Raw genomic sequence first — 144,179 nt, 5'->3', positions numbered from 1 at the left:
CCTACATCACCACTGCAATGGTGGTACGGCCCGTACCCACGCCCCCCAGAGCGTGGGTACGGGCCGTACCACGCATACCCCTACGTCACCGCCACAATGGTGGTACGGCCCGTACCCACGCCCCCCAGAGCGTGGGTACGGGCCATACCACACGTACCCCTACAGTCCCATTACATGATGGATACAAGGCGTACACCCGCCACGGATGTAGGTGTACGGCTTGGTGTAGCACACCAGCTATAAATTGGGGGTAGAGTATGCCCAGGACAGCAGTGTACCACAGCAAGGGCGCACGTGGGTGGGTGGGTGGGTGCAGAGGACTCCCAGCAGTGGACAGAGACATGGGGTGGGTGCAGAGGAATACCAGCAGTGGACAGGGACATGGGGGTGGGTGCAGAGGAATACCAGCAGTGGACAGAGACATGGGGGTGGGTGCAGAGGAATACCAGCAGTGGACAGGGACATGGGGGGGTGTACATAATTATCAGATGACCACAACTCCATGGGTGTATGTACGCATACCCTAACTTTGGACAATGATGATAGTGCCATAACAACACATCACTGACAGCAGTGTCCCACTCCCAGGATGATGGATGTCTTTCCCCCACTGCATGACACACCACATGTGGGTGTGAAGACAAATAACACATGCATACCCACCCCTGGCAGATGCAGCACAATACACACACTGAGATCATGCCACAAGACTGTATACTCATGTCACTGCCCACTAAACTAAGAGAGCCAAAGCGAACACACACTGTCACGCACATCCCAGGACTGATAGGAATGTTCAGGTGCCGGGACCAGCCACCAAGATGTTGTCTCTCATGGAAGGAATAGGGTGGAGTTCCTACACATACAATGCCCACAATTGTCAGGCAGGTGTTCAAATACCCAGCAGAACAAGTCCCATATGTGTGCTAGCCTGGGATTACACACATGCATTGTGCGGAAAAAGGACAAATTCACCATGAAGGCATGGCAAAATACTCAATACACAAGTACAGTGAGTACCAAGGATGGCACAGATGATGCAGCTGGAGACATTGCAGAGCAGGCATGGCCAGAGTAGAAGGGATCCATCACCAACAAAGGAAATGTAGACACAGGGCGACACAAATATTGTGCAACTCTCTGCAGGGAAGATGACATGTGCCACAGAGGAAGGAACACTCCTTCGGACAATGTCTCCAAACACAAAGAGCATAAACGACAAAGAATCTTTGCAGAGACCTTGTGATGGCACGCAGATACCAGGTTCCACCCCATGAGCAGCAGACTACAACATTTCCCTGAAACATAACACATGCCCACAACCCCCACTCCTGTAGCATCAGCATCAACATCAATACCTGATTTACAAGACATTTTGAACGAAAATAGAAAATGCTTTATTCAGCATGAAAATAATAATGTGGAAACGAGACTATTCACAAAGGCCAATGGCCAGTCCATATCATCAGTCCTTCGGGGGGGGACACATGGCCATGCGTCTCCCCTAGCTTGTCTGCACAACAGAAGACTCTGTGTCGTCGACTGGGGGGGGGGGCATCATGTGGGGAAGGACCAGGCACCGCAGGGACAGGAGGGAGAAGGGTAGGTGTGGTGGGTGCAGGGACGGACGACTCCACCACAGGGGGAGGGGCAGCGCCAAAGGTGGAGGTGAGCTCGGCGCTGCACACTTCTGCCAGTTCTTCAAGCGTCTCCCCTGCACCCGGAGAAACAACAGGCCCCAAGTAGGGGGGGGTGGGTCGGAGGGATGTGTTGCAGCGCTACTGGGGGAGGTGGTGGGCAGGCTGGGGGACTTAACTCCCCTACCCGTGGAGTGCCTTGACCGTTTCCGGCCAGGTGAAGTAGTGTGCCGGAGGCCCAGCCCAGCAAAGTAGGCCTCCTTCTCCAAATCTGGGGCAGGGGAGCCAAGGGGAGTGACATCGGAGGGACTGGGGAGTGAGTCATGTGGACGAGGACTATGGCTGCGTGCCTGCCTGTGTGCCCCAGACCAAATGGGTGTGCCTGCTTACCCCTGAGTGTGCGTGTCAGGAGGTGTGCGTTTGCCCATACGTGGTGGTGTGCTGCTTGTGTCTGGTGGGGTGCGTGTGTGTGGATGTCTTGCTGTGCTTGGGACAGGCATTGGTGTGGGACTTGTGGATGGGGCAGGGGTAGGGGGGGGAGGCAGCGCTGCAGGTGACTCGCTACTGCCGTCAGTGACGAGTCCAGGGACCTCAGCAACATCCGTTGGTCAGACATCGCTGATGACATGCCCTCCATGTACGACACCATCTGGGTCAGCAGTCTGGTGTGGCCATGGAGGACAGTCAGGATCGATGTTTGCCCAACTTGCAACTGCCGCTGAATGTCCACAGACTCTGCAGTGAGGGCAGCAGGGGGGACAGGGGCAGGGGGTGCGGTGCCTGGCACGAAGGAGACACGTTGTGGCCTAGCACGGACAGAAGGGACCCGAGCAAGTGGGAGGGCGCTGATGGGAATAGAGGGGGCAGCCATAGATGTACTGCTGCTTTCAGCTGTGGGAGCAGCCTCCGCCCCCCCTGGGAGCTCAGCCTCGGACCCGTCTGCCTCGTAGTCAGTGTTGGTACTGGGCAGGTCCTCCGCCTCACTCCCCTCGCCCTCCGTGCCACTTGATTCCGCCGACTCCACAGCACTGGTGGCACCAGTGCTCGATCCCTCCTCCATGTCCGTGCCGGTGTCTCCCTCGGTGTCCTCCGATGATTCTGTGGGCAAGGTGAAGAGACAGGAAGAAATCAGTCACCTGCATACATCTGACACATGAGTCCAAACAAAATAGGCAACAGTGCATAACAGGAAAGGCATCATGAGTAACATCTAGAATACTCCCCACATATGTAAGCCCTGCACTCCCCAGTTGTATGACCCACCATGCCACTTGGGAACAATGAAAATTGGGGCACAACAGCAAAAAACTAGAAATACCAAGATCATGAGAAGCTAGTGTCTGGGATCATTTGAGCACAGCAAGACTATGAAGGCATGCCACCTCTTGTGCACTGTGAACCAAACAGTATTGTCGCACCCAAGGCAAAATACCACATGCCAATGCAGAAGGTGTTCCCACACTCAGAGACCTGTGAGTACTTTTGACACCCCAACGAAATACATTGTGACTCCTGGAGAATCACAACCCTTCACACAATGGACATGTCTATCATGTGTGAATGTGGCACTCTGTGAACATAACACACATGTGTCTGTATAGCATAAGTCACACAAGGATGAGCACACCAAGCTACATGTACACAGTCATTGTTGGAGCTGCCAGACTCATTCAAATCAGCCACTGGTAGGCAGAAATGGCGTATCAGTAAGTACATATACATGTACAAAAGCTGGCGACACACAACAAACACACATGTACCTACCCCCTTCCTGCTGCTGTAACTCCTGTATCCGCCTATCCAGGTCAGGGAAGACCACCGCCAGGACACGCTTCATCTGGTGGGTCAGGCGCCGGTGCCCGCCATGCTTGCGAGGAGACTCATCCTTCAACATGACCCGGGCGATCCTCCGGGTCCAGCACCGGATGTCCTGCCATCTCTTGCTCACTTGTGCCAGGCGCCGACTGCGACCCTCCACCGATTGCACGGCCTTGACGGCGTCCTTCCAGATCTTCCCCTTGTGGTAGGCGGTTACCTGTGTGGATGACAAAGTGGGACAACATCACTACACCTGCACCATGTCACAGAGACACACATTTGAACATCTTTTATTTGTTGAACAGGGCATAGTATGCTGGCAAGTAATAGCACCTAAGTCATAGGGACTAATTCCACTGGAGACGCTACAATGCACTACATGGCATAGTAAGTACACAAGTGGCATGAGGGGTGCCAAACAATCCCTGATCATGGCACACACTGTGCATCCCAAGCAACACAAGGCTGATGGACAGCACCTCCAAGCAGTCACATGCCCCAGGCCACTGACTTAACCTCAGCAGAGTACACAGACACACACAGGCACACATCAATCACCAGCCATTGGCAACAGCGGATGCAAACATCACTCTGCACATGTGCCACTTGCCAGGGGGTGGGGGGGGTCACAGGTGTGGGGCTAGCTCAGCAAGTCAGACACACAGCACGGCTTACTTCACACATCAGATGGATTTAGCAGTTGCATCCACTATGCAGCTGTGGTGCAACACTCCACATAGACACTCACCCACATGACAAGAAACATTCACACACATCAATGTTCAGGGGGCGTACACATCATTTTGACACTCACCACTCTCACCACAGCTCCACTCAACTCTCACACACATTTGTGGGTGCAGTCACCTGTCACACCGGGGTGACCACTGCATCACCGCAGGACAATAGAACAAGAATGCCCAAGAGGATTAGGCTGGCTGAATGTGCCATGCACTAAGCAGTGAATGTCACAGTAAGCACAATGCAAGTGATGAGTGCACACATTAACTACATCAAGCCCTGCATGAGAGACATAAGCCACCCCTTCCCCCTGGGACCCAGTCCAACCAACATAGCATGTCTGTCACACCTGGACACAATGCCAGAAGTGACAGACACAATAAAGGTGCACAGGCAAAGGTAGTGGAGTCAGCACTCACTTGCTCCCCTGGTCGACCATACAGCATGGGGTACTGTGGGAGGATCACATCCAGCAGGGCCTGGTTCTCCTCCTGTGTGAAAGGCTGAGCCCTCTCCACAGTTCTTGACATGGTGCCAGAGGTAGACAATACAGCAGCAGTGGTATCGACTGACATGTTGTGCAGGCAAGTGCCCTCTCATGGGTTCTGCCTGCCTTATATCTGCCTTGCTGGCCTATTTCATTTACAGGAGTACAGAGTGATTGGTCAGACTCATTTGCATCCTACGTTTCCTCCAATCCCTTTAAACCTACACCAGTGACAGCCTTTGCATCTTTCGATTTTGCAGCATCATGTCAAGTCAACAACCACTTTTCAACAATGTATAATGTGGCCAACTGATTTTTCCAGACCACATGATGTAAAAATTTGAACTTGAAACTCGGTATCCATGACAACCAGCATGCATTTAGACCCTAATACTTGTCCCTCATGTGTCTCCATTGTAATTCTTACATCCCCACACAGGTACGGCGCGTTACACACGTACCCCTAGGGCACCGTCACTACAGTGATATGGACCGTACACGCGTGAATACGTGCCTATCACTATAGTTGTGTTACTGTAGGTCAGAGTGATCAGCACATACTCACGTGTTTACGGGCAGTACACGCGTGAGTGCGTGCCGATCACTCTGCCCTACAGTAACACAACTATAGTGATCAGTGATCGGCACGTACTCACGCGTGTACGGGCCGTACACGCGTGAGTACGTGCCTATCACTATAGTTGTGTTACCGTCGGCCCTAGTGATCGGCACGTACTCACGCGTGTACGGGCCGTACACGCGTGAGTACGTGCCGATCACTGATCACTATAGTTGTGTTACTGTAGGTCAGAGTGATTGGCACGTTCTCACGCGTGTACGGCCCATACACACGTGAGTACGTGCCGATCACTGAGCACTATAGTTGTGTTACTGTAGGTCAGAGTGATCGGCACGTACTCACGAGTGTACGGCCCGTACACGCGTGAGTACGTGCCGAACACTGATCACTATAGTTGTGTTACTGTAGGGCAGAGTGATCAGCACGTACTCAAGCGTGTACGGCAGGTACTCACGCGTGAGTACGGGCCGTACACACGCCCTCAGAGCGTGTGTAATGCGTTTCACAGCTTACACTGGTGATAGGAGGCGCACACGAAAGGAATGGAGGTGTCAGACTCGCACAAGGCTGGACATCAAGTCATTGTCAGTGCAGTCCTTCATGTGCAGGGCCTAGGTGTGTCAGGCAGTGATGCGGCACATGTGTCCTCATGTAGTGGCACAATAGATGTGTGATTAGCTGTTTACACATGTCATGTGTGATGGGGCACTACGTGGCACACTTCCCCTTCACACTTTGCACATGTGTGCATGTGGGACACACGTGTCAAGCACTGCATCACTGGTATGGCACAGTCAGCAATACCCGCAACTGTCCCCTGATGCAAGGTACATGGATAATTACACCTGACATGTGACTACCAGCGTGCCACGATGTGACTGTCATGTGTGTGTCATGTCTTCCCATGAGCTTGGCGTTGGTGTTCCGTCAACTCCATCTGCTGTTGCAGCATCCAACATGTGTCTGTGTGCATATGTGCATGACACACATATACGCACACCATGCCGCATGTGGACTCACACTTTGCATGTGTCATGATGGTTCGAAGATGACTTCCTGACATGAGGCAAGATCTGCGTTCTCTCAATGTCTGTGTCATCATTTTTTGACATGTACCCCTTCATGGAAATGTGTGTTATCTGTCCTTATACAGATGACATGTGACCTGCGCGTCTAGACTCCCGGCAGCTGTCTGTATGATATGACATCCTTCAAATGCTGATATGTGGATGTCTGTAACTCATGTAATGTGTCTGGCTTGTCACTTACACTGGCACACAGCTATTTTAATGGCATGTCACGTCAACATTGTCATGCAACTATTTTGGCTGGCACTTCGTAGGAGTATCACCTGGCTGGCCTACGTGTCCTGGATGTATTGCACAGGCCAGACTCTGTATTAAGCAGATGTGTATTAGCTGTTGAACATGTGCTCACCTCAGTGACATTGGTGTGGTAATGTACTCACTCTTTGTTATTCCTTCCAAATCTCTGCAGGGCACCGCCTCTCCCCAGACGAATGCCAGACCTGGATGCCATGCGTGAACATGACTGCATACGCAGATACCGCTTCTCGCAAGAGTTGATAGAGGACTTGACCCGCCGGCTTGCACCACACCTCCAACCACAACACAGGTATCCTACGGCTCTGACCCCCAAAATGAAGGTGATGGCAGCCCTACATTTTTTTGCCACCGGCACGTTTCAATTGACCATAGCTGATGTTTGTGGCATGTCCCAGACAATGTTCAGCCGTGTCCTGCATGATGTTTTAGAAGCCATGTTGGTGCACCTGGATGACTTCATCCATTTCCCCACTCGTGAGCAGTTGACACGTGTCAAGGGTGAGTTCTATGCCCTGGGAGGGATGCCTCATGTAATTGGGGCCATTGATGGGACACATGTGGCTTTGGTACCACCACAGGCACAGGAGGTAGCCTATAGGAACAGAAAACATTATCACTCCATTAATGCCCTTGTGGTGTGTCTTGCTAACATGCTGATATCCCATGTCTGTTCACGTTTTCCAGGGTCCGCACACGATGCATACATCATGAGGCGTAGCAGGGTGCCAGAAATGATGCTGCAGCTGCACGCGGAACGAGCATGTCTTGTTGGTGGGTATACTCTGTTAGTCCTGTGTTTAGCGCTATCTTTGTATCGTACGGCATCTCCTGACCCACTTCTTCACATGATGTTTCCATGTAGGGGACTCTGGCTATCCCAACATGCCATGGCTGATGACGCCTCTCCGCAACCTCAGAACAGGCGCAGAACACCGGTACAACGACACCCATGGGCAGACGAGGCGCGTGATTGAGAGGACGTTTGGATTCCTGAGGAGCAGATTCCGGTGCCTCCACAGGACCGGCGGCGCCCTCCCATATGCCCCGGTGAAGGTCTGCAAAATCTTCATTGTGTGCTGCATGCTGCACAACATGGCAGTGGAGAAGGCCGTGCCACTCATCCTGGATCCCGATGAGCAGGATCATCCACCCGTGGAGGATGAAGGGCTTGGGCAAGTGAAGATGAGGATGAGGATGAGGATGAGGACATCCGGAGTCAGCTTATCTGCAACTTCTTCTCATTATGGTGAGTCCCTGTGTCTGAGTGTGCACGCTTTGAGCCTTGTGTGGCATGTGTTGCAATGTGTGTGTCCAGCTGACTGTGTGCTAAGTGACTTGGAGTTGTGTTCTGATGTCATTAAAGTGATGATGTCATTCCACACCTTTTTGCTGGGACAATAAATTATTAAGAGCATGGTGACAACATCATTCCTTGTGGATTACTAGCTCTTTGCTGACTTGTTGTGTGTCTGTCCTCCACAGGTTATTGCGCCGGTCGTCTGCTCATGTCATCATTGCCCTCCTGCTATTCCTCATGAGTATTGCTACGTGTGCTGGATCAGAGTAACATGAACAGACATGGTGAAATGTCATTTGGGGGAAGGAGTGTGGCATGGCATTTTGTGGGTGGTACGTGTTTGTGATATGTGGGGACTGCTCCTGTGCATGTTGTGTTACCATGCATACATGTCGACTAACCATGGGCCACATGACGTGTTACATGGCTCCCATGAATTGATAGTCACTCTTCCTGACAGTCATCTGTAATGGTTTGTGGATTCTGACAAAGGCATCAATGTGTGTAAAACGTCCCTCAGGCACATATGGGATGCTAATGGTGGACATAGTGTGGGACATCCCTATATGAGGCTCATTGGGGAATTGCAGACTCTCCGTGTGCAGCAACGGGTGTTAGGCTCAACCCCTTCACTTGTGTGCCAGCTCTGTAGGACTTGCCACATCTTTGTGTTGAAGGTGGTGTCCAGTGTAGGTCACACATGGTCAGCCAAATGACCTGTGAGTCTGTTCCAATTGATGCATTTCCCTTAGTGTGAGGCTGAGTAATAAAGGTGTACGTCACACTCCAAGGTGCCTCATCTCTGTCAATGCAGGTCTCTTGACACTTTGCACGCGGCATATCTGGCATAGTTGTGGAAGATTATGCAGAGGAGTCCATGTGTAGTTTAGCAACATGCATGCAGTTGCTCATGGATTATGCTCCATATTGGGCATGAAGTACACGGTCGTGTATGTTATTTTGCATGTTGGTCCACACAATGGGCCATCAACAGCTGCTGAGGGTGTGTCTCCTGTGCGCAGGTCGGCCTTCAGTTTCCTGATCCGGCGTCATGCCTCTTTGGTGATTGTGCATGCATTGTCTCTGGGTGTGCCATGTGGCACTGGACACTCCTTACTTTACACATGCGCCTGTTGCAGTTATCCTTCTGACATCCTATTCTTTGTGTGCAAATTCGGGCATTTTGCAAGGAGATGCTGCCTGCTGCTGCGGGCCTTGCAGCAAGGGCCCACAGAGTATCCTGATTTGGCAACACACACGCCTCCAAGATGCTCCTCACTTCCTCCCTCCACCCATTCATTTGGCTGTCCTCAGCTTGTTTATGCCACTGTTGCCGCCACGCGGTGCCAAAGGCTGGACCATCAGCAAATGCAAGGTGAACATTGCACCACCCTCCTGTCCTTGCATGACCCACATCACACTGCAGTCTGATGTAGCAGCCACACTCCGAGCTATGTCCATCCGCACATCTGACGCCTGCTGTCAGACATACCCTGGGCACACACACGACACCTTTGCATGCTGAGTGTGCAACTCCAACTGCCTACACTGCGCTGCCCTGCCTTCCAGGCCCTGTCACACCAACCAGGTCACGTCCCTAATACTCCCCACCGGCTCAGTAGCACAGCAAGGGCATGGGAGTGGGACTCAAGGCTTCAGCATCTAGTATGGTGTCATTGTCTGGGACATGGCACAGGTATCATCTCTCAGCATGTCAATCTACAGAGTGTCCAGGACCCCCCTCTCCACCATCACATGCGCACAGCACCTCATCATCAGCTCGTATGCCATTGACAGCCAGGTGCTCCACACCCTCAACAAAGACACAGACATTGGCAGTTCCATTATTCAAGTATGCATGAGATCCATTGATGAATGGCTGAACACGAGCCACCTGAGGCTGGACTTGTACAGGACTGAGGTGATCATCTGAGGATTGTCCCCTTCCAGCTGGGTCAAGTGCTTGTGTCCCACACGCAGAAGCCCTGCACAAGCACCCAGTGGCCACACACACAAGATGGCGTTCATCATGTTTGGCTCGCTCACATTTCCCATGGTAGTCCACAGCATCTGTACCTCATGCTGCAACGCCCTCTGCATTATGCACATGATCCACAGATAGATCCACTCCAAGAAAGACAGACCATCCCCCAGGTCCATTACAACATCCGTGTCAAATACTGGCCTGCCCTCTACGGAGCAAGTACATCCAAACTCCCAGGAAAGTTGTCCACATCCAGGGTGCATCTGCACACCTCAGCTTCAACACCCTGCACCCCAGCCACCTTACCGTCCACCATAGATAGCTGCAATGGATCACTGTCTGTCATCCTAGATCCCGTTGGGCCATCTCCGTGCATACAACCTTGCCCTGGCCACCGTTCTTCACATCCACCGTACTCCAGCATACAGGACATTGTCCTCCCACCTGGCCACACATACCTGGGACTCCCTCCCCGGGAACCTCCACATGAGCCATGACCTCTACGCCTTGATGATACTCTCCCAAATGGGTCTGTCCGCACAGTTTAGCAAGCCCCCACTCAGCAGCCAGAGGCCATCACAGGTGAGTGTTGTGCTCCATGCCTACATTGAATGATACCTTGTGACCCATGTGTGTCCTGTAGCAGACTCTGATCCCAGGGTATGGATGGCTGAAGTTAGTTCAACACTCAGGCATAGTTTGACTTTTCCACACACATATGTGGTTGAATAATGCAATATGACAGGAACGTCTCATGACCAAAGTAATATATTTATTTGCGGTGGGGTACGTGTATTGGTAGATGAAAATAGGGGCTCTACCGGGTGAATAGAATCCAAAGTTCACAGGGGGAGATGGTATCCTTGTCATTGGAAGTCATCAGAGTCCAGACCACAGTGTTGGTCATCATTGGTCAGACTGTGACCAGCAAGTCCATGTGTTAGAGAATGTCATTGGATGAGGTGCTGCTGTTGCGCCAGGTGCCAGGCCAGGTGACCTGGGAGATGTGGATGTTCCGCTGACTCTCGCGGTCTTTTCCGTGGACGACCCACCTTCCTCCGGGGACCCTCAGATGCAGGCCTTGGCGATGCTTGGGACGCTCCGTCAGACTCATCCTCCTCCTCCTCCTCCCTCACTGTGTCTGGTGCTGGTCTACGCCTGGTGGCACAGGGAGGGTTGCCCATGCTTTGGGCGATCTGACGGAGTGATTGGCTCATGTGCCTGTGCACCGCCAGGAGCTCAGACAGTCTTGCCTCCATCCGTCCTTGCTGTTGTTGATGACTGGCATGATGCTCGACCTGCAGGTTCTTTATCTCATCGAGGGTCCCCTGCATCTCTGAGAGTCTGGACACGACCTGGTTGATGCCTCTGGTGTCACGCCGGTATGAGTCCAGGATGTTGCGTATGTGTGACATACCGGTGTCCTGAGCTGGCTGGTCAGGTTCGGGCCTCCGCCTGCCTCCACTCCCACCACCCCTGCCCACTTAAGCCTGGCCTGCCGTTGTGGGCACATCGGGTCTACAGGACCCCTGAGGGATGGCATTTGCAGGGTTGGCTGCCTCCTCCTGGGTGCCCGGAGAACCTTGTCCCTCCTGGTCAGACTGGCTCTGTTGTTCTGTGCGAGCAGGGCTCCTGTGTGTGTCCTGGGATGTGGCAGGAATGGGGGTGGTGGTTGGCACAGATGTACCTGACACAGGTACTGCAGGGGCTTGTGCACCAGAGGGTACAGGTTGGTCGGGGTCAACCATGGAGTGGTGAGAGTCGTCGCTGCCGGTGGGATCATCGTCACGCGGAGCCTGGGCCTGTGATTCTTCCCCCCCAGTGTTGGGGGGAGATCGACGACGTTGCCCTGTGTGTGAGAGAGAGACAATGTTAATGGTGTTTCATGCGACATCTATCTTTCATACATATTCAAGTTGACACAGTTACTCCAGGTAGTTGGATGTGCCTAGCATTCCTCTCAATGTCCACTTGGGGATGGGTATGTTGCGGGGGACAGATTGGGATGTTCTCCTGAGTGTTTGACCTGTAGATTGTTGGCTATGATGCTTATTTGGCTGTGGATTGGTCTTGTTGTGTCACATGTCCATTGTGGGAGTGTGTAAATCCGTTGCCTGCCGAGGGGGTGTGTGCTTGTGTTAGGGGGGGTTTGTGACCGGGCCTGCTGTTGTGTGTGGTGTGAGGTGTAATTGGGTCTCCCAGGTGATGTGTCTGTCCCCTCATGGTGCATGCAGGCATGACATTGAGTGTGAGTGCCTGTGCTAGATACCTGTGCTTGTGGAGTTGGTGTTTGAGTGTACAGTGGTCCCAGGAGGGCCTTGTGCTGCATACAGCAGGGCCAAGTGTCAGCTACATTGTCAGTACTTTGCCAGTCCCTGTGCATTGTGCATGGCTATGTACCTATGCCATGTGGGCTGACGGCATTGGTGTCTGCGTCTCATTTTCACAATGTGTTGTGTGGAGCCCACCCTCCCAGCCTCCCGGACATCCAGTCTTGTGTTTGTGGTTGCTGTAGCCTTGGACATGGCTTTGCCTTGATTTGTGAAGGGTGCATGGTGACGTTAGTGGCATGAGCTTGGTTTTTGAGTGTGGTTGTGTGCGGTAAGGTCTTTTGGGGAAGTTGCGTGCATTTGGTGTACATGTGGTGTGGACCCCATTGCCCCCATGTTACGTAAGTTGTTTGTGTATTTACCAGGCTCTGCGACTCCTTCGACTCCGTGTACTCCCACCGGCGGTAGCAGGTGCATCACCTTCTCCTCCCAGGGATGGTAGTGTACGGGTCTGCGGGGCGGCCCACCTCCAGTGATGTTACTGTTGGCATATTCTTCGTTCATTTTCCTCTTGAGCGCCCTGCGCAGATCGTACCACCTGGCTTGTCATTCATGCCTGGTCCTTCTGATGGGCGCAACAGCATTCACCTTATCTACAATCCTCTGCCACATGGCAGATTTTTCTGCTATGCTGGTCTGTCTGACCAATGTTCCAAAGAGCTGTGGCTCGACTCTGATGACTTCGTTGACAAGGAGGTCCAGCTCCGCCGTTGTGAACTTTGGATTCTTGTCTGTGGGCATGGTTTGGGGTGTGCGTGTGGGTGTGGATGGTTGTGGGTGTGTGGGTGTGAATGTGACGGTGTGTGTGTGAATGTGAAGAGGGGGATGTTTGTGAAGGAGGTTGTGTGAAGGTGTGTGAGTGGAGGTGTAGTGCAGGTATGAGTAATGTAGATTTGTTTCTCTGTGGGGTCTGGCAGCAGTGGGTCTGTTGCAAAGGCTCATGGGTTATGTGTGTGGGCCCTTTTTATTGGTCCATTTTCGGGTGTGGCTCTGTTTGAATTTTGGTGGGTGTGTTATAAGAGGTGGTTGTGATTTAGGGCCTCTGTTTGCCTGTTTGGATGTGCCAGGTCAGTCATTGAGATGTATTTAGTCATGTAGACGTGTTTTGTGGTGTTGTGCGAGTCGAATTGACCCTCCTTGTGCTGTTTTACAGTGTCCTGGTTCTGTAAGACTAGTTTTCGCGTAGGTACGATCCGTACATACGCGATGCTGGGTGAAGGTGCTGGGGTACGGTGTTGGAGTGTGGCGCGTACATGCGGTGGGGGTACGGTGTGTACACGTGCGGCCCTGGGGTACAGCGCGTACATTTGGGGGTACAGCGCGTACATGGGGGGGTGAGGTGCGTACATGTGGTGGGGGTACGGTGCGTACACGTGCGTCCCTGGGCTACGGCACGTTCATGGGGGGGTTAAGCACATACATGGGGGGGTAAGGCACGTACATGGGGGGTGGTGGTATGGCGCGTACAGGTGCGGTGCTGGTATACAGTGCGGACAGGGGGGGTTAGGCGCGTACATGGGGGGTACGGCATGTACAGTTGCGGGGCTGGGGTACAGTGCGGACAGGGTGGTGTATGGTGCTGACATATTTGGGGGTGGGGGGGCTGTACGGCTCATACACGGGCATTAGTTTACCGTGTACATGTGTGCTACTGCGTTGGCTCCGTACGGGCCATTTTACGTGCAAATGTGTATTCGGACGGACGTCGGGATCGTACTTGCGCGCTCGGACTTGTATTTTACGATTTGCACTTAAAAATGTCCGCCTCACTCTCGTACACTTTTCCCGACTATATTCGGACGTAAAAACTATCCGACGCACTGTCGTACCCTTTTCCCGACGCTATTCGTAGTTATTTTTCACTACCGATTCGTACTTGCCTGTTTGTACGGTACTTGTACGACTCGTAGGTAAATAATACGGATACGGGTCATACGCTAATTATTTTTACCGGATCGGAATCAGCACCTTTGTGTGTGATCACCATGCTGGCACAAATGTCTTACCACACAGAGTCCTCTCAGTCTTCCGAGTAAAATGATACCTCACTTGGTCGGGTGTCCAATACAGAATTGGCATAATTTTTTTTTTACGCCTCTAAGTTAGCCTGAATGACCGTTTGAATTCCATTACGACTGCTATCATGAAAATGAGGCACTCGTAAAGTAATCTTACAGGCATATTACGATGCATCTTTAAAGGCTCTGATGAAGGGTCGGAGGCTTTTACAGCTGAATGCTAATCATCCCTTAAATTATGTTATAATTTTAAATAATATTTTTTTTAATTTATCACTTGAACCTGAAATACAGGTTTATACATAAAAAAAATTTTATCCATAAATTATTTTTCTATATTTAATTTTTTTTTTATTACTTTTTCAACATTTTTGTATAATTTTTGGTACAAATAATCATCAACCAATTATTCAAACCATTTTGTGCTGAATCAGCGTTACATGCAAGGACATGGTGAAAAGTCTCCTTTGGGTATAGGATGCAGCACGGCTTTTTGGGTGTGGTATTTGTTTACAATGTGTGTGCACTGCTCCTGTGCTTGTTTTCTTACTATGCATACATGTCCACTCAGCATGGGGCACATGACATGTGGCAGTATTCACATGAATTGATAGTCACACTTGGTGACAGTCATCTGTAATGGGACTGTGGATTGTGATGAAGGCATCAATGTGTGTCACACTGCCCTCGGAAACATACGGGATGCACCGGCTTGACATAGTGTGGGACATCCCCATTAGAGGCTCAATGGTGAATAGCAGCCTCTCTGTGACCAGCAGGGGGTGTTTGGCTCAACCCTGTCACTTGTGTGCCAGTTCAATGGATTTCCAGCATCTGTGGTGCAAAGGGGGGTGCCAGTGTAGGCCCCACATGTTCATCCACCTGACCTGTGCGTCTGTTCATATTGATGCATTTGCCTTCATGCGAGCATGAATAATAAAGGTGTCCCTCATGCTCCAAGGTGCCGCATCTCTGTCAATGCAGGTCTCTTGCCACTGTGCATGCGGCATCTCTTGTTTTGTTATCAGAGATTGTGCATATGAGTCTATGTGCAGAGTAGCAAGATGCAGGCTGTTTGTCAGGGATTAGAATCTGTATTGTGCATGAAGTCCATGGCTGTGTAGGTATTTTTGCATCTCTGTCCCCACAACGGGCACTCAACACCTGCTGAGTGTTTGTTTCCTCTGCGCATCTCGCCCTTCAGTTTCCTGATCCATTGTCAGTCATCTTTGCTGATTGTGCATCCATTGTCTCTGTGTGTGCCATGTTGAACCAGACACTTCTTCCTTAACATACACCTTTTGCAGTAGTCCTTTCTGACATCCTTGTCTTTGTGTGAAACTTGTGGCATGGTTTTCAGGACATGCCGCCTGCTGGTGCAGGCCCTGCAGCAAGGGCACACAGTTTCTATATTTGGCCTCACACACACGCCTCTAAGATGCTCCTCCCTTCCTCCCTCCACCCATTCATTTGGGTGTAATCAGCTTGTGTGTGACACAGTTGCGACCACGCGGTGCCAAAGGCTGGACCGTCTGCACATGCTACGTGCACATTGCACGAGCCTCATGTCCTTGCATGAGCCACATCATGCTACAGTATGATGTTGCAGCCACCCTCCAAGCAATGTCCATCCAAAACATCTGTCCCCTGCACTCAGGCATGCAGTAAGCGCCCACACGACACCTTTGCATAATGAGTGTGCAACTCCAACTGCCTACACAGCGCTGGCACGCCTTCCAGGCCCTGTCACACCAACCAGGTCATGTCCCTCCTACTCCGCACCGGCTATGTACCCCAACAAGCCCATGGGAGTGGTACTCAAGGCCTCTGCATGTAGTATGGTGTCGTTGTCGGACACATGGCAGAGGTATCATGTCTCAGAGTGTCAGTCTACAATGTGTCCTGGATCCCCCTCTACACCATCACATGCGCACAGCACCTCATCATCATCTCGTGTGCCATTGACAGCCAGGTGCTCCTCACCCTCCCCAAAGACGCTGACCTTGCCAGTTCTCATATTCAATAATGCATGAGATCCATTGGCAGATGGCTGAACATCAGCCACCTGAGGCTGGACTTGTACAGGACTGAGGTGATCATCTGCGGATTGTCCCCTTACAGCTGGGTCAACTGCTTGTGTCCCACCCGCAAGAGCCCTGCACAAGCACCCAGTGGCCACGCACACAAGCTGGTGTGCATCATGTATTGCTTGATCACATGTGCTATGCTGATCACCAGCATCTGTACCTCATGCTGCAGCGCACTCTGCATTATGCACATGATCCCCAGTTCGATCCACCTCAAGGCAAGACAGACCATCCTCCAGGTCCACTACAACATCCGTGCCAAATCCTACCCTGCCCTCTACGGAGCAAGTAAATTACCACTCCCATTATACTTGTCCACATCCAGGGTGCATCTGCACAGCTGTGCTTCAACATCTGGCGACCCTGCCACATCACCGTCCAGCAGAGATAGCTGCAATGGATCACTGTCTGCTGCAGGATGACCTTCACAATCCACACCCACACTCAGGATGCAGTCCACGACCACGAGCCCAAAACAACCTTGTGGCACTGTCATCCAAGACCCCATTGTGCCATCTCCATGCTTCCAACCTTGGCCTGGCCACCATTCTCCACATCCACCTTACTCCAGCATGCAGGGCACAGTTCTCGCACCTGACTACATATACCTGGGACTCCCACCCCAGGACACTCCACATGAGCCCTGACCTCTGCGCATGAATGATGCTCTTCAAAATAGGTCTGTCCGCACAGTTGTGCAAGCCCCCCCTCAGCAGGTTGAGCCCATCACGGGTGAGTATAGTGCTCCATGTCTGTATTGAATGATACATTGTAACCCATGTGTGTCCTGTGCCAGACTCAGATCCCAGGGTATGGATGGTTGGAGTTACTTCAACATTCAGGCATTGTTTGACATTACAACACACATGTAATGGAATAATGCAAAATGACGGCATCATCTCATGATTGTGAGGATTTTTATTTGTGTTGGGGTACGTGTTTGGGTGGATGAAAAGAGGTGCTCGCCGGGTGTCTAGAATCCAAAGTTCACAGGGGGAGTTGGTATCCTTGGCATTGGAAGTCAGCAAAGTCCATGGCACAGTCTTGGTCATCATTGGTCAGACTGTGACCAGCAAGTCCATGTGGCAGAGAATGTCATTGGATGAGGTGCTGCTGTTGCGCCAGAGGGCCAGGTGCCAGGCCAGGTGACGTGGGAGATGTTGATGGTCCGCTGACTCTCACGGTCTTTTCCGTGGACGACCCACCTTCCTCTGGGGACCCTCAGATGCAGGCCGCGACGATGTTTGTGATGCTCTGTCGGACGAATCCTCCTCCTCCTCATCCCTCCCTGTGGCTGGTGGTGATCTTCACCTGGTGGCACAGGGAGGGTTGCCCATGTTGTCGGCAATCCGACGGAGTGAACGGCTCATGTCCGTTTGCACCGCCACGAGCTCAGACACTCTTGCCTCCATCCGTCCTTGGTGTTGTCGTTGACTGGCATGTTGCTCGGCCTGCAGGGTCTTCATCTCCTCGAGGGTCCCCTTGATGTCTGTGAGGGTCGACACAACCTGGCTGATGGCCCTGGTGTCACGTTGGTATGTGTCGAGGATGTGGCGTACGTGTGCCATACCGGTTCCCTCAGCTGGCTGGTCAGGTGCTCGCCTCCGCCGTCCTCCACTCCCACCACCCCTGCCCACACGAGCCTGGCCTGCCGTTGTGGGCACATCAGGTCTACGGGACCCCTGAGGGATGGCATTTGCGGGGTCGCCTGCCTCCTCCTGGGTGCCCGGAGAACCTTGTCCCTCCTGGTCAGACTGGCTGTGTTGTCCAGTGCGAGCAGGGCTCCTGGGTGTATCCTGGGATGTGGCAGGAATGGGGGTGGTGGTTGGCACAGTTGTACCTGATGCAGGTGCTGAAGGGGCTTGGGCACCAGAGGGTACAGGTTGGTCGGGGTCAACAACGGAGTGGTGAGAGTCGTCGCTGCCGGTGGGATCATCGTCACGCGGAGCCTGGACCTGTGATTCTTCCCCCCCCAGAGTTGGGGGAAGATCGACGACGTTGCCCTGTGTGTGAGAGAGAGACAATGTTAATGGTGTTTCATGCGACATCCATGATTGATACATATTCATGTTGGCACAGTTCCTCTAGGTAGTTGGATATGGCTAGCATTCCTCTCAAAGTACACTTGTGGATGGGTATGTTGCGGGGGACAGATTGATATGTACTCCTGAGTCTTTGGCCTGTCTAATGAGTGGTAGGATGCTTATTTGGCTATGGATTGGTCTTGTTGTGTCACATGTCCATTGTGTCAGTGTCAAAATCCGTTGCCTGCCATGGGGGTGTGTGCTTGTGTAAGGGGGGGGGGGTTTGACCGGGCATGCTGTTGGGTGTGGTGTGATTTGTCATTGGGTCTACCAGGTGATGTCTCTATCCCCTCATGGTGCATGCTGGCATGACAGTGAATGTGAGTTCCTGTGGTAGGTAGAGGCATGTGGAGTTGGTGTTTGAGTGTACAGTGGTCACAGGAGGTCCTTGTGCTGTCTACAGCAGGGCCAAGTGTCATCTACCTTGTCTGTACTTGGCAAGTCCCTGTGCATTGAGCATGGTGCATGGGTATGTCCCTAGGCCACTGCTTTCCTGTTGGTGACACACTTTTTGTAGATGCTTCATTTTGGGACTCAGTAAGTCTGTTTAGCGAGCGAGCTTAGCGAGCGAGGCAGTACCGCCTGACGGTTTGCACTTTAAGTGGGCAAATGGTGCATTTTCAAAACAATTAGAGTAAGCAGGAAGGTTACTTATGTATTTGTGAATCAGTTTTAACAAACACAGTGAGTGGCAAAACTGTGTGTAAGGTTAGGTTTGTTCTGAAGCAAGAATCTACTCATGCACAGATTGACACATGCCCCAGTGATTTACAACACAAGAAGGGCTGGTTCACGCACTGCCAAACCTTGTAACCATGCACATAGTCCACCTGCTGACGAGCGAGCAAGCCCAAACCACCCAAGGGGGATTTGGTCTCCCTCTGTCTCCCTCTCTCCATCCCTCTGTCTGTCTCCCTCCCTCTCCCTCCGTCTGTCTGTCACCCTCTGTCACCTCAGCCCAGCTTCCTGGGCACACACACTTTGCAGGTCTTTCACAGGCCATTTGCTTGTTCATGAGGCTTAGTTTTGAATCTCCCGGCCCCCATAGAGCAGAGTGTCTCTGAGTCTGCGCTGCTGCGGCGGTGTGTGCTGACACTCTTTCAAAGGGATGCCTCTTCATTAGCTGCTGTTATGTGCAAAATGGCTGTTCATACCGATGTCATCCTGCGACGCGCCCACCATTTGCAGGCGACACAGTACTGTGTCGGGACACACTGTTTGGAAAACTCTGCCCTAGGCCATATGGGCTGAGGGCATTGGTGTCTGCTTCTGAGTTGCACAATGTGTTTTGAGAGGCCCACCCTCCCGGCATTGCGGACATCCAGTCTTGTGTTGGTATTTTGTGTGGCCTGTGACTTGGCATGGCCTTGCTTGATGAATGGGGCATGGACCCGTTAGTGGCATGTGCGTTTTTTTTTTAGTGTGGTTGTGTCCGGTGTGGGCTTTGAGGTAGTTGCGTGTATTATTTGGAGTTGGCTTGCGGATGCGGTTCCCCCATGTAACGTGAGTTGTTTGTGTACTCACCAAGCTATGCGACTCCTTCAAGCCCATGTACTCCCACCGGCGGAAGCGTGCCCATCACCTTCTCCTCCCAGGTATGGTAATGTACTGGTCTGCGGGGGGCACCGCCTCCAGTGATGTTTGTCTGGGCGTGCTATTCATTCATTTTTCTCTTTACCGCCCTCCGCAGATCGTACCACCTGGCTTGGCATTCATGCCTGGTCCTTCTGATGGCCGCAACAGCATTCACCCAATCGACGATCCTCTGCCACATGGCTGATTTCTCCGCTATGCTGGTCTGTCTGACCAATGTTCCAAAGAGCTGTGGCTCGACTCTGATGACTTCGTTGACAAGGATGTCCAGCTCCTCCCTTGTGAACTTTGGATCCTTGTCTGTGGGCATGGTGTGGGGTGTGGGTGTGGATGGTTGTGGGTGTGTGGTTGTGACGGTGTGTGTGTGAATGTGATTAGGGGGTGTTTGTGAAGGTGGTTGTGTGAAGGTGTGCAAGTGTAAGGTGTAGTCAGGATTCAGGTATGGTGCAGTGGTTTGTATGTTGGGTCTGTCAGCAGTGGGTCTGTTGCAAAGGCTCATGGTTTGTGTGTGTGGGCCCTTTTTATTGGTCCATTTGTGGGTGTGGCTGTGTTTGAAATTTGGGTGGGTGTGTTATAAGATGTGGTTGTGGTTTGGGCCTCTGTTTACCTGTTTGGATGTTGCAGGTCAGTGTATTCCATGTATTTGGGCTTGTTGGACGTGTTTTGTGGTGTTGTGCGATTCGAATTGACCCTCCTTGTGGTGTTTTGCAGTGTCCTGGTTCAGTACGAGTGTTTTTTGCGTCTGTAAGGTGCGTACATCGGCCATGTTGTTGTACAGTGCTCACATTTGCAATGGTTTGGTACGATTCGTAAATGCACGATGCTAGGTGAGGGTGCTGGTGTAGGGGCCTGGGGTACAGGTCGTACTTACGGGGGGCTGGGGGTACGGCGCGTACATTCGGGGGACCGGGGGTACGGCGCGTACATACGGGGGGGCTGGGGGTACGTCGCGTACATAGGTGGGGCTGGGGGTACGGCACGTACATACAGGGGACCGGGGGTATGGCGCGTACATACGGGGGCTGGGGGTACGGCGCGTACATACGGGGGGGTGTTCAGCGCATATGCGGGCACATGTTTAGACATCTGCATGGTTGCTATTGGAGTTCGCTCCGTATGGTGTTTTTTTCATACGGTTGTATATTTGGACGGATGGGACGGATCGTACTTGCACGCTTGGGCATCAATTTTACGAATTGTACGTAAAAATGTACGGGGACGTGTTGGGGACTTTTTTCAATCCGACGACATGTCGAGAAATTTTCCCAATGCGATTCATATGTAGTTTTTCACATACGAATCGTACTTGCCAGTTTGTGCGGGACTTGTACGAATCGTACGTAAAAAAATACGGATCCGATTCGTACGGGGAATATTTTTAACGGGTCGGAATCGGCACCTAAGTGTATTAGGTAAGTACTATTTTTTTTTAAATTTAGAGGTGGCTTTTCAAATTTTATAGTCTTATAGGGGAGATAATAAAAATAAGTACGTTTAAGTAAAAATTAATATTTTTCTTTCTTTTTGGGTCAAGCCAATTTCTTAAGTTTTTTTAATTCAATATAATATTTAGTCATGTGATATATGCATTTATCCTTAGTATATGTTTTGCTCAATATGTAATATTAAATATATTTTCAATTGAATTTTTATCAGATTTATATATATATATTTTTTGTGAATAAGTTTGCTGTTTTTAATATTTTTATTCTTTTTAATTTGTTACTGACTGTAGTGATAATATTAATTCTATTTATTGATTGCAGTGTGAATTTTAACATTTAGCTTGCTACTATCCAACACTATCCTTACTGTTGCACTCAATGGAGTATGAATAATAATTTTTGCTCCTCTGCTATCCAACACTTTCTCAACTCTTTCACTCATTGGAGTTCGAATATTATTTTTTACCAGTCCACTATCTAACACTTTCCCTACTGTTGCACTCATTGCATTTCTAATTGTAAATTTCTACCCCTCCGCTATCCAACACTTTCACTACTGTTACACTCATTTTATTGTGAAGCTTAATTTATACCCCTCTGCTTTCCAACACTTTCACTACTGTTTCAATTATTGTAGTGGGAATAGTAAATGTTATCCCTCGCAAATTCAATTTTTTCCCTACTGTTGCACTCATTTTGTTGGCAACAGTACATTTTACCCCGCCACTATCCAACACTTTCACCACTGATGCGGTTAGGAATTCCTCCTAATGGCATTTGCTCCTTCCAAATTGGATCAGGAACGTGTTTTCCTGACCAAGGGTCCAATTATGATGCGGTTAGGAACATATGCTCCCATTTAAGTCCAGGGGAGTCCAACCATATGGTATCTGGAAGCATCCGGATGCATCGTACTCTGCCGGCTGGACTCTCCCGATCCGAGTGGGTCGGAAACGTTTTCCCAAAAGATTTGTTTGGGAAGCTTTTCCAACCCGCACCAGAATCGGGCCTTTACTGGAGTGTGAACAGTAATTTTTACCCCTCCCCTATGTAACACTTTCACCTGCTGATACACGTACTCGATTGTGAAAAGTTTTTTTAACACCTCCGCTATCCAACACTTTTACTATTGTTGCAGTCCATAGATTGGGAATAGTACTTTGAACTCCATTGTTATTCAACATTTTCCTTACTGTTGCACTGACTGTATTACTATATTATAGTTAAAAGACTTTTAGATTTATTTTTTACTATTTTTATGTTATTGAAATGTGTATATATATATATATATATATATATATTCCATCAATCAATCCTTTGCTCATAAAGATTGCGCCGAGCCCCAATTTGTTTGTAACAGCGTGCTCTATTCCATCAAGTTTGTGGCAAACAACTTCCTACGCGTTTGGAAACCCTCCGGTTTCTTTGTGACCAAGAAACCGTAGGGTTTCGAAACGCGTCGGGAGTTGTTTGCCACAAACTTGATGGAATAAAGCACGCTGTTACAAACAAATTGGGGCTCGGCGCAATCTTTATGAGCAAAGGATTGATTGATGGAATACTAAGGGTCGCGTCCTTGCTGGCAGCCCGCCACCCTTTTGAGGCAGAGGATATCGCGAAACAAGGTTTGAAGAGATATATATATATATATATATATATATACATATATATATATATATGTGTATGTGTGTGTGTGTTTATATTTCGAAATAAATTTAAAACTAAAAAAACAAAAATGTATTTTTTTTTAAAGTTAATATCTATACAATTGTTGATTATGTATGTTTGTTTTACCTTCATTTTTATGAGGTATATGTTGTTAAAAGTTTATTACTTTTATTTTTTAATAAAAAAAGAATTTTTTAATTATATATATATATATATATATATATTATTTATTTCCCACACAGATATATATATAGAAAATATCTATATAAAATATTAGATATATATATATATATATATACACATACATATATAATTTTCAGAACAATATTTTTAAATTCAATTAGTTTTTTTCCAACATTTATCGAATTTACCTGTTAAGGTATAGGTAATTAATATGTTGGCTTTTTTTTTAACCTTTTTTAAATGATCTATATTTTTTACATCAATTTTTTGATAGGCATGCAAATAAGGAAATAAGCCCCCTACTTAATAATGCACGATTATCTGGGATGCTGGATATACACAGTATCATTTTGATGTTAAAAATGCATTATAATGTTTTAAGTCTGTTCGTTGAATGCAATTGGAAAAATTTATTTTTTCCCGTGTCCTTCACAGTTGCGTTCTTGGAAATTTAATTGTGAATTTTATTGAAACACTAGTTTTGTTAAAGAAGGTTATTGCCTAGTTAAGTAGGTAAGTGCCTTGCTAATAATTGCATATTTACGCAATTTTTCTTGCTTGCCAGTTACTGGCATATCACGTTTATTTTATTGTTTTTATCATTGCACACGACTGAGCATGGTAAAACTCTGCAGCAAATCAACATCCAGCCTTTATCCTTTTATTAAAATTCGCAGCTTGAAGAAAAAATTTATTTTCTCTTTTAACTCCTTACAATAAGTGATTCTATTGATCTTGGTTTTTTTAATTTCAATATGTACTGAGTGGGTTGGTAAACTGTTATGTGCCATACTCAGGCAAATGATCATGTCAGTCAACCACTTGCATTGTTTCAACCAACTTGGCTTGCAGGCAGTTGAGTTTCTCAACAAATTTCCTCTCACGGATTAATATCCGTCTGTACAGAGTACCTGTGTAGAGCAAATTAATACAGCATTCTAATACCAAAAAGAATCTCAGTTAGTGGCCCAACCAATGCTTGTCCTCTGGTGCCTTGTACTGTATATTGGTCCTAATCAAGGGCTCCTGGTCGGGTTACAGGAGACACAGTTCAAGTTACAGCAACACACATTCTTTCTCAGATGTATGCTTCACTACAATCTAGGTATTCAATATATTTTGTTTTTTGAATAAAATATGTTACATAAAATACTGCCATGCATAAACATCGAGTATTAAATATTGGCACATAGAAATAATTTGTGCTAGAATATAAGAATCACAATTATTGCTTTTGATTAAATTAATACAGTTGTTAGTATTATTGAAATTATTTCTATATTTTACATAAATTTGAAATTTAAGAATATTAAAGATTTTTTTTTAATATGTTTTCTGACTTTATCTGTTATAAAATGTTTTTTCTTATTTTTATCTCTATTAGTGTTTTTAAAATGTAATTAATTTTTTTAATTACATTTTATTATTTTTGTGATGTTAAAATACACAATGGTTGTGTGGTTCATAACCATTTAGGGTGGATAGTAAATAAATTATAATTCATCAGCAAACTATTAATATATAAAATTTATTAAATATAAATAAACATTAATTGTCGCTTATATAATTAAATGTTATTTATGAATAAAGATTATTTAGCGGCATGTGTTTTTTAGGTGTATAGATAGTGAAGGTATGTAATGAATTGAAGTTAATTATTATGTTTTGGATAGTATTACTTATTTATTTGAGAAATATGTATGTCAATTGAATACTACAATTTTTCACAATGGGGGTCATTAGGATGCAGGTCGCAAAATCACCCCGACCTTCATGGTAGCGGAAAAAGACCGCCCACAAGGACCGCGGCATTACCAACGGTCCAATTAGTATGCTCCGCAGTCCAAATCCGACCTCCGCGGTACAATCCTGGCCTTTAACATTGCTCTGGTTGCTGCTGCCAGCAGCACCGCGGCAATATCAAAAGGGGTATGTCCTGATTTCCATGCACTGTGTGGCAGGCACTGCACAGTGCCTGCCACCTGGTACAGGTACATATTAGCCCCCCAGCGCACCCACACCCCCCCAAAACATTTGGGGCAGCCAATTGGCCCACCGGAACATGTCTCCGCCATCCTTTCAATGGAGGTTCCAATGCTGGGAAAGGCTGGCTTCCGCTGTCATCATAATAGTGCCGGAAGAGCCTCCCCCTGCATATGCACCATTTTAGCGGTCCATCTCTGCCCACCATGCAAGCGTGAGGACTGCTAACTGCGGAAAAGTGGCCTGTGGAATTTATCACCGCAATGCTAATGTGACCATCCATTTTTCGGGTTTCGCTCGCAGACGGATGGCCGCCGCTGGCTTGGTGGTTGCTACCGCCGGCCTTGAGGCAACCATTTTTCTGCTATCCTATTAGACCCCTATTTTTTTGCTCAGTCTTTTGTGTTGTGCAGTTGCATATGATGTTTATTCAAAGATTTTGAATGTAATTATTATTATTAGTTGATTTTCAAGGTTAGCTTGAAAATGTATTGATTTTATTCTGTAATACGTACCACAAGCAAACCCCAAGGATCGTCCCTTAGCCAGACACTCTTTAACATCTACATGGCACCTCTCACCAACATCACCCTATCGCACCACCTCAACACCGTCTCATACGCTGACGACACCCATCTGATCCTCTCCTTCACCAAGGCCCCCACCACCGCCAAATCGACCAACACGAAGGAATGAAGGCCAACTCCAAACCGATGACAAACAGCCGCCTTAAACTGAAATCGGACAATATGGAGTTCCTCATCATCGGATCCACCCCCTCTGCCTGGGATGACTCATAGTGGCCGTCCGCACCAGGAGTTGCACTGAAGCCCTTTAACCACGCACGCAACCAGGGAATCATCCTAGACTTCTCATTGTCAATGACCCATCAAGTGTACGCCGTCTCCTCCTCATGTTTCAAGACCATCCGCATGCTCCGCAAGATTTACAGTTGGATCCCCCCCCCGGTACCAGAAGGACAGTTACCCATGCCCTCGTCAATTACAGACTGGACTACGGCAATGCTCTCTACGCAGTAACGTCACCTAAACTCCAGAAATTACTACAACGCATACAGAACGCCTCTGCACGCCTCATCCTCAACAACCCACTCAACAGCCACATCACAGCCCACCTGAAATACCTGCACTGGCTCTTAGTCAACAAGAGGATCACCTTCAGTCTCCTCACCCACCCTCACAAATTAATCCACAACTCTGGACTAAATGAACGACTCACCTTCTATACCCCGAACCGCCAGGCTTCGCTATGCTGACCTCGCACTCGCCACAGTCCCTTGCATCTGTTGATCGACCTTCGGCGGCAGATTGTTCTCCCACCTCGACGCAAAAACCTTGAACACCTTCCACACAAGCCTACGACAGACCCTGGACCTGCTGGCCTTCAGCAGACTGCTTAAGACCTGGCTGTTTGAGCATTAGCAGCATCCACGCCCTCCCTCCCCCCAGCGTCGAGACACCCTCACAGGTAAGTTGTGGGCTCTACAAATGTACTGATTGAGCGACTCTAATACAATATGTTATTCCAGTATGTTTAAACCCTCTGAAGTAATGTAATTTTAATCATTAAATACCATGTTGATCCCTATTAACTAATGAAATGTTAAATATTTATTCTTATTCTGTACTTGTGATAATGTTTATTTGATATAATCGGTGTGACGTTTGGCATTTGTCGGAACATTATTGAAATTAAGTTAATGTAATATAATTCATTCGCTTTAGTTAATAACTAATAATAATTAAACTGGTAATCATCTAAACAGCACTGAATATTATCTTAATTTGTATATTATGTTTTGGTTGATTTTTTATTCTATCCTCTTAACTGTATGTATGTTTATAATTAGAAATAGTGTGTTATATTATTAGTTGCTATTAATAGATTCACATATTACAATTTTAATAACGTGTATATTACATCATTTGAATACTTTGTTTACGATTCTTTTTGTGTACTTTGTATATGTAAAGTGTATACATTTTTAAAAAAAATAATAAAGGTTTTTAGAATTACTTGTTTTTTTACAATATTTGGTTATTGTATATTTTTATTGTCGTGTGATTTGGCTTGTGAATAACATTATTTCTTATTATGATTGCATTTGGAAGACTGTCCTGCCGCCATTGTTGCAAGAATGTGACGGACCAACAGGTACTCATTAGTCCCACCATACCAAATTTATCATCAGACTGCCTTTCAGTCATTCCTAAACATGTCTATTTTATAAAGGCTTGTACTGAAGCATTGCAAAGTACCGCATCACCAGCTTCAATCCAAGGAGGCCTGTTTTTAAACATCCCTGTACCACATGGCCGGCACGGCATGCAAGTATGTTTAGGTGTTGCACCATGGAAGGATTTGAACATTGCGGAGGCCCATAGGTGGCACAGCCCCCGATACGTACCCCCAAAACAATGTTCCACCAGCCTTTTTAAGTCAGCACAAGCTAAGCAAAGTGGTTGGCAGAATGTTGCATCATAATCCATTGCGGTGGAATCCAATCGTACCGTCCGCTGTTTTACTTGAGGCAATTGGAAGATTTGGCTTGGTTGATCCTTCGGCAATTATTTCGGACTGCATCCTAATGTGGCTCTCGCCCGTGTGTAGAGATCAAAGTACTACAGATACTGACGGTCCTACCGATATTATAATCATGCACATTGTTTTTAGAGTTATAACACATATATATTATATAGTTTTTGAAATATTTATATTTTGATATGTATTTTCACATGTAATTTTTGTGTGTATTTAGTATTATTTCAAACATGTTATACATTGTTTGAATAAGTTACTCTGTTTATAATATTCCACTTACTGGAGTAGTAATTAATAATAGTTACCCCTAGGCAATACAACTATTTCCCTATTATTGCGCATACTAGAGTCTCAATATTAAATTTTAGCCCTTTGTCAAATAACTCTTTTCCTACTTGTGTGCTTATTGAAATCGAAATACTTTTTTTTACCCCTCGACAAATCCTATTTTGTTACTAATGTGTGATTTTCTTTTGTGGTTTGCGTACATTTTACACATTATAATATTTAAATTTTTACTATTTTTTAATACCTTTTAGTGTGAATATTATATCTTTCAATTGACAGATTGTATAGTATAATCTACATTTATAAAAAGTTTATTATTACGTTTAGGTTTAGAAAGAATTTTCAATTCTTAAATTATTCATTTATTATGTAATTTTGTTTTCTTTAAAGTTTTTTTGTGATTTAATATACAATTCAATATCAAACAAAATTGCCAAAACGTTTTACTGTATAATAGTTTTAACTTTGAATCTACATCTTTAATTAAATTATTACTTTATTTTTTTTTGGTTGAAAAAAAAATATATATATAGATATTCCCACATATATATATATTTTCACATTTATATATATACACATAAATATATATGCTTATATATATTTATAGTTTTATAGATATATATATTTTTAAATATGTGTGTTTTTCTGCGAATTTCTATAATTAATTATATTTAATAGATATTTTTCTAAACCATAATATAATTTGCATGGTATTTAAATTTGTGTTCTTATTTGCCTTATTTTATGCTTACAATTGAGATTTTCATATAAACTAAAATATATATTTGCTCAAATGCTATTAGTAGCAACGAACAATTAACTTCAATGATTCTGTGATTTTCTGTGCTAATATATATTATGAATAGATTTTACATATTTAAATATTTTTGCTGAGATCTTAAGGTGAGGATTTATTGGTTTTTTTTTTTCCAGTAAAATCTACCTTAACAAGCAGCGCGCTAGGGAGTAAAAATTAGTCGATATGGAAACCTGTGCTTTGGAGGCATAAGGTCAAAGGGTGGTCTTTGCCTCTCTGGTGTGTCTGTCAACAGGGATCTGTCATGGCATTAACATCTCTAATGTCAGATAACAGGAATCTGTTCCGCTGGGGTAGCACCATCAAATTACCATCTGTGTCAAGGTCCCTCCCACACAGAAACACACAACCATGAGCACTCTAGACATTGCAAATCTCGGTTGCCAAAAAAAAGAGGTAGTTTGTGAATTTTGGCAAGGAAGCCCACTTTTTCACATCCGAAAGCAGAAAACTTACCATTTTTTCAGGACCTTATTTGTTGTCCATATTTTTACTTAGACATATCTACCCATTGGTTCTATCTGTGTCCACAATGATCTGAGCACCAGGGATTCAATAACAGGATGGTCACACCTTTTTTTTTCTGTGTCAAGTGGCTACTTGGGTTGTGGGATTTGTCTTAATTGCAAGTATCACAGCACCCACACAATCCTGTCTGACGGGCATATTCCGATGCCTGACAGACCGGAGACCATCACACATTGGTTATGAACAGTAACTGAATGACCATCTGGAGTTGGTTACAGCTCCGCAAGTGCAATGCCATTCAACCTTGTTCGGTCGCAATCCTTTGCATTACAATTAAAGCTTGCATTAATTAAGCAATGCATGCTCTCATTGTAAAGATCATGGGTGCATTTCAGTTCTGCACCCGGGCGCAGGTACCTTAATTTAACGCCTATTGTATCCATTGATCTAAAGTAGTGAGTCACAGGTATCCCCTAGGTTGCCAATCTGCATCCTTTCACTCATATTGTACATCCTGGGGGGCCACAAACATAGATTCCCAATGCTTTTCAGTGTCAGAAAGGCCTGCACAGAATGGCAGTGGTAATCCGCCATTGTAATTTCTCGACAGTAATATAGCAGGGGGTGTGATTACTGCAGGACTTCTGAATGGCTGACGGGCTATCAATGCCCGTTGTACTATATTTTCAAAAACAAATTGGACTCACTTTCAAACTAATTTATTGAAAAGGGTCTGTCTGTACAGAATCAAAAACGAGAATACGATCTGGGCTGTAGTTCTTCGCTCGATGTTCGCAGCCCTGACAGGCCGCATCTTAATTGGTCCCTGGGTTAGTCATGCTCTGTGTGGGGAAAGGTAACTGCTACCAAGGCCACATCAAGGAGGTGCATCCGCTTAACAGAGAGTATTATCGACAAAGTGCAGGTTAGACCATGTTTTGAGGATAACGTATGCAATGATTCTGTGGAAGGGAAGGAAAAGGTTGCTAATACAAGTGAAAAAGGTACCTGAATTCAGTTACCTGTGGATAACTACTGACTATACAAAATTCCTTCTCCAATTCCCCTGGCAGGGTGTATTATAACTAAACTAGAACACAGTCAAGTCTATGCCTACCAACGTAAAGACCTCTAGTGGTATCAATAAAGCTATAGACGAGATACATGCTAAAAATGCTGGTCAGCGGGTTTTTTTAAGCCCTAGCAGCTCAACCATTTGCCATCTCCATCTGCTGCAATCCTGCTATTGTGGGCATCTCCTTTGGTGGCTGAGATCATAAGGTTAACTTGTTTGCAAATCATCCCTTGCTTACTTCTGTTGGACCACTACCTCTCTACTGCCTATAGTTGACAGACGTGCCACATTTGCGGCGGTATCGGTCTTCAAAATCAACATTACTAAATCTTGCATGCTCAATCGAACTATAGCCGGGCAAGACCTCCCTACTCTGCAAGCCATAACGCAGTTACAATGGGCACCCAACGCAATTAGATATTTGGGTGATAATCTAGCCCTACGCGGTCCTCTTAGACACAGACCAAATGGCAGTAACTCCGAAGGTCCATCCTAGCAGATCTAAGACATTGGAAACCCTTCATTGTTTCTTAAGTGGTTCACATTAATGCCATAAAAATCAATGTCATCCCATAGGCCATATATCTTTTTCCAGTCCCTGCCTACTCATATCACCCAAGATTATAACACTCACATACAACAGGGCATTCACTCTTTTATCCAGAATGGGAAGCAGCCAAAAGATCTGCAACTCTTCCCTAGAGAAAGCGGTAGACTGGTCTGCCCTAATATTCTCTAGCACTATTTGGCCGCCCACTTACATGTCTTGGGTGGTCCGCTAGAGTGTGAAAAATGGGATCCACATGGATCTGGCAGTGGCCTGCCGGACAATCCGGGTTCTAGCATGGCTATGCCAGCACGCTCGACTGTGCAGCACCTATAGGTATGTGTGTGTGTGTATATATATGTCTATGTTGGTAGCACAAAAACAGTCTGAACAGCTATGCCCACTAGAACAGTGCTTAACATATAGGACAGATTGGGAATAATGGAGGGGCTTAGTATCTTCTCCTCCCCCTCAGTCTGATTGCATGCAAATTTGATCTTTGTGGGAGCCTCCATAACGTTTTTTGACCAATGTAAGGCTGATTACCATCACCCTGAAACGACCAGGCTGGAGTATCGCCAGCTGTATCATTGAGTGTTGCACCCCTCTAATTATTATAGGGCTACCATATTGTATATTCCATCTGAAAAATGACTGCAAACATGACGGTTCTAAGGGACTAATTTCCAACATATACCGGACCATTCAACACTCCACACCCCCTCAAACCCACAGATTTCAAACTTTCTTGCAGACTTCCAATATAGAGGGCATTTCGTCTAAGCAATAGGAAACCCTTTGGTGAGACTCCTAAAACTTACCGCAGTTTATCCCACAGGTAAATGGCTTACAAGATCATGGTTCAATGGTATTATACACCAGCTTACTTGTCCAGCATATACCCATCAACATCTTCCCTCTGCCATCAGTGTGTGCTAGTAGTGGGATATACTTACCACCTCCGATGCTCCTGCAGCCTCATTACCACATATTGGAAAGTGATTCTGGAACAAGGTCACCATAGGGGAACCATTCCCTGCCTCTTACCACCACAGTTACACTAGGTGTGCAATACCTTGCCTTGAAAGCAATAACCCACGCTGACTGGAAGCTTATTAGCCACATACTGAATGCTGCACAGCTGGTATTAATATAGTTGAAAAATACAACCGCCCTCCCAATAATGTAATGTTTCACCGCCCATGGGAGGGGATGGTGATGCAACAACTTTTCCACAACTTACCTCACATAGAAGTTACATTTCATTAGATTTGGCAACCGCTGATCTGCTATCTCACCCACTTGGAGTTCACCTGTTTCAACCCAGCAGAGCTTGGAGCATTTCAGCTTTTTAATAACTTTTAATCCATGCTTAGCTTCAATCGAAAGGCCATATCCCCCCATCTACCATGAGCGTCAATCCTGCGTTCTCTATTTCAAGACTTTGCTTATATTGTGAAGCTGTATGTTAACAACATTGACCTGCAAACCTATGACGATCCCCCACCCCTCAAATGGGACTGGAGACACTGGTAGATGTTTCGCATGGGTGCCAGAAAATTAGGACTTTGTGTAATGTGTTTGTTAGGACCTGCTCTGCAGTCAACAGCTAACACTTGACAGTTTTCATGCTGGCTTCGGTGTCTCACAGAGCCTCCACCTCTTAATGGTGTCCCACTGCCCATATCTGGAAGCATTTGAAGGCATGTTGGATTATGGTTCTATTCCTCTATCATCCATGGAAACTAGGGTCACCTCTGCCTGTCACCCCCAAAAGTAACTGTGACTACCTCCATCACGATCACTACACTAGACAACCCAGGTGTCTGCCCACAGGTAGAGGGGTGTGCCCTTATGGGACATTTGCGTTTACCCTTGTTGTGCCCATATTTGTAGCACACTGTATATTGGGGTGCAACCATCCTTTTACTATGGTTAAGGAAGCCATTTCAGAGAGTAAGCCTTTATTTTAGGTTTTTCTCCTCCGTCTTTATTTTGTTGGAAACCCTGAGCACCTGTGGATGTCACCACAATATACCTTATTTAATCTTTAAACTTAAATATATTTTGGAACTGATGAACATTCACCTTTAGGAAAGAGAATTCATTTTAATACCTGTGTACTAATTAATAGGCTTTTAACTGAAAAAATTATTAAACATACATTTTTTTAAACCCAAATTTAACACTTTTAGGGACAAAGTGCAAATAATATTATGGTAACGGGAGATGAAATTGTATTAATACCCAGGCATACATTTTAATTCCAGAGTACTAATTACTAGGGACACGATTACGATGTCAGACACCGCTATTACGATGAGACCGCACCATGCACGGTCACATTCTCCGGTTTCTCTATGGGAGCTTGTGTTACACCCGTAAACCGAGCATAACACAAACTCCCAATCAGAGATTGTGTTAATCCCTGCACTCCTTGGCAGGAACCTCAAGGTGGAGAAGCAAGGGCAACGGGGCCCCCAAACTCGCTTTCCATCAGGCTTCCCACGTCAGAAAGACTGTGGGAAAACAAGAATCCTAATACTGAAGGTGGAAACGCCTTCCTATGGGACTACAGGCCGGTCTCCGAATGGCCAATGGGTTCCTAGAGCCTGTCTCAATTCAGCTGTAATGACCAGCCAGTTTCAATTCTGACCGGCTGCATTGTAATCAGCTGGTCAGAAATAAAACAGGCGATATCGTCGTAAAGCCTCTGACCTAAGGTTGGAGGGTATATGATAGAGTTCGTCATATGCCCCTTGGTCTTTAAATACATTTAATTTTAGCATTACACTTCAATAATTTAATTGCACTACTATATTCACCTTTAGTGACAGGATATAAGGGATATAGGGGTAATGGGCGGGGTAGTACATTAATACCCAGGTAATACTTAATTTTTACATACTAACTGAAATTTATTTTAAGGGCAAAAATGAATACAACAGTGAGATTTTAACAGACATTTAAATATTAAACCACAATCATTATGAATAAATAATAATTACAGCGAAACACCTTATTTTAGAGTGAGCAACAGGAAACAAATAAACACCACTTTTCTTTATTTCTTTGAAATTAGATGATGAATTGAAAATTTGCAAAAAAATAATATATGTACACCTTAAGTAAAAAACCAAGCCTTTATTGCAATAAAAAAAAATCTTTAAAAAATGGCAGTAGTTTCCAATGCATTTACATTATTTTAAATGTTGAAAATGGACCTTTTTCCGTTGTTACGCAAAGCCAGACTCTCTTTGTCAGTGATGACGAGGAAAAATCACCTTGTAGTTGCATATTCAAAAATGATTGACACACCCAAGACAGTATAAAGGAAAACCACATTTCACTTTTCAAATGTTTACAGTAATCTTTTCACTTTTGTACAAAAAGGGTGCTACAATTGGTAGATAAATATGAAATTAAACTTTTACTTTTAAAACCAGAACAATGAGCACAACAAATATTTATATTATTTTAAACACATTAAGATTCTACCTCCTACGTATCATGATATTTCTATTCGATCCACTAAGAGCATAATGGGGTTATACTTCTGCATTTAATACTCCAAAGATCATTAATAACTACATTGAAAGCCTTATTGCTTTAGTAAGGTTGCCTCTTCTGTTTGAAAGCATTGTAAATGTATCCATCTGAAGAATTAAATACATAGTACCTGCTGGGAAAAGGGAACAAATAAAACAAAAATATGTTAGACAGTTTGCTTATTAGGCATAACAAAAGTTTTAGCTTTGCTAACTAAGGGCCTGATTACAAGTCTGGCCGTCTTGCGGTGGCACGGGAGGAGGGTGAGGGATGGGGACGGTTCACTGTACTGCAGATTACAACTTACAAAGTCGTAATGGCGCCGGTGGAACACAAGCTGCGCCAGGGAACAGTGGCGGTGGTGCTGCAGCGCCACAACGCAATATACTGAGCAGGGACTGGCGCAGTCCGAGGCAGCATATTTTTTAGTTCTTGCACCACCAGCATTTTCATGGCACAGGCCCACCATGAAAAAGCTGGTGCTGCTAGTACTACAGGGTGTACATTTGGGGGGCAAAACATGTCCCCCCCCCTGTATTTCCCACAGTTCCAGCACAGCATGGAAGTCAACGCCCATGCATTGCTGGAACTTTTTGGCAGTTCCTATTGGGGTGCATCACCATGGAAAAGGCCAAAGAACTGCCGACCATATTACGAGCTGCACATTTGCAACTCGTAATACGGTCGGCGGTGCTTGTGCACCAGAGGCTGCATTATGCCGTTGCTGCTGCGCTAAAGTTGTAATCAGGCCCCTAGTCATGTTGAGGATTTTTTTTTGGAAAGGCCTGTATTAAAGTGCCCCTTTTGGACATGACTAGCCCCATGATTTGCATGATATCTGATGCATCTTTGACTGAAGAGCACTGGGTTCCTGCTAACCAGGTGCCACAGTGCCGGTATTATTTCCCAAAAATGTATGTAAATGCTTAATTGTGCCACAATTGGCAAGGTCCTTTGCACCTCTGTAAGGGCTATCTTTTGGTATGTAGGGCATGGGTCCTGAGGAAGGCCCCTTATAGCTGCAGCATGTATTGTGCCGCTCTAAGGTAACTGGGTCTCTGAATTTACACAATAAATTACTTGCTAAACTCACGCATGTGCACAACACAGCAGTCCACTGTATAGAACGGCTCTCCATAGCTGCTGCTGGTGAATCCGCGTACTAATTTACATGCCTAGACGCACTAGCGTACCAGATTGCAGTTAGCATTCTAGTCACCGGCCGCTTTCCAGGGTTTTTTAACTATACTGTCAATACAAACCACTGCCAGGTTACCTGACCAGCACGTCACACTCGAACTAAAGAGACCCACTCTGGTGGGAACTTAAGCCCGACTGAGTTTTGCATGAAGTACGTTTTTCCTCCCTTCTCCGCCCCTGTCCCCGCTAAGTCCAGGCATCTATTGCATGGATACCTTTTTTTTTCCCAAACATTTTTATTGGCATTTATTTTAATATACATCCATAATTGTATAGTTCAGCAATTAGTGATATATCACTATACAGCACTTATTTGGCATATAGAATATATAAAATCGTCCTGTACTAACTTTATTTACATTTCGAAGAAGCAACAGAGCAGGTTATCCATTAAAGTTCTTACACATGAATCATAGTCTCATATGTTAGTCTTATTTTGCCTGAAACTTTACGGTTATTGTATACTATCACATATTATATGCCAGTCTGTAAATATCTCACAGATTTAATAAAAAAACTATACAACTCGTGAATCATACTATGTAATTAACTAACTGTGCAGTGGGGCCAAGGGTTGTGTATTTGCTAATAAGTTAAGCAGGGTGTGTGGGGCATGGGAGGCGGGGGCCGGGTGAGCGCTAGACCACCAGTGGGTCATTATCCACATGTCGGGCCGTAAGTTCACAGTGTCCCCAAGTTTTATGTGTGAGCTGGGCAGTGTGTGCAGTCCCTATCTGGCCATTGTCGTGTGGTATATCAGGGTCTGTTTGCAGTAGTGTTTTTATGAAGGTCAACTCAGTGTTTTCATTTAGGCGTCATACCTTTGGTCATCCTCCTCGCCGCTCGTATGTGTTCCCTCTTCGCTCCCCCCCTATGTCGCACCTGTCTCGGTCTGTGTTTTCCCATGCCTCCAGTATCTTTCCGGAGGTCGGCAAGGGTGAGTTGCCACAATCCAAGCACCTTTTACCTCGTCAGTACTATGATTTCTGCCCCCGCCCAATGGGTTACATCGTGTTTCCAGGCTTCCATTGCTGGTCCATGTACGAATTCCCAGGCCAGTGCTATTCTTCTCCAGGCTAAGACCAGGGTTAAATCTAGGAATCGGTTTCCCAATTTCCTTTTAGGAGAACAGGGAAAGAGCCCCAACAGGAACACTCCCATTGAAGGTTAAAGTATGCGCCCCACAGCTGCACACATGAGTTGTATTGTTTCCTCCCAGAACTAGCGTAGTGGGCCACAATCCCAAGTCATGTATAAAAAGTCTGCGTCTGCACAGTCGCATATTTGCCATTTGTATCCAGTGTCTCCAAAGGCAAGCTGAAGTTTGTGAGGTGTCATGTTTATGTAATTGAACTGTGTGTACTTCAATCTAGTATTGCGTAACAATTTCTTAGGGTATGGCAACATTTTGGACCATTCTGGGTCTGTGATGTGTCTATCCAGAGCAGTCTCTCAACAGGTGCGCAGTTTCGTTAGGGTTGTGCAGACCATCTCCAGTTGCGATGTATAGAACCATTTTACCTGGTGTCTTGCAGTGCCTAATGTAAGGACAGAGTGTAATATCGAGTGTGATTTAAGCTTCTGTTGGCTCCCTCCCATAGTCCTCAAAAGGTGCGCAGTATTATCTCATAGGTTAAGATTTGGCCTGTTAGTAGGTCGTAGCTCTCAAGTAGGTCTTCAAATGGAGCCAGGGTTGCTTGCTGGTAGCAATGCCCCACCAGTTATGGTCTGGCATTATTACAGGGCTTCAACATTGCTGGGGTTAGTATCTGCTTGGTGTTCCCGTGGGTGAGGCCCACCAGGGGCAGGGCCGGGGTATATAGGGGAGATTTTCATTCTTTAAAGAGGCAGCGTTTCCAGCAGCGTAGAGCCGTGGTCTGCAGCAGGGATAGATGAGATGGTGTTGTCCGCGTCTAGCATCTTTGCCAGCATCAGATACGTACGGATCCCTTGGTCAGTGCCTACTGTGCCCATATCTGCCAACCACTGCACCAGCCACTGGAGTGGAGAATCTAAAAAGTAGAGCTCGAATTTAAGCACTCAGAGTCCTCCCTCCGCGGGTGGGCGTTGTAGGATCGACAGGGCTACCGCCTCCTCCCTTTTTACCATATCATATCTCGCAGTAGAGCATCTAGTTGTCCAAACGACGAAGCAGGAACGGTTATGGGGAGATTGCTGAAAAAGTACAGCAGGCGAGACAGCATGACCATTTCTGCAAGGGAAACCCAGGCCATGATCGGCAGTTGTAGAGTGCACCAGAAGGAAACATTTGATCTCGGAGACCGGAGGGCCATGCCAAGATTACCTTCACGTAAGTAGTCCATCGAGTGGAAGACCGGAATCCCCAGATGACTGAAGGTTGTGGGGGCCCAGTAATGCCCACCATAAAATCGAATGGGTGAATCACATTGGCAGAGATGGGGAAGAGTTAAGTTTTGCCACGGTTAACTTTGAGGCCAGACAGCAATCCAAACTGCTCTATCAGGCGCAGTGCAGTATTGGTACACACCATTGCGTCACTGAGGTATATCAATAAGTCATCTACGTACAGGGAGATATTATGAGTGTTACCCCCTAATGGGATGCCTAGTCCCTCCCCGCCTTGGTGGAAAGATGCTGCCAATGGTTCCATTGACAGTGCAAACAACAGAGGTGACAATGGGTATCCCTTTTGTGTTCCTCGGAAGATCTCATACTGTGGGACAGTTTTCCCTGTCTGTATCCTAGCTGTGGGACGTTCATAAAGCACCCTCACCCAGTTTACCCAGCTTTCCCCCAGACCCATGTGTCTAATAGTTTCAAGCAAGTAGTCCCATTGCATGAGGTTGAAGGCCTTCTCGAGATCTATCAACAAGAAGGCTGCATGCTGTAAATAACAAGTATCTGCATGGAACAGCATCAAGTACATCCTTCGCAGGCTGTATGATGTGTTCCTGGCCAGAATAAATCCATTCTTGTCAGCGAGAACCAGGGTCGGCACGTGGGGTAGGAGGAAGAGCGCCAGGGTTTTACCAACGATCTTGAAATCCATGTTTAACATAGAAAGTGCCCAGAAGTCTTCGACTTATGCCACCTGTTTAGGCTTTTTGGGGAGGGGGGATGACCAGCACATCGCCTGTGGTCTCTGGCAGGCATCAAAGTTTCAGGGATTCTGCGTAGAGCTTCTCCAATTGCGGCAGAAGCTGTGCAGTGTAAGTTGAGTCGAATTCGTCCGGGAGACAGTCAGGTCCAGGGGTCTTTCCTCACAGCCCGGATCTCGGGGACTGTCAGAAGCCCTACCAGCATGTCAATTATGTGGTCATCAAGGATTTGGGGGCACAGCAACTTCAGGAATTCCTTCTGTATATGAGGGGAGGTGCCTTAGTGATGAATAGTAGTCACAAAATAAGGCATGAAGGGCCTACGGACCATAAAATGGGTCGCCCTCAGGAGGTATAATTTGCGTTTGGGGATCCCCGCGTCTCCGGCTAAAATAGCCAAGCCACAACCTACCCAACCCCCAAACTACTTCTTGCACCTAGGTGAGGTAACTCCTAAAGTCGTGACACAGCTGTCGGTCAAGAGCTTGATATGACGTGCATGTTTGAGGGAGTTGGATGTGTCTACTCTAGTTCCTTGTTAGTTTTCCTGTCTATGTAGGTCACCTTCTTAGGTGTCCACTTTCCAGGTGAAGTTCCCTCTGGGCTCCCACTGTTTCCCCCACACATTTCACCCTCTGTCCTAACTTGAAAGCCTCCCACTCTATCAGTGTATTGGAGGCAGTCTGTCTGTTGCTGTCGAAGTAGAAGTCTATAGCTGTGCCTATGGTCGCTCTGAAACAAGTATATTAAAGACCCAGAGTGTTCAACCGCCACATTGGAATTGGCGGGCGGTGTTCCTCCGGCTGGACTGCTAGCAAAAGGGGACTATGGTCAGAAAGCGTCCGCCCCAAATATTCTGTGTGTTACTAAGCGACTCAGGCCCAGTGTACCCAAGAAGAAGTTCAGTTTTGTTTGCAAGTGATGTAAGGGCGAGTAATGAGTAGTCTCGGTCTCTGGCATGTCCTCCAGTGTCCTCTCCAATCTTGGAACACCGCCGCAGTTTTATGTATTTGGGCACTCGGCAGTGGGGGGTGAGAGCAATCTAGAACCATGTCAGCAACACAATTGAAGCCCCCTCCCAGTAGTACGCTTGGGGTTAGCACCGCAGTCAAGGAGCATGAAAGCCTACGGAGGAACTGCACTTGATCTTGATTAAGGGCATGTATACTACCCAATGTGAGTTCCTGTCCATAAATTCTGCACTTCAGCACTACATATCTACCCTCTCTACCAAACAGTACGTGCAAGGGTTCGAATGGTATGCCAGTTCTGATCAAAATCAATGGCCCTCTCGCGTATGCAGAATAAGAGGTTGCAAATACCTGCCCTCTCCATCGTCTGCGCAGCTTCTCACCCTACCCACAGGTAGTGTGTGTTTCCTGGAGGAGTTCAATCTGCACCCCCTCATGCGCAGATATCTATGTATATTGTGATGCTTGACGGTAGAGCCCATTCGACTAATGTTCTATGTTACACATTATAGTGTAAGCCTTTCCTTGGGCATTGTAAGAATAGAGGCATCCAGGTCTGCCTCCCCTCCCTCCACACACAGAGGCGATGGGCCAGGGCCCCACTTGCACATAAAAACCCAAAACATGGATATGAAAACTAAAATTCCCACAAACCAAAACTCCCTTCTCCCCGGAGCAGCCTGGCAACGGCCAGCCGCCCAACCTACAGGCCAATTGTCCAAGACTTCGGCAGGCTCCATCCATGGGTGGGTGGAGCTTTCCACAGGGGCAGGCTATTGATGGACAAACCACTGTTTATTTCACGAAGTCCTGTGTCCGACGTAGCCAATGCCAGTCCATGCATTCAACGTTTCCAGCAGTAGTGTCCTTTGTCATGGTGATACGATTCATGATGTCTTCTCCTTTTGGACCCCTAATGTGGAGGTTCTTCTTGGCTATAGGTCATCACCTGTTCTAGCGGTAACATCTGGCATTATGGCACTATTTGCTTCGTAATTGTCCGAATCTGAGCTATCATTTCATTTGAGGGATCTAGTTCCGGGCTCTGAGACAGTCAGTTGGTTTCATGAGGTCAGCCACCGCTTGTAGGGCTGCAGCTCTCCTTCACAGTTTGGGGTGGGCTCGGTCTTTTTGGTGGTTTCCGTCTTGAATGGGTCTGTGTTCTTTCCTGGTTACGCTATAGTTAGTGGGCGCTCAAAGACTGTACCTGGGTCTTTATCACCTTTGTAGGATTCAAACCATTCCCAGGCTGAAAAAGTAATTTTTCCCATCTAGTATTATACGAAGACGAGCTGGGAACTTCAGAGTATTGTAAGCCTTCATCTCAAAGTGGTTTTTTTTGCCAAATATGAGGCTGATCTTCTCTGTAGTTCAGTGGCGTAGTCGGAGAAACTTGAGACCCAGGAGTTGTCCACGGTGAATGGGCCATCCGTACGTGTCTTCTGCAGTAGGATGTCGATCTTTATAGTGCAGGGGTTTCGCTACCACTGCGTGTGCTGGGCGCCCCGAAGCCGGGGGGTGGTGGGGGAGCGAGGGGGGGTGTGGGGGGCGAGGAGGGACCCTGTGCAAGGTAGGTTTGGTGTCCACTATCGCTTCCAGGATTTTAGTTAGTCACCCTTGTACTGGGTCGGCCATTGATGGCGTTGCCTCCGAGACCTGTGGAGGGTCTGCACCTTTATACGCCTTCGTACTGGGTTTACCCATGTTAGGGTCTTATCGTGTACTTAAGAGTGTCATCAGCGGGGCTAATCTCCAGGCACCAAGGGGGTGGTTGTCGACCACGGGGGGGAAGGGGCAATAACTCCAAACAAACAAAATGTATAGTTGTCCCCAAGGGCTTATGCGAGTGGACGTGCCCCTAACAATTCAAGCTGACCCTCCTCCGCGGTGTATCCGAGGCAGGGCTAGATCTCTGTCCTCTGAGCCCACCCCCCAGTTCCACAGGTTGTGGGGGTCATGATGGAGATCGAGGTTTAGCAGTATGGGAGGCGCAGGCCTGCCCCTCCAGGCCACGCATGGGGTTGGATGAGTACTCTCACATTCCAGTTACTAGGTCCAATGAGGAACACCGCTGCATTTCCCCACTAGTGGCGTCCAGTGATTTTTCCAGCTTGCAGGCCCCAGTATCTTGCATCTCCCTGATTTTGTGGAGGGCTGTCAGGTCTTGCCTCCCTCCACCTGGGCAAAATTGTCAACTGGGCGGTGAGGTTTGAAGTCTCTAGTGCAGACCACCTCACCCGCCCCAAGTCCTACTTTCGTTACGAGGTGTTTGGGGCAGGGCTCAACTTCTCACTCAGTTGAGGGTTGCAGACAAGTACAGGACTCTCCCCTCAGGCAGATCGGACTGATGCAGTTTTGGGCAGTTGTGCGGCTCCCCAAGGTGCATCACCTTTTTCCGGTGCAGGCGGTGTCGCAGGAGCTAATCAAGTGGCTAATCTCTCCTCCCTCCCGTCGCAGATCCGGTGGTACGCACCAGCAGCAGGCCTCAGCCCTCCGCTCCCAAACTGGTTCTGGGACGGTGACCAATTCAGGCTCCCAACACTCACGGCCTGATCTTCGGCAAAGCGTGTGGTTCACGGGATCCAGGCAGTCAGCTCAGCAGTCCTTCAGGCCCTCAACAAGACACGACCTTATGTTACCAGCAGGGAGGGAGGGCCACATCTCTACATCCACACATCACTGCCACTATATTGCGATCAGTGGCGACGGGGCAGATGAAGCCTCGTAATAATGCGTCTCTTCCTCTCGCCTTGAATCAAAGCGTCTCAATTGATGCAGCAGACTTTCCCCTTCCTGCGCCACCGTTTCAATCTCGGGCGTTGCGGGCTAGGGCTTGATTACGGCATTAAAGTTGTTGGGCCGGCGCGGAGCTACTGGCTCACACGTCACCATTCGTGGCTCCCAAAACACGCCTCCAACCATCTATTGCATGGATACTTAAACTGAAAGTTTCGATCCGTAATTCAACTAGTTGCGGCAGAATTAGCTTCAGAAATAGGTGTGTTAAACCTTATCCGTGAGGATTAGCACAATGGCACTCTAATTGGTAACGCGACGGGTAGATGACTACTCAACGCTCATGCCGGTTTTGATAACCTTTAAGTGTTCAATTACAATTAACAGCCTCATTACGATGTCAGGCGTAAAGCCGCCTCCCAACAGTTGGATTCCCCTATACAGTGTCAGAAACCTTCCGACCACTTACAATGTTCACGGTGGGATTTCAAACCAAATGGTCTTTCCGAATCGGTTATGATCAGCTCTCGGAGCATTCATGTCGGTCAGACCCGCATCATACAACCCTACAGACTGCATTTCCAGATGAGCAATAACGATGTTGGCTTCAAACAGCATGTCTGAGTCGGGCCGACACGAAAAGGCTGTGGTAAAGTGACTAGTCAGGCCACCCTCATCCTGAGTCCTCCGGTTTGGAGTCAAGGGGGTAGACAAGGAACCCCCCTGTAAAATAATGCAGTGTGGTCACCGCCACAGGGTGCAAGGTTTTCTGCAAACACCCATTTTCCCCATAAAGGCACCTGTGCTGTTGGTAGGAACACAGGCTGCCATTTAAGTCAATGTGAGTCCTTCCAAACGGTGTTCGGAAGCATAATAATCAGTCAGGCGTAACAGCTAACCACGAGTCGGTTGGAACCGTATCCGACAAGAAGTCAGGTGGTTTACTTTCCGACCGAGATCGTAATGTGGCCCCAAGTAATAAATCAAATAAATTATTTTAAATTTAGCTGCTAAATAAACTTCCCACCTTGTTCTCCTACAACCACAAAAACACCAAACATACAATGTAAAAAGTGCAAATAGAATTTTGCAAATTATCACTAAATTGAACATTTTAATAAAGATTAATTACCAAATAGTTATTTAACTACCTGCCAAGCCATTTTGACCTACAAACTAAACCTGCCGCTAAAATGTACCTTTAAAAATATGATAGTTACACAATTTACATTTTATTCAATTAAATAATCAAGAATAACTTAACTTCGCACCCAAAATCTCCAACACAACCCACATCTAATATAATTTAAAAAATATATTCAAAAATGAAGACATACTCGAATTAACACAATAACACGGCTAAACTACAAAGTAGCCAACTAGCACTGGAAAAAAAACGTTGCGCGTCGAAGGCGCGGAAAAAAAGGAACTGACGTCATCACGCTGACATGGGCTTCTTATGGCTCCGGTGACGTCGATCGGAGTCGCGAGCGGAGCCGATGCATTGTGACGTCGCCCACGTCGACGTGGAGTGCTGGGAAAGAAAAGTTCCGTGGAATGCTGGCGCAGGGGATATTCACAAGGTGAGGAATCCACTGGCAGATGTATCCATCAGAATCACTATTACAATACAGGCACAATTACGAATCCTGGTGGATCAACGCTCACCAGGCACCACACCTAATCACTAGGCGAGGTGAGGGGGCAGCGACAGCGACACTAGCGGAGCTGCTTGGGCAGAGGGCAGAGTCCCTGAACAGGAGTTCAGAGGTCTTGCCTGGTTCCTTCATGGCCCCTCTTGTTGCCACTGCTTCTTTCGGGTTCGTGGGGCATCGGTGACAGCCTCCTCTGCTGTCCTGGCCTGCTGGTTCCATGTTTGGTGTCCGGTTGTTTGGTTTACCAGGTTGCCAGGCTTGGTTGCCCTCCTGGTCCGGTTGGTCTTCTCTCGGCTCTTTTTCTAGCTTGGCTGCCTGCATCCCATGGGTTTTTCCTGCATGCAGTACCCCATTTCTTTTCCTTCTGTGGGGTGGTTTCTGCCTGGATGAGATTGGCGTCTGTTTTTCTGCTGTCCTGCAAGGTCCCTCTGGCTGTGTGCCTAGTCTGGGGTGGCCAGTGTGCACCTGTCCTGTGGCTGGTTGGTTGCCGTGGGTAATCCTGCTGGGGGCTTGCCTTTCCTTCTAGTGGGTGTGTTGGATTGTTCGGGTCTCCCGTCTTTTCCTCCAAACTAGTTTGTAGTGCCTCCCTGCTCCCGTACCCTGGCAGGCCCCCTTGGTTCTGCCGGCTTTGGGTCAGGGGAGGGACATTTGCCGTTGGCACTTGGGTCTTCGTTCCTGCTTCTTTTTGCTGGTTAAGTTCCTGCACGTCCCCGTTGGTCCATGTCTTCTGCGTTGTTTGGGGGGTCCGCTGTGATCTCTGAGCCTTTCTGGTTCCTGGCGACCGGGCTATATCCTGTGATCACCTGGGTGTGGGTTGCCCTAGGGGCTGTTCAGGCGCCTCTTTTACATAGTTTACCGCTTTGGTTTGTGGATGTGGGGGGGTTGCTCTGCGGTTTACTTGACCTCCGGGCCTCTTGGTGGCTTCTCTCTCTAGGACTTGTTCCAGGGTTCGGTTTCAGTGGGATGTGAGTCTGGTTTTCTGGTGCCTCCGGCCTGTCCTGTTCCTTTAGTCCCTCTGTTATTGGAGTTGGTGGTGGGTCTGGAATCTCCGAGTCCGTTGGTGACTGTGGCCTTGTGGTTTCTTTTTTCCTGGTGCCCTCTCGGGTGTTTCCCAAGTGGGCGTCTTGCAGATGGAGCATGGTGGACGATGGTGCCTTGGTCTCTCGGCTTTGGTCGCCTCTTCTGTGAGAGTGCCTTTTGGGGGTCTGTCTGGTCTTACGGTGCTCTGCGTCGACTGTTGGCTGGGACGTGGTGTGCTCGTGGTTCCTTTCTGTTTCTCTGGCACTCCGGCTGGACTTTAGGGGCTTAGCGGTCCTAATGCTGGGGTCTGTTGATCAGTCTGGGTCTGTTGTACCGGTCCTTTTGTTGCGTTTATCTGTGGGTGTTGCACCTTCTGGTTCTGCTGGCTTTCTTCCTTTTGTTTTCGGGTTGCCTTTTGTGTCGGCTTGCAGGCTCGGGGGTCCTCGGCTCGTTATCTGTGGGTCATCTTCTTTCCTGTGTTTGAGGCCGGGCGTACCTCCGTGATTCGGTCCACAGTGTTGGGACTGGCCTATCTTTTCTGTTTGTTTGCCCTTCATTTGGGCATCTTTTGTGGTGCTCTGGGATGATGCTTGGACCGTTGGCCTGTTTTTTTCCTTAGCTTGGTATGGCTCATTGCGTAATGGAGATAAGCAAGAGGGACGTGGAGGTAATATTACTTACCGGTAATTACATTACTCCTAGTCCTGCTCTCGCTTATCTCCACTGCGGCTCACCCTTCCTCCTGGTGGCCCGGCCAACTGGCTATGTTGGCTTGGTACATACAGGTATTGTGTACTGGCCGATGTCTTTTTATATTGGTAGGGGAGTGTGTCTACGAGGCACACGGGCCTGATTGCATAATAGAGATAAATGGGAGTAGGACTAGGTGTAACGTGGTTACCGGCAGGAAATATAAGCATTTTCACTATTATCGTATTTATTGGAGGGAGATTTAAAAAAAAAAATAATAATAAATGCGTTGCGTAAAGTGGGAATTGTACGTTTAACTATTTTTATTATAATAGTTTGCATAGTTTTAAATACATTTTAGTGTGAATAGTATATGTATTAAATGTTATATTTTATGACATATTTTTTCAATTGGTTTTTTTTATTCAAAATTATGATAATTTTATTTATTGTTTTTTCATGAGTGAAATATCTTTTACCAAATTTTTAAAAAGTTGTTTTGTTTTTTAATTAGAATGGTGTTTTAGTAAAGATTTTATTAGTATATGTATTTTTTTAGAATATATAATTTTTGAAATTGATATAAATTAAAATTATTAGTTTAAAAAATTATATATTTATTAATGTGTTTCACTTTGTTGAATGTTATTATTTAACTTATTTTTTAAAAGTACATAAAATAAATAATATTAAGTATAATGCTAGTAATTACATAAATTTTTTTTGTTGATATTTCTGTACTTCAGATTATGAACATAGGATGAGAATATTTTTGTAATCGATATGTTGGTTGCAATATTTATGTATCGCAATATTTTGCGGTCGATATTCTGTCAGCGAACCCTCACCAGGGCAGATATGACCAACCGGCTGATGAAACTTTGGTCCTGATCCCTCAAACGTGTCACGTACGAAATGGGTCCCACGGAAATGCATTACAAGTATCTGTATGCAGTAAATGTTATTCGACTCATAGGAAAGCATTACACGTAAAGACGCAATACATTTTATGTTTGACTTACCTGCTAAAATCAATAACACAGAAAGTACATACCTATATACGAAGTTTGTGGTATCTAAATTGATATAAATGCTTAGCAATAACCTCTGATAAGCCTAAACTTCCCACCCACACTGCCACAAAATAGAGCATGTAGTGGTCGTCATTTGAGCCCTGTAAAGCAAGAAGGGTCATCTTAACTCTACATAGTATACCTTACTTGGGTGCACTATATAGAGATCCAGGTTCCTACAATGCCAAATCAAAATAGGTTTAATATTTTCCTAATATTGACTTGTAGATTAATTAAGGCTCTTCACAAGGAGGAGAGAGCATGTCCGACTTCAAAAGCACCATAGGTAACACATCCAGAACCTTACGACGCCTGTGCGACACACCTGACTCAGCCAGAATAATGGCCCCTTCTTCAATAGTGATTTTCCATGTAATTTCCAAAGCACAATTCCTTGATTTAATGATGGCTAGACCATGAGTAGACATTGTGTCCAAGACCTAATAGTAGTACAGAAATACTAGGTCTATTTGATTTTTTTTTTTTTTTTACATAGTCTAAGGAACAGCCCTGGACACTGATCATGTTGTCCTGTGGAGTGTGTTATTAACCCCCTATGTAGTTATCCAGATGTCCTGGAACCCATCCTTGTTTGGCTGTACTTACACTGAAACCCTTTAAAATGTTTTGAACATCTGAATCCTTGGATGAACACGAAAAACATGCAAAGTATATTTGTAACATTATTATTACTATACCACTAATCTACTTCAAGATGAAGTCCTTGAATGTGCTCCTTAATGCAAAAGAGAAAAACTTTTACAAAATGTAGAAAAAAATAATGCGTTAACACTGTACATTGGGTAATGAGTTTTACAATTAAGGGGCCGATTCCGATCCGGGTCGGACAGCAATCCGACCGAGACAGATCCGGAGTGTTTTCCAAAAGAGCCGGGGTCCTGCAGTCCGACCGAGCAAGTACGATGCGGCCGTATGCTGTCGGACTAGGTTCAGTCGAACTCCCATAGAAGTCAAAGGGAGCCGGTCGTACATGGGCTCCCATTGACTGAATGGGTACGTCGCGGACAAGTGCGCCCCCTAAAGTGGGTACGCGTCGGTGCCATCCGAACCGTACATGCCTGTGTTAGGGAGACCCATAGGTCTCCCCCTGTGTCGGAGTTGTAAGTCTGCGGGTGACGGGGGGGTCCGTCGCGGACCCCCGAAGTCCATCTCCGGGAGCTATTGCAAGCCGGACGCTCATACTCGATCTGGCTTTCCGAATCGAGCATCATACTAGCTCAGTCGTGAAACGTCTCCATTGCACGCCACGGTTTGCTTGTGACCATGTTGTACCGAGCGGTTCGGAACCGGAAAAGATTCGGACGGAGATTTCGCGCTTGTTCGCATCGTACTTCGACCCGTGTACGACTCGGACTGAAAATCAGCCTCCGAATCGGATCGGTTAATGCCGTAACCCGATTCGGTGCCCTTCCGACCGAGATCGGAATCGGCCCCTAAGTGGTATACCATATACAGAGCAAGCATCTGCCAACATCCAACTTTTTAAATAGGACCACACTCTGCTCTGGAGATTTTTCTAAATATACACTAGCGAAAAGCAAAAATACTGCTGTTCAGTTTCATATTGTCATGGGAACCCTAGGTCGTTTGGGCAGGTCATATGGTGCCGAGCCAGAACATCGTGCTAAAAATATTGTTGGTCAAGAATATCGAAAGAAAAATATTGTGATGCAGAATATCAATTTTGTGTATTTAATATAAATGTAAAACATATCGAAGTGTTTAATATAGTTTGCAGAAATATAGATGTTAAAAATGTCAATTTTTGTATTAATGTTATGTATTTTAGTAAATATGTTATGTTTGTGATGCATGTATTTTTTGTATAAGAATTGTTTGTATTTTTATTATTTGTGTTATGGTGAGAAGAGTGGGAAGTAGTTTATTTTTAATTGATAAATTAGTTAACTATTTTGAATTAATTAGTAATTAATTATGGTAATTGTGCAATTAATGTTAGGGGTGTTGTGGTGTTTATAGGTGTAAATGATGAGAAGAGTGAGAAGTAATTTATTTTTAAATTTCGGAATCAATAATTAGTTTAAAAAAAATTAATAAGTAATTTTGGTAATTGTTTAATTTATTTTCGGTGTGTTGTGCATATTATAGTGTTAAAGAATGTGAATTCAACAAATGTGTATTAATCTTTTTTTATACTAATTTGTAAAATCATAATTAATTACGTTCAAATTTGAAAACCAAAAAAACATTTAAAACAAATTTATTTATTTTGTTCCCTACCATATAACACCACCACCACTTTCCCTATTGTTGCACTCACTGGAGTGAGAATAGTAATTTTTACCCCTCTGCTATCCAACACTTTCCCTACTGTTGCACTCGCTGGAGTGGGAATAATAATGTTTACCCCTCCGCTATCCAACATTTTCCCTACTGTTGCACTCTTTGGAGTTGGAATAGTAATTTTTTCCCTTCCACTATCCAACACTTTCCCTACTGTTGCACTCACTGTAATGGGAATAGTAAGTTTTACCCCTGTGTTTTCAAACACTTTTCCTACTGTTGCAGTCACTGGAGTGGGAATAGTAATTTTTACCCCTCCGCTATCCAACATTTTCCCTACTGTTGTATTTATTTTACTGTGAAATGTATGTTGTAATTATTTTTATAATAGTTAAATGTTAGAATTACTTATAAAATGGTATGTTTAAATTTTAAATTGATATAATTAATTTTATGTTTATGTAATTTAAAAGTTTACAAATTCAATAAAGATAATTGTTAAATTATTTTTAAGTAAATATATGTATAAATTATTGTTTGTGTGTTTATATTTTTTAAATTAATTTTATTTGTAATATTTAGTTAAAATGTCAATTAAATTTAATTAGTTTGGTTAAAAATAACATTCGTATTTAATACATTATATTTTTGGTTATATATATTTAAAAAAAATCTATATTATTTACATCTATATTTTTGTACTTACCTGTTCAAGTTTTGGGTAGTCGATATTTTGGTATTCAATATTTTTACTGCGATATGTTACATCGATATTTTAACAGTGAACCGGTCATATTCTTCCTCCTTGGACCTTTCTGTAGTTTTCAGCTCCCTATGCAACAGCTTAAACATTCCGACATATAATCCCTGCCAGATCTTTTCTGTGGTGGACAACAGATTGTGTGCCCCCATCTGTTTTGTCACCATGTATGAAAACTTTTTTCAAATCCTTTCTTTCTTTGAACTCCGCTATTTTGACCGTACCTTTCTACCTCTCATCACAATCTGTTCCACAGCATCAGTTCCCGTGTTTGACCTTGCCCCCTCGTTGTTCTCTTGCTGACTTACCTGTCCGTGCACAAGATCCTCCATCTCTTTGTACAGCCTCCTTTTTTTGCGTACCTTCTTCCTTTGTATCAGAGCTTCGCTCCTCCGTGCCTAACCCAGTGTCCTTAACATACCAGTACATCTGTAGACATGTTGTTTACTACTTTCCATTCTCAGCCTCCACCACAATTGAAAACATAACAGTGGCAGAGAAAGTGGCACTTACATCCTCACCTGGCATTAAAGTCAGTACCCGCTCCGTAGTCTGCTGCCTTGCTTCTGTTGCCTTGCCAGTAGAAGTCACCTGCCCGCCAACCTTGTGTCAGTGGATCTGGACAATACTGTGTCTTAAACCTGTTAAACACTAGGTGGACACTGATTAACAAATCCAGCCCCCAGCACCCACTGACCTTCCTGCCCCTTGCTGCCACCACGTCTGTGACGCCTTATCAATTACATGACTGCCCAAGACCTCGTCCTCCTCCAGGCTATCCTTCTCATAGTCAAAGTCCATACAACCCACCAATTCATTTTCCTGGTCTCAAGATGGCCGCTTTCTAGGTGAGCTCCGTATGCAATCGTAACTATCCGGCAGGAATCCGGCAACATCCAAGCAACAAATTACATGCTCGCTGCCGCTCTGTAAAGCACTTGAGGTGCATTGCCCATCGGCGTGCTCATCGTGTCTGTCCGAGTTGCTGGTGGACGGGGCTGCGCTGCGGCCTCCAAGGGCCTAGTGAAGACGAGTGCTGCAGTCTATTACCGGCTGAGACGTGGCAGCACGGACACCAGTAGTCTCAGGGCCTGTGGCCCGTACTGACCTCCGCTGGTGAGCGGAGCACATACCTTGCTCGGGTGGCATCCTTGGGGCTGGCGGCATCTGGCTCGTTGCTGACCGGTCTGGGCACGGACAAGCTGCTTGTGCGGCGAGGTGTGGTACGCTTCTGCATGGCTGCCCTGTAGCCCAAAACCGCAACCGTGTGCCCACATTGGACGTGAGCGATCTTTGTGCCCAACCGGTGGACGGCGGGTGGTGCTGGGTCCTGGTTGTCAGCGGCTGGGCAATATCCACGACGTTGCCCGGATCGAGCACGCTCCTGCTGGCAGACAGGGAGTGCACTGCAAACACCGGTGGACGGCCCCCAGCCGCCTCTCTGACAGCAATTGCAGCGATAGCAATTTGGACCCTGTTATACTGGTTCCAGATTGCTGGGGGAGGCCTGGTGAGACTGCTAGGGATCGGTGAGGGGAGACTTAAATTGCTGGCCGGCTGATGAGGGACATGTTTAGACGTTATCGCTGCACACAGAGGGCCTTGTTACTCTGTCCTGTCTGGCACCAGAAGATAGATTAGGGAGTTCCCATGCCCACTATCAACTGCTACGATCTACTAACGACTCAGGGATTGGGCTTTCCCCCTATGGTTTTCTCCTGTTTGTATCCCTGCTGTGCTACCCGTGTAGGCTTTTACTAAGCAGAGGACTCTTGCCTGGACCTGAATATTGAGCAGATTGATTTGTGGACCCTTGCTGACGTGGGCAGAGTACTACGAGACTGTGAGCCTTGTGGCAGCTGTGGTGGGGCTTGGACATTTAAAGACTATGGGCAAGATGGACAAATCACAGTCTAAGCTGCAGTTTGAGCAGCGCAAGTCGAAACAGAGGGATATAGGCGCTGACAAGTCTCCCGATGTGCAGAGTGATAACACCGAGGAGTCTGAAGGTGATATCCATCAAATTTTGAGGGCAAGACAGAAAAGCTGGTCTACGATAAATGGCAAAAGTGACTCTCTGGCCTACCGGATGGACCGCATGTCTGAGCATAGTGAGCGCCTAAATATGGCGGAGAGACTGGTGTTCGAAACTGAAGACGCTGAGATGGAAACAATTAATGCCCAGAAACAGATGGGGAAGCTCATTACCGTCCTGCAGGACAAGGGAGAGGATTTGGAGGCTAGATCAAGGAGATGTAATATCCGCATCACAGGCCTTCCTGAATCTCCAGCAATGGGCAATATGGAGGCATTAGTTGAGCAGCTCTTGGTGACACTCCTGGGTCGCGACACATTTTCAGCCATATTTGTCGTGCCCAAGGCTCCCTGGGTCCTAGGAAACCGCCTGGTGCTCCCCCACATCCTGTTATTGCTAAATTATTGAACTAAAGGGACAGGGATGCTGCGTTGAGGCAAGCTAGAGAGAGACTCGATATACAATTTGAGGGTTCCTCGATCTTGCTTTTCCCAGACTTCACCATGAGGGTGCATGAGGAAAGACAACAGTTTGCTCCCTTGATGAGTTGCCTATGGGAGCATAATTGAGGGTCATCGTGGATGGCGGATCAAAGATTTTCACTGACCCAAAGTCACTGCAGAAGGCCAACAAGGAGTACATCAAGACTGATGGACGGAGAAGAGACACTGAGGAGCTGGCCGGGGCGTTTGGGTTGATATGGAGGGGCAAGTATAACACGGTTGTCCTCTGGTTTTCTTACATTTCTCTGAACAGGTATGTAACATATGGACTGTTTGAAGTGCACTAGAGGTGATTCATGGATGCCTGCTGCCCAGAGTTTGAGGGGATAACTTCAGATGCTTGTTTGGGGATGCGGTCAGCTTTGATGGAGATCGACATTGAGACTTTAGATCTGCCGCAGCTTGCGAATGGTCCTCTCTGGCCTGGCAGGAAGGCCTCGAGTTGGTGACAGTGAGACTACCTCAACTTTTAGGGGATCCAGTTAACTGTTGCTCGATGGGTGTATAAACAGTGTTCAAATGGCCACGTCTTATTTCTGACTTTGTGGATTTCCAAGCGGTGAGCTGGTAACAGTATGCATACAGTACTTACATAATTCTATAACAATGCACTGTTATATGAGAGAGGGTTGGAGACGCATGGATCCTATAGATAGTGCAGATCTAGTTAATGTAACTTGAAATGACGCAGAGCCAGGGCAATAGAGCTCGCTTCCTCACATGGAACATTTGGGGCCTTAATGATTTTAGAAAGACGCGAAAGGTGATATCTTATCTTACTAGGCACGAGATTGATATCGCCTTATTACAGGAGACCCATTTGCCCATAGATAGTAAAATGCTTACACTTAGGCGTTTACATGGTACCTTTCATGCGGCGGGGTTCACTACGCATGCCATGGGGGTGCTCACCTGGGTCAACCCCAGATCAGGTATACATTTGGAGGTGCTTGAGGCAGACCCAAGGGGGCAGGTTTGTGATCTCTAGCTGTCTAGGGCAGGGAGCTGACATACTTATAGTTAAGATCAATGGACCTAACTACGATAATCACCAATTCTATCACAACTTGTTTGGGGGTCTGGAAGGGGAGTCCTCTCTAACGCAAATATGGTGTGGGGATCTCAACTGCGTGCTGGGCCAGGCATTGGACCGATCCTGGGGCCCTGCTCGTTGCCCTTCAGCTGCGGATAGTGATTACTGATGTGGCAACTCAGTTGAATATGCTGGATGTCTGGCAGACATTCTCACCGGCTGCCGGGGGCTTTATCCACTACTCAGCCCTGCATGACCTCCATACCAGAATGGATTATTGGTTGGTCGCTAGAACTTTGTATCCTCAGATTTGCGCCTGGTTGACTCACCCCCACTCCTTTTCAGATCACTCACCAATAATGCTGGACATAGAGAGACCTGAGAAGAGGCCTGCTCCCTTCACATGGCAGTTTCCGCCATACTCGTTGTTAGACAGGGTCTTCAAATCCGAGATGGCTGCGGACATAGAGAGCTTCTTTGAAACAAATATTGGCTCTGTTCGCCAGTTTTATACAGTATGGGAGACTTTAAAAGTCTATATACAGGGGATAGCCATGTCCAAGCGTTTTGGGGTCCTCTGTTCTCTTAGAGGGAGACTGGCTGCGAGTAAGTGCCCTCTTTCTGCATGGTTGTCCCCACTTTTTCTGAATAGATGATGTGCTTTGACTGAGTGTGCCCTGGGCTCCTGCTAATCAGGTACCCAGGGACTATGTTCTTTCCCTAAAACTGCATTGAAGCCTAAACCCAATTGGCATCTCTGGCCAAAGGTCAGCCCCTGGTAAATGGTACCACAGGTACCCAGGGCACTGTGACCAGAGAAGGCCTCTAAAGGCTGCAGCACTTATTGTGCCACCCTTAGAGGTCCTGTACCATTTCACTCACACACTGCCTTTGCAGGCTGTGTGTTTTGGTGCAGAACAAAGTGAAGAGTCAACATGACACACTTCTCTTTGTGCCATGCCTGCAACCCACTGCTCTGGCATAGGTCATGCTCCCCTCTAGCTGGGTGGACTATACCAGTGGTGAGGATACAGGTGCATGAGCCATGTTCCCCTACAGTGTCTAAGTCCATTCTTAGATGTTGTAAGTGCAGTGCTGCCATTAAGAGTATATGGTGCTGGGAGTTTGTCATTATGAACTCCAAAACGCCATAATGGCCACACTGTAAACTGAAAAGTTTGGTATCAAACTTCTCAGCACATTAAGCACACGCGGATGCCAGTGTGGGACTGAATGAAAAATGCACACAGAGGGCATCTTAGAGATGCCCACTGAAAACTAACCTACCACTAGTGTTTCAGCTGCCACCACCAAACATGTTTCTGGACCCCTGTGGCAAGAGCTTACTGCTCTCTGGGGCCTGAAACAATGTACATCCTGGGACGAGGTACAAAGCTTCCTCCCCCAGGATTGGCAGGGTTCACGAAGAGGAAGCGTCAAAGGCTTACCGCCTTTGTAAGCTTCCCTAGGCCACTTGCTGCTATCAGCAACTGGCCCCCAGTGGTTTAGAACCCCACTTTGGGCGGGAAAACCGGCAGGAACAACAAGTGAGGAGAGAGGTGTGCCCACCTCTGCCAACTTCACCCCTCAGGTGGGGGAAGCGAGGTGAAGCACAAATCTCAGTCCATGCCATCCTGCAGATGGGGGGACCCAGCTAACCAGGGATAGGCCTATGCCCCCTCCCACTGTAGGGTAGCATAATAGGGGCAGTACCCACCACAGGGAAGGGAGCCATTGGTCGCAACCTTTTTAACAAACTGTAACGCCCCTGAATCTAGTATTTAGGGGCACTCCTGAACCTTGCTTCCTCAAACAAGATGAAACTACAAGAAGAAGAAGAAGAAGGACTGAACATCCGTGCAGAACCTCACAAGTGGAAGACGCCCACTGACTTGGCCCCAGCCCTACCGGCCTGTCTCCCCCTCGAACCTGCTCCTGCAAAATCCTGTTGTGTCCTGCAGCCAGCAACCTTGAAAACCCCGGAGGACCTACCTGCCTTCAACCACAAAGACTTTGTCTCCCCTGAACACCGGATTTGTTAACCTGCAATCTCTGGCATCGGCCGGAAATTGAGAATTCGCACAAGTTTGCACCCGCCGTACACGGCCGGAGCTCGAGTGGGCAAACAGCACGAGGTGGTCCCCCTGGTGATCCTGACCCGAGATCCAGTGATGCCCGACTTGCCTCAAGCCTCCAGCCGACGCCTGCAACCTAAATCCAAAAGGACCCCTCAACCGCGACCAGGAGCTGGTACGAAGATCCTACCCCAAAAGGGACCCCAAAAGGCAACCCAGCAACCGACGCCGCGTGGCCTTGGGTGGCCCAACCAACGGTGCTTAGCCAAACCCCAATTTACCTTTTGAAGTGGTGGTCGCACCCAGAAGACCTTCTTCCCTGCAGTGCCTTTCCAAACCGGAGGTTCCCCATAGCAAACAACAGGGTGCCTGACGTCGAAACAGCACCCTGCACCCGGCCACCCTAGTGCCGCTGAGGGTGCACCTTTATTTCCCCATTTGCCCTGAGCTAAAGTTCAGGAGCTTTGCTCACACAGCCAACTGGCCTGCTAGCCAGCAGCCACCAACCGGAGAACCCCCATCCCCCATTGGATAATATTGTGCCTCAGCACTCTTAACCCGGCCGCCCTAGTGCCGCTGAGGGTGTAACGAGAGTGAATCCTTGACCCTGGGGGAACCCTTGTTCTAACCCAGAAGCTCAACTCCAAAGACCGATTACTTACCTGGTAACCATTAACTTAATTTCTCTCCATAGGAACCTATTTACTGTTTTTCTCTGAAAAATGTTCCAAGTGTGGAGTTGAATTGTATGGAAACCTGAAAAATAACAATTGTGCAAAACTGACTTAACTTACTTTTTCTCTTGGAAATGTCCCAGTGTGATAGCTAGGCATATCACAGGGAGTAGAAAACAATCTAAAAAGAAATCTGAAAGTAACGTAAAAATAACTTGCCTGTAATTTTAACTGCAAGATCAATACAAAGTATATGTGCAGCAGTTCACAGTATTGCATAACCATTAATTCAAACTGTAACCATTCCAAAGTACATTTGCAACGGCATTTCAAACTGTATATTTACTGCAAAGTAATTATCAACTTACCTGTGCCAGGCTTACTTGGTTCTAGGAAATAAAATAACAAAGAGTAATTTTATACAAAACCAATTGGTCTGAAGTTCAGTCTTTGAATTAATTTGCTTACTGGGTGTGTGCAACAAATGCTTAACATGGTGCTCTGATAATGCCTTCCTGCTTGACCACACTACCACAAATAGAGAGTGAGGTGCTATCTAACTTTACCTCTGCCTACCTTTGAGGTTCAACTGGACTCTGTGCACACTATAACTCACTTTGGTATAGTATATACAGAGCCAGTTTCCTACACTGGCTAGCCTTGAGAATCGTTTGGTTGATCGAGATAGAGCAGGAGGCCTTGGTGAGTTGGGATGCTCGGGTAGCGGAATAATTAAATTCATTGGAGGAGTACCACGAAATCGCTGACAGCAAGGTTAAACACATGGGGAAATACGCAGTTGCCAAAACATATGGGGAGGGGAAAGGCCGGGCTCAGTGTAAGAAGCTGCGCTGAGAGATTGGTGTGAGTCGGGCTGTGTGTCTGAGTTGCGTGCAGAGTGGCGAGCTACTGAGAGACCCAACAGCAATAGCAGATAAGTGTGATCAGTACTGTTCCTATCTGTACCACTCTAGAGTGACTGCTGATGATGCAGCGATCAAAGAATACTTAGAACATATTTGGATGCCCTGGTTGACTGATGAGCATAAGGAGCACCTAATGAGGCCGTTAGATGCCGGTGAAGTGCTTGCTGCGCTAAATGCAATGTGTGCTGGAAGCACCCCAGGGCAAGATGGCCTTACTGTTGCTTTCTTTAAGGAGTTGCTTACTCCACACCGGATTACTCTTTTTGAGGAGATAGGGGGTGGGGGGAATGCCCCCTCAACGAGGGAAGCCTTAACAGTTACATTATTAAAGCCAGACAAACTCCCTAATGAATGTTCATCCTTTAGGCCCCGGTCACTTTTTAATGTGGATACCAAGCTCTTCGCTAAAATCTTAGCTAACCAGCTGGCCCGCTGGTTGCTTTCTTTGTTGGTCCGGAACAATCAGGGTTTGTCCCAGGGCATACCTCGACATACAATCTACCGACTGAGTTAGGAACAATACAGCATATTAAGCCGGAAACCAAAGCTGCTGCATATTAAGCCAGAAACCAAAGCTGCTGAGGTCTCTCGACGCAGTGAAATCCTTTCATGCAGGTAGTGTTGAGGCGGGCCCCGGAATTGGAATTAAATTATTTTGTGGAACAAGGTTCACATGCGTACCACTGGGTACACCAGTGGCCTCCCACATGTACAGATTGAAATGGTTGCGGCTGGGCCCCCTCCTCTCTCATTGTTGTTGTTTCAGGCGAGCTGGTATTTTGGACTCCGTTAATTCGGGTACTCATGCATGTCAAAATTTGTTAAAAAGGCAGGCGGCCACTATCTTGTATTTCCCTTCAACCCCGCTGGAGTGATGCCATTGGCTGCCAGCATACCGTGAAAGAGAGGTGGTCCAAGCACTGGTATCAATTAACATTGTTAAAATTGGGGAGCTACTTTCTGAAGGCACGGCTAGAGGATGAGCTGATAATGAGGCGGAAGTGCATGTTCACACACCGCTTGTGAAGTTTCACTTTCACAGGGTGAGGCATGCCATTCGCAGAACACTTGGGGAGGACATGACGGAACTGCCCAAGATAGCCTCCTTTTCTTTCCTTCTGTGTACGGAATCTCCTAGTAAGATAGACTCCAGTATTTAGAACATATCACTGGACTATCGTAGGAATCACTTCAGCAAGGCTAGCTGGAATGGCAAAATGATCTTGGGGAGGGTCTCCATGACATCACCTGGCCATATTGCTGTGAGGTCACGCAGAATGTCTCCTTGAAAGGGATACACTGAGTCATACATTTTAAGTTCCTTAATAGAGGTTATTATACGCCTGACAGGCTGCACAGATATGCCCTCCGTGACTCTGCAGAATGTGAGCGGTGTATAGTCACGCCAGCTGTGTTCTTGCATACCGCTGGTCGTGCCCAGTGATTGCGAACCACTGGAGATTAATTTGTCGCATGGTGAGCAAAATCACAGGGTTGCCACTGCCATTGGACCCACTATTGGCTTTGCCGGGTTGTACAAGGCGACTGCTGAAAGACACGCCGATTAATAGACATGGGTCTACTGCTTGCAAAACGCAGGGTTGCGATGCGCTGGGCTCGAGGACCAGCTCCTACTGTCAAAGACTGGTCAAAAGATATGGTTTAATGTACTACACAATCTGAATTGTATAGTGAATTACTATCGTCCTAGAATCGCCCTAAACGTTTTTGGGGTCTGTATCAGCACTATATAGCGGGAAAAGAGATGGATGTGACTGAAGGGGATGGTCCTGACTGATGGTGCAGACTGAGACAAGGGTTTCACCCTGTGGGATGATTGGACAACAACCCTGTTATTCACTGCATGTGTTGTAGCCCTGTGAGTACTAGATTCTGCTCGTCGTTGATCAAACATCGTGTCTATTTATGCACCTAATTGCATTGATGTATCTCCATGTAACATACTGAGTAGATGCTTTGCATTCTTTATATTACTGCGTTGTCTGCTCAACACTGATGTACTTCTGGGATTGCTTTCTGTTATCGTATTCACGAAAATGTAAAAAAGGTATGATCACGAGACTCTCTGATGAACTCAGAAGGTTACGGATGTCCTTTTGCCATGTCTGGTTTTTACCTACAGAGAAGTGCCACAGAAAGCAGTGGTATTTAGTCCCTATGAGCTTCTGTTTGGTCATCCTGTGAGGGGACCACCATGTCTAGCAAAGGCTGGGAGTGAACTCTCAAAGAGGCCCACCTAGCTATTTTGGACTATGTGCTTGGCCTACGTCAGGCAGATCCCACGTCACCCTTTTTGAAGCTATCTTGGTACATCATTACCCGTGACTGCTCCATTGTTTTTACTTTGTCAAGGGGACCACTTTAGTAAAAGTAACCTCGACACTCCTTAGGCTATTTTCGGTCACCGAGACACCACCCTTATCTTACACCCACTCACTTGAATTCATCAATACGGCTAAGATCAAAGCTAAAGAACCCCACTGAGGAGCCGGTCAGGCACTGCATCATCAGCCCAATGTGGAGCTGCTCAATGATGAAGCTGGACACCCTTCAGGGTGTTTGATGGCATTCAGATCTGATCACTTAGACCCCCCCCCGCTGCAACCGAATCCCAGTACACCCACCCTTCTATCAGCCATATCACCCCCTCACCCTATGTGAGGAACTGTAACCTTATTTTGTGCAACATTGCCTGTGAATTGCTTTAGCCTGCTTTCTTCTGTGGCCGCACCACAATGCATCAGTCTTTGTTTACTACCCTGGGCAAGACACCTCTGTGCCCGGACTCGCTTGCCATGACTTTTGCCCAACCCCCACATGCGCTTCATTATGCTAGCTATCTCTGTTTCTCTGCATGCCATGAGTCCAAGCGGGAAGCATCTTGCACTGTAAGTGCATTGAGTTATGCCACTTGTCTGCGATCCTGCCACCCTCACTTCACTCAGACATCTCCCTGCTTTCAGAGGCCCTCCCTGAACCCACAAGCGGCCCATCCAACTACCTAGGCTTCATAATGTCCCCTGGCTCTGACTTAGAGTGCATGCCAATACTGCGGCGGCTAGCCGGACGAACTGACACAGAGATCGCTCCCATGTCCAACAGGGAATCAAGGCACCTTGCTTCTCGCAATAAGCGTAGCAACTCCTGCACTCTGTCTTCTGCCATGAAGTCTGAAGAGGTCATGTGACAGACTGTAGTCAAAAAAGTCTAATAATAATCAACAGTAAACAACACTAAGTTCAGATGTCAATCAATAAATCTTAAAAATAGAAATGTGGATTGCATTTTCTCACACAGGAAGGGAAAACACAGGGTGAAGGGAGAGCAAGGGTCTGCCCTGCATTTCAAAAGGTAACTCTTTCATTCGTAAGGAATCACTGGTCAAAGGAGGCCTGAGCACACCTGTCGAAGACTATAGGACTGATAAGGGAATCACAACGAGTGGGAACAATGTCACGGGTAACCTTTAAAACCACATATCACTGATGAAAAAATCAAGGTGGCCTGTGTTGGGAGTTCCCAAATTTGAAGACTGTTCTTTAGTGATAGATGACTTACAGTGTCATAAGATGTGGGCATTTGCAAATAGGCGACCCGTTACACGAACATAAAAAGCAGAGAGACAAAATCTAACAGTGTAAATGGAAAATATTTAAATAGGAGGCTTGAGACGAAGACTTGGTCAAAGTTCAGCTTATTGCAACCAGGATTGTGACCCAGAGGGTCGTCCAATCTCCCATGCTTGCTGAGGAAACATCACCCAAGAGAATCAAGAATTCTCACCTAGTGCACAACCTTCTACCTAACCCAAGACCAGTGAACTCTGAGGTTCAGGACAGAGCTAGTCAGTAGCAAGATCTAGAAGTCATGGTGCAAGAATCTGAGAGGCAGAATGAAAGGTTAGGGTGCATCCGGACCACTGCACCGATCGGACTACCTGTCTGCATGCGAGACATGACCCCTGAATTAGAAAAGGGGGGACTGAAACTTTAGGGCCATCGCGTTTTAACAATACATCAGAGACTATAGGGCTGCCATAAATGTGAGAGACAACCACTGCACAAGAGTGAGCAACAGGAACTTAGGGACAGTTGTCCTGGTTCAGCGATGTTGAAATAATAGGGCTATAGCTGTGACCCCAAGAAGCTTGCCTCCTTAGGCGAGTAACACAACCTCTGTATACCAGGAAAGGCTCATGGGGATTCAAGGGCCATCGCCATTGGTACACTGCTGCTGGAGAAGACCAGGATGTCACCCTAGGCAGTGATGTGACCAGAATTGGGACGTCGTCTTGAGTGTGTGAAAGACACCTGAGATTTGCAAGAGGAGATCTTGAACACCAGCGTGGGTCGAGATTCACACAATAAGTGCATCTGCTCAATAAACTTTGTAAACACTGACGCACTCAAAATCTTTGTCAGAAACCAAAGGAACTTACTGTCAACTCTGAAGAGCAGCGTGAAGATCCAAGTCCAGAGATGGTTGCAAATAGGCGGCTATTCTTTTCCAGCACCAGCCGCTGTAGAATTATAAGCCAGACTACCAAATGTTTCTGGGCCTGCAGCTAGGTCTCCTGTGGTGCGGGCAAGATAAAACTTTGTGGTGCACAGCCCATGGGTGGCAGCTACTTTAACTTTAGCACTGCCGGCACTAGGACAAATTGTCCTTATCCAGGAAACTGTGGGAATTTAAAGCATCATTCTTTTTTTTATACCCAAGTTCTCAGATTTCGTCATTTTCCACAAAATTCTACAAGACTAAAAAAAAATGCATTGGAGATATAGACATAGTAAATACATTATCATCAACATCATTACCCATTCAGGCCATGATTTATCCAACACCCGCTCCACATCTTATAATTTCGTTGGCAAAACAGGGCCTTGTAAATCGGCTTCTCATGGCTGGCACACCAGTCCACCCCCCTCTACCCCTCGAATGAGGCATGGTTCCAGCGACTTCCAGTTACGGGCGATATTTTTTTTGCCCAACAATCAATCAATCAATCATAGCATTTGTATAGCGCGCTACTCACCCGGAGGGTCTCAAGGCGCTGGGGGAGAGGGGTCCGTTACTGCTCGAAAAGCCAGGTCTCGAATTGCTTCCTGAAGGAGAGATGGTCCTTGGTCAGCCGAAGTTGGATGGGGAGTGAGTTCCAGGTCTTGGCTGCCAGGTAGGAGAAGGATCTTCCTCCGGTGGTGGCTCTGCGGATGCGTGGTACGGCAGAAAGGGCAAGGCTGGTCGACCGAAGCTGGCGTGTGGGTGTGTAGAAGGTCAGGCGGTTGTTGAGATACTTGGGGCCCAGGTCGTGGAGAGCCTTGTGTGCGTGGGTGAGGAGTCTGAACGTGATCCTCTTGCTGACGGGGAGCCAGTGCAGGTCTCTCTGTTGGCCGGAGATGTGGCTGTGTCGGGGGATGTCCAGGATGAGTCGTGCGGAGGCGTTCTGGATGCGTTGGAGTCTTTTCTGAAGCTTAGCTGTGGTACCGGCGTAGAGGGTGTTCTCGTAGTCCAGTCGGCTGGTGACGAGTGCCTGGGTGACCGTCTTCCTGGTTTCGTTGGGGATCCATCGGAAGATCTTAGGGATCATGCGTAGGTTGTTGAAGCATGATGAGACGGCGTTGACTTGTCTGGTCATCGAGAGGGAGGAGTCCAGGATGAAGCCCAGGTTGCGTGCGTGGTCCGTAGGCTTGGGAGTGGCGCTCAGGGCGGGGGGCCACCAGGAGTAGTCCCAGGCGGAGGGTGATGATCCCAGGATGAGGACTTCCGTCTTGTCTGAGTTCAGTTTCAGGCGGCTGTTCTTCATCCATTCGGTGACGTCTTTCATTCCCTCCTGGAGGCTGGTTCTGGCAGTGGCGGGGTCGTTGGTGAGGGAGAGGATCAGCTGGGTGTCGTCGGCATAGGAGATGATGTTGAGGTTGTGTTGGCGTGTGATGGCTGCGAGGGGGCTCATGTAGACGTTGAAGAGGGTTGGGCTGAGGGATGATCCTTGTGGTACGCCGCAGATGACTTCGGTGGCCTCGGATCTGAATGGGGGGGGAGGCGGACTCTGAGTTCTTCCGGCGAGGAACAAGATGATCCAATCCAGTGCCTTCTCTTGGATCCCGATGTTGCTGAGGCGCTGTACTAGGGTGCGGTGGCAGACAGTGTCGAATGCTGCAGAGAGGTCCAGGAGGATGAGGGCCGCTGTGTCCCTGTTGTCGAGCAGGGATCTAATGTCATCGGTGGCTGCGATCAGTGCGGTCTCGGTGCTGTGGTTAGCTCGAAAACCGGACTGCGAGGGGTCGAGGGATCCGTTAGTCTCCAGGAAGGCGGCGAGCTGTCTGTTGAGGGTCTTCTCGATGACTTTGACTTTGGCCGGAAAAGGGAGGAGCGAGATGGGGCGAAAGTTCTTGAGGTCGGTGGGTCCGCTGTTGGTTTCTTCAGGAGGGCGCTGAGCTCGGCATGCTTCCAGCTCTCCGGGAAGGTGGCGGTGTGGAAGGAGGTGTTGATGATGTCCCGTAGTTGGGGTGCGATGATGGAGTCGGCCTTGTTGAAGATGTGGTGGGGGCAGGGGTCGGCAGGTGATCCGGAGTGGATGGTGTTCATCGCGCGGGTGGGGTCTTCGGTGCTGACCGGTGTCCAGGTACAGAGGGGGGGGGGGGGGGGTGGTGGTGGTGGGGGGCGTTGGTTGGGTGCGTGTTTGGTGTGCCGAAGCTGTTGTGTATGTTGGCGATCTTGCGGTGGAAGAACGAGGCGAGTGAGTTGCAGAGGTCTTGTGAGGGAGTGATGTCGTTGTTTCCGGCGCTGGGGTTGGAGAGCTCTTTGATGATGCTGAATAGTTCCTTGCTGTTGTGGGCGTTGTTGACCAGTCTTTCCTTGTAAGCTGTCTTCTTGGTGGTGCGGATCAGCTGGTGGTGCCTGCGGGTGGCGTGCTTGAGGGCGGTCATGTTGTCTGGTCTGGTCGTGGCGCCAGGCTTTCTCGAGTGTGCGGCAGTTCTTCTTCGAGTCCTTGAGTTCGTCGGTGAACCAGGGGGCTTTCTTGCTGCCGGGTCAGCTGGGAGGGTTCTTCAGTGGTGCGAGGTCGTCGGCGCAGGCGGTCAGCCACTGTGTGAGGTTGCTGGCTGCTTCGTTAGGGTCCGTTGTGCTGGCGGGAGGGTTCCGGCTGAGGGAGGTGGTCAGCTGCTCGGCGGCGATCTTGCTCCAGCTTCGGCGAGGAACCCGTTGCAGGTGGTGGTGGGTCGTGGTTTTTATGAAGCAGCTGTGGTCAGTCCAATGAAGTCCGGTAGAGTGGCTGAAGGAGATGTGTTTGCTGGATGAGAAGACTGGGTCAAGCGTGTGGCCGGCGTAGTGGGTGGGGCTGTTCACCAGTTGCTTGAGTCCGAGAGGCGAGGTTGTCCAGCAGGGTGGTGGTGTTGCAGTCCTTGTTGTTCTCCAGGTGGAAGTTGAGGTCCCCTAGGAGGATGTAGTCACCGGAGGGGAGGGTGTGCGGGCTGATGAAGTCTGCGATGTCTTCGCTGAATTATGCGCGTGGTCCCGGGGGTCTGTAGATGAGGGTGCCTCTGAGGGTCGTCTTGAGGTCGGAGTGTATCTGGAAGTGGAGGTGTTCGGCGGCGGTGAAGGTGTCGTCGGAGGTGGTCGTGATGCAGATGGTGTTCTTGTGTACGATGGCGATGCCTCCTCCAATCTGGTGGACGCAATCTCTCCGGGAGATCTTGTATCCGTCCGGGATGGCTGTGACAATGTCTGTGACAATGTCGGGCGCTGAGGAGGCGTTCATCCGGCCGGTACAGTTCTAGTCGAGGCAGCATAAGCTGCCAGCCAAAATAAGAGCTTGCTAGATTTGTATCTATGCTCGTAGACCAGCTAGGCCAACCCTCTCTATGGCCATGCCGATAAAGGTTCTCTCCAGTCTCAGTCAACCAACTTCCTCCAAAAGGCACAACAGGGCTGTCCTCGAAGGATTGTGTGATGGAAGTTCACAATGACATACAAAAAGCGGGAAGCACATCTGCTTAAATAAAGCTACCCGCCCCATAGCGCTTAAAGGCAGGATGCCCCATTTCTACAGGTCCCTAGTCAAGGTTTTAGTAAAGGGGCTGAAAATTAAGAGTCCAAGCCAGGGCTGGGAGGTGTAGAATATACATACATCAAACTATTTGAAGGAGTAAGCATATCGGGATCGCAGGGCACCAGGAATGTCCTCCTGTGTCTTCAACTGGTACCAACAGTGACTTGTTCATGTTTATCTGCAGACCAGAGGCTTCACCATATAGGTGGAGGTGTCTGGGGCCGAAAGACTGCATGTAAACCAGAAGTAATGGGATGTTATCCACATACAGAGCTGTGCGCTCTTCAGGATCCTCCTCTTAAAGCCATCCAGAATTTGGGAGTCGCATCTGATAAGACGTGCCAAGAGTTCAATTACTAAGCCAAGAAATGGAGACAGAGAACAGACCTGTTTGGAGCCTCTGACTACTGGGAAGGGCGGGTATAGGACTCAGTTTACCTGGACTTGGATGCAGGGACATTGTATGGCAGGCTGATGAGCCCAAAGTAGTAAGTTAAAAAAACTGCGTGCTTCAGCACAGCTTCCAAGAAGGTCCACAAAACAGTGTCAAAGGCCGTTTCAAATTCAATTCGGTAGGGGGGGCTGCTCAATCGGCACGCCTGGGGCAGGGTGAGTTGTACCCTCCGTATGCAACAGCGGGTGCTCCTGCCAGGCATGAACCAACATTTGGTCTGGGTAGACTAGGTAACTCAGTGTCTGACAATGTAGTCACTAGGACATTCGAAAAAATGTGATGTCTGCGTTTTTGAGAGAGATAGGCATATACGAGGAGCAATCTTCTGCGGCTTGGTTGTCCTTAGAAATCACCACAATAATGGCAGTGCCAGGTCTTGGGGTGAATGATCAATGCTCTGCCCCCTCAGTTTAGAGGGCCAGTAGGTGATGGAGCGAACGGGTCGGGTAACTTTTAAGGAATGCCATGCTGAACTAGTCTGTGCCAGGGGTCTTTCCCAAATTGAGAGCTGAAATTGCCATGTTTATCTCCTCAGTTGTGATCTTTTGGTCAAGTTTTTTGGCTATAAAAGGCAGGGAATCGAGTGCATGGGAAATCTCCTTTAGCAGTGGGAATGCAGACTCCTGTGGGGGTACAGGGGTTGCACCCTACAAGTCTTTTTTACACTGCGATTACATGAGCAACCTCGGGCATACTTTCATGAAGGGTTCCATGAAAATTGCAAATGGCCGGTACAGTTCTAGTCGAGGCAGCATAAGCTGCCAGCCAAAATAAGAGCTTGCTAGATTTGTATCTATGCTCGTAGACCAGCTGGGCCAACCCTCTCCCACACTCCCTCTAGGAAGATCTGTTTCAGGGTGGGCAGTCCAGATCCTCTATCTAGAGTGGTGGACTTGCAGCTGTCGCTCAATGTCGCCGAGGTGCAGCCACAGGTCCACCACTCCAAGGAGAGGATATGGGCTCCTAAATCCATTACCTGTACCAGTTGGCGTGTCTTCTTTCCCCCTACATATCCCTTGGTCAGACCCCCTCAGGGTGGGTTTACTGGACGCCCATAGGGGTTCCAGCAGAGGCCACAGTATTACAGCTGAGCTTAAAGAAGATCTTTAGTGCTCTATAAAGTCAATACAGTCTTGGTCTACTAGATGCCAGGCGTTGATGCGCTACATAGGTCATAAGGTGCACAAAAGGGTTTCCATTTTAAAGAGGGGTGTGTGTTCCGAGATGACTCAGGTCAGGATCTTTTTGCATTGTAATACAAGGGAGGTCACTGGCTGGGAGCCAAGTCAGACGGATTAAATCAATCATGATTTGTAGAACACAGATGCTTCAACAATGAGGGTCTCAAGGTCTTTGACCCAGTTTATGCGCTGCTGACACGCAAGTGTACAGCCCTTGTGAGGGGTTACATAATCTCCAAGCATCGCATAGGCCAATTGAGTTGGCCTACAATGTAAGTTGTGATGAGCGCGCAATTCAGCCTGGGCAAAGGGCCTCGAAAATATCAAGACTGGGGTCTGGGACGGCATTAAAAATAACCCACACCCCCAATCAGATAGGCCAGGGGGTTGGGAGGCACCACAAGGTCCTGGAGAGCCTGTAGTGTCCAGTGCAACCTCTGTTGGAGAACGTAGGCCGATATGAAGTACTGGTGTCTAGTCTCTAGAGGGCCCTCCATCCCTATGTACCTCCCCTGTGGGTCAATGTATGAGGAGGACACCGCAACTAGGAAGGACATATGCAGCAGGATCACGACCCCTCGTGAACCTCTTAAGAACTCAGTTAAAAAACTCAGTCATAGCCAAACATGATGCGAAGGGACAGTGGGAACCTAAAAGATGCGTTTCTTAAAGCAGGACCACATTGTTGCTAAACCGCTTTATATAGCAAAGTACTGCCAATCTCTTATAAACTGAGGACATGGTTTACATTCCAGGAAATTACCTTAGCCATTTGGGGGCTGTACTGGAAAGTGGTGAACTGGCCCCTCTCCTCATGAGAGGCCTCCTGGTCCAAAGGGGGATAGACTTAGTGGAGCCGTAGAGCATTTTGTATGAGAGTGCCCGCAGTGGACGAAATTTGATTTAAATGCCTGCAAAAGAAAACAAGAATAAAAGGAACACAGAACACTTACCCATCCCACCCAACAGCCCCACCTCCAGCACATACTTACAACTATAAAGTATCTGTCGCCCAATATTTCAACATAAAGAAACTAGTAGGGTGGGTCAGGATCCATCGGAGGCTCCCTGTTGCTCAATTGAAGGATCACACTGGCCGACAACAATTTCTAATTCATACAATAAAACAAAAGAACACAGGAAAACACTCCCTCCACCCCACATCCAAAACATTTTTAAGCAATATAGCAATAGAATAGTTCACAGCGTCTGCAGCAATGGTTGGCTATCCATGACTGGGGCATTCTGCACCTCTCCACCTGCCAGGGTTCAATTGATTGGCTCATGATCGCTATCTTAGTCTGAAAGAGAGTGGGGGTGCCTGAGAGCGACGCCTTTGGGTCCAGAGCTCCTGGTGGACTCCCAGCAGGAGATGGGTTCAATAACCATAGTCACCTGTGCTGGTTCGGTCTGTCTCTCCTTGAGTGGGTTCTCATTCCCCAGGGGTACCTGAGAGAGCTCACGGGGGACCCAGCTGTCCTAGAGTTTGCTGCCTCCCCAACTCTGGTGGGCCAGAGTACCCATCGCTCACTTCCATGCTTGTTGGTGAATTTCAAAGAAATAGGTGGACGGGTTGAAAATAGCTTTCAGATGGACCGAGAATGGGAGCATATATTGGATCTGAAGGGCCACAAGTTTGTTTAACGACCTAAAGAAAGCATCTGCATTGCTGGGCTGCCCAGGTGTAGTCTGGGAAGAACATGGGCTTGGTGGTGAAGCGCAGATATTGGTGATTTGAGCATCCTGGAAGATGACATACCGACAGTGGTGGTTGAAGATGTGGCCCATCATGGCATGAGAAAATCCTTGGGGGAAGACATTTAGCCATGACCCGCTGCGCCCTCTCCTCCACGAAACTAAGAGACAGCTTATCCAATGGGACACAAGAATGGAACCATTGCTCCAGAAAGCAGTCTGTCACTGAGGTCTCAACTCCTTCTGGGAACCCAACGAGCCACAGGCTCTTTCTCAGGCATTGGTTTTCAGCACCCTGTGCTCGTTCTTCCAGTATATCCATTGTGGAGAGCAACTTGGAGGCCTGGAGTTTAAGGATCGTCACTTCATCCTCAACCGTTGAGACCCCGGCTTCAGCCTCAGTCAACCGGTCTGCTATTTTGTGAGTATATTGGCACAGGAGGGTGACATCCACCTAGACCTCATTCACTTTTGTCTCTACTGATACCAGGCGCCTTGAATTGCTTTGAGAATGATGGGCATGTCTGTTTATTGTTATTAATGGGGAGGTGCTCTGCGGTCCACCGGGTATCTACAGTAGGTTCAATGTACTGGTGCATTTGTCTTTGGGCCAGCTGTGGGAGCTAGTCACGCCCCTCTCCAACAGCATAGCCATATTCACGTTGGGAGGGTATAGGCACACCCCAACCGGCCCGCATGACTCGAGCAGCCTGAAAAGGCATCCAAGAGGTGGACCACAGAGAGTCATTGCTGCTGTGCAAGGCTCTGAGTAGGTACAGAGCAGGATTCAGGCTTCTGCAGTTCCCTACACTTATCCAGGTGCCACAGAGCAATTGAGGGGACAGTCTAGGACCTCTTAATCAATCAAGGATTTATAAAGCAAGGCATCTCACCTGTGAGGGTCTCAACGCACTGGAGTTGCTGAACTGCTTTGTGGTGCTCTTTTCATTTTAACAGCCAGGACTTGAGCCATTTTCTGAATTGCCGGAACGGCCAGAAGGTGCAGGGGAAGGTCATTCCAAGCTTTTGCCACCAGGTGTGAGGAGCGTCCTCGACTATTAACCACGGGGCATCAGAGGGCTTGTCTGCGAGGAAGAGGGAAGCCGATCGCAGGTGTCTGGTCTGTTAGTGGAAGGTTATGCTTTTGTTGATGTATACTGGTCCTTCGTTGTGCAGGACTTTGTACGAGTAGATCAGCATCTAGAACCGGAATCTCTTCCGAAACAGGAGCCAGTGTAGTTTCTTGATGTTGAGTGTAATGCTGGTCTGTCTGCGAGATGAGGAAGAGTCTTGCCGCTGAGTTTTGTATTGTCTATAGTCTCTTCAGAAGATGTGCGGTGACTCCTTTGTAGAGTGTGTTCCCGACTACTGGTGACAAGGGCCTGCATGACGGTCCTTCTGGTGTTAAATGTGAGCCAATTGAAGATCTTGCCAAGCTGGGTAGGGTGTGGAAGCAGGTGGATGAGCCTGCGTTTACCTGTTTCTTCATAGATGGATGGCTGTTCAAGATGACGCAGAGGTTGCGGGCATGGTCTGTCGGGGCGGGGCATGGGCCAAGTTAAGCACGCCACCATGCATTGTTTCATGGTGAGGTGTTGTCCACAAAGATGAAGACTTCAGTCTTATGTGTGCTGAGCTTGGGAGAGCTGCCATTAATCCAATCAGCTGCGTTTCTCATACATCTGTGGAAGTTGTCTGTGGGGGGAGGGGTCTTCGGACAGTGTGAAGATGATCTGGGTGTCAATGGCACAGGAGATGATGTGGAGTCTGGGCGATCTGACTGTGTGTTTGCCGGGGGGGGGGGGGGGGGGGAGAACGGGCGGAGGGTCATGTGCATGTTGAAGAGAGTGGGGCTGATGACCGATCCAAGTGGGATGCTGCATATCTTCTCCGGCTCAGAGGTGACTGGTGCGAGAAGGATTCTCTGAGTTCTTCTGTGAGAGGTGATTCATTTAAGAGCGTCTCACTGGATTCTGATGTGGTGAAGTCTGTTGATCAAGATGTGAAGGGTGACTGGGTTGAAGACAGCTGATACGCCCAAGAGAATGAAGGCCCCGATGTCGTTGGTGGCTTCAATGAGGGCTGTCTCTGCTGTGTTTGATTCGGCATCCAGATTCAGAGAAGTCCAGGAGACTGTTGTGTTCTAGGTGTTTGGCGAGTAGCTGGTTGAATGTCTTTGAGATCCTTTGCTTGAAACGGGTGCAGGGAGATGGGCCGGTAGACCTTCAGTTCTCCTGGATCAACAGATGGTTTATTCTGGAGGGGCTGCACTTAAGCGTGTCTCCAGTCTTCAGGGAAGAATGCTGAGGGAACGAAGGTGTTCAGGACTTTGAGCTTGTCGCCAATAGTCTTGCTCCTGAGGGTGAAGGCGGGGTGGTGACAGTGGTCTGTGGGTAAACCTTTTTACATAGAGTTCATAAGGGAGATTGTGGCTTGAATTGTGAAGGTCCCAATTGGTGAGCAGGTGTTGGGGGTTTCTGTTTGTGGGTGTGAGCAGGCTGATTATGTTGGCAGCTGGGGGTTAGGCTTTTGAAGTTTTCGTTGTTGACTGATCTGGTCATGGAAGTAGTTAGTCAGGGTGTCACATGTCTATGGAGTGGGTGGTGTAGTTCTTGGTGGCTGGGGAGTTAGAGAACTCATTCACGATGTCGAAGAGCTCCTTGCTTCGTTTTGTACTGGGCTCTATGCGGTCAGCTAGAGCGTTCTTTTTTTCTATCAGGAGGGGGTGGTACTGGTTTAGAGCTGTCTTGAAGGTGGTGCGACTCCCCATCTCATTGCTGATGCGCCACTTCTTTCTACTTGCCAACAGTTGCATGTGGTGGATTTCAGCTCAGCGATTAACCAGCTAGCTCTTCTGACAAGTTATCTGGATCTGGCTTGCTTGGCAGTGGTAATTATGTCGATGGATTCTATGAAGTTTTTCACAGCTTATTGTGGGAGGTGAGAGTTGAGAGTATTGTTCCACTGTTCTGCTATATTTTTCAAGTTTCTGCGCATGGAATTGGGGAGCATGGTGCCAGTGTTGGTAAGTCTTGAGATGGTGGAGTGGATGCTGTAGTGGTTGGCCCAGGTGAGCTGCGAGATGTGGTTGAACCTGACCAGGTCTCTGGACGTGAAAATGGGGTCAGGCGTGTGTCCGGCTATGTGGATAGTTTGAGAAGTTGGCCTGGTATATGCTGTCCACTAGTTCTAGTGGGCACCTTGCACCAGTCCAAACAACCCTTATTGATGATAGGTTAAAGACAACCTTTATTGAAAGCTATCCTAGTGGTAGCTATGGTGAGCAGCCTTCAAGATAAGTTTTGAAGGAATGTAAAGCAGCTTGTTTTACCAGTCTATAATCTCTTAAATAACCAAATAAAAGGAGATCTACACCAGGTGTGTGTGATATATATATATATATATATATATTTTCCAACTCTCCCCCAGCAGAGGAGCAAAGGAGGCACACTCGCACAGTTGGCTTTTCACTTTTTAATAATTTTGGCAATCCGGACGCGTTTCGGTCTTACAAAGACCTTTCTCAAAGGTAGACCAAGCACACACGGCACTGCTCAAATGCACAATGATTGCCTAAATTTATTTTTATAGCCCTCTAGGGGGCGCGATCACAGTTCGAAAGGCATCCTGGAACTTGTGGTTCTTTGAACAGTTTTTAGTCCATACCCTCCAGTGGGCGGTTCCTCGTTGTTGGAAAATTATTAACATTTGTTAATTTCAGCTCATACTTGTGCTCCGTGTTCAACCCATTTTCAAGGATGTTTGGATCTATACCGGAGACAGTCTTCGGTAGCGCCAGTCCACCCTTACACTCTCGCGGGCAACAAAAATGGTTAAAGGTCGGGCAAATTTGGCACACTTGCTGGTGGTGCGTACCTCCACGCCGGAACCAAGCCGTTCAAACCTTTTCCAAATCTTCCCCCGACAGAGGAGCAAATATATATATATATATATATATATATATATATATATATATATATATATATATATATATATATATTTCTGAACACTCCCTACTAATCTCTTTATGAGATTATAGGTCAAAGCACATATGTTGCAATCAATACAACACAGTAAATAAGCACAATATACTACAGAGCCCCGTACAATGCTATGACAAAGTTGCGGTTGAGAAATTAGAGTTTAAGGACACTTAGAGGAGGACTAGGAACAAACCCTTTTGGACATAGAAGGTTCTAATGTCAACACCCACGGGAGCACCGGAGTACTCGTGTTAACTAACCCAGGGAAGCCGGGTGCATGGGTGTGAAAGGGTGTCGGAAGTCGTCCTTGTTTTCAATGGCGAGATGATGTAAAGTGCTGCTGCCGTGAAGAGGAGAAGTGTCCGAGGAGATCCAAGCTTGGATCCGAGATGGGAAGAACCTGAAAGCAGAGGGGACAGAGTCTGGGTCAATAGCCAGTGACCAGGGGCAAGATAGGCGAATGCCCACCGATGTCGTGTGCTTCAGTTGAAGACAGGTGAAGTGGGACTCTGCTGCCACGAGGACCAGGAGAAGTCGACGACGACAAGGATCCACAGGCGAGCTGTCCCACAAAGTGTGTCCAGTGAGGGGGTCTCAGTTACCGGATTGGAACCAACAAGCCTTGGCAGTGGCAACCCACGTGGTGAGAGAACAAAGGCTTCGGTGGGGACAAGCGAGGTCCAGGGGACTCCCCAAGCAATGGAGAGTCAGGGAACTTGTGGAGCAATCAGGAAAGCCTGCTAAAAGTAAAGTTGCCCTTCTCAATGACCCACAAGTCAACGGACAAGAGATCTAGAAAGGGGTGTTGAGAGAAAACACTTGGAACCAGCCCACGGAACACAGCCCACGGAACACTCGGAGAGTGTAGGCCAGTGATCTTCAGTGCAATCGCTGCTCGGGGTCTGGACTACAAGTAGCCCAAAGCACAGCCTCGGGGAATGCCGGGAAGAGTGTGCAGCTGGAAATGGTCACAGTGTCCAGGGGTTCGGGTTGCACGGTCCCCACAAGGGCTACGGGTCTCATGTTTGCTGAGGAATCATGTAAGCCTCATGGACGCTTGGAAACCCACCTCCTGTGTGGCAACAGTCTTCTGTTGGCATCTCCGAAGCTCCTGAGGACTCCGAACAGATGCGTCTTTTTGGTGCCTGACAAGCAGGGGAGTAACTCCTTTACTTCAAGGGAGATTCTTCAGTTATCTAGTCTTGTAGATCGTCGAAGATCCAGGATTCAGTGTCAGAGTTTCTTCCAGGAATATCTAAAGTCCTGTAGCCAGGAGTTCCTACTTTATACCCAAGGAAGGGATTGTACACTCTGTGGACCCACCTATGGGAGGGTCAGGAAAGAGGGGTGGCTACACCCATTTCATTTGTCCAGTTTTGCGCTAGAGCAGGGGCTGGTAGCCCCTGGGACCGGTTTGAACTGGACTATGCACAGGGGCACCAAACGTGCCCCAGTGCAGACATCAAAGCACTCTTGGAGTGCCCCCACCCAGGCCCAATACAATAAAGCCTGCCTGGGAGGTGGTCACACCTCCCTGTGACAGGAAACCGATCGTCAGGCCTTCCCCTGCCAGAGTTTCGTCCAGCAGCAGGAGGGCAGACTTGTGTCTGCAGCATCCATTTTGTGGTGCACCGGGGTCTGTTAAGCTGGTACCAGTGTAGTCATGTTTCTCCCTCTAGTAGGGTGGAATCATACCTCCCACGCCAGTTACTGGCAGGGAGGTATGATTCCAAAGTGTTTGGCACCAAACACAACATGTTTCTGTGCAGCCATTCCAAAGTTAGCATTTACCGCGAGGTTATAATGCATTTAATAGTATATGATCTGGCTGCATCACATACAACCCTGGGGATTAGATTCCGAAGGCTGCAGAGGGGATCTGCTCATGCATGGGCACCCTCTCACATGAAAACAAAGCACCCTGCCTTCAGGATTGTTAAGACTTATAGGTTTATATGTGTGTGATCAAAATTTATATAGGTAACCTATACCACAGTAAGGGGTGAATGCACCACCTTACTGAGGCTGCAGTAGCAGACCTGTGGTGTCATTTTGGAAGGCTGCTCAGAGGTGGCATAATATATGCTGCAGACCCTGGTAGACCTCTGGGGTACCTATGCCCTTGGTACATAGTGTACCGTATACTAGGGACTCATAAGGGTACCCCAGTATCCAATCTGGAGTGTACCTAAAGTACATGGAATCAATTTAGAGGGAAATCAGATAGTCTGACTGGGATCCTGCCAATCAGGACCACAGCATAAGTCAAAAAACAGTGAAACATCAGCAAAAAGTGGGGGTAACTATAAGAAGCAGATCCTACTCTCCTACAGGTAGAGTTGGTGACGAGGGAGGGAGGGGGAAGAGAGAGAGAGGGGTGAGAGAGAGAAATAATGAGGGGAGACAATGTACCAGATTTTTAACAAACACAGTCTAACAATAAGGAGTGGAGAGGCCAAAGCACAATGAAGGGGTAAACAGTATTACCGGCAGGTCAGTAGGGAGAGCACGGAACACTAGGATATCTAATAATCAGGCACGAGAGAACGCGGCACACTTGGGAGGTAACAGCAGTATAGCAAACAGGCAGAGGAAAGAGCGAGGCATAATGAGGATATGCGGTATGAGGCAGCAGGAGCAGAACCGTGAGAAGGTGGCTGCTCTTAGAGCTCAGAATAACTCCTAGAGGGGAGAAGAGACCTGGAGAAGAACAGGGATGGACGCACCACAGCCCTAGCAAGATGACAAGAAAAGTGTCCCAGGTCTTACAGGGCCCTCTCTGGACCCGAGGCAGAGGTCGCTCCGCGTAGCCTCAGTGGTGAATCGAAATCGGCAGCAACGGCCTACGCGTCCGTGCTGGCCTGTGTCTGTGGGCGAAGATGTGCAGATACAAAGCAGCAACCCAATATAAAACAGGCAAGAGAAAAATCTAAAAAACTCTTCATGTGGAATGGGCAAGCGAAAATCTAATGTAAAAAGTTGAAAATACCCATGTTTAAAAAATAAAGTTGGAGGAATTTTGAAGATCAATCATCTGCTGCATGTGGATTCTGAACCGTCATGCTCAAACACATAAGGTGCAACAGTTAATGTACAACGTGTAGGAGAAAATCTAAGAATAAGGTGAAGATCTTCCGCATTTTAAAGAAATGCAGAGAGGAATACCAACAAACACGAAATTATTTTCCATGGAAAACAAAGCAACAAGAAGTGTGGTTATGTGAATTTTGAAGAGACTTCACTTGCTCCACATGGCTTATGCTTGCCACACTCAAACCTCACAAAGCAGAATCCCTCAATGTTTAACAGGAGGATGGAAAGCCTGATGTACAAAGCTAAAAATAATATACAGGTTTAGGCCGCATGTTTTAGTACTCATATTTACATACATGTTTGAACATCAAAGTAGCATCCTTCAATGTAACACTGTGGTACTGGACTAAGGCCAACTCTAAGGCTGGGGAACTGATAGCCTCCAGCACATCAAGTGGCAAATGTGGGCTCTGGAGCGGGATCGGAAGTCTCAGTGGGCTTAATATCAAGGGGACATCTCAGACTAAATTGATATTTTGGAAGACACTGCAAAAGATCTTCAGTGATTCTTACTGAACTGTGATTGAGTCAGCAGTAGAGCCTTCCCTACCCAGAGCGGACAGTGACCAATGCGTTGCTTCTGGTTTGAGAGTGGCGATCTGTGAAAGATGGGGGGGGGGGGGGGTGAATCAGTGGCCTCTGTCGAAGTCCCAGCCCCACATCAACCTTCTGGAGTAGAGGGCCATCAATCAATCAAGGATGGTAAAGCGCAACTACTCACCCGAAGGGTCTCAAGGCGCTCGGAGGGGCAGGGGGCACGTGCAGGTCCCGGATGTTCACTGAGTCGAAGAGACAGGTCTTGAGGTCCTGCGTGAATTTGGAGAGTGTTGGCGTCTGTTGGAGGTGAGGTGGGAGGATGTTTCATACCCTGGCCACATGGAAGGAGAAGGAACTGCCTCCTGTTCTAGTCTTCTTGATGAGCGGCACCATAGCAAGGGAGAGCTGGGCTGACCGGAGGGATCTTTGGGGTGCGTAAAACAAGATAGGTAGGTCTGGTGTTTTGGAGGGCTTTGTGGGCGAAGCTTTAAGGGGATTCTATACTCAATGGGGAGCCAATGTAGTGTCCGCAGGTGTTGGGTGATGTGGCGAAGTAGGTTGAGTAGTAGTCTAGTGCAGGCGTTCTGGACGTTTTGTTTGGGGTAAGATTCTTGTTGATCTCAGCGTAGAGTGCATTGCCGTAGGCCAGACAGCTGCTGAGGAGGGCGTGGATGACAGTTTTCCTGTGCTCAAAAGGAATCGAGTTGAAGGTCTTTCGTAGGGAACGGTGGGTGTGGAAACAGGAGGACAAGGCGTTTATTTGGCAGTTTTAAGTCCAGGATGATTCAGAGGTTCCGTGTGTGGTGGTGGGGGAGGGAGGGTTCCAGAAGGTGGGGGCCACAAGGAGTCATTACAGGCATCTGGGTGTGGGCTTATGAGGAGTACTTCACTTTTGTCCGCGTTGAGTTGTAGGCAGCTTTTCTTCATCCACCTGGCGACAGCTTCCATTACTTCTTGGAAGTTGTGTTTGGAGATATTGGGTTTATTGGATAGTGAGTCCGTGGGATCCGACGATGGGTGCGAGCGGGGCCATGTAGATCTTGAACAGGGTGGGGCTGATGGAGGATACTTGGATAACTCCGCAGATGGTCGGTGTGGGATACGAGAGGAAGGGTGGGAGTCTGACCTGCTTCATACTGACAGATGGGAATGAGAGGATCCAGTATAGGTACTTGTTCTGGATTTCTGCATCATGTAGTGTTTGGGCTAGGGAGTGATGAGATACAGTGTGGAAGGCTGCGGAGAGGTCCAAGAGGATGAGGGCCACAATCTCTTCTCTGTCGAGGAGGGAGAAGATGTCGTCTGTCACAGCGAGAAGGGCGGTTTCGGTGCTGTGATTTTACGTGAAGCCAAATTGGGACGAGTCGAGGATGCTGTTTTCTTCTAGGAAGGAGGCAAACTGGCTGTTGAAGACTTTTTCAATGACTTTTGCCGGGTAAGGGAGTAAGGAGATTGGTCTGAAGTTTTTGGAGGTTGGTGGGGTCCGCTGAGGGTTTTTTTTAAAAAGGAGAGAGTTGATATTGGCGTGTTTCTAGTCACCGGGGAAGGAGGTCTCGAAGGAGCGGTTGATGATTCGTAGAAGCTCAGTGGGTCAATGATGTTGGCAGCTCTGTGGGAGATGTGGTGGGGGCAAGGGTCAGTGGGGCCCCAGAGTGGACTGACTTCATAGTCTTCAGGGTGTCATTGATGGAGAGGGCGGTCCAGCTGTCGATTGTAGGCCGCATGGTGTAGGGAATGGTGGGTGTAGGTTCCGCGTGTAGGTTGTCCTGGAGGTTGTTCTAATTTTGTGGTGGAAGAAGGCGTGGTTGGGTCGTCGTCCACGGTGGTGGGAGCAGAGCAGATGAGGGATGCGGGAGCTGTTCATCGGGGATGTGGTTTCCAATTCCTGCATTGGAGCTGGTGTGGACATTTGCGAGTGATGTTGGCTTTGTAGGTGAAGTGGACGCAATGATGGTCCATCCATGGGAGTTGAGTGGTGGGGCTGAAGGTGATGGAGTTTCCTGCTGTAAAAATGGGGTCGAGGGTGTGTCCTGATGAATGTGTGGGTTCTGGTACGATCTGTTTAAATCCGATGTTGATGAGGTTGTCCAGGAGGGAGGAGGAGTTGGGGTCTTGGAGGTTGTCAACGTGGAAGTTGAGGTGTCCCTGCAAGGTGTAGGTCGGTGGAGGCGAGGTCATGCGGGGTGATGTTGGTGATGGAGTCGGAGAAAGGTGTGCGGGTCCTTAGAGGAGGGTGCCTCGGAAGATGGCGGTCGGGTTGGGCTGTATCTTTAAGTGAAGGTGTTCCATCATGTCTGTGGGCCCGTCAGTGTAGGTGCTCAGTCGGAAGTTGGATTTGTGAGCAATGGCGATGCCTCCTCCGTGGCGGTCCTTCCGGGTGATGTTGGAGCCTTCAGGGATTGCGATCACGATGTCCGGTCCCAAGACGGCGCTCGTCCAGTTTTCTATGAGGAAGGCGAGGTCAGTGGAAGTGCTGTCAAGGAGGTCAACGATATGTTTGTGGAGGGAGTCCACGTTGAGGAAGATTCATTGCATGGTTTGGGGTGCAGTGGAGTTGTGGCGGGTGGGTTGAGGTGGGTCCTGGGTCTCAGTGAAGGCGAAGAAGTGCCGACAGTGGCAGCAGGTAAAAGGTCTGTGTGTGTCGATAAGTGAAGAATGATTGTAGTTGTCTTGGCTGGCATTGAGTGCGTAGAGGATCGGGGAGCTGTAGTGCTGGTGGGTCGAAGGACCAGGGTCCCTGGCACTGGTCGGGACGCAGACCGGCTTGCCTTTGGTGCACCCACTGCTGACATTAAATATTGGGACGGTGGGACAGCTGAGAGGCGGGAGCGCCAACACGTGGGGGCAGCAGTGACGAAAAACGCAGGAAAAAAAAAAGAAGGGGGAATTGGGAAGAATAAATAAAGGAACAAGAAAAAGGCAAAAAAGAACATGAAAAGGAAAAGGAAAAGAAAAATTAAAAGACAAGAATAAGGAGGAAAGAATCAGGCACAGAAGCAGAGACGAGCGGGAGGAGGCACAGAAGCCTCGAGCACCAACCTTGCAGCGCTGGGGGCAGGCACTCAACGGGGGTGCTGCATGAGGGGAAAAGCAGTATTCTGACCAGGAGGCCAGAGGTCTTGGCGGATTGGCTCAGCAGACAGCGCCTAGTGGATCACGAGCGGCAATTACACCTGGAGGCAACGGCAGGTTCTCTTCCACGAATGGGCAGAAACTTGGCTTGATCTATTTGCCACCATCAAGAACGAGCAATGTCAGCACTTCTGCAGAACAATATTTCCAAGGCATCTCTCACTCAGATGTGCGTTCCGCCTTATGTAATGTAATGTAATGTAATGTAAAAAGAATTTATAAAGCGCGGCTAACACCAGACGGTTTCTTGGCGCTGGAAGCAAAGAGAAAAGAAAACAAACAGTCCAAGGGGTTAAGGAGAGTAGTTATAGGCTATGCGAAACAGGTGGGTTTTTAGGAGAGACCTGAAGTGGGTTAGGGGGGAGGCCAGTCTTAAACTTAGTGGAAGGGCATTCCAAAAGGAAGGGGCAAGAAATGAGAACCTTCGTCCTCCCTGTTTTTTACGTTTGAAGGTTGGGATCTGGAGTAGAGCCAGGTGGGCGGAACGAAGGTTGCGAGAAGGAACATATGGGTGCAAAAGTGAAGAGATGAACAAGGGTCCTGTACCAACAAAGGACTTTGGTGTTTGGGTTGGTGATGAATGAGCCGTGCTGCCTGGTTCTGGACCAGTTGAAGCTTCTTTGATTGGTATACTGGTATGCCAACATAGAGGGAGTTGGCATAGTCTATCCTGGAGATGACTAGCGCCAGTAATGCCAGGGTGAGGGCTTCGGTGGTCAGGAAGCGGGCAATCTTATGGATTTTTCTCAACTGGAAAAAGCTGGAAGACACCACCGCACCAATCTGGGATTTCATCGAGAGATCATTACTAATGATGATCCCAAGGCTCTTCACTGAGCTGACGGGATTAGGGGGGGTGCCCAACCTTGTGGGCCAAAAGGTGGAGTTCCAGGGGTTGATTGTACCCCCGACAAGCAGGAGTTCTGTCTTGTCAGGGTTAAGTTTCAAATGATTCGCCCCCATGCAGTCACTGATGTAACAAAGAGTAGTTTGAAAATTGTCGATAGACTGGGCCGTGGAGTTAATATCGAAGACCAGCTGGATGTCATCCGCATAATTAAACGCGGTGACACAGCTGCCTCGTAAAGAGCGAATAAGGGGGGTAAGGTATAAATTAAAAAGAAGGGGGGATAAGGAGGAGCCCTGCGGGACGCCACAGGTTACCTCAACCTCGTCAGCAGAGAACTGAGAGAGCCGAACCGCCTGATGGCGGTTGCTCAAGAAGGAGCGGACCCAGGCCAAGGCAGAGCCCTGGATGCCGGCCTCCTAGACGCGGCCGACCAGACTCCTGTTTGCCTTCCTGTCGATACCACTCCTGTCTCACACTCAAGAATATTAGGACCAACTTGGATAACTTGGACTCAGAGGACCCCAATTGGGCACGGAGGGTATGATAATCAGAATTCCTGGGTTTGAGTATCTGTCCACTGATGTGGCTGTGTCCACGGGAGAACCTGCTATTGCTTTAGAAGGGCTGGGTTCCCAGCCTAGGCATTTGAAAAATCCATGTTCGTGCATGGAGATTGAGCGGCGACAGCGGAACATGTTTGATCTTACTCCAGAGGTGGTTGATATCCTCTTGGCAGCCAGGCATCCCTTAAGTAAAATTAATAAAGCCAGTTGTTAGGACAAATGTGTCGCCTGGTGCAGTACTTGGAGCACGAGAGTGCGGACTTTCTATACAGATTGTACCAAAAACCATCAGGTGAGTCATCAGCTCTTTGTGGAGTTCACTGGAGTGAACAAGCATCAGCATAGCCAATAGGTTGCACTTTTGGGACCTTATAAGTGTTCAGTTGTGCAGCACATTATCCGGGGTGCTGTGCCGCCAGGGATTGAAGAGCTATACAATTATTACACACTGGGTCATACAGTCTGATTCAGGAACTCATGCTTGCCTCAGGAAACAATTATGGACACATTGGAAGCCTTTTTAATGCACTGACAGAAAGGCAAGTGCATTGATGCAAGTCAACCACTCAATAGAATTCTGTGTGCGACTGAATCACAAGAGTATTGAAGAGTTAATGAAAGACTTTCCAATGAGGGAAACGTCACATCCCTCCTCCCCCAGGCCCCTATTTATCAGTCGCCCTTCTCAAGAGGTTTCCATTTAAAAGAATGCACGCACCATCCGTTTACCGACAGGCCACGCTCCCGCCCTGTGTCACAACCCCCTCGGTACGGGAGCACTAAACATGGCAACAACATCAAAATGCTCCCATTTGTCAGATACAGGACAAATAATAAATAAACAGGGGTGGCAATGGCTGGGAGTCGTAAACAATCCAAAGGAAAAGTGGGAAATAAACAACAATGAGAAAGATGGCTTAAAATACCGGACAATCTACAAACATTGCAAAGACCAAGAATTTTGGGAAGTAAGGAATCATATCAGCAGACCACATAACTAAAGGGCGGTCTATGTGATCCGTCCCACAGTGGCAGGACCAGTATTTGTAGTTTCACTGCACCCAGTACACACCAGGCTGTTCTAGGTGAGTGTTCCCTATAAAATCTGATTTCCTGGCCTACTTTTCCCCTCACAAACAGGGAAGATAATTAACACTTTGGCAGTATCCACATTCCCACCGAGTGCAGGTGGTGTGAGATTAAACTAAAATGTGTGCGAGCCACTGAGAGCTTTGAGCCAGAGCTCAAATAATCCGAGCTTCGTTGTGGCTTTTGGATGTCACACGCTGTAAACTAAAGCGCCACAAATTAAAGAAAAACACATTATTAAAATTAACCTTTAATGTAAAGTGTAAGAGGGCAAGACATGATAATCTGGTAGCTGAATGAGGAATGTAAAAATCGGAAAACTTATTATTTTTTCCTGGCTTCCCTGCTAGAACAATTAGTTAAAAGTGCTTGTGCCTGAAGCGTGCAAACTTAGATTGGTGTGCGTGCAAATCCTGCATTGACAATCCCTGGTGAGTTGCACTGCTGAAACAATGCCAATAGAGGTACCAAAGGGTGAGGCGGACTGGCATCAATGGTCCTGTGACCTCAGTGACAGTCACTGTTGCTCTAGGATGTGCTGCTTCGTAGGATTGACCGGAAGACTGCAGGTCAACTGCAGTACGGATTTTAGTGGACAGGCATTCAAGGTTAACCCACAAATGCCACTGCTAGGGTCCACCTGTTGGTGCTATGAGACAGCAGCGCTCCTAAGGTGTAGTGGGGCCTTCTAAGGTCTAGCATAGGAATGCGCTCCCTCTGGGGAGTGGACTGGTCATGAAGGCTGAACCATAATTCCTCAGTTCCAAAATCAACAACTCTGGCCATAGTGCTACATCCTCTCCCCACTGAACACCATACTGACCCACTGAGAGAAACTTGCAGTACTTTTAGCTACAACCCTATTGTGCCCCGCTATAAACAACTAGATGAGACCCTATTCAAATTACGCACTAGACAAAAGTAATATGCTGCCTGGAAAAAAAAAAAAAGCCTTCGAAAAGTAAACACTTAAAATGAATGCAAGTTTAAGTAACGCGAGTGAAACGTAAGCAGGAACAACGTGGTGAACATTTTTTTACATTATTCAGAAATCAATGAGTATTTTTGCCTCAAGAGTTAACATGACAGCAGTACGATTTAAAAAGACCACATCCCTGAACAGAGCAGCGGTACACATTTTATAAACTAAAGTGAGAAAAACAGCTGACACAGATCACATTAAACAATTTCCACTCCACATGCCAACTAAGTATTGCAGTACCTCCAGGAATGGTGCGCTTCCCCATACGGGGAAAACAATATTGTTCAAACTAACATACCAAAAAAAAAAAATAGCGCTTCACTGGCAAACTCTGTAAAAGTGGCACTAATGTGTTTGGGTGTGAATAATAACCAATCTGGCCAGTTTGCGACCACTCGATCTTGCTTTATTTAATTATGTTGAACCTTTTTTCCTATCCGTCGCTAGGCTGCACTTTGGAATTCAAAACTGTCATATAAAGACAACATTTCCAACAAGTGGGTGGTTTTCACAGTGGTCGAAGTGGGGAAAAAAAAGTAGGGGAACTGTGGGCGGAGAATCAGAGGGCGGGAATAACCTGTGGAATGGGTCAGTGGGTGGAGTCAGAGGTGTGGCCAGAAAGAGCCAAACATCCCAATTTTTCGTATTTGTTTGGCATTTCACTGGCCAATTACAACTTATTGCATTATTTAATTCAACCAATGGATACACTGGTTTATTAAAGATTTAATGAGCTATTGACATTAAAATATATTCAAAAAGTGGGATATGTTTCCAATCACAGAATGCCCTAAATATGCAACAAAGTGGAATCACAACCCAGTTGTGTCCGAGCCATGCAGTTTCTATCATCATCATCACTTCTCCCTTTTTCCATAAGAGCAATTCAAACATGAACGGCAATATATCCTAGTTTTTAAATATTTTCAACATAATTATGGCTTTGCCATATTTGCCACATAATACATCCTCTGCTGCATAATCTGATGATTTTAACTAATAAATTGTTTGTAGCTTAAACGGATCAAAAGTAACTAAACAATTTGACTTATGTCGCTGAAAAGTGGTTGGCCCTTTCAAAAGGTTGACTGGTCACCTTTCTCACTGCTGCATTTGTATGTTACACTGGAACTAATGAGACAAAATATGTGCAGAGACTGTTAGTACATATAAAAATAATAAAGTATCAGAAAATATACTGTATTACGCTGCAGCCTTAATTTAGTCAAGACTGCGGCATCATTTTATTCTCCATTGCTGCATAATGTTGTTGGCCCCAAAGCAGGCAGCCCATATTAAAAGTGCTTGTGCATGAAGCAGAGACCGTGAAGTTTGTGAACTTAGTTTGCTGTGCTTGCAAATCCTGCACTGCCGATCCATGGTGAGTGGCAGCTACTACTGCTGAAACAAGGCCTATGGAGATACCAATGGGTGAGGGGGACTGGCTTCAAGGGTCCTGTGACAGAGTCACTGTCACTCTGGGGTGCGCTGCTTTGTAGGCCTGCCCGCAAGACTGGAGGTGAACTTCAGCACGGATTGTGATGGACAGGCTTTCGAGGTTAACCCACACTTGCTATCGCTAGGGTCCACCTGCTGGTGCGAAGACAACAGGACTTGTACAGTCTGACGGGGGCTTCTGTGGTCTAGCATGGGAATGTGCTCCCTAAGTAGAGTGATCTGGTGGGCTGGTTGTGAAGGCTGAACCTGGTTCCCCAGTTCTAAATTTGATACCTCTAGCCATAGCGCCACATCCTCTCCCCCACTGAGCAACATACTGCCCCACTGAGAGAAACTCGCACTGCACTGACCCGCTATAAACACCTGGATGAGATTCAATTCAAATTATGCACTAGACAAGAGTAATATGCTGCCTGAAAAAAGTAATAACATCTTACAAAAAGCAATTACTCATATGGAATGCAAGATTAAGTAAAGCATGATAAATGTAAGCAGGAACAACGTGGTCTTAACAGGGCGCAACGAGTAGAAATGCTTTATTTCTCCTCGATTTTGCTGTTTTTTAATGTGTGCTGCATTGTGCAGCTCACATAAAAACAGCATAAGACCATGAATGATTGTTTATGTACAGGAAGGTGTCCCTTCCTGCACATAATCAATAATGTAAAAATTGACGCGTTGCAACTTCTATATGTGCTGCACATAGCAGCCACATAGAAGTTATAAATCACCATTTAAGAATGTTTATGTGCAGGAAGGGGCACCTTCCTGAACATGAACAATCATTCCCTCCAGCACAGGCGCCCTTGCACTATGGTGCAAGAGTGACTGTTGGCGCTAGGCAGCTGAAATTAGCGACAAACGCAGGGGGAAACTCAGGACTGCACCATATTGTTGTAAATAGGGTGCAGCCCTGCGTTTCAAAAGTGGCGTAGCGCGGCGTTAGCCAAGAAGGCTAACGCCTCTGCTCTGTCACTTCTTTGTAAATAGGCCCCGTTGTTCAAAAAAAGATGAGAAAATGAAAGAAGCGTTTTACTGGCAAACTCTGTAAAGTAGCCCCAATATGTTTGGGTGTGGATACAACCAATCTGGCCACTTTGCGACCACTCTGGCTTGCTTTATTTAGTTATTTTTCGTATTTCTGACGTTTTTTTCTCTCTGCCCGAGGCTGCACTTTACAATAGTAAAATGTCAGAAAAAGACATTTACAGTAAAAGAGTTTCTTTCTTTTTTGGATCCATTTCATAGGGGAACAATTAAAGGAAAGATAGGGTAAGAGCTTGAAGTTACGGTTTTCAGCAACTGAGAAGGAGCGAGACAGACAGAAAGAGGGGGAAGAGGAAGAAAGAGAGAGAGATGGGGGCAGCTGCCAGCAGCAGAGCGGAAGCTGACACTGTACTCGTCTTCTCGTAAGAAGGAAAAGTCTTTTCTGCCCACCCGCCCGTCCCGAACGGCCACAAAGGGGCGAACCTTATCTATATATAGGCGTGAAAAGGAAGAGACAGACCTTTTTCTTCCTCGAACGGCCACCACGCACCAACATCCACAATCACTGGTAACGGTTAGGTAACCACAATAGGTAACGTTGCCACCGGAGCTTTGAATACATGACAAAGACGCATGCGCAGGGCAATGCTTCCGCGCATGCGCGTTGACTTGTGCGCTGGGGAGCAGATCCTGATAGCCTGATATACAGCCTGAATGTTTTGTTGATGCATGCGCGTGCGCGAAGAAATACGCATGCGCTCATGCTTAGGGGGAGCACATTGCCGAGGGGAGCAATCCATTATGGAACACCGGCCGGGGTCAGCCTGAGACGCGGGGCTGCATCTCGCCGGGGAAGAGTTCGCGGAATAACAAGACTGGCAACACAACAAGGGAGCTTCCGGTGACTGTGATATAATCACGACGCGTGGCTTTTGGGCCGCCCTTTACTATGCCTGCAATGCAGGGTTGGATAACACTCTGCTCATAATGAAGGCCTAGGAGTAGGGCGCAGTTTGTAATGTGAAGGGCGATGCAGCTCAGGGAGCAGCGCTCGCCCCAAGCACGAGGACGCGTAGCCCGGTTAGGAATGTGTTCAAGGGAAGCTCTTACCATTTGTTTTAAATATAGAAGCGTCTCGAAGATCTGGGCAAACTTCTTACTCTCTGGCTCTTTCTTACTGTTCCTAGAACCACTTGTGGTGCAAGCCGACGCCTGTCACGATACGTCACAGGACATTAAAGAAGGCACTGAGGGATTCAGGCGATCTTCATGTTTTTCAGCAACTTGGGCAAAGTTTGGCTGCGGATGTAGACTGTGATCAGGTTTTTGAGGGTGTGAGAGCAGTTGGCAATGATTTGGGCTGACAGCTGAGTCAATACGGTTGTTGATATTTCTAGTGTATTCCTCGCTCTCATACTGTGTTATTGGTATAGAAACATCCAATGGGGTTTTTTAGGTCTCGCCTGACCCAGCGCATGCGCTGGTCTGGCGAGACTTATTGAGAGGGCTCCAAAAAGTGCTACCAGGCCAGCCTAGAGCTACAGTGCATGTGCGCGGGCGTGCGCTTGACGCGATTACTTTCACTTTCGCGGCCGCATGGCCGCTTTGATGTTTGAGCGTGATCCCGATCGCGATCACTTTCACTTTCACGGTCGCACGGCCGCTTTGCATAGCCAATAGGTCTCGCTTTTGGGACCTTATAAGTATTTAGTTATGCAACTGTTGCATGGCTAAACACTTAAAAGGTCCCAAAGGCGAGACCTATTGGCTATGCCAATGCTTGTGTTCAGTTGAAGTGTGGAGTTGTTGTCAGTTAGCGGAGGTTTGCTGGACGATCGTTGGAAGGTATTTAGGGCCATATGTATCAAGCCTTTTTCCCGTTTGCAAACGGGCAGATTCTCAGAATCTGCCTGTTTGCGAATGGTAAAAAGCCTTTTGGGATGTATCATCCCAAAAGTCCATCGCAAAATAGAGAATCGCAAAATTTGCGATTCTCTATCTTGCGAATGCAATTAAGGAATTGCAAATTGCGATTCCTTCAATGCAATTCTGGAAGGACCAGAAATTTGCTCTTTGTCCTTAAGGAATTGCAAATGACCACCAACTTCAAGTTGGTGGTGATTTGCGATTTTCTTTAAAAAAACACTTTTTTGATTTTTTTAAAGTGCCATATGGAAGATATTCCTTATTTGCAAATCCGACATACATTGCATTTTGCGAGTCTCTAATTGTGATTTGCTAAAAATCGCAATTTGAGAATCGCAAAACTCTTTTTTGATACATATGGCCCTTACAGGTACATGCATCAATGTAGTGATTCCTTAATTACGATAATTAAGGAATCGCAATTAAGGAATTGCAAAAGCCTATGCATGTAGGGAATCGCTATAAAATTAGTGATTTCCAAACATTCCTTAATTGCGACTCGCAAATTGCGGGAGATTGATGGGAGACTGCATGCGCAATTTGCGAGTACCAATAGGTACTCACAAATTGCGCATGCACTTTTAAGGGTGCAAGGGTGTCAAAAGGACACCCTGATGCACCAATGACATTGATCTGTGCACACATGCTGCGCACACACAACCTACAACTTTGAAAAATGCACTTTAGTACATTTTTCAAAGTTTTTGCAAATTTCCATCAGGAACAAATTGATGGTAATTTGAGCCCCCTATTAGCAAAATCGCAATTTGCGATTCCATCATACATTGCATTTAAGGAATCGCAATTTGCAATTCCTTAAATGCAATCACAATTTAAGAAATCTCAATGATTTGCGATTTCTTAAATTGCGAGAGGCTGACAGGTTGATGCATCGCAGAAGCCCTTTTTGCGGGCGCAAGCGGCCGATTTTTGCGAATCGCACCGTTTGCGCTTGCAAAAATTGTTGATGCATGTACCTGATAGTTTCTTTTTTTTAAATCGAAAATAGGCCTGCATTTCCCCAACTGCTCTTCATGACAAATGCCAGTGGAGGCAATACAGGAAGTACTCTTTGTGCCATTTTCAGCTTTCTTAAGAATTCCTTAGTGGTGTTTGAAGTTTAATTCCTGTTGTGGGGTTGTATCATTTGCTGCTCCAGGAAATGGTCTTCCATGCGCTATCTTTGTTTTCTATACCAATTCCTTCTGTAGCATCCTATGGTCTTCTTAATGCCTCATTCACGTTTTTGGGGGCGGTGTGAACCGTTCGTTTTCATAAGGTTCTTAGCTTGAGTGAAAGTTTTCTCTGGGGGGTGGCTAATATCTCTGTAGATTACTACAAGGGAGAGGGATTTGGTGATATCAGTGATTCATTCTGCTGTCACCTCCTTTTTGTGTCAGCTTGACATGCGGGCCATGGATATTGCTGCGTTGTTTACTTACAGGGTAAGATACTCCTAGTCAATCTGAATGAAACTGTTCTCATTCCAATCGAGAGAGGTCCTTCAAGGTGGTCAAGTGGGAGTTTAGTGTCTAAAAGGGGGCGTTTTCTTACTTGTGAGCTTTGCTTCAACTGCTTGGAACAAGAGAGCGTCTGCTAGTAAGGTATCTTCTTACAGAAATAATTTTGTTTTTGAGATTAATGATGTATGGTTTTTCAATGTGCCAGGTTACAAGGATGACTGGTTTAGGAGCGAGAGAGATTTGCATACCTTCTAGGTCCCATAGGTGCCAATGCAGTAGCTACATCTCATCTCATAGTGGTGGGGTAGCCTAAGGTCCTTCTTAGCAACAGATAAAGTTAGCGACAGACTGTATGGGGGTTCCTCAATGAGTAGTTGGGATTGGTCATGTGAATGGGCTGCATGGCTTTAATTTGCATGAATAAGTCAGGTGAGAGTTTCACTTGGTACGTAGTACATCCTATGTGACTTCTCATCTCAATAGGGCTCTAGCCTGCAGAGCTCCCCCCCCCAATCTCTGAGGAAGATTTTTGCAAAAAGTGACTCTGTCCCACAATGCAATTTATTTTATATCTTTACATATGTCCTGTTACCCTACTCTATAGTGTCAAAGTATTACATAAGAAAAGTGCAATTCACAAAGAATGTTTTTAAATTCCTTACAATGCATTTTGCATTTAAAAGTTGACTTATAATAATACACATTGCTGCATAAAACACAACTTAAATATTAGCACATAATCCCAAACAAAAACACACAATTCTCAAAATATAGACAGACATATCTGTGTCCAGGCAAAAAACGGATGCTAAATAGATACGGTCCAAATGCTCCAAATCTTTCCAATCTGTATAAAAATCAATTAGTCAGTTATATTATATAAAACACACATAATGCGTAACATGTGTAACATGGTTCTATTTTGCTATCACAAAGGTTACATTTATTAAGCCTTCGACTTTGTGGTTTATAAATGTCACAAGAACCCCTTGATGTCACTCTAGGCCTCTTGTGTATTCTATAACATCGTATTCAGTGAAAAAACAAAGGTTAATGTGATATTATAGTTAGGTATGGTAATAAAATCTTAGTTTATGTTAAAAACAAGCATTGGCAATGCCAATTAGTCTGGCTTATGAATGAAAGTGCCTCTTACACATACACTGTCTCTCATCTTTGCCCTTATGTATCTATCCACTGACTCATTCTTGCATCCACCGTTTGACACATTTTCAATAAAACACAATATTTCAACAACATATGCACAATAAATCAAAAGAATACACATAGAAAAAAGAAAACCTTCTGCAGTCTAAATATGGTGGGCATATGCTTGCAATTACTAAACTAAACTTAGCTGTAGGTGTCCATCACACAGAGGTATAGTAACCAGTCTATCATTTTTTAAGTTCCAGCATGTCTACCACATTTAGAATCAATATGTTGGCCATCTTGAAGTGGTAAAAGAGTGATACACTATGGACAACAATATTCCATCATGGTCTCCTGGTTTAGAGGAACGGAGTGGCAAGCAAGTGAACCGTTAGCACTGCCTGGAGAGCTGTAGTATCATCTTAAGAAATAATAAAATAAAAAGAGGAGAAGCAAAGAAATGAAGGAGGAACTATATAAAACTAAAGGACTGTCTGGCGACAGTTGCACTGTCAAGCCAGACCACAAAACCCCAGAAATTCAATGAAAAAAAACAAAGGTTAAAGTGCTTTAATTAGGTGTTGAATTGAGACAAAACTAATGTTTAGCAATAAAAAAATACTGACATTCACAAGTTATACTTCACTGAGCTTACTGAGCTAACTATAACTTACGTCCCTGCCATGCATGGTTTAAGACCTCATATATTACCTCACCTATGACATGTTCAATGATATCATTGATGATGTCACTGATGACATCTCTGCATCTAGACGGCAAACCCCCTTAAGCCATGCGTAGTGGGGGATGGCCACAGGGCCTTGCCTCAGGCTAAGCCCTACACACAGCACTGCCACAGTCAGCCAACGTCTTGCATTGTCACCAGATCTGCGTACTCTTTTCTGTTTTGTTAAATTCATTTTCGGGTACTGTGGTACCTGCGGCACAAACTTCCGTTTCATGGTACTTCGATACAATGCAACCACTCTAGGGAAACTTGTATGCTACCCGTGGCACAATGGGTTGAAGTACTCCTGGAGTACTGCAGGTATATCAGGGGAGGGCCAAGCTGTGTCCCCTGGGAGCACCTTGGTACCCGCAGCCTAATATTTTTTTTATTCTCTTGGGGGGGAGGATGGTCCCTTGGTGCACCCGCCCCCCCAGGTCCTGGTGATCAGGGTGTCTCGACCCTTCCCCTTTATGCCCCTTTTCACAAAACCTGTCAGGACATAGGTACCAAGTACTCAAGTTTGGTAATGGCAGCTGCAACTTTTCTTAAGAGTTGTGGCCAGCCTATTAGATTGCTTGATACTGCAGGACCAGGACTGGGCCCACAGTACCAAAATGACTAATGGGAGAAAAAGCTCCCATGACAAAATATTTTTTTAATTTTCAGTATTGCAGGACTCCCAGGAGGCCAACGGTCCAGATATAACTACCTTCTTAACCATTTCAATCCCAACCGAAAGTTTGGAGGAGTGCTTGTATTTTCCTTGTTGATGGAGGAGTTTAAATAATGTTCTGATTACAGCCTCTCCATCAATGAAGCGCCTTACACACATACACACCTATGTATTAGTTTATGACTGTATTACTATAAATATTGATAATGTTTTAATACTTTTTTAAAAACATTATTTGTGCCCACATAAATTGAGGAAACAAACAAACTAAACTACATTCAATCCGTGCATTTCTGCTTAAAAGCAGAAGTCAAAAACTGCTTTACATTCTTGGTTTAAATATAGTCTTCAGAACTGCAGTGCCTTAACATTAGAAAAATCTCTACTCTATCACCAAGTGATTTGAATGAAATATAGTCACCAACTTGTAGTGCAGAAACCTTTTCTCCACCTACTTATGTCCCCTGGGTGCAGAGACAATAAGGTACACATGGGTGTGGGACTACCTACATGCACATGGACACAGTTTAGTTTAGAGTGGGGGTGCTGCCATTAATGTCATATCCCTTTGGTCACAGGGACTGTGAAAAATTCAAGCATCATACAAAAAAATATGCATAGCAAATATGCCATGCCTGTTCAGCAGGAGAGTGGTAAGAATGTGATATGTAGCTGGGAGTGCATTTTGGAACACTAGTGTGGTAGCGCGCTGCCATTTACAGACAGCACATTTTCCATTGAAAGGGGCGCTAAATTTGCACAGACATACACTTTTACTGGTAAAACTATATGGCACAAAAACAATAATGTGTGGAAATCTGGTTTCAGTAAACATTTATTATGTTTGCATCACCAAGTAAAGTGTTTTGATTTGTTTTAATCCAATTAAAATGTTTGTTTTCACCACACTTTTGAATTACAAAAAAGTGCTTCATTTGTGCTTTACTAATTGCTGATATATTATGAAATATATGTATAGTTCATTACCCAATATTTAAATGTTCCTGTATGTTAGAAACAACTGACATGCTACAACCTTTCCTTTCGTCTCCTGTAGCCCAGCAGGATTATTGTTAGAAATGGGGGTCTCTAGTTGGCAGCGGTAGGTACCTTTGTCCAAATAGGGATCCTTGCTGCTAATCAGGGTAAAGGGGATACACACTTTAGATAACCCCTGGTCACCCCCTAGATAGCTTGGCATGAGCAGACCGGCCTATCCCAAAGGCAATGTGTAAAGTATGTGTACTCAAAACACACAGTAATATAGTGACAACACCACAATTGAACATCACACCAGTTTAGAAAATTAAAGAATCTTTATCTAAACTCAAGACCAAAACGACAAAAATCCAACATACATGTAATAAGAATATGACTTTAAAAAAGTTTCAAACAACTTGGCCCATAGAAAACTATGGATGCGTGGTTTCTCTCAAAGTACTTGTAGTTGCGACACAATTCACTAGACCAAACAGCCGCAGAGATGGGAAGAGCCGAAAATAAAGAGATGCGTCAGTTCCTCAGACCGGTCTGTAGGAGGAAGGGATGCATCGATTCTGAGACGGTTCTGGCCCGCGGGTGATGCGTTGGGAAAACTTGCCGCATAGGTACGATGTGTGGAAATCTGGGATGAGTCCGCAATCGATGCAGTGGCATTGAGCAGTGCTGCGTCGGTTTTCTTCAGTCGTGATTCCTTGATGGGTCGTTCTTTCAGCGGCGACAGGCGCTGTGTCGGCAGCAGCACAGTGATGCATGGAGATTTTTCTTGCACCACGGTGCTGCGTCGGTAAAACAGCCGCAAGAAAAGCGTTGTGTCGATTTTCTTGTAGTTGCATTGCTTTTCCAGCTCCCAACAGCAGGAAGAATCAACAGAGGCCCAACGCAGTCACTCCTGTCAGGTCAGAACTACCAGCAAAAAGGTTATGGGAGCGGGGGGTGAAGTCTTTATGTCCCTGAGACTTCAGAACAGGAGGCAAGCTCTACTCAAGCCCTTGGAGATCTTCCTCAAGCAGGGGGACACAGCACACGGCAAAGTCCTTGTCCTTTCCCTGGCAGAAACAGCTACTGCAGGTTAACCCCAGACAGCACACAGAAAAGGGGCAGTACTACTCCAGTTTCTCCAGCTCTTCTCCTTTGCAAAGGTTCCTCTTGATTCGAGAAGTAGTCTAAAGTTCAGGGGTTTTAGGTCTAATACTTATACCTCAAAATGTCTTTGTTCTCTTTGTGCAAGAGTCTCTGAGCCCAGTCCAAACCAGTTCTGTCCTCACTGGTGCAGTATGAGCACAGGGGGTGGAGACAGCATTTTGCAAGAGAGACAGGCCCTATTCAGGTGCAAAGAAATCTCCTCCCACTACTCTAAATTCACCCGAGCCCCATTTAGCTCAGCGCTGAATCATCCAGGAAGTGCCAGGCACACCTCCAGGCACACCTCAACCCCCCCCCCCGTGGCTGTCTGCAGTGAATGCACATCCCCAGCTCCTGTCACTCCAAACCCTGACAGTCAATACACAAAAAGGCAGAGGCACACAAAATGGTTAAACAAGAAAATGCATACTTTCTAAAAGTGCCATTTTCAAACACACAATTGAAAAAACATCTTTACTAAACGATGTGTTATTAAATTCTGAGTTCAGAGAGCCTAAACTTTATTTCTCTATCTTGTCCCAATGGGAATGTATGCTTGTAAGATATTACAAAGCATTTCCCATTCTATCGTATGGGCAAGATAGCCTTTCAATAGTTAAAAACGAAATTGGCAGTATTTCACTATCAGGACATGTCACACACACAGTACATGTCCTACCATACACTGCACCCTGCCCAGGGGGGTACATTGGTCTACCATAGGAGTGCCTTACATATAAGAAAAGGGAAGATTAGGACCTGGTAAGTGGGTGCACTTGCCAATTCGACATGGCAGTTAGCAAACTTCACACAGACACTTCAGTGGCAGGTCTGAGTTACCTTTTCAGAGCTACTCATGTGGGTGGCACAATCAGTGCTGCAGGCTCACCAGTAGCATTTGATTTACAGGCCCTGGCACACTTCAGTGCACTTTACTAGGTGCTTACCAGTAAATCAAATATGCCAATCACGGAGAACCAATTATAACAACAATTTACACAGGGAGAACTTTCACTTTGACACTGATCAGCAGTGGCAAAGTGCCCAAAGCATCTAAGCCAGCAAAAACGAAATTCTGCACAGCATCAAAAATACAGGGGGTAGAGGCAAAAAGTCAGGGGAAACCACATCAAAGATGCTAAGTCTAACAATTATCAACAAGGTCACTTTTAAATAATCCTCTCGCTTTGCAGTTAGAGTAATAAAAGCACACTCTAGTTTCCCAATAAGCAGCAATTTGTCAAAAACCATAGCCTGATATTTGTCTTTGAATGCACAGCAAAGGATACAAGATAAACACACTATTTAAAGGCACCTTTATTGCTCATTAACCTTCTGAACTCCAAAAGTATTATATCCCAGAGTGCTGTAGCACCACCAGCACCCCCACTTTCAGTGCCTATGCATGGGCACAAGAGTGGCATTATTGTAAAAGGGAAACCTTCACTTTCTTGTTGCTGCTCACGTAACAAATAATGCCATGGCTTCTGAGATGCATTTTGGCAAAGCACAATCCAATGGATCTTATATTAGGTACATTGTTTCCGGCTTTTATAGACATCCCCAGGTCTAAGGAGTTCTTGTTGTAGGGCTCACCACCCTGATTTTGTAATGCACCGCAGATATAGCCTCAAGCAATATGCATATATTTCTTAACGATGACAAAGAATGTCCTGGGTTGTGTTCATATATAACACAAAAAATACCAAAAGTTGGCTTCAGATTTAGTGACCCTCCTTCAAAGAAGATGACTCTCGCTACGCGCAGCGGACGCACTTGACAAGAGGCAGACGCAGATATTTCTGGTGAGAGGAGCGCCTGGGAAAGGGCTCCCCGTCTTGCTATACTCTCAACTCTTTAGCACTACTTTTAACTACCAATTAAACCTTGTATTTTGCACTTGTTTTTTTCTGAGAACGTTTTACTTGCTTTTTAAAACAAAAAACATCGCACCGCATTTACCTGCACTGTGTCCCCAGTCCACCACCGACTTTTCGGATTGTGTGGAGGGACTGGAACGTGCTACAGGACGTGATTACGACTTCCGGTTTAGGCCACCTATCAGCTGCTCTCCAGCTGATTACTCACCCTCCTTAAAAGAAGATGCCTCTCGCTGCGTGCAGTGGACGCGCGCAGGTGTTGCGCCACTGGCGCGCCGAAGGTGCGCCTAAGGCAAGCCAGTCTGCGCCCGTCCGCGACTGGACGGGGCCTGGTGCCAAAACCCCTGCCCGAAACCATAACGGCCACATAACTTATGCCTGCAAGACCCTTCTAGGCCTACGGCCTTTCCACAACCCGCACTGCTCACCTTTCTTCCCCGATACTGTTCCTCCATACTGCCCCTGCTGTGGATACACCTTCCCACCGCACTCACACTTGAAATCTACTTGTCATAAATACAACTTAATGTCGACCACGACCAAGAATAATAATGAGATCCACACTCAATTCACATTTTTCAGCCTTAATTGTAGATCACTCCCAAAACATAAGGGAGATATTTTTGATCTCCTTACCGACTCTCAACCCAACGCCATCTTCCTAACTGAGACCTGGCTAAATGAAAGCTCCGTTCCTGACATTGCGCACGCACTTCCCCCTAACTACGCATATCTTTGGTAAGAGTCGCGCAGTCAGGAATGGAGGAGGCATAGCAATAATTTTTAAAACATCCTACACGTGCAAATGGGAAGACTTGGATTTTAAGGACTGTGAAGCCGGTCTGTTTAAACTTTCGCTCTCCCCTAACTTCACTCTATTGGGGACCTTAATTTACTGCCCTCCTGGACCTGCTGGACCATGGGCAGCTGCACTCCCAGACCTCATTGCCCCCTTACTACTAGAAACCACTAATTTCTTGATTTTAGGTGACTTGAATCTACACTTTAATGAAGATTTTTGCATTACCAGCTCTACTCTTATAGCCAACTTGGCCGCTATGAATGTCGCTCTCCACAACTCTGGCCCCCCTCATAAGGCTGGACATTTATTGGATCCAATCTTTTCCAACCTTACCACTATCTTTTGCTAGCAAGCTATTCCTATCCTTTGGTCCGACCATTTTCTTGTAGAATTCAAGATTAAACATGAATGGTGCCTGAAGAAGTTAGATTCTCTCTCTGGTCCAAGAAACTGTAGAAATTGGAAAAATCTTGATATTAACAGTCTGAACCTTCTTCTGAATAACACCATGCCGGTAACTCCGACAGAAAACTCAGATGACGACGTGGTCATCCATAATTGGCTAACTTCTGCCATTGATGCATGCCTCCCATTATCCAACAAAAAATTGAATTACCTTTGCCCTCCAGCTCCGTGGTTCTCAGAAAAACTAAAAATAGAAAATACTAAATGTAAAAATTTAGAAAGATGCTGGCGGAAAAACTACGGGCCAGCAAAAAAATCCTTGTATAAATTAGCTTTGAACAACTATCATTCAATGTGCAACGCTGCTCGGGCTGAGCACGCCAAGCACACTATTCTACATTCACAAAATTGCCCTAAAGTGTTGTTTAAAGTAGTAAAAGAACTCTCTAAGCCTCCGGGCCTTAACTCCAAACAGTGTAATGATCTGGCGATACTTTTTGTTAATAAAATTGACAAAATCTAAAATGCGAAGTGGGTCGCACACCGCTCGTCATACTAGCAAATAGCCCCATAGGATTCTGGAGAATGTAGTGACAGCGGCGGGTACACCTATGCCACGAGTATATAGTTAAAATGCCATCCCTGGACACGTGTTTCGAGGTAATTGCCTCTCGTCAGCAGGGAGCAGGTATGTATGCGGGGTGCCAAGTAGACTGCCAAAAAATATAAGGTATAGTACCTCTCACGGCGCGCGGGTGCGGGATCCGGGCTCGTCAACCCAAGGCTCAGGGAGCTTTAAATACAAAATGCGAAGTGGGTCGCACACCGCTCGTCATACTAGCAAATAGCCCCATAGGATTCTGGAGAATGTAGTGACAGCGGCGGGTACACCTATGCCACGAGTATATAGTTAAAATGCCATCCCTGGACACGTGTTTCGAGGTAATTGCCTCTCGTCGGCAGGGAGCAGGTATGTATGCGGGGTGCCAAGTAGACTGCCAAAAAATATAAAATTGACAAAATCTATTCCGAATTTTACAAACATACAACTACAATAATAAATCTGCAACCTAGTTTTTCTACAACACCATGCCCCTCACAGGAAATAGCTCAAGTCAGTAGCAATAGTCTACTAGACAAATGTACTCCCCTGGACATACTCTCCTTTCGTAATATTCTTACGAGCATTAAGTCTGGCTCCCCTAAGGATCCGGTCCCCCCTGCTGTGCTTCAAAAACTAGACCTCCCTATACTCATCACTATCATGGAGCTCCTTAACACATCACTCTATGAAGCTAGGGTTCCTGTAGCCTGGAAACATGCAATGGTCCTCCCCCTGCTTAAAAAAGCCAACTCTGACCCTGAGGTCCTTTCTAACTTCCGCCCCATCTCCCTGCTTCCTATTCTCTCTAAGATCTTGGAAAAGCACATTAACCTCCAGTTGACGAAGTTTGTTGAGGCACAAAACATCTCACATCCGTCTCAATCGGGCTTTAGAGCCGGTTTCTCCACAGAATCGACACTGCTGGGAGTTACTGAGAATATTCGTCAACTAGTCGACAAAGGAGAGACGGTGGCTCTTATTTTATTGGATTTAAGTGCAGCATTCGATACTGTTTCCCACACCTTGCTTCTAAAAATTCTTCAACCTAAGGGCATCGGCGGTAAGGCACTCAAGTGGTTGTCCAGCTTTCTATCTTATAGGACCTTCCAGGTCTTCTACCCTACTGCTCATTCCCTGACTCAGGTGTCCCCGCATGGAGTCCCTCAGGGCTCCGTTCTCAGTCCACTGCTCTTCAACATTTATGTCAGTCCGCTGGCCACGATAGCAGAGCAAGCTAGTTTAACAATTTACTCCTATGCTGATGACACCTAGCTTATCTACTCGCTTTCTTCCAAAGAAACTTCAAAAACATCCCTTCTCCAAACAGGGTTAATAAAGATAGCTGACTGGATGCACGCAAATAAACTAAAGTTAAATGGGGGGAAAACGGAACTCCTCATCTTCGGTAACAATAAAACTCTCTGGGGCCCCCAACATTGGCCTCCGCAGATGGATGATCTTCCCCTAACATCACAATCGGTCCGCAACCTTGGCGTTATTATTGACGACCAACTGTTGATGAAGCAGCAAGTGATTAAGGTTGCTTCCACGTGTTTTGCTATTTTAAAGTAGCTTAGGAAAATCCTCTGGATGCTTCCTTCCGCCACGAAAAAACTGTCATCCAGGCTTTAGTAGTATCCAGACTGGACTATGGTAACGTGCTCTATCTGGGTGCTGGCAAGGAGGTGCTCCGCAAGCTTCAGGTAGTCCAGAACTCCGCAGCATGGCTGCTCTGTCAACTACCTAGAACGGCTCCCACTTCTGGCGTACTTCGTGAACTTCACTGGCTGAGAATTGACAATTGCGCCAAATTCAAAGCTCTCTGCTATATGCACAGAATAAACATGGGCTCAGCTCCCCACTATCTAAGTGATTTGGTGCAACTCTATCGCCCTTCTCCCTTACTGCGATCCTTGAATCAATTAAAATTTCAGGTGCCCAGAATCAAATGAGCCAGAATGGGAGGACGCTCTTTTGCCTTTCTGGCTACCTCCATGTGAAACTCTCTTCCTATCCACTTACGCCTTGAAAAGCAGTACCGCAAATTTCGCAAAAATTTGAAAACCTGGCTTTTCAATCAGTAGAATCGATCAACCCATACCTCTGTCCCTGCCTCTTGTCCTGCATTGTCCGTAGGTGCCGGGAAACCTGCGGGTAGCTGTGCGCCATATAAATTCAATACATAAATAAATAAATATAGGGACAAATCAGCTGCACTGCTCTAATGGTGGAAAGTTATCATGAAGGGTTCAAGCCCAAATTAAAAGTACTTGGCAGAAAGAAATATTATTGTCTGCGCTGTCAAATGAAAAATTATCCATTTTAGGTCTCTGCTACAGAGATATTATTTCCTATACAGAGAGAGTGGCCTTTCGTTCATTCCTTTGCTCATGATTGGGTGGCTTCATTGTCTAACTTACTCCCCTGCTCCTGATTCAAAGATTTTCTTCCCTATTCTTATGACTGTTCTGCTTAGGAGCATTTCGTTCTCATAATGTTCTCACTGGTTTACTTGATCCACTGCTGACCATGCTTACATTCATCGAATATCTTTTTAGGTCGAGCATCAGCACGCATGCGCTGCTTGCAAGACCTGCTGTAATCAGTACACAGAGTGTAATCCCACCTGCAGCTTGCTGTTGGTTCACTCACACATCACTCTTCTTTGTTGGCTCCTCATTGGTTGGCACTCCCGAGACGTCACTTCCGTTTTTCGGTCAGGAGCACCGTCCAACTGAGGAAATTCGATTTTCGATCTCGATCGTATTGACCCGCCATTTTGTGTTCTGCCGCCATTTTGTGTTGCCCTCACTCAGGCAGCACGACAAACGAAGTCTTTTCTGCTTTTTCTGCAGTATCGTGTCAAAATAGCCTTCTGCCTCTGTTTACAAAACTGATGTCAGGAACTGGCCGAGTACACTAATCCCTGTCTGGTTTTCCTAATCCATGTCTCAACTATCTGTTGGTTCACACTATTCACTTCTGACTTTATCTTGTCTTCTGGCCTTCGCTGTTCTCTGCTCATTTTCTCTCGTTTCACAACTGTCCTCCAAAACACACAAATGTATCTTGCCATCTGCAAGTCAGTTACAGATACGTTAATACATTAACCTGTGGGGAGGGGTGACAAACACAGTTGGAGGAGAGGCTTCTTTGAGTTACTTGATATCTTGTTTTTAAACTCTCTCTTTTGGCTATGTCTTGTTTTCGAACTTTCCTTATTGGCTCTTTGTGTATGTATTGGGTGTGTTTCTGGTTAATCTATATGTCATCTATATACTATAAAAGATTGTGCGCCACGGAGTGAAGGGGCAGTCTCCTGAGAACATACCGTGTGTACTTCTAGGACAACTGTACTAGCTGCAGCTAATAAATCTGATCTTTTACGCCTACAGAGTGTCCCCGTGTCTCTGTTATCTAAAGCAGGAGAACCCAGGAGATTAAGGCGTACCCTGCGCCGCCAGGCCCATAAGGTTCTGGTTCTTCACAACTACAGTTTTTTTATGCTGTAGGTGTACATATACTTCTCTGAGGACTACTTCTTTAATTTCCACCATAACTTTCCTCTACACGTGCGCTGCACCGTGTTGTGCCTCCACGGATTCTCTAGATTTCACCCTTGTGACTTGCCTCCTGATTTGACCCTCTTGTGTGGCGACGCTCGCTCATTGAGGACTCTCTGACCTGCAATTACCGTCTCCTGATTTTAACCTTGGGTTCATCAGGATTCAGGCCCTTGTTCTCCTGCGTCGTCGTCGGTCGGTGGTTTGGCACTGGAGGACTCCAGGTCAGTTCACTCCCACTCCAGTCCCAGGGTTGCCTCGCGGGTGACCCCTAGGGGTTCATGAATATGAGTGTGGCTGGGGGGAAATGGCATTGTATTCCTGGAGACTACTGTGGCGGGGCTGGGTCAGTGTAAAGTTACAAACCAGGTGACTTTGCAGCCGGGGCACCATCTTCTTTCCAACTCAGCTGTGTAGATCTGATAGTAGTGAACCTAGACCCCCCCACTCCCAGAATGCATTTGTTTGAAGTAAATACAGGCTTCAAATGTCATTCTTGATGACTTGGGATTATCTGGTGACACCCCCATTCGCCGTGCACAATCATTGTTATTGCTTGCAACAGTGAAGTGCTGTTCTGTTTGTTCATTTCTTAGGTGTCTGACACCTCCACATCCACCTCCCTACTTGCTACGGCGTCCGGTTTCGCCTCTCAAAAGCATCCGCTAGATTGCCGTCACAACTGCACAGGGTGAAATTGCTGAGAAGTCATATTTCATGTAGATACTTTTCCTGGCCACCTGTTCCTTCATAGCTAATTGGACATTTTGCTGAGTTACACGTTCACCGCTAACATGTGATATGTATAGTGTGCAGACCATGATTCCGTGTTCGCCTCAAGCTCACGTCTTTTGAAGATCTTAAATCTTGTACACTTAACACAAAACGGAAGATGGGTGAGCCCGCTTTTCTTTTTCTTGTTGTTTTCCTTTCTGTTTCATATTGACGGGATAAAGCAAAACCAAAGGGGATAATGGATGGAGTGTTGAACATTGCAAGCACTCACCCCCAGTCAACTGATCTGGGTTTAATCCATCATCATCATTCTTTTTCTCACTCCCCCACCCCAGTTCAGACATGGCCATATGCAAATCAGTCTGACCCTGTGCCTCATGGGAACAGTCTAGCCCGAACTGCCAAGCCATGTCTTTCCTGGACAGGAAACAAGCATCCTGGGACCGGTTTCTGGCTAATCAGCCATCATTAGCCAGGCTAGTTTGAATCCAGTGGCAAAGTGAGCAAGGGACCCATGTCTGGGCATACCCTGCCAACTTAGGGCGAACAAAGCAAAACCCAAGGGGATGATGGACGGAGTGTTGAACATTGCAAGCACTCACCCCCAGTCAACTGATCTGGGTTTAATCCATCATCATCATTCTTTAGCTCACTCCGCCACCCCAGTTCAGACATGGCCATATGCAAATCAGTCTGACCCTGTGCCTCATGGGAACAGTCCAGCCCGAACTGCCAAGGCATGTCTTCCCTGGACCGGAAACAAGCATCCTGGGACCGGTTTCTGGCTAATCAGTCATCTTCAGCCAGGCTAGCTTGAATCCAGTGGCAAAGTGAGGAAGGGACCCACGACTGGGCATACCCTGCCGACTTAGGGCGAACAAAGCAAAACCAAAGGGGATGATGGACGGAGTGTTGAACATTGCAAGCACTCACCCCCAGTCAAATGATCTGGGTTTAATCCATCATCATCATTCTTTCGCTCACTCCGCCACCCCAGTTCAGACATGGCCATATGCAAATCAGTCTGACTCTGTGCCTCATGGGAACAGTCCAGCCCGAACTGCCAAGCCATGTCTTCACTGGATCGGAAACAAGCATCCCTGGACCGGTTTCTGGCTAATCAGCTGTCATCAGCCAGGCTAGCTTGAATCCAGTGGCAAAGTGAGCAAGGGACCCACGCCTAGGCATACCCTGCCAACTTAGGGCGAACAAAGCAGAACCAAAGGGGATGATGGACGGAGTGCTGAACATTGCAAGCACTAACCCCCAGTCAACTGATCTGGGTTTAATCCATCATCATCATTCTTTCGCTCACTCCGCCACCCCAGTTCAGACATGGCCATATGCAAATAAGTCTGACTCTGTGCCTCATGGGTACAGTCCAGCCCGAACTGCCAAGCCATGTCTTCCCTGGACCGGAAACAAGCATCCTGGGACCGGTTTCCGGCTAATCAGCCGTCATCAGCCAGGCTAGCTTGAATCCAGTGGCAAAGTGAGCAAGGGACCCACGCCTAGGCATACCCTGCCAACTTAAGGTGAACAAAGCAAAACCAAAGGGGATGATGGACGGAGTGTTGAACATTGCAAGCACTCGCCCCCAGTCAACTGATCTGGGTTTAATCCATCATCATCATTCTTTAGCTCACTCCGCCCTCATGGGAACAGTTCAGCCTTCGGGCTGGACTGTTCCCATGAGGCACAGGGTCAGACTGATTTGCATATGGCCATGTCTGAAATGGGGTGGCGGAGTGAGCTGAAGAATGATGATGGATTAAACCCAAATCAGTTGACTGGGGGTGAGTGCTTGCAATGTTCAACACTCCGTCCATCATCCCCTTTGGTTTTGATAATATTTGCGGGATGGCACAGTGTTTCAGTGCAGTACAGCACAACCAAAACAAGTTGGCAAAGCCGTTTTTGGCATGGAATCTATTGACATCATATGTTTACAGCTGATCACTGGTTAACCATGGTCTTCTCCATTGGTTTATCTCTGAAAAGATGAATTTCCTCAATGACAAGCACTGCGTTAATCAGAGCTTAGACGGAACATTACATTTCAGGTACTAGATGCCGGATTATGTTCATTCACTTCACTTTATTATGCAGGACACAGGTGTTTAGGTCGGGTCTAGGCATTTAGGCACATGATTTTACTAAACCGGTTTGACGCTTGTTGGGACAGGTAGTTTTTGAACAAGCACAAGCCGTTTTCTATTCTTTAACTTTCTAGCTGTGGTGCTTGGACGTCTTTCTTTTCTTCTCTTTGTATCCAGTTTTGACAACCTCTTGCATTTGTATGACGTTATCCCCATTTGATGAGCTTATTAATGTATGTGCCTAACACAAATCTAATTTGAAATCATTAAACATGATATGTTTCCTTCTGATCACAGTGACCCCTGACAAAAGGTCGATTGACCCAAAATGCATTGGGTTTTGTTTTAATGGAGAAGATCCGTAAAATGATGTATTTGCTTCTGAATATCATGAATGTGAAACTACAACATTCTCACCATATGAAGGATATTTCAAGTTCGGAAGAACACAATGTTTTTTCTTTGATTTATTGTTTACCTGTTTTTGAAGGAACCGCTTCTGTTCCATGTTTGTATAGTCAAGATTCAGGTTGAATCTATTTATAATTCAAATTGTACACAATGCAGTCCTAGGGGACAGACAGGCACATAGCATCTAGAACATTCATTCTGGTCCTTTAGTCAAGCCGATACACCACATAATTCGACACCAAACCGCATAATACAACTCAATAGGACAATTACACAACACACTACATCCATCTAATCCACACCACACAATTACACATTGTGCCCCAAAATTCAACAGCACACCATATAATTAAACTCCACTACACATCACAATATGCCATTCCACATTATTACACTCCATAACACACAATCTATTTCCACATAATTCCAGCACGCCCCAAACCACATTTACTATCCATATAGTTCCACAACACTCCATGCCACATAATTCTACTAGACATATCCAATCCACACCAAACCACATTAATAGCCCTGTAAATGTGTCTTAGACCTGCCACTGCACCCACTTGCCAGGCCCTAACCCTCCCTTTTCTTACAGGTAAGGTATCCCTCAGGTAGGCACAAGGTACCCACATGGTCGTGGTGAAGTGTATGTGAAAGGTAGGACATGTGCTGGTGTGTTCTGCATGTCCAGATAGTCTGTCCCTTAGCTGAACGAACATGGGAGCTGCCTTGTAACATCTTACAATTGTAACTTTCCATTGGGATAAGATAGAGAAATTGAGTTTAGGCTCTCTGAACTCAGAATTTGTTAACACACCTTTTAGTGAAGGTGGGTTTTAAATTGTGTGCTTGAAAATTCCACTTTTAGAAAGTGGGCATTTTCTTGCTTTACCATTCTGTGTGCCTCTGCCTGTTTGTGTAATCACTGTCTGGTTTTGGAGTGTCAGGCGCTGGGGATGTGCATTCACTCTAGACAGTCACATGGGGATAAGGTGTGTCCTGCCTTCCCTGGGTGACTCATAACCAGGCTGAATAGGCCTTTCTGAATTTAGAATGGTGGGAGGAGTTTTTGCTAGCACCTGAGCAGGCTGTGTCTCCTTTGCACAATGCTGTTTTTACCCCCTATGGTCAAGCTTGACCTGGGAGGACAGAACTGGTTTGTACTGAACTCAGGGACTATGAAACAATGTCTTCAATGAGGAAATTGTGTATAAATGTTGGAGCTAAATCCCCAGGACTTTAGATCACTTCTGGAAACAAAAGGACACTGCCAAGAAGAGGAGCTGAAGCGCTGTGTGAGGAGCACTGCCTTTTCTGTGTGAGGGGCGTATTGGCCTGCAGTTGATGCTTCTAACTGTGGGCAGAGGAAAAGAACTGAGGGCCCGATTCACAGAACTAACTTAAGACAAAATCCTAAACTTATTACCATTTTGGTATTCACAGAAGTTAGGAGTCCTAACTTTAGGACTCCTAAATGCCTTATGTGAATACCGAAAGTCTTAAAGTTAGGATTTTTCTCAGTTTAGGAGTAGTAAAATTAGGACTCCTAACTTTAGGACTCCTAAATGCCTTCTGTGAATACCGAAAGTCTTAAAGTTAGGATTTTTCTCAGTTTAGGAGTAGTAAAGTTAGGACTCCTAACTTTAGGACTACTAAACTGAGAAATATACACAGCGCGGCACAGCAAAATTACTTGCGGCACCACACTGCATTAGTTTCTTGTAAATCTACCCCTTAGTTTGCTATTACAGATACATTGATGACATTTTTTTAATCTGGCATCATACAGAGTCACCTTTACAAGCAAACATAGCTGCATTGAATGATAAGAACCAGAGGATCAAATTCACCCATACGATTAACAAAAGCAACATTGGGTTTTTGGATGTTTGTATTGAGAAAAAAAAAATTTGACTGAAATTCATACGAGTGTCTTTACGAAACCCACTGACAGGAACAATGCTTTACACTTTGAAAGTTTTCATCCTCCACAATTACTAGAGAATCAACCGAATTCGCAGATGATGAGAGTTAAAAGGATAACGTCAAAAAAAGAAGTGAGTGAAGAAGCCATAGTTAAGATCAAGCTAAGATATTTGAATAGAGGGTACCCAGTGACAACTTTGAAGAAAGCTGAACAATGGGTTGCGTTAAAAGAACGTCAGGAATTACTAAAAAAAAAACCCTACACTTGAGAAGTTCTCCACACAATTAAGACATGTCAAAAAATCATTTTAAAACGGTTGGAACTTTTACAAAGTGAGACAGATTTCAGGAACATATTCAATCAGCGACCTTTGTTTGTGTACACTCAGTCTACAAATATCAAGGAATTACTGTCAGCAACAGATAAGGTCACAGAGTCAAATCCAAAAGGCATGAGAAAATGTCAGAATTGCGTACACTGCAATGATGTGATGAGTGGTAATAACATCACTCATCCCAGAACAGGAGAAATTGTGTTTCTGAAACATTTAGCAGATTGTAATTCGATGAATGTTATATATTGCATCAAGTGCTCATGTGGCCTTTTTTATATTGGAAAAACAGAAAGAAAAGTGAAGAGATGGATATCTGAACACAAGAGTACCATTCCTAACGTGAATATGAATTCTAATTTAGTAGTTCATTGGATAAATCAACGGCATAAGTTACGGTGGCTGGTTCTTGGATAAATCAACGGCATAAGTTACGGTGGCTGGTTCTTGAAATTTTCATTCCAAAAGTTTCATGAGATCCCAATAAAAGTTTGTTACAAAGAGAGACATTATGAATTAAAAAATTTAACACCATGATGCCATTCAGTCTTAACGATAAGCTGGAAATGAACTGTTTTTATAGAACCATTGGAATGCACTTAGACACTCAGGGGCTTATTTACAATAATACATTACATTTACATTCAGATTCGATACATGCTCATTCACTTTAACATAACATTACATGTACAGTGATTGTCGCATTGTTATTAGTAAATAGTCTCAGAGATATGTTGAATGTCATGACAAATAATTCTGTACATGTTGGGACAATTATTCACTTGCTGTACGTCATCAGTATATATCTCTGAGGTCGATGTTGTTAGGTGTATAACATTGGAAAGCAATGGTACATCACTGAGCCTGTACAATAGACAAATGGTTTACAATTCATGACCTTGCCCTGATGTCACATACCTTTACCAATTAAACATGGTCACCATGAAAATCGAGGTAACTTCGGGGTTTAACATGATATCGTCTGGGAAGTCATATGATCAACATTGTATGTCCGTGACTATATTATTTCCATTGAAAACTTTATGAACACGCATTGAATAGTGTGTATGAAGTCCAGGTTATCTGGACATTTTGGTATTATGTGTTTTGACCCATTTAAAGATGGCCGCCTCGTGATCTGAGGTATTTGTATGCTGGTAGTCTGTTTGCAGTTTCTACACCAGGAATACGCCAAATGCACAGCAGTTTTATGGCACGCAAAACATTTGGGTCCCACAGTTATTGCTAAACCGGATTGACCTGGTTGTAACTGGAGAACCCAGTTGACCATCGCAAAGTAGGTATGTGGCTATTGATATATAAGCAGCGTCTCTTACTACGTCAGGTTGGTTTTGCCAGTGCTTGATGATTTGCCAGTTCGGATCACTGACAGAATATCGACGATCAAAATATCGACCTGCCAGAATATCGCAGAAAAAATATAGAACACCAGAATATCGAATTCCTATCTACAAACAGGTAAGTACAAAAATATTGAATCCAAAATATCCTAAATAATATAGTTTGTTAAAATATCGAATTTTTTAAATGTCTTAAAAGTAATGTAAAATAATGAAATAATGAATATAATTAAGTAAAACATTTTTAAAAATACTTAAATAACCTTAAAATATTAAATAATTAATATAAATAAAAAAAAGAAACATGCATTTTTATTTTTTAATTCATATATGTTAACTTAATAATATTAAAAAATATTCAATATTTTTAGTGTTGGATAGTGGGAGGGTAAAATTTACTATTCCCAATCCAGTGAGTGCAACAGTAGGGAAAGCGCTGGATAGCGGGAGGGTAATAATTACTATTCCCACTCCAGTGAGTGCAACAGTAGGGAAAGCGTTGAATAGCGGGAGGGTAAAAATTACTTTTTCTTACTCCAGTGATTGCAACAGTAGGGAAAGCGTTGGATAGCGTAGGGGTACAAATTACTATTCCCACTCCAGAGAGTGCAACAGTAGGGAAAGTGTTGGATAGCGTAGAGCAGTGGCGTCACTAGGGTTAGTGTCACCCGGTGCAGGTAACTCATGGTGTAACCCCCTCACGACTTACCGCATGGACCTCCTGAGCCCGAGTCCGCCAGTGGACACAGTTGGCAAATAACGGGACCATACAGAATCCTTAGTAACGTTTGTAAATGTAGGTCCTATATTTACAAAATGTGCCTGTTAACAACAGTGTGATAATGATTCATTAATCAGGTTGTACAGTGGGCTACCTGCTAGTCAACAGTTTATTGGAATTTATAATATCATAGGTACGGTACTTTTTACTGGTGTGGTGTTCCCACTATCCAGCAACACGATATATCAGTGTTCGAAGTGGGGGAAAAAAAGTAGGGGAACTGTGGGCGGAGAATCAGAGGGCAGGAATAACTCAAGGATTGGATCAGTGGGCAGAGCCAGAGGCGTGGCCAGAATGCGCAAACATCCCAATTTTTTGTATTTGTTCGGATTCACTGCCCAGTTTTATCAACCAATGGATACACATGATTATTTAAGGTTATAATGAGTTATTGACAGTAAAATGTGTTCACAAAGTGGGATATGCTTCTAATCACAGAATGTCCCCAAATACGTGGAAGCACAAGCCATTTGTCTCCGAGCCATGGAGTTTGTCATCAGCACTTCTCCCTTTTCCAAAACAGCAGTTCAAACATGAATGGCTAAAAATCCTAGTTTGCAAATGTTTTCTAAATAATAATGGCAAGATCTGCGGCATGATCTGACCATTTAAACTAATAAATTGTTTGTAGCTCAAACGTATCAAAAGCTAATAAAAAATGTGACTTGTGTTGCTGCAGAGTAGATGACAGTTAATAGCTCACTGTTCTATGTTAGGATTTTAACTTATAAACTGCAAGTAACAAAAGGATCTCTCTGACAAAAGCAGTAGCCCACTGGCCTATTTACATTATGTGCACTTTGTGATCTGCATGGTACATGTTCTTTGCAGCAGGTACATTAACCCTCTGAGCTACCTTTCCATGAGTCAAATCTTCCATTAGGCGAAATTCCGATCTCTCTCTAGGAAGAACATTAATCACCAGTCATCACGACATTTTTATTGTTACCGAAAATTACTGGAGGCCAGGAAGGAGGCAGCAGGCGCTTTTAGGACCATAATATACTTGCAAAAATGATGCCTCCACCTAAAGTGAGCACCTGGTGCGGTCACACCGGTTGCACCGCCCTAGAGCTGGCCCTTCTCAAGGGTCCTGTGATCTCAGTGACAGGGTCACTGTTCTAGGGTGTACTGCTTCATAGGCCTGCCCGCAAGACTGGAGGTGAGCTTCAGTATGAATAGTGGTGGACAAGCCTTGAAGGTTAACCTACACTTGTCATGCTAGGGTCCACCTGCTGGTGCTACGACACCGGGGCTTCTAATGTCTTGCGAAGCCTTCTAAGGTCTAGCATGAGATAGTGCTCTCTCAGGGGAGTGGTCTGGCGGATTGGTTATTAAGGCTGAACCTGGTTCCCCAGTTCCAAATTCAGCAGCTCTGGCCATAGTGCCACATCCTCTCCCCCACTGAACACCATACTGCCCCACTGAGAAAAACTCAGACTGCCTTCAATTACAACCCAATTGTTGCCATCTATCAACACCTGGATGCGGCTCAATTTAAATTACGCACTGGGCAAGAGCAGTATGTGGCCTACAAAAAAAAGTGACAGCATCCTGGAAAAAGCAAACAATCATAGGGAATGCAACAGTTTGCAAACCATGTGAAATGTAAGCAGGAACAACATGGTCACCTTAACACTTTTACACTCACTGTTCTGAAATCAGTGAGTGCTTTTGCCTGAAAAGTTAAGGACATGACAACAGGGCCTTGAATGGACCCATGGCCATTGCTTATATCCTTACAAAACGTAAGCAGTATGGTAAAAAAAGACAACATCCCTAGATACAAAGCAGCAGTACAAATTTTGTTTTTCAATCCTCACATTGCAGTACCTCCAGGATTGGTGCACTAGTTCCAAGCCCAGGGAAAACAAAGCCAAGACAACAAAAATAGCGCTTCACTGGCAAACTCTGTAAAAGTGGCGCTAATGTGTTTGGGTGTGAATAAAATCAATCTGGACAATTTGCTACCACTCTGTCTTACTTTATTTAGTTATTTATTTTTCCTATTTTTAAACTTTTATTCCCGATGCTGAATTTTGGAATTAAATGTCAGAAAAATACAACATTGATTTCCAGCAAAAGTGATTTTCTTTTTGGATCCATTTCACAGGGAAGCAAATAAAAGAAAGGAGAGGAGACAGTGCGCACTGCGCACAGGCACCTCCTCCTCCTAAAAGGTTAGGTTGCTCTGCGCACACCGGCCCTGTTGGTGTCACCCCATGTGAGGGTGTCACCCGGTGCGGTCTGCACCCCCCGCACCCTCATAGTGACGCCGCTGGCGTAGAGGTAAAAGTTACTATTCCCACTCCAGTGAGTGCAACAGTAGGGAAAGTGTTGGATAGCGTAGGGGTAAAAATTACTATTCCCACTCCAGAGAGTGCAACAGTAAGGAAAGTGTTGGATAGCGTAGGGGTAAAAATTACTATTCCCACTCTAGTGAGTGCAACAGTAGGGAAAGTGTTGGATAGCGTAGGGGTAAAAATTACTATTCCCACTCCAGTGAGTGCAACAGTATGGAAAGTGTTGGATAGCGTAGGGGTAAAAATTACTATTCCCACTTCAGAGAGTGCAACAGTGGGGAAAGTGTTGGATAGCGTAGGTGTAAAAATTACTATTCCCACTCCAGTGAGTGCAACAGTAGGGAAAGTGTTGGATAGCATAGGGGTAAAAATTACTATTCCCACTCCAGTGAGTGCAACAGTAGGGAAAGTAATGATTTATTAATTAAATGAAAAATTTATTAAAATTAGTTACCAATTACAAAATATTTAATAATTAATTATAAATACCAATAAATAACATTTATTAAAACTTAATTACCCATTAATAATTAATTAACAACAAATGAATTTAAAATACCAAACATTAATAAGTAATACAAAAAATACCAATTAATAATTAATTATCAGTAAATTAATTATCAATACACACAAATAATTTCAATAATTACTTAATTACAATTAAATTACTTCCCACCCTATTCCCTGCAAACCCACAACCCACTCCGAATAATAAATTAATACAATTAATATAATTATCAATGAATCAATTAATAAACATTAATTACCAATTAATAAAAAATAATTACCAATTAATAATTAATTAACAATAAATTAATTATCAATACCAATACATAAAAATAAATAATTACTTAATTACAATTAAATTACTTCCCACCCTATTCCCCTATAAACCCACAACCCGCTACACAACTAAAACGCTGAATTAAATTACAAATAATTAATAATTCCTAAAAATTAATATTTCATTTACTATAATTAAATTACTTCCCACCCTATTCCCCTATAAACCCACAACCCGCTACGGAATTAAATTACGTAGAAATTAAATAACATCAAATTCATTACTTTAACAAAAATAATACATACTTTTAACACATATACTAACACTTAAAACACTATAAAAAAAATCGATATTTTTAACAACTTTAAATATGACTGTCGATATTACTAACTGATATTATGAAAATCGATATTTCTTACCTGAATTTCGATATTCTGCACCACTATATTTTAGCAATTCGATATTCTGTCCATTCTATATTAAAAACTCGATATTCTGTCCAGTCGATAATTTTTTTTCGACATTGTGACTAGTTACCATCAGTTCATTGTCCAGCATTGGAAGGTGGAATAAGCATATGAACAGCTTTGATGGTGAACTGATTTGGAATAACTATCCGGGTCTGTTTATTTAGAAGGCACACAAGAGGATGTATGTTAAGATTATTTGGTGTGCTTTGAGATAACACCGAGAACCCAAATATTGATGCAATGCATTATTTTTCTGGGAAGTTGGTAAACATTGTAAGTATTGCTCATAAAGTCAGCTTCGGTGTAGACAAGCATGTTTATGTGGTTTTGAGTCACAATGGTGCTGTTTCTTGCATTAGGGAGATATAAGTGGTTTCTCACCTGGTATGTGAGTTCGTGATTTATAAGCACAAATCAGTGAGTCATGGTGAATTCAAAAGTGGCACTGGTGGTTGTGTCAACGTTGCTTCCTTTAAGTAATGTAAATAATCTTTCAGTTATTATTTGATGTTATTATTGAAACTTTGTTTTTATGCTCAATTAAACACAGTGGCCTCTGAAGAAAGGACTTTTGAGTTTCGAAATGCATTGGGCAATTAAAATTCTGTAATGTGAAACATACAGATGAAGATTTATGTATTTAATATAATTTAATGAAATAATGTCAAAATGATGATGTCAAAATTATAATACAGACATTGTATATTTAGTATTGATTTTGTTTGAAATTTGTTTTGAATATATCAATCATGGTGAAAAACAATATGTTGTGAGAAAACATTCTTATAATGGCGTACATATTATGGTAAAATATTGTACAATGAGCTTTTCAGTAGTTGACAGTGTATGCTAAATCCACTTGTCAGTGCACACAGGTTTTTCAGGCACAATTGGTCCTGAACACTCCTGATGTATGTGTTATGCCTCACCTAATGGCTACATTTCAGGCCCTGATACATGGATGGATATCGTTTAATACCTTGCAGTGTTAGGATAATGAGTACAATTTTCAGGACCTGCATAATATGTACAGTGATGGTGTAGGGTGTTTTCTATGATGTGTGCGGCATATAAGTATTTGATTTATTGCATTACCTGTGATGTTATGACAGTTGACTAGATGGCAAAGCGATTTATGATTTCTGTGATTGTGGTCTATGTGTTTATATACAATATATGAGATATTTTTAAATACTATTGTGTGAAGTCTCTTTGTGGTGTATTTATTTGTGCCACTGGTGTGTGTGTGTTGTTCAAACGCTTTACACATTGCATCTGGGATAAGCCTGACTGCTCTGCCAAGCTACCAAGGGGGTGAACAGGGGTTATCTTGGGTGTGTAACTCCCTTACCCTGACTAGAGTGGTGAGTTCTGCCTGGCGTAGGTGTATACCCAAGCCAACCAGAACCCCCATTTCCAACAGAGACACATATTTGGTTCAAAGGGAAACCCTCCGAACCACCCCCAACTTCAAACGCACACTACAGTATAACTACTGGTGTCATACTTCAGCAGGGCGGAGATACACTTGTGGGGACGTGGGACCGGAGATCCTGGAAATGTGTGCTGCACACTGCCGAAGGAATCTGTTGTGCACAAGGAGGATTACTGCCATCGGAAGGGACAGTGCACCATTACTGGATAGTGGCTGGCCTGGGCTGACTACCTGCTGCTGCTGAGTGGCACCCTAAAGTGGACTCTCCAAGGGCATTTTGGCTTGCCCCCTGTTCTCTGGGGAAGGTATCAAGGACATGAACGACCTCATGCGAGGGACCCACACTATCTACCTTTGACACCTGGATAGCGGTGCCCTCTTAAGAGCCCAATTCGTCTGCTGGATCCCAATTGGTAGTATAGTGTGAGAGTGGCACTACAATTTGTGCTTGGAGACTGGATTGCCTTGTGCGGAGCCCCAAAACGTAGAGCCCACATCCGAGTGTGGACCTGCAATGTGGGGCCTCAACGTGCATAAGCGTCTTGTTGGTGGTGATCGGATTCACCGATTGCAGAACCCTTTGTGGCTCGCTTCATCGATCGTGAGACAAACTGACTACATGCTCAGTGCTTGTGGTGTCTGATTCACAGGTTGCGACCCTTGGAGGAAGGGACATACCCGTAGTAGTGCCTCATTCTACCTTGTGCAGCAATGCTGAACCTGCACCTGTGTGTGTGACCGGAATTGTCTGGTGCGACTTGTACCAACGCACACCAGACATTGTGCCTCATTTCCAGGGAGGTACAGAGGAGCGGATTCGTGTTCCATCGTGCCCGGATTGCCCAGGTGCTACTTTGATCGGCACATGTCTGATGGGGTGCTTCTTTCTTCCGAGAGGCTTTCTCGCTTCATCCCATATTCATCGTTTGTCCCTTTCATGTCCTCAGTGTGGTGGACCAACTGGCCTCTCCTCACCCGGCCCCGACGACTTTGTGTTGCCAGGTAGTACTGCCCAGACTGGGCCGTGGTGGTGAGAGTTCAAAAGACTGTGTGATTCCCCCTGTGCTTCACAGAACTAGCTGGTGCCAGAAGGCACATTGTGGAATCCCTTGAGTGAACAACTATCACCCTCAGTCCACTTCTGCTCCGCATACCCTGGGTGAACCTCCCAAATAGTTGCCAAACCCCCATTTGTTGTCTGCCACCTAATCAGCCCTGCTACCTTTCCCCTCTTTCTTCCCTTGGACCCTTATTAAGTGTAACTCCAGCCACGATCAGCTTAGGATCCAGGGAAAGGTTTTTCTTAATCTCTAGCCCGTGGGTGTAGGGTGGTCGGGATTAGCTGACAGGTTGAGGAGGGCTTGGGCCACTGGGCCTGTATATGCTTTATCAACTGACCTGCCAGATATCAGTGCACCGCATTAGCATGCTCTATGTGTGTGTGTTGGTTCTGAGTGAGTGTAGGAGAGTGACTGGTTGTTATTACTTACATGTTTACATTGGTTTTTACCTGTGTGGTCTTGGTCCACGGTGCTGTTTAAAAGTGTTGTAATTATTTGTGTGTACACATTTCTGATATCGCTGTGATCTGGGGTGCAACCTATAACTGTGTGGTATTGAATTATAATAATTTCCAGGTACGCTTCGGTCTGACAATGTTTCGCGCTGCATAAGAGCGCTTATGGGTAAAGTAGGATCTTTCCCAAGTGTGCATATTACTGATGTCATTTTAACACGGTTGGGCCTAATACTGCTAGTGATATTTCCAAATTTGATTTACACCCAGAAATACATAATGCACATGTTGTGTTAGTTAATGAGTGTGTTGAATACAAACGTTATTTACATACACCATGCGTGAAGTTTCATTGTGGTACTCAGTCTATTTATTGTGTGAGAGTCCTGTGCCAATGCTTTACACATTGCATCATTGATAAGCATGACTGCTCAGTGCCAAGCCACCCAAGGGTGCGCGTAGGTTATACAGTGAGTGTAATCACCCACCACTGATGGGACTGGCATGTTCCTGTCTCAGCCAAACAGAACGTGCCAGTTCCAACACAGAGTATCCAATGAAGCCTTTGCAAATGCTGCCCACCAAACAAACAACTTTGTTGAGTTAAGGAAACAGTTGTAACACCATTTTGGAAGGCAGCACCATGCTTCCTCAGCAGGTCCCATGCTACCTTTGTCCCTTTATACATCCAGCCAGCTCCAAGGGAAAGGACAATAACTTGAAGGGAAATAGACTTTATGCAAGGAGTTTCAGGTAGGTTTGCCACCTTTCCCAGATAGAAATACCAGCCATTTATTCACGATTTAGATTCTGCAAAGGCCCAGACATGATGTCTGAATAGACTTTATAAAGAATCGTCTGAATCCTTTTTAGGCCGAGCCTGGGCAGCTCATGCACTGCTGCGAGGCATGCAGTAGTGGAGTATGGACTTGAAGCCCTGCCCACTCTACACCCATATTTGTAATCATTGTCCTTCATAAACGCTGGCTTCCGATTCATTATTAGGCTTGCTAGTACCTCCTTGGTACCGCCTTGTCTGCATTTGTTACCTCCCATAACGACTGGACCATTTACTTGTCTTGTTACACGGTCTGCTTTATCTTGGCTCTGAGCACTATTTTATTTAATGATTTGCCTCTATTCCACCCACTACCTCGCAGCACGCTGCCAGCTTTTATTTTATTTACTAATGGTGGTCGGCTTTAACTATATCGGCCATGTTGTTTTATTTATTTACTTTAGCAGCACGGTCCGCTTTAAGTATAGCGGCCACACTTGCTTACTTATTTATTTTTAATATGTACTAGCGCCCATGGGGCGCTTTCACATTCATAGAGGACACGCCCCTTTCTTTACACAAACCGCGTCTAATGAAAGGTGTGCGGCCGACATTAAAGTGAAAGCGCTGCATAGGCGCTTTTACACAAAAGAAAATCTGTTCAGACATGCTGTAGAGATCTGGGACCTCCTCGACACCCTCTCGCCATATGTCGCCTTCTTCAAGGAAACCTGGACCAACGCCTCCTCCGGCCCGACATCGCCACCGCCATTCCAGATGGCTACAAGATCCAGAGGAAAGACCAACCCAACCGCCCAGGAGGAGCACTCGCCATCAGACACAAGAACTCCCTCCAACTCTCCACCGAACTCCTTCACTTCTAGATCCAGACCAGCCCTAGAACCACTCTTCACTTCACCTTCACCTACAGACCCCCCGGACCCCGCGCTTTGTTCACAATACCATTGCTGACCTGGGCACACCCACGCCATCGCCTCCACGGACTACATACTCATCGGAGACCTGAACTTTCACCTCGACAACCTCAGCGACCCCAACTCCACCACCCTCCTGGACAACCTCGCCAACATCAGACTGAAACAGCTCATCACCACCCCTACTCACAAGGCAGGACACACTACCGACCCCATCTTCGCAGGAGGGAACAACATCCGTTTCAGCCACACCACGCAGCCCCTCTGGACGGACCACCAATGCGAACACTTCTGTTTCATGCTGCCACTGCTCTCAAACCCACTCCACGCCCTCTGCGACGGAACTGGAGCAAGGTCACTGAGGAGTACCTCAACTCCACCCTCAGCTGCAACACCCCCGCCTCGACCAACGCCAACTCTGCAGCCAAGGAACTACACCACTGCATCACCAGCTACGCAGACAAGCTTGCACCCCTCCGCACCACTGACAGACAACGCCTCCTGAAGACCGCCTGGTTCACCACCGACCTCCAAGAAGCCAGACGCTCATGCAGAAGTCCTAGTCCTGGGACAACTCCTGGTGGCCCTCAGCACCCCCACACACCCACAGACAACGCCCGAAACCTCGGCATCATTCTCGACTACTCCCTCACCATGACCCAACAGATCAACACTGTCGCCTCCAACTGATTCTACACCCTCCGCATCTTCTGCAAGACCTTCAAGTGGATCCCCCCAAAGCCATAAAGACTGTCACCCACACACTCATAACAAGCAGACTGGACTACGGAAACTCCCTCTACGCTCGAATCAACAAATCCCTGCTACGCAAACTCCAGTCCATCCAGAACACCGCGGCCAGACTCTTCCGCGGGATCCCACGGCATGAGCACATCACCCAACACCTGCGAGACCTCCACTGGCTCCCTGTCGAGAAGAGAATAAATTTCAAGCTACTCACCCATGCATACAAATCCCTTCACAACAGCGGAACCAAATACCTCAATGAAAGAGTCCCCTTCGACATACCCAAAAGGAACCTCCGCTCCGCCGACCTTGCCCTAGTAGAATCCCCGCGCATGCACAGAACCAGAGCTTGTGGAAGAGCCTTCTCCTACATTGCAGCCAAAGCCTGGAATGAGATCCCAGTCAACATCAGATGCTCCCCCACTCTGCACACCTTCAGGAGGAGCCGCAAGACCTTCAGGAGGAGCCTCAAGACCTGGCTCTTTGGCTGAACAGGAGCTGCACCCCCCCTAAGACCCTCACGGGTGAGTAACGTGCTTTAAACCCACTGTTTGATTGATTGATCGATTGTTTGTCAACTTGACAAACAGATGCTTTTTTTTTATCAAAGCCCACAAGGCACTGTTTCACTTTAATATCGGACATGCCCCTTTCTTTAGATTTGCCTAAAGAAAGGGGCACTGCCTTCATTAATGTTAAAGCGCTGCATGGGTGCTAGTAAAAACAAATATTTGCAATGCAATAGGTCCCGCATTTGCAAGAGTTTAAGCTATTGAATTGCCAATAGCTTAAACTTTTGTAAATGCGAGATCTATTGCATTGCACATGCTTGTTTCCATTGCCTTTCAATCTTTGTTTACTTTAATTAGCAACAAAAGAGTGAAGCCAGAATGTCAAGGGCTATGAACAAAAATCACTCATGTTTTTTAAAAGGGTCCTCACTCACCAACCTGGTTGGTGACATGCTTCATCATTGGACCCCACCAGAGAGGCCGAATGCCTCCCCGGTGTGCTTCAACGCCTGATTACAGCGGAGCAGGATTTTTGAGTGTTGAGTGCAAGTGATAGTGCAGAAAGTGATGTTAAAATAGTCTTTACTACTCCTTAAAATTTTTTTCATGACAGGGTAGTGAGACTAGGGTAAAAAAGTGTATGGTGGACGTTGTGACTGATTAGATTGATCAGTCACATCCAAAATTAAAACATTAGGTCGACATGTTTCAGCATCTGTGTGCCAATTGCGATGCTTTCCTCAGGACCAGGGTCCATGGCGGTATGCACTCACTTAGGTGAACTCTAACCTATGGCCAATTAGAGAACCGGTTTACTCACGGTTCTGAAAGACACGCTTTCAACATTTCTGAATGCGTAGCATATCTGCAAGGCAAAAGGAACAATAATATACAGATACACAAGACAAGACACACATAGACAAATCGCCTTGTGTACAATTTTAACAAATGAGCGATAAAGTACAATTGTAAATGCCCTTAAGAAAGCATATGTGTGCTTTCTATGTTCAACAAAAATCCAAATGAGCCCAGTAGGCGCATGATCATACCTAATAGTATCTCTAATGTAGGATTCTAGGCATGATTATGCATGTGCGGCATTAAAACTGCTGGGTGTACCGATATATCAATTAAGTTTATCGTATGTGAAGGAACTCTACCGTCGTTAGGTAATTACCTGTGACCGGAGTTGGTCGTCAATATTAGACTAGCCTCGAGAAAAAGTGCCTATACAACGTGGAACAAAATGAAAAGGAGGCAGGAGGCTTACAATTCAGAATGAAGAGATTAGGCAGCATGGGTCCTGGCAGGGGGTGGCGACTCTAAATCACACGCTGGCGGGTGGGAGACAGAAAAAGCGGTAAATGCGATGTCACGCTGCAGGAGACATAACTCGTGTTGACCGGTACAACCTTTGCCACTTACTGTATCAGAGGCAGCCAGCTTCGTTGCCTAGATCTCTGCCCGTCTTCAGGATCCGAAGCTAAGGAATACTCCTGCAACCCGAAAATATATACGGAAGTGCCGTTTCTGGCTCCGGGGCGGTGCGCAAAGCGACGGAATGACGTCTTCGCGCATGCGCGAGCGTCAATCCCGTCGAGGGAGTGCACCGCTAACCCGGTGTCAGGGTGGGCGGCCATCCAGAAGTGGACACATTTGTATTGTATATTATGTTGACAAATTAGTCCAACCAGGGGAAAGCCATTGTTGATTAACAGACAGACTAGAGCACAGACAGGGAAAGTGCAAAGTACGAGCAGTGTGAGCAACCATCACTAATGCTCAAGAAGATGGAACACGCTGCAAGCTTATGGCACAGAATGTGCATATTAGAGTAAAAGGAGGACATCTCCCTGATCACTAAGTGAGTGAGCTGCTAGTCTACCATGACTGTGAGGTCATACCTGTAGCTAATCCGAACTCCATAAGTTCAGAACAGGCTTGTATACAATAAAGGTCTTAAATAAAGTGCTTCCTGCTAAGGCCTATGGCGTGACATACCTGGTGGTATAAGAGTGCCTGAGAAATCAAAATCATGCCTCTTATTGAACAGTAGCCACTCATGATGTTTAGGGCAAAGGAGTCCCTAAGTGCTGGTTAGTCATTTCCTCAATACAGATCCCCACGGGATATTATCATTCATTCCCTGCTTGTGAGTGGCCAAACGATATATCCAGCGTTGCTCCTTCTCAAAGAGGGAGCTTTGTACATTTTTTCTTTGTTTAAGTTGTTCAATTATTGTCCAATGCATGTCATTTGATGTATGGTTGGCCTGCAAGAAATGTTCAGTTAGTTTAGTCGTGTTCTTTTTACACCTGATGTTGCTCCGGTGTTCACAGATGCGCTGCTTCACTTTCCTGGTCGTCATACCCAAGTAACGTAAGCCACAGGGACATGTGATGAGATAAACTACATTATTGGAATTACAGTTCGTATGGGCTCTTTGGATCCATGTTTTATTAGGTTCAAGAGAAAGGGTCTTGGAGGCTGAAGTCAAGTGACAGACGCTGCATTGTCCACAGGGTAAATGTCCAACTATACTTGGCAGGCCCCAAGCATTCAGGACCGATGGATTGTCACTCAGGGGCCGATTCTGATTCCGGCCGCAAAACGAACCGACTGACACGGACCCGAACCGAATACCGACCGACACGGACCAGCGCCGTACGGCCCGTGCAGTACGATGCAATGCGAGTGAATTACAACCAACACGTACGGAATACAAGCCATACGACCGAGCCGGAGGGAAAATAGTGATCCGGCCGGAAAACCGATGCGATTTTCACCGACCGACACGAACCCGGAATCAACCCGACCGACCCGTACCCGCGATGTACGATTAACGCAGTCCGATGCAATGCGTGTAAAACCAGACCGACTTGCACGGAGACCAAGCCGCACGACCGACACGCACAGACAACCCGGCACACAAGCAATAGAGACCGCCGCGAACGACACCTACCAAACACAGAAGACAGGCAGCGTGAATGAGGCGGAGAAGCCCGCACGAGACAACAGCAGCGTCCGTTTCCGTCACATGAACGTCTCCTACATACCTACAAAACACAAAGGAAAAAACACAAAAAAAGGACCAAACAAGCAATGACTAAGCCAATAAATACCCAACACAAATTAATTGGACAAAGACACACCCAGAACTACAACTATATAAAGGACTACAATCACTACCATCATCCCTTGCAAACAGGAGACACAGCCAGCAGCAAACACCAGTACACAGCAACCACAGACACACTTACAACTCACCCATCACACAACTCACACACCATCAGCACCTCATACAAAAGCACACACACATACACACAGCAAAACCAACATCACTTGCACACTCACACACATGTCCCTCACCACCACCACCCATCACCATGCCTCCAAAGAAGAATCCAAAGTTCACAGATAGTGAGTTAGAAGTGCTGGTAGACGAGATCATCAGAGTAGAGCCACATTTGTTTGGTACATTGGTTCAGAGGACCCCCATCTCACAGAAAACCAAGATGTGGGCGAGGATTGTGGACAAGGTGATCGCACAAGCACCAACGTTGCGCACAAAGGACGATATCCAGAACAGGTGGTATGACGTGCGCAGGAGGGTCAAGAAACTCATTGAGAAAGATCACGCCTTGAGTCAGCGCACCGGCGGTGGCCCTCCTGTCAAACCAGTCTACTTCAGGACCTGGGAGGAGAAGGTGCGGGACATCCTACCACCAGAGAGCGTCCATGGCCTAACAGACATCCCAGAGACTGGTGAGTACACAAACAGCAAAACCCAAGATTGTGTGGCAAGGGGACAGTGAAACCATGCACCCCAAGCAAACCTACACTAACCAATAGATAATCAACCACAAAATGTGTATGCCAGTCACACAAACACAATACCTGCCATCTCATAGTGACTGGGGACTGTGTCATGACATGCACCAACCTACAAACAAATAGAGCAAGCCACTGGCACTAAGCCAAATACATCCAGCAAGACAGTTTGCCACCACAAACACACCACCTCACAGTGCAGCTGACTGTCAGGAAGGAATAGTGGGGATGCAGGTGAAGTGAGTGTAGCCAAAAGCATGAGTGGGCCTGTAGTCACAGATAATGCTCCCCCTCCTGATTGGCCCATCAAGACCTCTCTGAAACATGCCCACATCACAGGGAGTGGAAAATGACTGACAAGATGGCTGACACTGGGTCCTGCTGTGGGGAGCACAAGGCCCTGCTAGGGCATGTGCGCAAATCAGAAGCAGGACACCACTGACTGACATCCTGAAAGACAACTTGCACGCCCTACAATGGAAGCACGTGTCATGATGGGAAGGAGGACTGACAGCCCTGACCATACTAATCAGCATGGGGAGACACCCCCCCAACACAAGCTCCACACAACTCACCGTGTACAATGCTTTGACACACACCTCATTGAAATATCAGCAAAAGATTCCCCGTACTGGCTGCTGCTGTGTGAAGCACAGGGGCTCACTTGGGACTTGTAGCCAAACAAACACCAGGATTCCACAGTCAGCCATCTTGCCATTGCTGTCACACCCCCTCACAGGGAAGCAGAGTCAAGAGGGAGGAAGCATGGGCATGCTGGGAAGCGGGGAGTAGCCAAGAGTATGATGGGACTCGCAGTCACAGATTACTACACCCACCCACATGGCCCAGCAAGATCAACCTGAACCATACTCGCCTCACAGGGAGTGGGAAGGGACCGACAAGATGTCTGACACTAGGCTCTGTTGTGGGGAGCACAAGGCCATGCTGGCAAATGGCCAACAAGATCAAACTCTGTCCGTAACAAGCTGTGAAAAAGCAGTGTACAGGCAGGCTTCTGTTATAAAAGTAGAAAATGTCATGTTTGTGAACCAACGATGCATGTAGAAACATAAATCACATTGTGTGTCTCTTCAAAACACAGGTCGTGCTGGGCACCCACTGACAAATGACGAGGATACCCAGTCCCAGACTCTGTTGGACACTCAGCTCTCTGGTCTGACTCTCTCACTGTCCTCTTTGGATGACGACGACCAACCTGGCCCCTCCAGTGTGAGCCATCATGCAGCACCAGCGGCAGCAACATCTGCCCCCCCTGTACCCACGCCTCCACCATCTGGACACCGACAGGGCACCCCTGCCAACACGGACAGACCAAGGACAATCAACACCCACAGCACAGGGACACAGGACCCCCGGAAGCTACAGCCAACACCACCAGCAACACCACCCAAGGGGTCCCAGGGTCATCTGTGCGTACCGCCGCTGGTCCTGCCTGTGTGGAGAGGGGTGCTGGGAGGGGTGGGAGGCACAGGGCACGCCTTGCAGAGGGGTCTGGACTGCATGATGACCCTCAACTGGCACGCATCATAGATGCGTACCAGGATAGCACCGGAGGATTTAGCCAGGTAGTGGGGCTCCTCAAGGACATAAAACAGGAGCAGGTCGCCCACCATGCCCCCATGGAGGCAAAGTGGGATGCCCTTACTGCGGTGCATCGGACATAATACAATGCCTCCGCCAGATCAACACCAACCTGTCCCCACCCCCCTGTGTGCCCACAACATCTGTCGCAACACCATCTGCCAGCGCCACAGGGAGGGAGGAGGACTCTGGTGGAGAGTCCCCTGCACCGCAGAGGCCTGCACATGAGGATCCCCCCCTTCGGAAGAAGAGGGGTCGTCCGAAGAAGGACATGTGAGAGGCAGATGTCCCAGCACATCCCCCAGGGCCTCTAAACCTGTTCTGGACAATGTTCTTTGTGCGCAACCCGTTCACCTTGTCCAATCGCACACAACTCGCCCACATGACATGGAGGGTTCATGTTGGGCCAATGTATTAGATGACTGTGGACTTTACTCTGGACATTTCATCTACCAGCACGTCCAACTCAAATGTGAACTTTGGATTCCCAAACCACTGTACAGCACCCAACATCCTGTGCACCTCACTCACACATGTTTGTAAATAAACTCACCAGTACACCATACTTGCCTCTGTTGTGATTCAAACTTTTCATGTTCAGGGCGAAGTCGATCTGCTACACAACACAGTGCATGCCAAATACTGCAACAATGTGACCAACGTAAGGTCAGTCATGGGGATGTGACACATGTGAGGGAGACACACCACTATGGCAACACAAAACATACTCACCATGGCCATGTGACTCATCACACACAATGATGTTGACCTGAAACACATTGGCATGCACAGACACAACACCAAGCACAGTCAGTGGTAACAAGTCCACAGGTGAGGTAAGCAGATATCACTCAGATGTGGGAAGACAGACAACGCACATAACAAAGCGTAGCACAGGTTCATTACACACCAGCAACATGTTTATTCCACAATAGTTACACGGTAATTCTACGTAACAGTGCACACACGCTCACAATGTTTTGGAGAATGGAAGTCCAGGGATGTGTGGTACATCAGTTGAGGGGAATTCTCAACTTCCACACTGGTGTTGGCGTCTGGGTGTTGGGTGTCAGTGTTGACCAAACAACAGGCAAAGGACCCTGGGAAGGACAAACAAGATACAGTCAAAAGCACAGACAAACAGGAGAGAAATGCAATACACATGCACAAAACATGTTGCAAAACACCTACACAAACACTAGTTAGCAGTACTACCCTATTGTGGAGTACACACCACCTGAATGGACACATCACAGCACGCATCCAGTCAAATGGCACACAGACACACTCAGACAGCAACAGAGCTGGCTCAACACATTCCTCGCTACCTCCATACATTCACATAACAACCCTGGAAACTCACTTTCAGGTGAAGAAGTTGTTGATGAGCTGGGAGCGGACGTCACCATCATCTTCATCATCACTGGCATCCTGGCCCAGGCCGGGATCCTCCACAGGTGCCGGACGTTGGTCGTCGTCATCCTCATCCAGGATGAGAGGCACCTCCTTCCGCACCGCCATGTTGTGTAGCATGCTGCAGACCAGTATTATTTTACACACCTTTGCAGGCTCATATGGGAGGGCCCCTCCGGTCTTGTCCAGGCAGCGAAAGCGGCTTTTCAGGATGCCGAATGTCCGCTCAATCACCCTCCTGCTCTGACCATGTGCCTCATTGTAGCGCAGCTCGGCTGGTGTCACAGGGTTCCTGAGGGGTGTCAGCAACCACGGCATGTTGGGGTATCCGGAGTCACCTACACACACAAAAATGAACAAGTAGATGAGTTTGGTAGGAGTGTGGAATACAACACTGACAAACACACACAATGAGAAACAGTCAGTACACACCGATAAGCCAGGCACGCTGAGCTGGCATCTGTGACATCAGCGTTGCAATGTGACTACTCCTCATTATGTAGGCATCGTGCGCCGAACCAGGGAACCGTGCACACACATGTGTGATCAACATGTCAGCAAGACAGACCACCAGAGCATTGATCGAATGGTAGTGCTTCCTGTTACGGTATGCCTGCTCATGTGCCTGTGGTGGTATCAGGGCAACATGTGTCCCGTCAATGGATCCAATGACGTTTGGCATCCTCCCCAGTGTATAAAAGGCATCCTTAATTTCGGGGAGTTCATCTTGGCTCGGGAACTTGATATACAGGTCGAAGAATTGCAACATACCCTCCAAGACATCGCGTAGCACCCGACTAAACATCGTTTGCGACATACCACCAGCAGTAGCCACAGTGTACTGGAAGGTACCAGTAGCAAAGAAGTGCAGGGCTGCCATCACCTTCACCTCTGGGGTCAGTGCTGTAGGGTATGTCCGGCCAGGTAGCAGATGTGGCCCAACTGCTCTGCCAACTCCTCAATCAGTGGCCTGGTGAAGCGGTACTGTCTGATGCTGTCGCATTCCTGCATGGTTGCAAGGTCTGGGAACGGACGATGCACAGCTGGTGCCCTGCAGTACAGAGATGCACAAAGGAAGATTGTCAGTACATCCCCCCATGTGGCCATGACCATGATCACTCTCACATGCTAGTTCATGACATTACACAATGTACTGAGGTGTGTGCTGTTGGTCATGGACACATATGTCACCTACAAGACCACCACCTCACATCTCAATTTCACATGTCCACATGAGTCCCATGTAGTGCAATGGGCTAATCATCTGGCTGTGTCACCCAACCTATGCCCTGCTGCAACGTTAAAAAAAACCACCCCAGTGACTAATGAGGACTCATGTCTCCCAGGCATCACAGATCTTTGCCATGCAGAAGGCTCCCTGTATTGCCACATCAACACAGCAATGGACATGGCGCAGCACGTACACACCACAAGGCAAGCGTAAGTCCCACAGGTAGTGGCCACTGTTGTCCATGCCGGCCCTACATGTACGTCTCTTAGACACACACCCCATCAAGGTTGATGCATATACCACATGGATGTGGAGACTGTCACCCATTGGTAACATGTGATCAGACACATCTGAGACACAACATGCACACAGACTGTGGGTGCACATCAGTATTGGGGCTAGAGGTCTCACTGTGACGTACATGCCATCACCCCCAGGACTCAGGGTGTATGTGACATGCCCCAAACATATCCAACCTGACACTGTGGCCTTCACTCATGCCAATTACTGTCCAATTGCACATCACAGTGCTAATGTGCACAACACACAAATGACTCTCCCCCCATGTACAAGACAACAGCCTGGGAGTGGCTGCACAAAGTGCCAGACAAAACAAAACTGCTGTGGCCCCCTAAAACACCCAGGGAATGCAGCCTCACATGCCATGGGACACTGTGTGGCCAATGCTATAGTGTGGCAGGTGTGTGCAGGTGTCCATGGCCAGTATATGTGTGTTGCATCCGTCTAATAGTCACACTAATGCGGTCCGACGCGGGTGACAATGCGTACGCATTACAATCAGTTGAACGAGCCGGGCGCACCCATTGGCTCAGGATTGTCATGGAGACAGATGCGGATTCATAACTTATACGAGTTGTGCACTGGAAATTCAGTTGGATGCCTCCAACAATGTTGCAATTTCAAGTGTTCCATGAAGGTGAAGATTTGAACGATGCGGAAGGCGTGTACGAGTCGTACTTTTAAATGGATTGGCCAGATTCATAGAATGCAACCGTGTTGTACCTATTACTTTGGATACATGGCACAGAGTCTGCCTCTGCAGCACAGATATAAGGCTGGCTGGACCCCAGGGAGCTCACTTGCCTGCACTACATGCTACTGGACCACATCCCTGCTACCACTGCTGCTGTCTATGCATCCTCTGGTTCCTGCTATGGCACGTACACTGGAGAGGGCCCCAGCCTTCACTGAGGAGGAGAACCAGGCCTTGCTGGACGGGCTCCTTATAGAGTACAGAAAGCTCTATGGGACACCAGGGGAGCAGGTGAGTGTGCTGTCCACTGCCTTCCTAATTAAGCATGTTGTCTGACTAGCAGTACTAGCAGTGTGTACAGCAGTGGCAAGCATTATCACTGACTACTTTCATCCCTCAAAGTGTGTAGGGACATGTACTGAATATTTTTCCTGCTGCTAAAGTACATTTTTGCCAGCTTAAACTATCCATGCATTGTTAACATGTCAGAAATGCATGTGAATTTTCATTCCCCAGGGTTGCACTACCTGTGTAATTATTTTCCCTTTGTGATGATGACATGTATATCTAATTGTGTGCTGCACAAATCTGGGGCATGTGTGTTAATGTACTTTTCACTTTGTCCTCCTCACAGGTTGATGCCCACCAGAAGCAGGAGATCTGGCTGACCATCGCCCGGGCTGTTCGTTCTGTGGGGGTCTACAAGCACCGCATCCGCAACTGCCAGAAGAGGTGGCAGGACCTTCGGGGCTGGACCCGGAGGATAGCTAGAGTCCAGCTGAAGCTGTCACCTCCATGCAGGAGGGGCAGACACCGGACCCTGACTCCCCACATGCTCCGGATACTGGCGGTGGTCTTCCCGGACCTGGATAGGCAGCTGAAGGCCAGACAGCAGCAGGAAGGGGGTAAGTCCATGTCTGATCTGTGTACTATGTCTGACATGCAAATAGCAGTCTTTTGTCCGGGTCACACTTCCACATTACGTAGGTCTTGTAGTCCCCAAACCAGGTCCCTCATCTGTGTGTGGCCCCTACAGTCTTTGGATTGTGTCACTAGGGCACTGTGTCCCTGCAGTCAGCTATGTATCAGGTACCAGTCAGCATCAGTTCCCGTGACTCTGTTGTGTGTGTCATGGGTGGGTCAATTGTTTACACAATGCCTGAAATCTGACATGTGAACTGTGTGTGCCCTTGAGATGTGTACCAATTGCTGGTCTGACTCGCAACATGTTTCTGGGGTATTCAATACAAAACTATGCAGCAGGGTACTCCAATTTTTGGGCATCAGGAGTAGGTATGGCAAGTATGCCACAATTGCTTAGCCACCTGACTGTCCGGGGCAAAACACTGTTTCACTTAGTCGTGCCCAGTCCTGCCCCCTCAAGGCCATTCAGAAACACTCTGTAATCCCACTCCTGTGTGTGAAATTTCAGGTTGTGCTTCGTGACATGTGCCCTCAGGTGTGTGCATCTGTGTCATTAGGGTGTGGCTTGTTGCTACGTACAACTGGGGTGTCCATGATTCCGAGGGTCAGCATGACATCTGCAATGTGACTGCGGGAAACAAGACCTGTGTGACATATAGGTGTGTGAGCATCTGACAGCACACAATGGTGTATTCAACTCTGTCGCTCATGCAGCTGGGTTATATGCATGGCAGATTGTGATGTGTTAATGTACATGGATTGGTGTTTGCTGATACTCATATGTCTGATTTTCATGATGTGGGGTCTTCTGGGTCCTGGATATGTTGTTTGCATGGGATGGGCAAGTGTGCCGGTCATCTGCAGAGTCAGATTTGCCCCTGAGCTAGGATTGTGAGTCAGTGCATATTGTTGTTGTCTGGATGCCCTGCCCCTGTGACAGGAGACAGTGTTGACTGACTTACAGGGCATCCCAGTGCAATGGCATTGAACTTTCTATGAGTGAGCCTGCGTTGTGTTCAAATGTGCACCATGAACCCCATTGTGGCCTTGCCCATCAGGACATGAGTACATCATAGTGTGTGTTGCTGGCATGCATCCCAAGCATGTGAAATGAGTCTCTGCCCATCCCTTCATCTGGACACCTGTGCTGAGTCAGTCGCAAGAGATGTGCTGTGGGTCTAGTGACATACTCCTACACGTTCACTTGCATGTACAACTAATGTGTGGGTGGTGCATGTTGGCACATTGGGGTATTAGCATCCAACATGCAACAGACATATGTGTGCAAGTCAAGGAGGGATATGTGTGCCATGGTTGATGTTGGAAATTACAAGTGTCTTATTATAAACAGTGTTGGCACTTTGAGCTGTGTTCAGCTGATGATGCCAGGGCTTGCCCTGTGATGTGATGTACTCACTGTGGTGTGTGCAGTCGGTGCAGGTGACTGATGTTGTTCTCTTACTTCCTATTCCTATCCAGATACATCCACGGCCACAGGAGGGGACAGCTCCACGGAACAGGAGGAGCCACAGAGCCTTACAGGGACAGAAGGAGAAGAGTCAGGTGGACCCAGTGGCACGGAGGGCGATTTCAGCCACACAGAGGAGTCGTCAGCACCATCCCCCCAGCTGAAGGCCACAGCAGCTCTGAGGATGACTCCCCTGTGGAGGCGGGTGTCAGCAGCCCCCAAACCCCAGCTAGTGAGGCTGTCTCCGCCACCGCCACCACCACCACCACCACCACCCCCCTCCGATTGGCTTCCATCCCAGAGGTCCCTGTGGGCTCCCGTATTCGTGAGCATGTCTCCTTTGTGCCAGGCACCGCACCCCCTGCCCCTGTGTCCCCTGCAGCCCTGAGTGAGGAGTCTGTGGACTTACTTAGACAGATGCATGTGGGGCAGACGTCGATGCTGAAGGTCCTCCATGCACACACAGGTCTGTTGACACAACTGGTGTCATTCATGGAGGGCATTTCCCATGGCATGTCTGCCCTACAGTGGACCAACCAGTCCGTGGCCTCCTCCCTGACGGCAGCAGTGTCCCTCCTCCTACAGTCACACACCCCTCCTACCCCTGCAGCACCCACAATTCCTAGCACACTACCTGTCCAAAGCACAGAAACCCCCAAACCAAGGGCTAGACGTGCACACAAGCAAGCGCAGGGGACTGATTCCACACTCACAGGGGCTGGTTTGCTGACACACACACAGTCATCCACAACCACTCCACAGTCCTCCGAGACCTCTCCCTCCCAGCCTCCTTCCCTTGCCTCACCTGCAACCCCATCCCCCCAGAAGCTCTTCCTCTGTGCCCTTGGCCTCTTCCCCACCGACCCAGCAGATCCTGATTACAAGGGGAAGAGGAAGTCCCCACACACAGAAGGGAGTGCCCCTCACACCCGGACACCCTCCCCCAGGCGCACTCAGACCGAGATGCCCACCTGCAAGTCCCCCCGGCGCAAGAAGAGCAAGACCCCCTCACCAGCACGCAGCTCCAAGGCGAAGTCTCCGACCTCCATTCCCCAGGCTACCACTCCAGAGGTTCCCCCGCCACTCCCTGCCCTGGGTTCCCCCACACACAGATACACCACCCCCAAAATGCTAAGGCCATCCCCCCTGGCACTTGCTCCTCCACACCTGGTCAGACAGTTGCTGCCACTGATGTGGGGACCGTGTCACCACCCCCTGCCCTGCAGACCTCACCTGTCCCCCATTCCGCTCCCACGGATGTAGGCACTGCTTCGGAGTCCACGCACACCCGGTCGGACTTGGGCACTGCAGTGGTGAGCCAATCCACTCCATCTGACCTGCCCACTGGAGCTGTGCCGGCACCCACCCCATCTGACTTGTGCCCCACAGTTGTGACAGCACCCACCACTTCAGTCATCTCCACTGCAGTTGCAAGTGTCTTGCCTGCATCCCCCACCTCTTCACTGCCTCCTTCTGCTGAGCCCTGATCCTGTCCCTGCGGTGCCTGGCGTGCCCCCATTTATGCCCCTCAGATGGGATGACCCCGGTCTGTAGCAGTGCAGGCAAGCAAGGTGTGACAGTTGTCACTCTAGTTCACTCCTTGGCAATTTGACATGGACTGGCCATTGACCTTTTGGTTGCACAGACGTTTCGAATTTCATATACTGAATTTGTGACTCTAGTTCACTCCTTGCCCTTTGGACATGGACTGGCCATTGGCCTTTTGTTGGAACAGACGTTTCACTTTTCATATGCTGAATAAAGCTTTTTACTTTGTCCCTGTGAACTTGATTTAGCTGTACATCATGTTGAGGTTGTTTTACATGCCCTTGCACCTGTAATGCTTGGTTTCCAATGTTGCATATTGATGTGTTGATGTGAGGTACTCCCTGCGGTCCATGAGATATGTATCCTATTCTGGTGGGTATCCATGTCATCCTTTGCAGCTACCTGGGTGTGTCTGGATCAACCATTTGTGTATATCTCTCTGTGAGCATTTAATTGCCATGGTCACATCTGTGGCTTGCACCCCTGCACATATGATGTGCATCCCATTGTCCACATTGTCACTTCCACATACTTCGTGCTCATCACTACTGGCCCTACAGGTGTGGGCATCATTGTAATAGGAGAAACTGGGTCCTCTGTGCAACTTGCTAGACATATTTTTGGGGTATGTGCAGCTGACTTAGGGGTGACTCCCGTACCCAGGCTGTTGTGACCAGAGCCTTCATTGTGCGGTAACTGGTGGCTGACTGACCAAGTGTTCTGCAGACAGGAGTGGGACTTGCAGTGAATATGTTTGGCACAGCTGAGCTCCCACAGGAGTTGTGTCCCCTCAAGTTAGTGTGTTGTCCGGTGACATAGCCTGGGCCCATGGTGTGTGTTGTATGTGCATGTGTATGTGTCCACATCCCTGTTCATACACAGACAGTGTTCCCTTGATATGTTCGTGTTGTTGATGCTTGCTGAGTGGTACTGGGTTAATCCCACTACTTTTCCAATGGGCTACCAGATGTGTGGGTGCATGACTCACTACTGTTAATTGGTGTATCATCATTGTGATTTGTCAGTTCTGAGTGTTGATGATGTTGTCAGACACAGATGGGACACAGTGAGGGTTCCTCAAGGCACTTGTTTGTTCGCAATATCATGTAGTTGTCCCTAGGTGGTAGTTTTCAGTGATTGAGATATTTGTATGTGTGTGTGACTGCTCCCACTTGTCGGGTTCACGGCAGCGATGCTGGCAGGTGTCAGCATGGGTGCCTTGTGTTCCTCCTTGGCATCTGCATAGTCCTGGGACAGTGGCAGGGATTGTGAAGGTCACATGAGCTTTGAGGTCATGGCCATGTACCGCATACTGTGCAGTGTGTCTGTCATTCCCCAGGGTTGTAAACAGTCCTTGTGTGATATATGTGTGCACCTTAGTTCTTGCCAACATTCCTGTGTTTGTCATGTGGGCATTTGCAATGTCACCTGTCCATGTGGGCTTCACAGATACACATTGTTGCAGTTCAGGTGTGTGGTGTTGATGGTGGACTGATGTGAATGTTTGCATGGATGGTCCCCTAGCTCCCGTTTGTCCATGGATGAGGGGCCATGCTGAGTGATTTGTGTTTGTGTGATGTACGTTGTGGCACAGGACACATGTCTGGGTTTCCCAGTTTGTACGACATCTGCCTTTGTCATCACAGTGGAGGTGTCATGCATGCTTGTGTCACACCAATGTCTTGTCCCTGGGGATTGTGCTGTTGTGTGTCAGTCTCTTGCTGTGTTAGTTGGTGTTCATTCCAGCTAGTGTCACATGTGTCTGTTGTGCTCCCTCTCATCTCCCAACGCCTGATTGCCCACTGAGGGTGTCCCAATGATGGTTTACTTTTGTATGGCACTGTGTCCACATCTGTGTCACTGTGGTTCAGCCCCTCTCATGTGTTGTGTAGTTGCCTGTGGATACTGTGACACACACACACACATGTTGTGTCTGATGTGCAGTGTGAGTTTGCCTGTTTGTGTTTGTGCATCTGCACCAGTGCATTGGTATTGCTGTTGTGGGCCTTTGTCTGGATGCTGTTTCTGTGATTTTGCATGGTGTCCCTGTGAGTCATTTCACATCATTGTGCACATTCATCCTGGTTGTTGGGTGCCATTGCTGGCATGGAATGTGAGTTAGTGAGCTGACACCTACAGTCTACACATGTTGTTTTGGTTGGTGTGTCTATTTTCGAGATGTGTGCATGCTTGGTGATGGTCACTTCTGCTGTTGTGTCATTGTGCGCTGTGTGCATTGTCAGCCCCCATGTGTGGTGCTTGTCTGCACATGGCCGAGAGTGTTATGTTTTCACAGCACTGTTTGCCTCAACACATCTCTGTGTGTATGGGACACAACCACTATTTCCCCCCCAGAAGTGTTTGATGTGTTGGGAGCAGGGATCATACATGCTGTTTGTTATTTGCAGTTTTGACCATGATGATACTTACCTTTTGGTCACTGTGTTGAGGGAGGTTTGGTCCCCATCACCACAATGCTCCACATCTGCTGCATTTTGTGAGCCCCCACTTCTGTTCTACACAGTGAGGGGGTGTTCTTTTTACATTGCCACAGTGCTATGGTGATGCTTGCCTTGTGTATGTCACACTCATGTGTTGGTCACACATGTGCTGTTATTTACATTGTATGCTCGTAGCCATATTCACTGTTGTGGGCATTTGTCACAGACTACACACTGTTGTCATGATGTCGTGGGGGATGTATTTTGTGGACATATCTGATATTTGCGTATGGTGGATGTCTTTTTTGCGCATCACCCATCCTATGGCTGGGGGTAGCAGGGGTAATGGCCAACAGGCCCTGTGAGTGGGGGTGGCAGGGGTGATGGGAAACATAAGCCCTGTGAGTGGGGGTGGCAGGGGTGATGGGCAACAGGTCCCCTGTGAGTGGGGGTGGCAGGGGTGATGGGAAACATAAGCCCTGTGAGTGGGGGTGGCAGGGGTGATGGGCAACAGGTCCCCTGTGAGTGGGGGTGGCAGGGGTGATGGGCAACAGGCCCCCTATGGGTGTGTGTGGCAGGGGTGATGGGCAACATAAGCCCTGTGAGTGGGGTGGCAGGGGTGATGGGCAACAGGTCCCCTGTGAGTAGGGGTGGCAGGGGTGATGGGAAACATAAGCCCTGTGAGTGGGGGTGGCAGGGGTGATGGGAAACATAAGCCCTGTGAGTGGGGGTGGCAGGGGTGATGGGCAACAGGTCCCCTGTGAGTGGGGGTGGCAGGGGTGATGGGCAACAGGCCCCCTATGGGTGTGGGTGGCAGGGGTGATGGGCAACATAAGCCCTGTGAGTGGGGTGGCAGGGGTGATGGGCAACAGGTCCCCTGTGAGTAGGGGTGGCAGGGGTGATGGGAAACATAAGCCCTGTGAGTGGGGGTGGCAGGGGTGATGGGCAATATAAGCCCTGTGAGTGGGGGTGGCAGGGGTGATGGGTAACAGGTCCCCTGTGAGTGGGGGTGGTAGGGGTGATGGGCAACAGGCCCCCTATGGGTGTGGGTGGCAGGGGTGATGGGCAACATAAGCCCTGTGAGTGGAGGTGGCAGGGGTGATGGGAAACATAAGCCCTGTGAGTGGGGGTGGCAGGGGTGATGGGAAACATAAGCCCTGTGAGTGGGGGTGGCAGGGGTGATAGGCAACAGGTCCCCTGTGAGTGGGGGTGGCAGGGGTGATGGGCAACAGGTCCCCTATGGGTGTGGGTGGCAGGGGTGATGAGCAACAGGTCCCCTGTGAGTGGGAGTGGCAGGGGTGATGGGCAACAGGTCCCCTGTGAGTGGGGGTGGCAGGGGTGATGGGCAACAGGCCCCCTATGGGTGGCGGTGTTAGTGGTGCTGGCCATGCAACCCCTATGGTGGGCTGTCGTTAGTGGCCAGGATATGTATCCCCTGTGTGTGTGTGCCATTTTGCGGGTACGTGTCATTTGTTTATGTGGTAGGTGTCTGACTTACCGTCTGCGCTGTCGGCGTCGGTCCCTGATCCGGTCATAGATGTAGAGTACTGGTATGACCTGCGCGATGGGATTCATGATGTGTTTGTGACGTACACGCTGCTTGTTGCTCTGTCTCGTACCCACTGCAAGCTGTTCCATCTCGTAGCTGTGTATTGATTTGTGGCACGAATCGTAGCTGATATGCTTTTTTTCCGGATGCTGTGACGTGCCGTACGTAACGACCCGTCCGGCGCGTAGGAAGTATGCATCGTACTTGTCATGCCGGAAACTGCTATGGATACTGCTTCCGGGCGACACGGTTCCTCTTTGGGAGTTACGGCTCGGACGGAGAATGGGTCTTGATTCACAGCCTACGTGTCGGTCGTGTTTTTGGCAGTTATGCGCATCGTACTTCCTATACAGGACGGACCGGCTCCGGGTACGTCTCGGTCGCAGGGTAAGGCTAAGGACAGCTGTCCGACCGGCCATCGGAATCGGCCCCTCAGTGTTGCTTTTTTAGGGCGGGTATGGACCAAACAGTCCTTGAGGCTCCTTGCCCTTTTGAAAGAGAACAAGGGTTTGTCCCATTTCATATTACCCGTTTCAAGGATCTTCCAATGTTTGTTGGTGGTTTTTGTGATTGCATTGAAAGCTGTGCTGTTCGTGGTCACACAAGTCAGCGGTACTTCTTCCGTGATCCTTAGGTTGTCTTCCAAGAGAGTGTTGCAGTGCTGGTTTCTCGCACGCTTATAACTCTTCTTAAGGATATGTTCCGGGTAGCCACGGTTCCGTCACTTTTTTGACAAGTTAGTGGCCTGTGAGCGATAATCATTAGTGTTGCTGCAGTTTCTCCTGATCCTCAAATAATGTCCATATGGAAGATTTTCACGGAGCGTTCTGGGGTGAAAACTGGTTAAAGCTAGGAGGTTGTTTTTTGATGTTGGCTTGTAGTATGTTCTTGTAACATCACCTATATATCTTTTCCAGCAGTATATATAGGATTTGTACGGGTTGTCTGCGGCCAGTACGTACTTTTGTTCAAAGTCATAGACGTACATACCTGCCACACTCGGGGCAAAAGTGCTGCCCATCGAAGTGTCTGGGATTTGTAAAAATAGTTGACCTTCGTACTCAAAAAAGTTCCTTTTTAGGGCCAGAGTGGCACACTCGATGATAAATTGTTGTGGTTCATTGTGATCTCATTGTGTCTCTTCCAGTGCCTTAGTCAATGCCATGATAGTTGCGTCTTGCGGGATGCTAGTATATAGACTTTCTATGTCCATAGAGACCAGGATGGTAGAGTCTGCATCCACAGTGGTGTGTTGCAAAAAGGCAAGTAAAGACTTAGTGTCCTTTAAGGAAGTGGAAGTTTTCTTTATCAATGGCTATAGATAAAAGTCACAAAATTTGGACAGGGGCTATAAAAAAGGACCCAATTCCAGAAACAATCAGTCGTCCTGGTGGTGGGAGGATGTTTTTATGTGTCTTTGGTAGGGTGTAAAAGTAGGGGATAGTGGCTTCCCCTGTGGTTAGAAAATCTGCCTCGTGTTTGGAAATATGTCCATTGACTTCAGCTGAGTTGACTAGCCTGCTGATCTCTGATTTGAGAGATGCTGTGGGGTCTGATGTCAATGGAGTATAGCTACCCCTATCTAGGAGGAGGCGTCGGCATTCTGTATGATGGGCATCTTTATTAAGGATGATCAGACCACCCCTTTATCTGCTGGCTTGATTACAATTGCGTCATTGTTCTGCAGATTTTGAAGACTTTGAAATTCAATGGCACTCATATTTTTAAATGTTTCTGGTTCATCAAACTTCTCCAGATCATTAAACACTGCTTGTTCAAATGTAAATATTTCCACTGGAACCAAATGTGGAGGTGGAACAAAAGTAGATTTTAGTCTCAGGCCAGTTTCTCCTGTGGAAAAGGGTGCACCCGTGGGTTGTATCTTGAAATCTGAACAGGCGCAGTGAAGACGAATTTCATCAAGTCGTGCTGTGGGAACGAAGCCGAGACCCTTTTCAAGTATCCTCAATTCAGTAGGGGTGAGGGTTACTTTTTAAAGGTTGGTCACCAGACTCTCCGGTTGCTTGTTCCCGCTGTTGGTTCTGTGGTCTTGCTGCTTGTGTTGTCCCCTACCGGGTCTTCTTGTTGCCAGTGGACCTGGTTCATTCCCCTTCTTCTTCCTCTTCCCCTCCTGCCCCTCTCTAAAAAAGGGGGTCTGTATGTGTTCTGGGGGAAAGGGGACATATGCATGAATGCCGGATTCCAGCCCATCATAGGATATTGCGGTGGTTGCAAGTGGTTGGGGAAATATCCTCCCGTAGTCGTAGTGAACTGTGGCCATGGTTGTTGTTGGTATTGTTGTGTGGCCCTACCCCTAACCCCTTTGTCTGGATCTGGAACTATCTCCACTTGAACCACTGGACGTGGAGGCATCATCGTTTGAAACATCAGAGTTATTCAGGGGCTTATTAGGAGGGGTATAATCCGGAGCCGCATAAGCGTAAACTTTTTTGAAAGAAAAACGTTTAAGATCTTTCTGGAATTTTAAGACTTTGGTTTGCGTCAAATTCTCTTTATATTCGTTGATCTCTTTGTTGAGTTCGTCAAGCTTCTTTTTGTAGCCAGTCAGTGTGGCTCTGAAATGCGTCTCAGTTAGTTGGATTTCCACTAGGATGGCCTCTGCTAGTCTTAGTGCAGTTTTAATTATAAGCACCAACCAGTCGCGGGTACAGTGCCACGCGATCTGGGCCCATTCTTTTTTAAAGACGGCGTCATCCAAGAAAATTCTTGGGGCATTGGTTACTAGAAGTCCCTGGGGCGCCATGTTGTGGCGCCGGTATTCAGTTAGAATAGTACCATGCAGCATGGTCCTTTTTTAATTTTTTTTTAATTTTTATTAGATTTTAACAACCCTATTTTTTTCCCCCCCGGCACAAAGGGAACACATACAGTATACAATATATTCAATATAATATAATAATGGTACAACCAAATACGTCGAGCCTCTTAAGTTCCATTTTCTATTAAGAGATCCATTCCTGAATTGGTAACCAAATTTTATGTCCGAGTCTTCTCTTGCTTCGCCCTTTGGTTCTATAGATTGAGAATTCAAAATTATACATAGCCAACAATCTTGCTCTCCAATTCAGAAAGGTGAGGGGATCGGGACTTTTCCACTCAGAAGTAATGCATGAGCGAACCACTGCCATCATGATAAACAAAAGTGCACTCACTATATCATTTCGTACTTTAGCAGTTAGGTCTGAACCTACCCCAATAATAACTAAATCGGACGTAATCTGTATGGGGGTTCCAAATATAGTTTTTAGAAATTCCTCCAATTCGAGAAAGAAACTCCCCAATCTCAGGCAGGAAAAAAACATATGAAGTGAATCAGCAGCGAACAACCCACATCGATTACAGTTGACACCGGTTGTAGCCCCCCACCGGGATATCTTCCCAGGGGAATAATAAAGATCAAACAGGGACATATAATGCTGACTAAGCATTCTTCCTGTCATTAAAACAGTGTTGGCGAGATCAATTGATTTCCTTATATTGAGTTCAGCTACCCCACACTTCAGTTCCCATTTCCTTCGGCATTCCATCAAATCATCAGGGAGGACATCGACTAAGTGTTGATAATATTGCCCAATCGAAATTCTGCTCTTCATTTTCTCTATTATAATGCTATGTTGACCTATATCAGCACCCAATTTATATAAAAAACTCTGAATTTGTAAATATTTGAAGAAATCCTGTTTGTCTAGCCCAAACTTTTCTCTAAGGTTTAAAAAAGTTACTAAGCTCCCTTGATCAAACAAATCCCCTAGAAAACATATTCCTTTTAGGCCCCATTTGAAGGCTACTTGATCCCGAAAAATAACCGGAAGTAACCCTGAGGCATTAAAAGGAGTGTATATATTTATTTTAGGAATACGATATAAGCGTTTAATTTGCTGCCAAACTTTATAGGCAGCCTTAAGACTCTTAAACCTGTTTTTTTTATAGTAACTTGGTTCTATCATAGTTACTAAGCAGCAGTTTACATCTCTACCTAGCCCAAGTTCAAAGATAGATGGTCTGTGACAGAGAGGGATCGAGGTTTTGTTCCCCACTACTAGCGGCCCCAAGATCTGCATCATGGCCGCCCAATAATACATAAGAAAATTTGGAATACCCCACCCCCCCGATTTCTTGGAAGAATCATTTTCTTATAGGCTCTTCTAGATCTTCGATATCCCCACAAAAATCTTGAACACATCCTCTCCAATTGAATTAAACTAGATTTAGGGAATTCTATAGGGATTGTTCTCAATAAGTACAAAAATTTGGGGAGAACTAACATTTTTAAAACATTGCATCTACCGTGAATAGAGAGGTGCAAATGATCCAAGCGTTCCAAAGTTGCATTGACCTTTCCAATCACTGGAAGCATATTCAAAGCAGGAATTCTGTCCACGCTTGGAGTGATTATTATTCCCAAATACATTGCCTCCGAAGTTATTACTACGTCATTCGGTGGGTCCTTGCCGGAATAAAGTACCTGCGTTTTTTCAATGTTGAGTTTATAGCCTGAAAATTGACCAAACTGTACCGCTAATTTTTTTATTACCGTAAGAGCTGTTACAATATCACTGGAAACTATAATGATGTCATCAGCATAGGCGAACGCTCTATACTCTGCCTCACCTGCTTTAATGGTTTTGATATCTTTATGGCAATTTATTTTTTCCAAAAATAAATCAATATATAAAGCAAACAAAATGGGGGAGCACGGGCACCCCTGCCTAGTGCCTCTCTCTATGTTAAATAGTGCAGATTTTAACCCTGAAATTCGTATAGAGGCAACTGGATTGATATATAGAGTCTTAATTGACTGGATAAACTCCGCACAGAAGCCCTTCCAGCGCAGAACCTCCCACAGATACTGCCACGAGACCCTGTCAAACGCCTTTTCGGCGTCCAACAGGATCATCCCTAACACTGAATCTGTTGCCTGAGCCCAGTCCAAAAGGGCAATAATCCTTCTGACATGGTCAGCAGTATCCCGCCCTGGGATAAACCCATGCTGGAAAATAGAGACAAGCGGGGTAATAGCGGCCGCTAATCGCTGAGCTAGTATCTTAGAAAAAATCTTGCTCTCTGAATTTATCAGCGAGATCAGCCTATATGATGACGGAGAGAGTGCAGGCTTGCCCTTTTAAAAAAAAACAATAATCATGGTTTCTCGCCAAGAATCTGGTGCTATACCACGTTGAGCATCACAAAATAAGATCATAAGTTCTGGTAAAAGCACCTGACGAAAGGTTTTATAGAATTCCAATGGGATACCATAAGGACCCACTGCTTTGCCCTTAGCTAATGACAATAATGCCTCTTCCACCTCCTCCAGAGTAACATCTGCTGCCAATAGCTCATTTTGATCATTTGACAGCTTATTAGTTGCAACATCGTTGCCAAACTCCTTCATTAGCCCTCCTACTTTGACTGTTACATCCTCTGTATAAAGGGTTGTATAGTATTTACTAAAGACCTTCAAGACTTCATCTGGTGTATCCTGTATCCTACCTTGATGGTCCTGAATCATACATATTCGATTCTGTGTTTCCCTTTGCTGAAGCCTCTTAGCAAGTATTCTACCCGCATCTTCTCCTGCTTCATCAACCTGAGCTCTGTGTATGGCCAATTTTGCCACAGTCTTTGTTATAAAATGTTGGTGAACTTTCATTTTCATAATGGCAATAGCCTTTAAGGTTTCATCAACATTTTGCTGGTGGATCAATTCTTCCATAAAGCGAATTTCTAAGAGCCTAAGCTGTTTCATCTCCTCCTTAATTGCCATAATTGATTTACGTTGTTTGGTTATTGAGTAGCTCATTGTTACCCCCCGCACACCCGCTTTAAATGTGTCCCATACCATGGGATCCGAAGCTGTACCACGATTAATCTTAAAAAACTCAGGAATCCACTCACACATGAATTTACAATATTTGGGATCAAACAAAAGATTACGCTCAAAGGTCCAGACGGTGGGTTGTGTTTTTTCTCTAATATCAAGTTCGAGTACCAGCGGATTATGATCTGAAATTATCCTTGGCATAATCTCTATTTTCGCATTTGCCACCATATTGGCCGAAATAAACAAAAAATCTAATCGAACAAGTTTCTTATGAGGGGCTGAATAAAAAGTACTGTCGGGAGCATTTCTCTTCTGGGCAAACCATACATCTACAAGACCAAACTCTTTAACAATGCCCTTGATTGCTCTAAAAACTTTAGTCTTTTTACCAGTATATAGATTATTTCCCATAATATCAAAGTCTCCCGCCAAATGAAGGTTGAAATCCCCGCAAAAAATCAGGGGCGATGGCCAAGCCGCCAATTCAATACTTAGATGATGTAGTACCTCTAGATCGTCCAAATTGGATCCATAAACTGAGCAAATTGTACATAAACAACCATTAACCACCAGTTCTGCTATTATCCATCGCCCCAGGACGTCCTCTTTTACCCGCTTACAGACTCCTAACCCGTACCTCATAAGAATTGCTACCCCCCTGGTATTAGAACTTTGTTTAGTGCATCCTACGATTTCCATACCAAGATCGTTGAGCCATCTACAATTATTCCACGTTATATGTGTCTCTTGTACACATACCAAATCATATTGTTGCATCCGTAGTATCTGAGCCATCACCCCCCTTTTCCTTTTGTCGTTTAGCCCGCATATGTTCCATGAACAAATAGACAATTGAGCCATATACTTTATAAATTTAAATCAACAAACTGGATCGAGCACTCTAATCTATCCTCCATTGCCTTCAACCAGAAACTCAAGTATATTAAGATCCACATCAAAATGATAAGTACCATACCCTTTCTGAATGTCAATCGCACCCGCTGCCCCTCTGTGCCTTCCCCTCCTCCCCCTGACCCCCCCTCCCCATGTCCCCCCCACCCCTCTCCCACCCATATAAGGCGTAAGGACTGAGTCCTCAATGATGGATAGTGGACTGAGGGAGTATCCCCCGGAGTACCCCCACACAGGAAAAAAAAAGGAACCCACACACACCCTCCCCCCGTGACCCTCCCAGTGCTAATCCAGGGACTTTTGAGACAGATTTATGACAAACTAAATTATCTCAATGCCTTCAAAAATTCCTCTGCTGCATTTACAGATACAAAAAATTAGGTCTTCTCCTTATAGATTATTTTCAGCTTTGAAGGGTTCAGCAAAAAGGCCTGAGCACCTTTGGCCTGGAAAGATGAAATCAATTGGCGTAGCTTCCATCGCTCTTGGACAGTAGCCTGACAGAAATCTGGCCGGACAAAAAAAACACACCCCTTACCGATCCTCTTCCTGTCTGGTCTGGCCAGATCATACAGGGCCTCCCTCAGCAAATAATTATTTAAACAAATAAGTATTGCCCTAGGTTTTTCATTAGGCCCTCCTGCTCCACCCTTTCAAAAAAAAAGAAATCTATGTGCTCTTAATATCTCTGTCTCCAAATTCCAATGCTTAAGTTCAGGAAATGCCTCCGAAAATAACTCAACAATAAATTGCCTAACATCCTTCCCTTCCTGTCCTTCTGAAATACCCAAAACACGTAAGTTATTTCTTCTGGAGCGATTCTCTAAATCCGTTAGCTTCCAGTTAGTGTCATCTTTATTTTTTTGGAGAGATATTATCGACGCCTTCTGCTGCACTATTTGATCTTCTATGGCAGAGATCCGTTCCTCCGCTTCCCCAATCCTAGTTGCAATTTCGGAGCATGTCTTTGCTACCCGTCTCACCGAATTCTGTAACTTGCGAACCGCGGCCTGGGTCCGCATACTTTCCACCTTAGTTTCTTCCCTGTGTGCCATTATTAGTTGATAAATGGTGCTTAAGGTAATTTCGCTTTGACCGGTTTTAGATACATTCGCCACCGGGGCCATAGAGCTGTTAGCTGTATTGCAATCCGTCAACGGCGGAGGGAGTAAACAATCCCACTCTGCAGAATAAGCTGGATTTTCTTTTGCATGCAAGATATTGGGGTTTCAAATGTTCCGGGCAGTCCCCTGATTGATGGAAACATCAAAGCTTACTAGCAACAGAAGCAGGAAAAGATACTTTGTTCCCCCCCCGAATTTACTTTCTCCCGGCCCCCGTGCTTCTTTGCCTCAGATCTGCCTTTCCCAGCAAGTTTTTTAAACATGGCAGGCACCATTTGTTGTTTTTCCCCAGAACCTCCCTTCTGTGCATCACCGATAGGAGAGGAGGAGGCAGACCCCGCCCGCTCAATCTCTGCCGGTACCTCTGATCCGCAGTCCGCCACCATCACGAGCACAGCCTGCCCGCTCTCCGTACGGGGGGGTCAAGATTGCTGGTAAATTTAACATCGCTGCGGTAGTACCCCGGGTCTTTGCACCCTTCCCGCTCCCCTTTGGAGTCATTAATCCTGTTCGCCGCTGCACAATGACCAGGCAGGCTTTCCCCCACCGAGACCGCACCCGAAACAGAGTTGAAAGGGCGAACCGCCCAAGCCTGCCTCCCGACCTCACACTGACTCCGACAGCTCCTCTGCACGAAGACTGAAGAAGATGCCACCACAGCATAGCCTTGATCCCGGCTCGGTGAAGCAGCATTCTGGGCGAGCAAAAACAGGTAAGGAGAGTCACGGAAAGTCAAGGGAATTCCTTCATCAGAGGGGTGTGTGAGGGAGCGCTCCACAGACCACTCACACGGCCGCCACCGCGACCGCCATCTTGCGTCTCAGCGCATTATTGGATGCTGAGTGCCATGCAGCATGGTCCTAATGCGATTGCGCTTCTGTTCAGTCAATTTTTCCCATTCTGATGTTTGTGAGATGGTTTGTGCTATGGAAGGGTCCGCAAAAAGGGATGAATCTGCCAGGATGACGTCCACTTCGGCATCACTAAAAGTGAGGCCTTGGTTCTCCATTGTGGTGTTGATGGCCACAGAGCTCGTATTGTTGGAAGAAAAATAAAGTTACACTCTTGAAAGTAGGCAAAAAACGAGGAGAAAGACGAGAAAGGTCTCTCACAGCTGCACGCTGCCAATGTATATCAAAATAAAGCGAGAGAGAGGGAATCTCTTTATCTCCACTCTTAATCCCCAAAGGTATACGTATAAACAACAATCATCGAGTGTGCCACTCTGGCCCTAAAAAGGAACTTTTTTGAGTACGAAGGTCAACTATTTTTACAAATCACAGGCACTTCGATGGGCAGCACTTTTGTCCCGAGTGTGGCAGGTCTGTACGTCCATGACTTTGAACAAAAGTACATACTGGCCGCAAACAACCCGTACAAATCCTATATATATATATGCTGGAAAAGACATATAGATGATGTTTTCATCATATGGCAAGGACCAGCGAGAATTTTGTTGGATTTCTTCAACTGGATAAACAGCTGTGACACCAAC

General features: G+C 46.7%; 1 protein-coding gene and 1 long non-coding RNA gene across 2 annotated transcripts; one reads left to right on the top strand and one right to left on the bottom strand.

Moving 5' to 3' along the window:
• Positions 1–33,955: 33,955 nt before the first annotated feature.
• On the bottom strand, positions 33,956–85,958 carry LOC146866997 (uncharacterized). Its single transcript, XR_014961056.1, has 3 exons — positions 85,876–85,958; positions 67,750–67,897; positions 33,956–34,720 (listed from the first exon to the last, which is right to left on the bottom strand). It is a non-coding gene; the product is annotated as an uncharacterized LOC146866997 (long non-coding RNA).
• Positions 85,959–85,988: 30 nt separating this feature from the next.
• On the top strand, positions 85,989–136,713 carry LOC146866996 (uncharacterized). Its single transcript, XM_085618936.1, has 5 exons — positions 85,989–85,997; positions 86,125–86,256; positions 127,511–127,781; positions 129,280–129,409; positions 136,563–136,713. The coding sequence occupies exons 1-5, from the start codon at positions 85,989–85,991 to the stop codon at positions 136,711–136,713; spliced, it is 693 nt and encodes a 230-aa protein (XP_085475062.1).
• Positions 136,714–144,179: the final 7,466 nt, after the last annotated feature.

The sequence above is a fragment of the Triturus cristatus genome, chromosome 1_2, assembly GCF_964204655.1.
Source record: "Triturus cristatus chromosome 1_2, aTriCri1.1, whole genome shotgun sequence".
Classification (NCBI taxonomy): Eukaryota; Metazoa; Chordata; class Amphibia; order Caudata; family Salamandridae; genus Triturus; species Triturus cristatus.
Note: the sequence above shows the minus strand (reverse complement) of the source record. Positions and strands in the feature narration are given on the sequence as shown.

What these genes read in the sequence shown, in the direction of transcription:
- LOC146866996 (XM_085618936.1), top strand. An exon ending in ACACAACAAGGGAGCTTCCG is followed by an intron (nt 86,257 to 127,510) that starts GTGACTGTGATA and finishes TCCTCCTCACAG; the next exon opens with GTTGATGCCCACCAGAAGCA. An exon ending in TTCAGCCACACAGAGGAGTC is followed by an intron (nt 129,410 to 136,562) that starts GTCAGCACCATC and finishes AAACTTCTCCAG; the next exon opens with ATCATTAAACACTGCTTGTT.